This window comes from Centrocercus urophasianus, unplaced genomic scaffold, assembly GCF_019232065.1.
Source record: "Centrocercus urophasianus isolate 14NV4802_14NV808 unplaced genomic scaffold, USGS_Curo_1.0 seq_12, whole genome shotgun sequence".
NCBI classification, from domain to species: Eukaryota; Metazoa; Chordata; class Aves; order Galliformes; family Phasianidae; genus Centrocercus; species Centrocercus urophasianus.
The window spans coordinates 55,327,352-55,471,530 of NW_024884364.1; the positions used below are offsets into that span (position 1 = coordinate 55,327,352).

Sequence of the window (144,179 nt, forward strand, 5' to 3'; positions counted from 1 at the left end):
TGTTTTCTCCTTCGGAACGCAAACCTCCTTCTCCGCCGCCACCTCAGTACGCGTAATGGAAAGTCAGAGGCGACAGAGAACGTGGCACCCGCCGCCTCGCATTCACGGGTGGCCGCGGGCGAGCCGCCTTCCCGGGCAAACGACGGCAGCGGTGAAGCGCGCGGGCGAGAGGCCACTCTCGTTCTAAGTTCCCCGGTGGCGGGGCCGCCCCGTTCCTCCCCCCACCCCCGCGGCTCCGTCCCGGTGCCGCTCCCCGTCCTCATCCCGCCAACGGGCGGACGGAAGCGCGTGGCGGCGGCCGCGCCATGCTGTACGGGCCGGCGGCCGCCGCGTCCCCCCGCGCCCTGGGCCGGCTCCGCGGCGTGCCGCTAACGGGACGGGGCGACGCCTGAGGGAGGAGGGCTCGGCTCGCCTCCTGCCCACGTCCCCTCCCCGGCCGAGGAGGAGGAGGAGGAGAAAGCGAGCGGGGGCCAAGCCGATCAGTTAGGAGAGGTTTTGAAAGAGCCCTCCTCCCTCCCCCCCGGAGGGGAAGAGGAAAGCTAGAGTCGTGGCGAGCGGCCGAGGATGATAACTTAGGGCGGGAGGGCGGGCGGCCGTGCCTCGGATGGGAGCTGCCCGCGCTGCCCCGTCCCGGGCGAGAGCGGCTCCGAGGGAGGCAGAGATGTCCCGGGGCGCGGCGGGGAGCGAGGGAGAGCCCCAGGTGCGGCCCGAGGGGAAGGAGAGGCAGAGGAAGAGGAGGAGGAGGAGGAAGAAGAAGGAGAGCAAGACGCGGCTGGTGCGCTCCAGCCTGCTGCCACCTGAGACCGAGGCGGAGAAATCCAAGCGGCCCGCCCTGGCCGGCAATCGCCTGAAGACCACCAAGTACACGGCCCTCTCCTTCCTGCCCAAGAACCTCTTCGAGCAGTTCCACCGCCTGGCCAATGTCTACTTCGTCTTCATCGCGCTGCTCAACTTCGTGCCGGCCGTCAACGCCTTCCAGCCCGAGTTGGCCCTGGCTCCCGTGCTCTTCATCCTGGCGGTCACGGCCATCAAGGACCTGTGGGAAGACTACAGCCGCTACCGCTCCGACCAGGAGATCAACCACATGGAGTGCCTGGTGTACTGCAGGTGGGGCCGTGGTGGGTTGTGGAACATGGGGGCACAGGGTTTTCCAACGGGCTTTCGTGCTGAGCATGGAGAAACCTGTTTTTATCCTTGGAGTTGTCTTGGGCTTCTCGGTTCCATGACTTGGAGCTGCAGGTGTTGCTAAATCTCAGTGCCTTCAGGTGGAAGCCGACTCACCCTGACCACTGGGACTTCCATAGTACGTAGACTTATGAATAAGCAGCAATTAAGCATAAGTCTATGTATATGCGCTAGGCTTTGTGATGTTTTATATTTTATACTGGGGACAGTGTGTCACAAAGTGACAGCAAGCATGGCAGGCATGGCTTGATTCAGAAGCCCTTAGGCAAATCTTTCCTGGTGTGAAGTAGCCAGCCACGCCAATGTGTCGTTTCAGGCATTAATTTGACTTCTGTAATGCGAGACCTCCCTCAAGTAATCTGCTAATAAATCTTTGTTGAGTAAAGGCTGGAGACCAGAGGCTTCTCCATTTGGTTTAAGAGTGTGAGGTTTCATGAACTAGTGAGCCTGAACTGTGTTTGCATTTCTAGAGAATGTGAAACAGTCCTTTCACTGAATTGCACTTCTGAGCGAATGCTTTATACTGATCTTTTCAGGTGTCATCATTCCTTGTGGCTTTGCTCTCTCCCATAGCTTGTGGATGGAGCTCTAGGTCATTTATCTCCTTCAGATGTATTTGTTTTTTAAATGATCCAAGCTATAGGTTTAGACTATAATTCTGGTATCCATAAATCAGACTGAGATGTCTTCTGTATTAACGCTTATGTGTAAGAATCCAGCTTTAGAAAACTCATGTTTTATCTTCCTCACTGTGCTTGCTAGTCATCTAGTAGTAGCTCAGTGTAAGATTTGGGGAAACTGAGAGAATAAAATAGTTTCCAAGCATGCAGGTTTCATTTTTCATTCTGATGTGTAGATCAAACGGAAAAGGAACACGTGCCAAGAAGCTTATACTCCGATTCCACAAGCTGTCTGGGAGGGGTACTCTGGGCTGACGTAAGCACAGAGGCAGAGAGCAAGTCTCCTATTCTGGGAAAGGCGTGTGAAAAGAAATAAAATGCTAAAAAGAATCCAGAATAGTCTACGTTTTCAACATCCAGCATTTTGTTGCTTTTTAAACTCATATCACAGAAGAAATCTAACCCTGGGATGTTCCACTGCCACTAGATACGCATGGGAACACAAGTAAAACAGTCTCGTTTCCGTAAACTAAAATGAGTATAGCTCAGCCATATAGCATTTGTTGGCAGGGCTAACCAAGGCTCTGCCTAGTTCTTCCCTTGTCAGTAGCTGTTCTTTATTCTGTGAATGCTTCTGGTGTTGAGGAAGATGGGCAGCAGGAAGGCTAGTAGGAACTATTCTTGCCCAGAAATAAAATAGGTCTAATGTGGATGATTAATCCAGTCCCTACCAAATAAAACCAGTTTAGAAATAAGCTGTCATGTCTCCTAGGTTGAAAAACAAGAAGAATCATAGAATCATAGAATAGTTTGGGTTCGAAAGGACCTTGAGAGACCTTGCTCCAATTCCCCTGCCATGGGCAAGGACACCTCCCACTTGACCAGTGCTCAGAGCCCCATCCAGGCTGGGCTTGAACACTTCCAGTGAGTGGGCACCCACAGCTTATCTCAGCAACTTGTTCCAGTGTGTCACCACTATCACAGTAAAGAATTTGTTCCTTATACCTACTCCAAATCTACCCTCTTCCAGTTTATAGCCCTTACCCCTCATTCTATCGCCATCTGCTCTTATAATATGTCCCTCCTCAGCTTGCCTGGAGGCCCCCTTCAGGTACTGATAGGCTGCTGTAAGGTTCCCCCAGAGACTTCTCTTTTCCCAGCTGAAGAGCCTCAAATCTCTCAGCCTGACCTCACAGAGGATGTGCTCCAGCCCTCTGATCGTCTTCATGGCTCTCCTCTGAACCTGCTCCAACAGCTCAACATCTTTGTTATGTCAGGGGCCCCAGAACTGGATGGAGCACTCCAGGTGAGGTGGCACAAAAGCAGAGTTGAGGGGCAGAATCGCCTTCCTTGACCTGTTGGTCAACGCTTCTCTTGATGCAATCCAGGATTCAGTTGGTCTTCTGGGCTGTAAGTGCACACTGCTGACTCATGTTGAGTTTCTCATCAACAGATGCCCCCAAATCCATTTCCTCAGGGCTGCTTTCGAACTGTTCTCTGCCCTGAAGTACCTGTTGCAGAAACTGCTGAGAATACTAACAAATACCACTACTAGAATATTAATTTTAGGAAGTTTCTTCCCCCTGCAGTTTTTCATATCCTCGTTGTCCTTCTCAGAAGTTAGACATGAAGATGAGGAAAGATGTACCTTTGTATTGTGTGTACCATTTTGGGAGTCCCAGCTAGGTGCATGCCTTTTGTAGTGCTTATTCTGTTCCAGAGTAAAATGCAAAATAGTTCATTTTGCTGCAATTACTTTTGAGTTATGCTTACATGCATTAACTTAGGAAGAGTTTGAGTAGCCTTTGCATTTGCACCTAAAGTGCATGTGGGCCAAATCCCTGTAGGGTAATGAAGCTAGAAGCTTGAACTACATTACCTGTTGAGATACAGCTTTCTAGCTAGTGGAATACTAAGCTTCAGTATAGCTGTGTGCAGAACCCTTTTTTCTTGCAGCAGTCCGACTATTTCTACCCATGGACAGTCCTTAGGAAATGCCTCGCTCTTGCAATTAAAAGAAGAAAACAGAACAGGTAGCTAAAATGAATTGCTTAAATGGCATAGCTGCCTATTTTTTCTTCTTTTTTAGCCATTATTTCAACTTCATAAAATGATTTTTTTAAACATCTCCTAGCCCCAGTGGGTGAGATGGGACAACAAACTTACGGTTTTCACAGATAAAAACAAAGATTCTCACTAATGTGCATGACTTCTAGAGCTGAATCTTGGAAGCAGGGAACCAAGATTGAGCAGTGTGTACCAAGATCATAAAAGTCACTGGGCGTGAGATCAAAAAGCTATTTATCTCCAAAACATGTCCTGCTGGAGTTCTGCTCGAGGAGTTAGATGGGACTTTGTTTCCTCAGTCTCTTCTGTTTCTAGAGAAATGCTCAAGCATAGACATCAAAAAAGGAAGTAATAAGTGACATCTTCTCTCACCACATCCGTTTTGTGCTGATTGATTTATCAGTTCTGCTACTTTTTGACCAAGTAATGACTGTCTCTTTCTTCCACTTCCTCGCGGTGTCAGCAGGACAAACTCTTCTGCAGGTACTGTGTTGGTTATAGATTTAGGGCAGGTTAATGAGAACAGCTCAGCCCTGCGTTGCCCTAGGGCTGCCGGAGAGCAGCAACTCTTCCCTTGCTGGCCATAGTTGAGTGAGAAGGGATGTGGCTGAGTGCTTCGCTGGACCTCCACGCTGCTGTGGGCCCCTTTCCAGCCACACTCCGATACAGCTGAAAGAACCAGTTCAAGCACCAGCATCAACACTCAGACACAGTCAACAGCAAGTGGAAAGCTGCAGTCAGCAGCTTGAGACAGGAACTGTTGCATCACTGTAGCAGAGAAAAGCCCTCTGTCTTTACGTCTTAGGTAATCTTTAGTGATTGAGTGAAGATTCAGGTCAAATCCCGTATGTTGTGCCGTGTGTCTTCCATGCCAGCTCATCAGAAAGGGGCTCCAACAGCACAAGGGCAGTGCCCACAGCGAGGTTCCCTGCATCAGCCTATGCAAACCAATGGTGTCAGTAATTCGAACGCGAGGAAAAATGCCATTCTTCTGCTGTGCTGACTGCTTAACAGCTGGTGTGTAGGCAAGCCCTCCTTCCTCCGCTGTCCCTCCTCCATGGACTCAGATGACCCATTCGCATACAACTGCTGCTGAATCAATGACTCAGTGGCTCATAGTTGGCAAAACTTATCACAACGGCAAAGGATGATGCAACCTCAAGTAATAAGCTGGAGATGCAGTTTGTTCTCTCAGAAAGAGGAGACAGCTTTCATGTAGAAATTCTTGGTGTTTCAGAGAGTCCCTCAAAAGCTCTTACTTTCTAGTCAGCTGGTAGATAGTGAAAAGGCCTAATTCTTTGAAGGAATTGAAACAAGCTGTAGAGTTTGAATTAGCAGGATGTATTGAGGAAATGTTCTGGAATGCTCTGGAGAACTGAATAATTGTGCTGCTGTATGATATAATTTGCTGGTCCTCCTGTAAGAGCATGCAGGTCTTGATAGGTCTTGATAGAGCCTAGCCTGCAGATAACTTGTGCACAAAATCTTCACGACTTGGCAATCACCTTACTCACATCTTTTTGTTCCTTTTCTGTATTTCCATCACCCAGGGATGGAGGTTGATGCCCGGAAATCACAAATTTTCAACATTGTAGTGAAATCTTGTTTGATTAGTTACTTTTTTGGGTTATGATGTTGGTCTTGGACGGTGGAAGGGTGATTTTTTTTTTTCTTTGCAGTTCCACATGAATATTTGCTCCAAACAAGTCCAGCACACATTGCTTCTGCTCTTAAATATTTGATAGAACTAAATTGTCATTGGAGAAGTGTTAAAACTCTTCTAAGCACAGACTTTATTTTCAGTGTGCTGTCACAAAGTATGGTATGTATTTGCTTGGTATGTAAATAGGAGATGAATAGCGATAACTGCAGTCACAACAAATAATGGCACTCGTCCAGCAAGGAATACATATTGTTATTGTCTAAGTGCTGTGTTGGTGAAATTCTCTCATCTAAGATTTTTCTAGAAGCCTTATGCTCAGAACCGAAGGGCTTTGTTTTTTAGGTTTACTGTAATTCTTGCTGTGTCCATTGAGGAGTATTGCTAAAGACTGAAATGGTCTCTACATGCTGATAAGAGTGGTAACTGCTTCTTTGGTCAACATGTGACTTAGAAAATATGTGAAAAATTGGAATGTATGACCTGGTGCTTGTTTCGCCAAGGTGTGGAAGATGTTTGATGGGTCTTCTCTCCCTCTGTCAACCTGCCAGCAAAAGCTGTTCCATCCTGTGAGAAGAAAGATACGGAATGTTACCCAGTCTTCACTGGAGTGTAGCAGATGCCACTCGTGGCCTCTGAAGCAGCCATGGGATGACTGTGCAACCACTCCGCTTAAGTCCCATATTTTCCTGCTGATACCAGGCTCCAGGACGTTGGTTGTGACTGCCTCCTACACTAACTGAATACACCCAAACATAGAAGTGTCTTGTCCCAAGAACTGAAGGCATTTCTTCTGGTGACATTTATCACCAGAAGAAATAAACTTGTCTCATTACTTCCAGAAAGAAAATGTCACTAGACCTGATTCAGAAGGAAACTACCTGGGATTACTCAGTTTCCTCTGTGGGTGAGCGTGGTGCACAGAAAGCTGAAAACTGAACGTTGTGTTCTGAATTTGTGTCAGAGACATGAGTGTTCCTTTCTCCACTTTTAGAGAGATGCTGCTTGGTTTACATTACTATCCTTTGCTTGAGTTCAAGCCAAACTAGCAGTGAGTACATTCTCTGAGAGATATAGCAGTGTCTCTTCCCTTAGAGTAATGGAATATTTTCATTTTACAGAGGAGTTTTTTATTTTGGCAAAGGAAGCCTGTGCTGTTTTCTGAGATGCAGCCAGCTGTAATGCACAGGAGAGCCCTTGTGTCCATTCATCTCTATGCATGCATTTTATCTGTGGTTCAGCATAAGGCAAATTTGATTTTTAACGTTCCTTCCATCTCAAGCCATTCTATGATACCACCAGGTGATTTTTTGCAGGGATGTGCTGCTCTCTGTAGACTTAACAGCTTGTGCTAAATAGTCTGCTGCCCAGTGTATGGTGGCCACATTACATGCAGGGTCAGCTTGTTCTTATATTTCATATTATCTTGAGGTCATGCTTACTGCTAGAGGTGGCTGAGAGAAGATAACAGATCTGCTTTCTTCTGTCAAAATGTAACACTTCCAAATGCATGTGTTGTTTAGCTCCACTTGAAACTGTGATTCCAGATTCCATCTTCCCCATGTCATCTATTCACTAGAACCGAAAATGTTTGTTAGTACCAGACAGCTATGCTACAGATGAGTGTTTTGTTAGACTGCTTGTTAGCTGGCATGGTGTAATTTAGCCAGGCCTTCTTTCTGAGAAGTACTGTGGGAGCAGCACACTCCCCAGCTTTGCCTGGGAGGCTCCAGTTTTACTGTGCAAGAATTAGAGGATTCCAGGGCATGGGGAGGACCAGCTGACTAATGCTGGCTGATAAGGAAGATGAAAACAGGGAAAGGACGAGGCTTCTTGCTACGGAGCAGAATTCACTGGAATGCTTCATCCAGGTTTGCACAGTCCTTGCAGGTGGATGGGCAGGCTGGCTGCCTTGACACTGCTTCAGAAGTCTGAGTGCAGGTCTCTCCATGCTACATAACCCAGTGCTTTCTTGCCTGAGAGCTGTCTGTGAGGTGCCCTTTCCTCTCTCCCTGTAACACGGGGCCTTTTGGGTAGATGGAACTTTTGTGTATATACACAGCAGTGCAGCTGGCCAGCTGAACACATGGCTTCAGAGTTATGCCCAATTTTCAGGCTTAATACTGTGCAGGCATGATTTTAGCAACCACATATATTGAGAGCAATTAAGTACGTGAAAAGCAGAATGTTTTGTTTCACTTCACATAGTCGCAGAGGTGAACCAAGCAGCCTTAGTAATTTTACTTGGGAACTGGCACTGATGCAACTATGTTCATGGCTGATCGTGTCTGTAGCCAGAAGAAATCCGCAGCAGTAACAAGATGTCAGCCCTGTTGCTGCCCTGCAGTAACACACCCTGCCTGATCCTGTCTCACCAGGGAGGGGAAGGACGTTGGGCAAGAGAGAGTGCATTTCAGAGTGCTATAATTACACAGATGCTAAAAGACAGGACACTGACTTCTTACTGTCCTTTATGTAGATCCAGGCAGTAGCTTCCTTTGATGCATGTCAAGCACAGATGACCCGCACCCAGAAGGTAGGTAGCTGCCGCTCAAAAGGTGTGAAAGAGACAGTTTGTAGCTTTTCCTGTGTAGTGTTTGTGGTGTTGTGGAGGGGAGAGGAGATGGAGGAAGTGTGAGAGTATCATCCTTTACAAGGAGCTCGAGTAGGCTTAATACTGAGCTCTGCTTAGAAAATGTGTATACACAGTATAAGTCTTTAATGCTGAAAGATTTGATAAAGGAGGCCTCATACTGAGTTGGAGGAAGATGACCTACGCATTTCTGAATGAATTCATTTAATCTTTGTGGCACATCCAGGAAGTGGCAATGAGCGAGTTTCAAACTAAGTTTTCAGTGTGTACAGGATGTCAGTGGAGAAGAACATCTTGCTCTCTTTTGCTGTTTCTAGGGCACAGCTACACAGCCTGTCCACAGAAAACTGCTAGCTGCCCAGCTAATGGTGTGTCCTGTGCTGTGGTCAGTGGAGACTATCTAACGCTGATGAGCTGGCACACTGGTGTCTAGCTCTTTGCTCCAACAGGAGCAATTCTGTCTTGAGCCATTGCAGGTGAAAATCTTTGCTGTGGTCAGCCTTCATCCTTAATGCTGTGGTCACAGGAGAGTTTTGACAGGCAAAGCATGTATTTTAGGGTGGAAAACATCTGCTATCTCCTCTGCTATTTTATTATGATTTTATTCAGTTTTGACCACAGTTTCTCTGGAGTGGTGTGGCAAGTAGGCCAGTCTGCCCACTGCAGCAGCCAACATTTGCATCATATGCAGTCATTTCATAAACCCAGGCTCTGCTGAAGATTTGTTTCAGTAGGCATGGAGGTCACTTGCTTTGTTTTTGTGTTGTGGTTGTCTGGAAGTACTGACCTACTTCAGGGAAGAGTTTAAATGTTTGACTGTCAACAGCTGCACTCCACTTTTGATTTGTCTGTGCTGCTATTATGTTAACACTGAGAGTGTGAATGCTAATGAGTATATTTGGTATTTCTGTAGTTTTGAAGATGGCTTCAGTTGTGTCCTTTTGAAGAGAAAGTTCATTACAAAGGAACAGCATTTGTAACCAGAATTATTTGTCTTTATGTGCTGTCTTTTTCTTGCTGGGTGTCTTCTGAGTTGTCCATCCATATACCTATATGCTTGTCCTCTGACCATTCACTTTTATGCCTCTCCTTGGCCAATTTCCTTGACTAACAACCTGAACATGCCTGCTTTGGCTATGTTAGTTGATTTTATTCACAAATATGTTATTGGACAAGTTGTTGTGAAGTCTCCCCAGATACTGAGGCCAACATGCAACATGTTGAACAGTAGTCACCTATAGTAACCTAAATACAACAACAAGCATGTTCAGGATCTCTCAAAATGCAGACATTAAGTGAGGTGTTGCACTGAGGAGATGCCAGCCAAACCCTTAAAATGCAGGAGATTCATTAAGTGTATTAGAAAGAGTTACCTATTTGGTGCAAAAGTAAATTGTATCTAATCTGCCTATGTCTGATCTTGCAATTGCAGTGCATTGTTTTCTAGGTTCCCACACTTACATTTGGGGGTTCAGATGCTTCCTGTATTTGATTTTTCTTCCCTTTTCAAATTCCTGTGTTCCCGTTGTCAGCTTCCCCTTGCTGTACTTCCCCTTTTGTTGTACACCTGCGAAGCGTTAAGCAGAGACTTGATCTAACATAGCTTACTACATATAAATACATATATTATCCTTATATGCACACTTGAAAGTGTTTTGATTTTCCCTTTCTTGCTCTCATGATCATACTTTATCAGAGTGCTTGGAATCCCCATTCCCCTGACAGACAGGTTGATTCCTGTCTTAACTCTACTACATGTGCCCTGTAAACAGTGAGCCACTGATTCTAGCTGGCAGGAAGTCCTCTCAGTTGCTAATTAGGCTCTCTCTGACCTGACAGGAGTATTTCCTGAAGCAACCTGTCTTGCTAGGACATAAGGTAAAGTTTATTTTACATAACCTCTATCTTATATGTGTCCATTCTAACCAAGTCATTCTAAGCCTCTGCCACAATTAGTGGAGAGCATTAAGCACTTCGAGGCAGAGAAGGGAAATGTTTCCACTCTATGAGACACTTAGCTTAGGAGAGTTTGAATCAGGAGATCCATGCCTCTCCCCAGTGATAACAGGTGAAGCCTGACTAGGTAGCTTGCTAAATTTGGGTAAGGTGAATCCTGTCAGTAAACTAAGGGATAGATTCTCATTCCTGTCAGTGCTCTGTTTAATTTTTGGACTTTAGAAAAGTAGCCTGTTCTGATGGTTACATTTATTAATTCAAGATTTATGCATTGAGAATTATAGATGCAGGTTTGTTCACCTGTCAGATGAAAGGAATAACTCATCCATTCTTTCATTTCCTGACACATTTTGTCTTCAGCATTAGCCATTAATGTGTTGTTCATACTTGTGAATTGTTTATATAGTTTGTCTCAGTGCTGAGAAAGTATAAGAGATGAGTTGCAACCAATAAATTATTTTCCTATTTGAATAACTGTTGACATTTGCATTTCTGTGGAATTTTTCAAGCAGCCCATGTAATGTGAGGGATCTTGGTATTTTGGGATGTTATTTGCTCTTTAACCTCAACTGCAGCTTTTGAGGAGGAGTGCTGAAACAGAAAGTAGGAGGTTCCCAATTCTGCTTTCTTCGTTTGTTTGGATGTTCCTAGATACTAAGTCAACTAAACTGTCTTTGCAAGCTGTGTCTCTTAAAAATGCAGAGGATGTGTGTTTGTTAAAAGAGACATCACTGTCAAATATCTAACAGATATCGCATATGGTTGTTGGGTCTATGTTTGATGTCTTGTTTGATGTAGGATCAGATGTTTAAACCTGGCAAGGGATAATACTGGATGATCAGGAATTGATTCAGATGGATCAGTGGTGAAATTATTGTTCCAGTTCTGAGTATTGCTGATTTACCTTCTATTGCCAATTTCTGTGTTGGAATAGCAGTGCCTGTCCATATGAGAGCAAAGGCACATACCAACACACTGTGTAGTCATATAAGAGATACTGCACCATAAGAAGTTGTGCCACTGTTTGCTGTGTTAAAAGTCCTAAGTTCAGTTCCTCTGAATGCAGTGTTTTGACATTGTCTCTTCCTGTTCACTCAGGCTGAAGTGTACTATCTGCTATTGAGTTTTTCTTACGTATGTCTCTGTCTCTCATTCATTCTCAGTGTGCTTTTGTGACAGGATCAGGGTTGCATTTGAGAGTTCCTATTTCTGGCAGATCCTCTGAGAGCTTTTCAAAATGTAAGTTCATCAGAAAATCTGTACCAAGGCTGAGCCAGCTATCGGTCTGCTGGTGCTGCTGGAGATTGAGGAGATTTTGTGTCCATTTTTCCAGGAGTCCACTTGAAGTCCATAACAATCCTTGTCATAGACTGGACTGAACAGTTTGTGATACCCTCTCAGTTCTAGGAGCGCCACTGCGGACTCAGTTTTTGAAGTCTTAATCACAGTACACGATAAACTCATGTTAGAAATAGCTGCCAGGAAAACATGTGTGTACCTGTAAGACCATCTGCCGAAGATGTTGCAGTGTAGGATCTCGAGTCTGACAAGAGATACACATAGGGCTTACAAAACTAGAGCTGAAATGTAGTCAGAATGAAAAGTCAACAACCAGTCAATTTTGTCTATTTTTCAAGTGTTCAGTAATTGATTTTGTTTTTGTTTTTATTGTTTCTGTATTTTCTTTTCTTGAGTTAATACACCAAGTAGAAACTGTCAGTTATCAGTCCAATTTCAAAACTAGCTAAGAGTCAGTTTGATTATAGCTAGTCTCACTGAAGATAAAACTCGTAAGAAAACTTAAGTCCAAAACATTTATTCCTCTTTCAGACATAAGTATTGCAGAAGAATTTATCACAGTAAAGGCAGAAATGGTGTTTCTTAAGTACATACAATTTTTCTACCTTTTAAAGCCAGAGTTCAACATTTTAGTGTAGGATTTCTCTAGAATTCCCCAGGGTTATTTGAAATTCAATCCTCCTTGGAATGCAGGAAGCAGGAGAGATGCAGGAGAGTTTCGGAGGTTATTTACAGTGGCAGTTGGTTTGGCTTGGAGAATTTTTATGATGCTTATTTGGTCTTGGTGTATTAATCCATGTTTTTCTTCTGCTGTTCCTAAGTTGGAAACTTTCCATTTTACATTTGGAAATCTTGTCCTCAGTTGTTCAACCTTCATGCTTTATCACTGGTGGTGGCTATTCTGTGAATCTTATCCAGCTTTTTATTCCTTTTAACATTTCTGTAAGCTGTCCTATCTAGCAACTTCTGGGAAATATTTTTGTTCTTTTAATTCTGTGGGCTTTTTTTAATCACTGTCCACATTTGCAGAAAGAATGCCTGTGGTGGTGGTGCTGCATCCTACCAGCAAGTTGTAAGTAAGATAAAATGAGGTCTGTGTTGTTTACTCTTCACCAGCAGAAGACAGCTTAGTACAAGTTGTAGTCAACAGAACCCATACCAACCCATAGTCAACAACCCATACCAATATTTTTTTAAAAAAAAAAAAACCATTTTTTTCAACTCATGAACTAGTTTGATGCTGAGAAGGTTGTCTCCACTGCAATCATACACACTGTGGAAAGGTTGCTGGCACAGGCTTAAGGGAATTCAGATGAAGGAGATGTAAACAATTGCAACTGCATGTTATTACCTTTTTACCCTGCTTCTGCCATCGGAATCCATTCACTGAGAACTTAAATGAGCTGGAAAAGCTTCTTTGAATACTTATTTTACTAAAATTGCCAAGTGGTAATGGAAACCAAGGGTAAATAAAAACTGCTAATGACTGTGTTATTAACACAATTTTAAAATAGTCATTAAAAAGAATTTTCCTAGAATAATACAGTATAATAATATAAATACTTAATAATAGTAAATTGTTTTAAAATAGTTTTTAATGTTCCTAACAAGACTTGGATTAAAACCTTCCAGCGGTAGGACTGGGAGGGATCTGCTAGCAGAACAGGAAGAAAAATCAGTGAGCACAAGTAGTAAAGAGACAGGCAGTATGACTGCTATCGAAGACTGAGAGGTGAAAATTAAAGCACTTCAAAAAGGCTCTGCTCCCTAATGTGACACACATCTTTTCACAGCGAAGAGGCATGCTCACTTCTGGACAAAACACTCTGGGCCTCAGAAACTCAGCTGGCTGGAGACTTTCCTGATTCAATATGATGTCTGTTGTGCAATGTACTGCACGGCTTCTCTGACTTTTGTACTTGACGTATTTCCCTCTAGTAAGCCTTATCTGGGGCAATTTGAGTAGAGAATGCAAAAGGGCATTTTTACCGCCCAGTGAGGAGGTTTGTGTTGGCACTTGAAACAGGCCGGCATGTGTCCATGGGCAGAGTGCAGCATTTTCTAGATGTTTCAGAGCTGCTCAGCAAGGCTCTCTTGCCTGTGTGAAGCAGATAATGCTTCATTAGCACCGTAGTGCTGTGAGGTAAAAGCTGGCTGTACAGAGGAGGCTTATACACAAAGATGGTCAGAGGGCTGGAGTGCCTCTCCTATGAAAATAGGCTGAGGAGTTGGGCTAGTCTGGCTTGCAGAAGAGAAGGTTCTGATGAGAAAGACCTCATTGAGGCCTCCCAGTACTTCAGGGGAGCTTATAAGCAGGAAGGAGATTGTCCTATCACTGTTGTATCATGTAAAAAGACAAAGGGGCTTTAAATTAAAAGAGGGGAAGTTTAGGTTAGATTTTAGGAAGGAATTTTTCACTCAGAGGGTGATGAGCCTCTGGTACAGGCTGCCCAAAGAAGCTGTGGGTTCCCCATCCCTTGAGACATTCAAGGCCAGGTTGGATTGGGTCCTAAACAGCCTGAGATGGTAGGGGGTAGCCCTGCCCATGGCAGGGGTTTGGACTAGGTGATCTTTAACATCACTTTCAACCTACATCATTCTATGATGCTATGAGTCTGTGACTCAGTTCAGATATATTTGAGTTTATTTTCAGGATTATTTTGCATTTCAGCAGTATCCATGAACCTCAGTTATATGCAAATTCTAATCAAGAAGAAATGGTGATTTTTAAAATATCTACGGCTGTGAATAGCTCCAAAAAATATTCAGTTTCTTTTTTTCAGACTGAAAAAGTATTAAAAAGATGATTGGGAGTTTAATAAGTTTTAAACATACATACATGAGTGTATGTATGTTTAAAAGTAAACAACATGAGTAAACAACATACATGAGTGGACTCTTAGCTATTTCTCTGTAAGGAAGCAGAGGGCATTCTGTAAACAACAGTTGATTCGCTTTATGATGGGGTAGAGGTGCAAGGAGAAAATTGGTGCAGAACAGGATCAAGGCATCTGTCTAAAGTCTCTTAGGAAACTGCTAGAAAATACAAGGAAATAATCCAAACGTAATTATTTTCCTTTCTCAGAGCCAAGGTGACAGTTTTGCTTGTCAAGAGAAGATGTGATTTCATACTTACTAAGTTAGCAGTTTGTGTACTGAGACAGTTGTCTATTCTTCATGACTGTGCTGTGTATCAAGAAACCTTCAAAAACTGCACAGTGAACAGCCACTTGGTAGAGAGATATTACAAAAGCAGATATTTTTTCACAGGCTTCTGAAGAGTCCAGAAAGTGATGACCAAACTAATCACAGTATTTGTGTGATACTTACATCAAGCAACACAACAGCTGAGAAATCATGGTTTTCACCATGACCTGGGATTATGCTTTTGCCCGCTCCAGCTTTTGATCCTGGTTTTTACATTTTCAAAAAGCATGCTATACTTCTTAATTTGAGTTGTGTACTCTGCTGGGAGAGATGGCTGATGGTTGACAAAGTGATCAGACTGCAAGGATGGTACAGGCAGTTCTGTGCACAGCCTGCTAGGGAGGTCAGAACAGAGCCAGACTTCATGCATCAGCAGCACTGGCTTTTTCTCCTTCTACTTGAAGATATTAAAATATTCCTTCAGTGACTTTTTAAAAGGCATTTTCTTAAATGTTCTCTAATGTCCATAATAGTTATAGATGCTGGGAAGTAAATATTTTGGTTCTAGCTATGTTGTGGTTTTTTCCCCACTTGGCATGTACTGGTGTTTGGAGATTTTGTATTTTGTTTTGGTTATTTTTCTACATTGCTTATGTTGAAGTAGAACTTAGTTTTGCTACCAACACCTTGCAGATATACACACATAAAATAGTTGAACTTGCCAAAACAAGTTATTTTTTGCATCAGCATTCTTGTGGCTTTTTTTTTCCTGCTCACATGTCTGAAAAGGGTGGCAGTGGAAAAAACATTGTTTCTGCAAGATTTACAAACTGATGGCTTTTTGGTCAGTAGAGGTCAGATATGGGAAAGGCAGTTAGTGAAAAATGGGCAAACCTTGGTTATTTGAAGGACTTCTCTGATAAGACCAATGTTAAGATAAATTAAAAAGTAAGACAAAAGGCAAATCTGTTTCTGATCTCAGAAGAACGAACTGTTGGTGCTTAGAGCTCGGGCCTTGAAATTATCCCCAGGAGGAGCCTGGGGCTCTGTGATGGTTTTGATTTACATCTAGCCCTTTATTTCTTTTTGCAATGGACAGATTTGTATGTTATGACAGATGATAATTTTGTTCCCCAAGTACCTGAACTCCCCCTGCAGCAAGATGGGAACATCACTTGTGAGGGAAGGATAGCCATCCCAAAGAAAGTTGTATTCTCACAAGTGGAGCTCTAAGGGAATCAGGAGGTGAAGATGAGTTACAGTATTTATTGTGTTCATCCGAAGGACTACTAAATATCTCATCTGTTTGGGCTGTTTCCTCCCCTCTCACCCCCTCCAGCTTTTGGTTTTTTTTCCCCATTTTATCTAGTGTGTTTTTGAGTTACTGAAAGACCTTCAGGCATTTTGGAGAATAGGATGGCATTCGGTTTTAAATACAATCATAAGGAGTCCTCAGATCTTCACTTGGGACTTTGACAGGATCTTGAGCAAGTTACACGATCCTCCTCTGTTACAAGGTTGCAGTCTACAAAATGTGGGCAGTATGATTTATTTCACAGAGGTTTTGGTGTTTGAGTTAAGTCTTCTAAAAGAGGCCTTTGTTATGTCAGTCTCACTTCAGTGCCTGGCAGAATTATGGAGAAGATTATTTTGGGAGTTACTGAAAACACCTGAAAGACAATGCAGTCATTGATCATAGCCAACACAGGTTCACAAAGTCCTGTTTAATGAATTTAATCTCCTTTTATGACAAGTTTACTCACGTGGTTGACCAAGGGAAGACAGTTGATGTAATCTTTTAGAATTTCAGCAAAGCTTTCAATAGTGTTTCTCATAGTACCCTTCTGGAAAAAGTGTTCAGCATATATAGCTAGGCATAAACATAATGCAGTGGGTGAACAACTGGGAGATGGTTCAGGCTCAAAGGGTTATTGAAAGTGGGGTTGCATCAGACTGATGGCCAGTCCTGTGAGGGTTCTGTAGGGCTTCATTTTACTGCCCGTTCTCTTCAGTGTTTTCACCAATTAGATACAGGACTTGAAGTTATACTAAATAGCTTTGCAGACAAGGCAAAGGAGGAGCTGTTGACTCCCTCAGGGATAGAGGCCTTACAGAGAAAGCTGGACAAATTAGGGGGCTGGTCAATCACCAACTGCACAGTGCTTAACAAGAGAAGTGCCAGATTCTTCACCTTCAATGGGACAGCCGTGTATACATGTACAGACTGGGGCACAAGAGGCTGGAGAGTCAGTTCTGGCTGACAAGTTGAATGTAAGCCATCGGTGTGCCCTGACAGCCAAAAGAGCCAGCTGTGCCCTGGTGTGCATCAGACCCAGTACTGCCACCAGGCAAGGGGAAGGGTTGTCCCCCTCTGCTCTGTGCTGTGTGGCCTCATCTCCAGCCCCGGGTACAGACTGAGGTGCCACAATATATGAAGAACATAAAATCGTTAGAGAACATCTGAAGAAGGGCTACAAGGATGGGCTAGGATCTGGAGGGCAAGACGTATGACAAACAGCTGATATCTATTGGTTTGTTCAACCCAGAGAAGAAGACGGTGAGGGGAGGCCTTATGGTGGCTACAGCTCCTCACTGAGTGAAGGGACAGCACTGAGCTCTGTTCTCTGTGACAACAACAGGGCCTGAGGGAACGGCATGGAGCTGTCAGGGGAGGGCAGCTGGGGGTCAGGGAAAGGGGCTGCACCAGGGGGCAGTGGGCATGGAACAGGATGCCCAGGGCTGTGGGCACGGCCCTGAGTGCCAGAGTTCAAGGAGTGTCTGGACAACACTCTCAGACATAGGGTTTGGATTTGGGGTAGTAGTGTGTGGGTTGGACTAAGTGATTTTTGTGGGTCCCTTCCAACTCAGGACATTCTGTGATTCTATGATGCTATGATTCAGTTCCCCCTAAAACTGACTTGGAGTTCAGTGTCTTGATTTTCTTATGCCAGGGATTTCCAAAGGAGCTAATTTATATGCAAAAGCTTTGTGCTTTTTTTTTCATTGTAGCTTTGGTTGATTAGTTATGATTTCAAAGTCAGTTGAGATGAAGTCAAAAACAGGTTGTAAAAGAGCTGCACTCCTGGAGACAAAGAAATGTGTACCTACCATTTGTAAGAACCTGATCAGTCCCAATGCTGCTGTGGCAAGTGGATTGGAATTACTCATCTTCTCTCCTGATTCTCAAGGGAACTCTGAGATTAAAAAAAATATTTTAAATGGGCATTGTCAAGTGCCTCCAGAAGAGATGGGCATTTAGAAGCACAGAGCAGAATACTTGGAGATGTCTGTTTACTGAATAAATGTTACTGCACAATAAACATTGCCAGCTGGTAGAGGTGGAAAGATTGGGAAAGAAAGGAGCAGTGCAGAACAAAAGTGTATGTGCTGTAGCAAATCACAGGTAGAAAGACAGAATATTCCAATTTCTCCATTGTGTTCCTTAGCAACAAATAATCCTGTGAAATATTTGTTCCAAAGGTCAAATTACAAAAGGCTTCAAAGTAAAAGGAAAAAAAAAGGTTAAAAATGAAACTGTCTCTCTCAGGTTTATTCTCAAAATATTTCAGAGTATGAGAAACCTTGCTCAGGCAACAATCACCCAGGTTTTTACTGTAGGTAATGAGCTCTGCAAACATATAGATCTTAGCATCTCTTACATTATCATAGTAAAACAGAGGTATGTGTTTTTGGAAGACTTGCTTAGAGGAAGTGCTGATAAGTGAGGGAAATATTAGGCCCAGTTCTGTGTTCACTGACCTTCCATAGGACTAAACGGTGCAGCAGCATAAAGAACTTCAACATGAACATCTGATCAGAGGGTAAAATGGGATTCCCAGAAAGGGGGAGGACAAAGCAACAATTGCTCTTGGTATACACCAGCCACTTAAGCTGCTGAATTTCCTTGGTTTTCTCTGAAACAATCTAGAGCAAGACAAGGTTTGTTTTGCTTCGTTTGAGCTGTTTGATGTTGGGCATGCAGTTCTATCACCAGCAAGCTGTCTGTCCCATCCATCCTCTGCTGGGAAGAGTTACACACCAGAAGTTCTCTTTTCCCATTCCCATTTGCGGTGGAGAAGCCTCAGCAAGTAGCAGATGAGAGCCCTCGCTATTGGACAGCAGATAACAGGTGAAATAAAAATGTTGTCTCACCATGAGAGTGTGTATGGTTTGCGTAAAGGCAAGCTTTGTACAACTTCTAGCTTCAATGTTACAGAGTTTGAGAAGGCACTGGAGCTGTTGAGCATGAGTTAATTACTGCTTTTCTGTTGTTTTACACAAGCCGGGGAGGTGTGTGTAACATGCCGAGAGCATCACTAAGCTTCTTGTCAACACCAAATCCCATGTTCTGTTGTTAGGACAAAATAGGATCTATTTTGTCAAAATTCCCATAGTTTTGTCAGTGCATCTGCAGTTTTTCTAAAAATCGTCATGCTTTGTTTCTCATTAGAGGGATTTTGCTCTTCTTATAAAGAAGTTAGGACACTTTTCAGCAAGCCAGAAACCCAGCCCATATGAGCTCTAGGGCAAGAGAGCCCTATTATGTTACCACAGAACTCCTGGCTCATGGAGCCCTCCTTCCTGCTCACGCCTGCCACTTCTATAGCCAGCATGACGTGGAGCCTGGTGCATATGGAGTTCACTCAGATCCAGTGCCAGAACAAGAAAATGGCTTGGGAAACCATCTTGCATGTTTTATGAATTATACTTAGGTGTTCTTAAATGAAGTGGGATACCAAAGTGCTATTTAAGGACATTTGTGATTAAAAAATTGAAATTTATGAACAGTGCAGACATCTTGCTGGGTAAAGCTTTGATGACACCACAGAGAACATTCTCCTATGAGACACAGTGGCATTTTAAATGCTTTTCCATTTTCAATCACATTGGGATCTCTACAAAATGAAAACCTCCATGAAATGGGTGAATATCTGAAAATTTTACATGTTTTTGGATGTCTACTCGTTTTCCATGCTGTCTTCTGTAGTTCAACAGTTTTTTTGTAGATACTGTCATTTTGAGCAGTACAAATATTTTGCTTTTCCCGTTTATACTGAGAGAGATTACTTATATGTAGAGCTAGTAGAAATACGTTGTTTTGTGAAGAAATACAGAAACGAAAGTTTTTCATTTAGTGTGAAGTTTTCTCTTGATTCTTTTGGTAGTGGTAACACATCTTGCCTCAATCCAAGCTTTCACTTTTTTCCTTCAAGGAACAAAACACATTCTTCACTAGGGCTGTGGGGGAGGAAATAGAGGGCTATTGCAGTTAAAGTCTGGACGTGATTGCTAGAACATAGCAGTGCTGGAGTGTTGCCTTCCCTGACTGACCATTTGCCTTAAACATTTTCTCCTTAAATGCACCCACCAGTAGTTTTCCACCTGCATCTACGAATTCCAAGAAATGCAGGAAGGTGTACCAGTAGGTTCTGTGAAAGGTAAAAACAAGCTTATTGTTAGTAGGTTTAAAAATGCTGGATCTGTACCTCACTAGAAAATACTTGCATATAAAAAGTCAAGATACATCTCGGAAATCTCTGCTGTCAGTTAGGCAAGGTGAAATGGTAAATTTTGAGATGCCTCATGTTTGAGACTGAAGTCTGCTTCACGCTGCAAGGTCTTTGAGACTACTGCTTATTTGAACATACTTAGTTGAGCACTTCTGACCCATCTCAGCTAAGCTGTTGCTTCAACACCTTTTTGTGCAGTTTTGGAAGGGTAGAAATGTATGGAGTGGACGAAATCTAATTTAGTGCCCTGTGCTTGAAAGATGTGCTCAATCATCCTGCTATCACACTTTCTGCTCACACCCCACTGTTTATTGCCAGGACATGGGATGATGAACAAGATATTTTTTGGTATTTTTTCAGAGAGAGAAGCTGTTAGTTTATTCTATAAATACAACTGAGCAGACTTGTAGGAAGGGCTGTGTTTCATGTATTCTTAAAGAATAATGCCTCAGATAGAAGAATCCTTACTCATTTTTTTTCCAAATAGAACAGAAAGCTTATTTCCTCTAAAGAGTACTTAATTTCTTTCTCTTGGGGCAAAAAAAGGCACTAAACAACAAATAGAAAATGGAAATATGCCAGCTCTCTGTAAAAGTTTTGTTTTCACACTTTGCTTCAACCTCATTACAGCTTTTGAGGAATAACAGTGACAGTCAGACATTCCTCAGATGGAAAGTGCTTAGGGTGTGAGTTGCTGTAGAGAAGCACTATTTTCAGTTACAACATGGCAGGTGTTTTGAAAGAAAACTGCTCTAACCTTTCAGATTACGGAGGCATCCCAGTAATTCTAAGAATCACAGTCTACAAATGCCTAATTTCACTTCTACATTCTTAATTAAGAAAGCAAATAAAGATGCAATGGAGATTAATTTTAAAAGAGATTTTTGTGCAAATTAGCAGCCTACTCTTTCTGTTCTGTCACTAGAAACAGGAAGGACATTCACAAACAATTTCAGGACATCTGTGCCTAGGCATGGTGCTGCTTGCATTGCTGGGCACTACAGGTGCAAAAACATATGGTTTGATCAAAGACTGAAAAATTTAAAGGTGTTGTATCATGGCAAGTAGCTCACAGTGGAAAATAACTGTTGTCTAATGATTATCATTACTGTTGTATAATGTTATCATTATGACACTAGGAACAAACTCTTGACTTCTTCAACAAGTTAGTATTTGATGCACAAAGTTTTGTTTTCCAGATTTCATTTGAAAGCAAATGCACCAAATCCCTTTTGACGTCATCCTGCTGCTACAATTGAGAATTTGCACATCATTTCCCATTTGAACTTTGTTTAGATTCAGTTCTCAGGCAGTGAATTTTGTTCTTTCCTCATCTCATCATACCTCTTATAAAACCTCACCTTGAGTAGCTGTTGACAAATTGTAATTAAGCCACTTCCCAAAATTCTCTTTCTTAATTGAATTGACACCTGGTATAGAAACCCAGTATTATCCTTGTTCTCCAGGGTATACCACAAGCTCAAGAGCTGTTAGGATTTTCTCCTATGTAGTTTTACATTATCTATTTAGTTTACCAAGCAAAGACCTTTATTTAAATGTCAGTCCATTCTTGACAACCCAAATTATCAAGAATTTCAAAAGAATCTAGAGTTTTCTCCCACTTCAAATTGATAGCAGAAGTCCCCTTTTAATGGATGCAAAATCAGTTCCTTCTTCTTGTGTGGTATGAGTGGAAGAATCAGAAGTAACGTGGGCTGCTAGAGAAAGTGCAATTAATTATTTTTTTATATTTTTAGACTCTATGTTACATATTCCTTTATTGCTTTAACACAGTATTCTGTTTTTTCAGTACTTAATGAGGAATATATTTTGCCTTTAGTTTTCCTGCAGATCACTTGTTGATACAAGCGGAGATCAGTGGTGTCAAACGTTGTGTGAGATGTTAAGCTCATTATGAGAATCAAACCCATTCCCTGCCATTCTAGCAGAGGAGCTTAGGGGTTATTTCCAAGCCTTTTGCTTGGCAGAAATCTGATCATATCAGAGATCTTTTCTGCAGCACACGGAAATAACTGCAAAAAAGTTCAGTGGCTTGAATGATTTGGGATAAAGCACCGGGACTTTCCTGAAAGAAAAAAATGGCAAATTTTTAAAGCAGACTGCTTTGTTCTTAAAAAAAAATCACCTTTAAGGGGCTGATAGAGACTAAAAACATGTGTAATTTGATTAGTTTGATGTCTAGGGTGTTTTTTTCCTGCTTACTCTTTTTAGCTGGTGAGAAGAAAAAAAGAAATCAGTGTTTTCTTACAAGCATACTCCAGATTGATCATAGATAAATTAAAGACCTTTGATGTAGCCAGCAAAGCATACTTAGTAAGTTAATAACAAATATAGCTGTTCTTGAAAAAAACTTCTCTGGCATACACTGAAATTTCATGTTTATTTTTCTCCCCTTTCTTAAATAATAAGAAAAAATGTTTTTATTCTTTTTTTTTTTTTAGGAATATTTCCTCAAGCTGATTGTTTTGCTTCAGCTAAACATGCACTTTGTAGCAGAAAGGATAAACAAGTATAGCTTTGTACTTGGTCCAGACTAAGAGACTCTGCATTCAAAATTCTTGCCATAAACTCTGCTTAAAACTTAATCTGACTTAATGTTTCTGCTGCTTTTGCTTTTTCTTCATGTAAGTCTTATGACTACTAAGCAGATGTGCTCTTCCATCTGCCAACAGTAGGAAAAATATGGAGGCTAAGACGTTCTTTTGTTCATCCTGAAACTCAAAGGTGAAATAACAACTTCCCATTCCTTAGGTTGTCGTTAGCTTTTCTTCATTAGATGGAGGAGCTGTGAATTACAGCAACGCTCAGGGCTGAGCTCCTATGTCCACTCTTAACTGCGTATGACTGTGCTTTCATACTGCCAGTACTCCGCATATTCCAAATGAGGACACGTGCTTAGGCACCCAAATGACTGAGGTGTCAGTTCCTCACTGAGCTCACTGGGGATGGAAACTTGCCTGATAGTTGAAGCACAGGGCCATGCAGAGTGCAATAGAGTGTCAGAGACTTTGTGTTCAACAACTATTTATATTATTTCATGGCTGACATGAAGCTGGCTTCTGATGCCCTGTCCCTACTGTCTGCCAAATAGTTTCATTCCTGACAACATCAAACTCTGCCCAAAAGTACCTACATTATCAGTCTAATCTGTTACTATGAGAAGGATGCCCTGGATTAGCTTTCTCAGATCCTTATATGTTGCTTTCTTTCCAACCTTAGCTTTTCGTGGCCACTTTTATACCTGCTTGTTCTTGTCAAGGTTCTTCATTCGTGGTTAAACTGCCGTTCTTTCCCCTCATGTTTGCCCCCAAGGAAGTAATTGAGTCATTCTCTAGGTCAGAGGCCAAGAAAACCAAGCAGAGGTAGACAGAAATGAATTTTTCTTTAATTAATTTGAGATCATTTGTAAAGCAAGAGATTCTTGATGGACACAAAACGTTATTTTTTCCAAAATTTCGTCACCGAAAACACTGAAGGTGTTCTTCATTCTAAATTAAAACACTCTTAGATTCTAACATCATTAGGTAGTAACAGATTGAAACAAAAATTATTTTAAAACAGTGAATCATCAAATTTCTGAAAATGCTCTCGCTGCCCTTGACTTGACTGCATTGTTCAGAGCTTGGCTCTTGAAGGAGAAATCCTCTCTAAGTTCCTAATAAATTTCTTGAAAATTATCAGTTGTTTTTGAAAATGCAGAGTCCTTGTTTCCAGTGATAAGTTCCATTAGTATATAATTGCCTTTGTTTGTAGTCAGTTCCAGTAGTTGTTTTTGTTGGGGAAATATCTTTGAATAAATGTGTGTTGTACCTGACTCTTAACAATAGGTGGTTCTATTAAAATTTGGAAGCCTGAGGGTTGGTTTTTTTTCCTGTTCTTTCAGTCTTTCCTTATTTTTTTTTATCCCTTGAAGCTATCTAGCAGATTTCTTTCAAGGCTAAGTCCAGAATTCCTTATGGGAGACATATAAACCTAATATTAGTTTGCAAAGAGTAAATATTTATCCAGGGAGATGGAGATGACTTATTTAAAGACTGACCTAATTTATTATTTAGGAAAACCACCTTTCTGTATCCACCCTGCAGCCAAGAATTGTCCTTCTTTTTCCTAGGGAATATTATAGTTTAAGAAATGAACCACATAACCCAGAATATACTGGCAGGGGCAGTCTCCTAAAATGGAAGTATTCATTAAACTCGTTTTTCCTTCTAGCGGGACATTGTGAAGGTATTGCAGCACATTAGGAACAAAACTGGATCACTGAAAGGTCAGAGCTCTCAGAGACAGCACCCCAGTCAGGTTTGGGTTTGTACCAGCAGTTTCACAGGATAACAGACATCTTCACTCAGCAATTCCGTTCAGCGCCTTGTTTTAAAGCTGCTTGCCAGGTATGCTCCCAGAAGAACAAGTCTTAGAAAGTGGAGGGGCCAGAGGTTGTTTTTGTTTTCCCATTTCATCCCTGATTAAAGTAAGACACTGGATGAGGCAGGAGATTAGAAACATAGAGTTTATAGAGTCTAGTCTAGAGTTTCTAGAGTTTCTTATTTTGTCTTATTTGAGGATATTTTTTTTCTTTGCATCCTGTCCAGAGTAGTAGCAGTAAGGAATGTTTTGTATTTGCTGACAGCAGTTCAAATGTCAGGTTCAAATGTCATGGTCCTAATTTAGTGTGCAGTGGACAGACCACCACAATTATTGTCAACTGTGATGCTTACTTTGCTGAAAGGACTTGAAGAGGTTTGGACAAAGAGCTACTTTACTCCTGTAGAAGCATCCTCTCTGCAACAGAGCAGGGGACAGCACGCAATGTGGTTACACATCCTGTTCTCGCTGCAGCCAAGCACTGCGGGTACCTCCAGGACCATCTTCCACCCCTCCACCGCTCAGCACAACTGCTAGCTCACTTCCTAGCTCAGTTCAGTCAAAGCAGTACAGATAAGCTTCAGTACTTCTAAGAGTGAGATTTGGGGGTTTTTGATTATTTTTGGTTTTAACTGATCTGACCTAAGAAGCTACCACACCAGCCATTGTGCCAGCAATCAGTCACCTATCACAGGAAAGCGTTGGCGTGCAGTCTGTGGTGAGTTAGGGATGGTAACCATTGCCCTTGGCCCAGCAGTGCTCAGAAAAGAGGTTGCTGCAATATATTCCTGCAGGAAAATCATGAAATAAGGCCTGTGCTGGGCTACTGCTTGGGATGAATCACCAGGCTCTCAAGCCATTCCCTTCCTTGAGTGTGAATAAAACACAGGTACAAGTTTCTGTTAGCTTGAATTCTGCTGCTTGAATTTCCCGTAGTCCCATAGTCTGTGTTGGTGTAGTTGCTGCGCAAGTGTAAAACACTTGATGGGTTTTCATTCTGCTATTTCTGCCTGTGTCTCCTTGTACTATGCTAAATATGCTTTCCTTCTTTCACATAACAGCTCGCAGTATTTGTGAATTTATCACATCTTTTACAGAATGCACTGTGTAACCTCGTTATTTTTATATTTCCTCAGAAAGCTCTTTTTTTTTTTTTTTTTTTTTTTTTTTTTGGTTCTCTGAACTCTGCCCAATTCTCATCCCTTTCATTCCACTGCTGAGGTCCCTGGCAATAATTCAAACTGCAGAGAGGTAAGAGGAGTACATGTTCCTACTAGATGATGGGATCATCTGTGTTTAGCTACAAATTGTACCGACTTTCAACTGTTGTATTTTGTGGAAGTGTTGTTATCCAGACCCTACTGCTCTAAGGCACATGCTTCAGTGTGTTCGCAGGTCCTAATCTCTGTGTCATTTAGACTTATGAATTGACCAGAGGATATCTCAGCCTTTTTCCGTCTGTACTCTACAAAACCAGGCGTTGTGTTTAGTAGCTGTCTTCATTTCTTTTTGTTACACATAATTTCCAGTGAGTTTTCAGAAGGTTTCCTCAGTGCGGCTTACAGAGGTAAGAAGTGTTGTACTTAAGCAGAGTATCTTGTGTCTTTTCCACAAGCACCAAAAATGGAATTTTTCTCTGAAATAAGGAGCTGTATAAATAGCTCTCAGAACATAGGCTACTGCTAATAAAACCATCCATTTTATTTAACATAACTATGCCTGCGTGATAAAGCAAACAGGAAATAACTTACCTCAGTAGCACTATTCTATAGGTGTTTGGTATGTCTGTTTTGCCATGGTGCGTCCAGCTGCACAGCTGTGATGGTGGCTGAAACTGGAGTTAATCAAGCACTCCTCTGTGACTACCTCTATGTACTTCTTACACTGTCATTCTATTATTAACGCACGTCAACAGCCCTTCGAGTAATTTATAAGCCATATAACACTGCTTTTTGTACCTGATACCATTACAAGTAACTTTTCCAGAAAGCTTTCATGAAGTACTGGATTGATGCCTGCACTTATAGTCATACTATCTTTTCCTCATGCCTACAAGGTTTTGGAAAGGGAAGCACATTTGAAATTATGTCCTTGCAGGTGTTTTTCTGTAACTATTGTCAGACAGGCCAGCCAAAAATCTGCAGTTGTGATCAAAGGGAATTTTGACACATAACTCTTTGAGGCGTGTGATTCTTTGCAGTTGTTATTCCTTCTGGTACTTCAGATATTCTTCACCTTAAAAATACAAATGCAACTTTTGAAACTAGTATTATCAAATTCTTCTTTAAAATTGGAGGAAAAAAAAAGTTGAGGGCTCTGAGTATAACTATATAGTAGTGCCCTGTTACGCTTGGGAACAAAATCCAGGCTCACACTTTGTCATTCTGTTGTTTCAGTTAAGAAACTACCGTAACAGTCCACATCTTTCCATAAACTTCAGAGCTGCTCATAAACCACAATAGAATATTTTTTAATATGAATTTGGCTAACTGCTGTTCAATAATAACCTGGTAAGATCAGTAGTTTTATTCACAGTCACTCCTCACAGCAAAGACATACACAGTGATGTTAAAAAGTTATTTACTTTGGGCGTGAAGTTGAATAAGGCACATAGGCAGTTAAAATAGCAATGGTCTCCAGAAAGCTATGTCTTTTCTCATTTTTCCACTAAGCTGTTTTAGAAAAGTATAAAAGTATTAGGCATTATCACTGAACTGCAGACTGGCCTTTAGATTTGACTGATCTCTTACATTTGCTCAAGGCCATTGATTAATGTTGAAGAAACACCTTCCTCTAATTTCTGATCTGTGTTACTCATCCTCCCACACTTAGACCTAGAATTATTAGTGGTACTTAATAGACGATACTCTGTCTTCTGTGAAATACTGACATCCTGCCCATCCTGAGTCCTTAAGACGAATTCCCATTTGAAAGCAGGATGATGGAAACATTATTAAAATTTCCCGACTATTTTGAGATACGGAGACTTGGGGAGAATATGAAAACCAACCACCAATTTCTGCATATTTCTTAAAAGTGAGATTATGTCATTTTAAAATACTTTATTTCATTGCCTTATGATCTGAAAATTTTATTGTTCTCTTACTGCTTCATACTTGTCCCCTGTTCGTTTTCTCTGGATTTCAAAGGATGGTGTCATTGACCCTTTGCCAAACGCAACTTGCCTTGGCTTAGGCTGACTGGTCGACTTGAACCAGCAGCCTTTCATGACCTTCACACTTAGCTTCTGTATGAGTTGTAGCTGGTGAATTGATGGAATTTGGCTAAGCCTCTGGAACTGTCAGTGTCCAGGTCTGCCCGGCTACCATACCCATAGTGAAACCCACATTTCATTTTGAAGCTGTCTAGTGTGTGCTAGCTCAAATAAATAAAAGTCATCTTATTTGCTGGGGATTAAGTCTGATCTAGTCTTCCGTGGCTTGAAATATCATGCAGTGTTTTCCTGGGGAAATTATAAAGCCAGCATCTGAGTCCAGCTCAATACTGGAGAGCTTCTGCAGGAGTTGACAGCAGAGAGCTCTGCTTAGTTCAGTGTTGAAAATTGTTAGAGTGTAGAGTACTCAGTTTATGGCAAATATTGAGGGCAAAAAGCATGTTTTATTTCATACTAGCTATAAATCTTAGAAATATCTCATTGAAAGGCACTTATCAGTATATACATGTGCAAATATGAAGTACTTCCACTGAAATAGTTGGGGGCATGCTGGATTCCTTCCTGCCCATTCTGTGCCATGTTTCACCTACCTCTGTGCTGAGGATTGAAGGAGACTGCGGGGTCTGGGTGAACCAGTTAGATAAAATTCACTCTTCTAAGAAATAGGAGCCTGTTGATAACCAATGCTAATCAGAAAATCCCAGCTATGGGATGTTAAACTTTTTTTGTCAGAAATCGTTCTGTCTTTTCCCTCAGTCTCATCATTAGTGATTTATTACAAGTTTTAAGAAATTTAAATTAATTCTAAACCAGTGCAAGAAAAATATAGGTATACAGTTTCTGTGCAGAAACACAAATGTAATGTTTCCCAGATGAGCTGATTTGGAAGCAGTGTGATTGATAAGAAGTTATAATAGAATTTGTCATACCTGCAAAAATGTAATTGGTTCCTTTAGTTTTACACACCATTAAAGGTGTAGAAATCAAGAGTTGTACATCTCTTAATGCTGTACCAAGTAAACTGAGGTTGGCTTTGAAAGTTCAAGAACATATGCAGCGTGTTTCAACTGTAATGTTTAAGTGTTTTATGGAGAAGTGAGATGGTGGGAAACATTCTGTCCTAGAGCAGAAAACATCTTTCCATTTGATAACTTAATTCCAGTAATTGTTATTTCACTTACAGAACCACAGAATCACAGAATCACCAAGGTTGGAAAAGACCTTCAAGATCACCCAGTCCAACTATCCACCTATCTCCAGTAGTACTCACTAAGCCATGTCCCTCAACACAAAATCCAAACTTAGATTAATTCCTCTTGTTCACTGATGTGTTTGGCTGTCAGAAGTTTGCAAAATTATGTGAAATAGTCACTTTGTTTTCCTTAAAATGTCTTGTACCTCCCAGCCACCTCATTTCCCTCATATGTCAGTTTACATTCATACTTAATAATTTATTTATTTATTTTTCTAAAATCCCGTTAGTAAATACCACCTTGGTTTTGAGGAGACAGGAAAATTAATAGCATCCCTAAGTAGATTAAAAAAAAAAGAAGAAGCACTGCACTTTGCCTTATGAAAATTTATTCCTACTCCTTTTAAGTTTCTAATTTTTGTGGTTATGTGTGGGAGGATGTATGTGATTATTACTGATATCAATATCAGTCAGTATAGAACTGACTTTGTGCATTGCCCCTCAGGTGCTCCCATGGTTTCAGGTTACTGCAAAGGCAGGTAAAATAAGATTCAACAGTGCTTTCTCTGATATGACTCTAAATTCACCTAATATATTGCCATTTCTACTAGATATATTGCCATAAAACCACTTGAATTAATGTTGAGATTCAGATCTTATGAAATACTGGAAAATACCAATCACAGCAGGAACAAGCATCTCTCCACCTGTAGTTACTTCTTTATAGGTGTGTTTAGTCAAGGGGAGACTGGGGTTCTATTCCTAAGTCAGCTTTCCAATTTTGAGGCAAGGCAGTGTTTCCTGCAGGAGTCTTCTGTGGTGCTGCCTCAGGTTAAGGCTAATGTGTTAGAAAGAAAAGACCCGCAGGATGCCACCTGCAGTAGAGTAGTGGACAGACAGTAGCACAGGTTTTGGAAACCTGATTTCTGAGAGCAACACTCTTTTCTCCTACTGTTTGACAGTCTCCAGAGCATAAATACTCACATTATTTTTATTTCATACTGAACTGTGTGTGACAGGTTTTATCCATCACAGAGCACAGCACATTTCATTTATTTTGAGAATGAAACAGTTTGAATTGTTTAGAGGCATGCTCTGTAGTCCAAGAAGGGCTTTGGGGCTGCTCACACTGCCTGTTCAGATTACAATACTGTCACCATTTCTGCTTTGTCCTGTTTAAAAAGATGTAGGAAAATGATGCTTGTACATAGTGTTTTCAAACAAGGTTTTGGGCTAGTAGCAATTTTTATTCCTCATCTTAAACAAAAAATGATTACTGATGTCTTCCTGCACTCCATAAAACATTCTGCTAGTTTTCCTGCAGCATTAATGGATATGAATTTAAAAATGCTAAGGGAACATAATTGTTTGGATTACGTTAAAAATTATAATATTTGGTTTAACCCTGAAGAATTGCATCTGAAGAATTTAACCCTGAAGAATTGCATCTTTCTTGCATCACTCTCTTGCTGTAATGCTAATAATCAACTAGCAGAGTAGATTAGGGTTCTGGAGGTTGTGGTGTTAAAAGTTTTTGTCTCTGCAGAACAACCAAGCCAAAAGCAGCACCCAAGCTGCTGGCATGCTGAGCAATGTGTTCTATGTTGGAAGGACTAGACTAAATTTGTCACCTGACGACATGAGCAGCTCTTGACATGTTTGTAGAAAAAATTCACTGTTTTGCAGAGTCAGAAGATTGTTTTCAGAATCTGTAGCTTACCTTTACACAACAGCTTGGTCAAAATTAGTGCCTGCACATAAAAGATTGTTTTTCTTAATTGAATCAAGTCTGTTTCATTTGAAGGGAAATTGCAAACTGTAAGTTTCAGTTTCAGGAATTTTACAGGCTCGAGTGCCTTCCCCTTAGTTAACTTCACAGGCATGGAAGGAAGTGGAATCCATTCAATGTCTGGAAATGTTTTATAGCTACAAGAATCATAAAAGAAGGCATGTAACAACTCATGGGATGCCAACAAGAAATATCACCACCTACACAGATGTTGTAAAAGCTAGATAAGGAGGAGAAGGGTGCTTTGGTGAGGATTTACCTTTCAACTGGATGAAGTGAATAGGAACCATTGGGTTCAAAGCCATTAATCACTGAGGACAGAGGAGGAAAGTGACCGTGGCAATATGGATGTGAAAGGGACTAGATTGTCTTAATAAGAATTTAGCATTAGGGAGGGAAAGAAAGGCACACGTTTCAGGTCTGGTGGTTTGTTGTGTTTTTTGGTGTTTTTTTTTTTATGAGACGTAGTGAAAATTCATCCTCAGTTATGAGCTTGACTACAAGAGATGAAAATGGCGATGTGCAAGGGAGAGAGAGAAAAGTCTGCACAGAAGCTTGCAGAATGGGATTTTGAATGTGTTGAAATTAAGCCAATTTGAAGATGTGTACTCTCTATAAATCTGTGATTCACATTTTTTAACCTTTTTATGTTTCTTGTAGACTTGTTGGAAACAGGTTCAGGGCAGAAAATTCTTTTCTTAGGTCTGCAAGTTTTATCTGGAAGACTAGGTGGATTTAGTTTGGAATAGTACATTGAGAGATTGAAGTTGGTTTTAAAACTGTTTTCTTCCTTTTCTCTGAATTAGCTTCTGCTGATAGGTTGTAGCACACTTTTTTTGGTCCTAGTACCTGCTAGGCTGTTGCTTTTTCTGAGGAGAGCAGGGTGGCCTGCCACCTGCAGAGGTGTTTCAGATCTCACAAGCTCTTTTACTTGTTTTTTTTTCTCCCCCCATAATTCAAACCCTTCCAACAAATAGTCCCTTTGTAATTTCTTGCTCTGATCTCAGTTTCTGGGATTGCCAGAAGTAGAGCTGTTTGCAGACAGTCCCTTTCTTTTTTTGGCTGCAGTGAAGATCTTGAAGTTTTATTTTTTTTCTGTGGTATTGAATTTCAATGATAGAAGATATCAATGCGAACAACAGAAAAAAATTCTTTTTGGATTTTGGCCAGCAAGGATGCTTTTCCAGCTCACTTCAGACATACATTCAAGTACGCTGCTGAATCAGGGCCAGATTTTTTAGCCTATTTTGTAGAGTTCAGTGAATGGTAAGTGGAAATCATATAAGAATAATATTTGCAAACAGATTGTTAGTAATTACCAAAGAAGACTGTACTTGAAAAGATATCTCTTTCTAGTAAAGTAAAAAGAACCAAAACACACTATTTATTCCTGCTAGTTGGCCTGCTTACATTTTAAATAAGCAAAATACAAGTCTTCAATTAACTAAAAAGGAATTTCATGTCTATTTCTTTATAACAGCACAATAGTGAAGAAAAATGTATATTTGTGTGCCCACATTTTTGTTGAAATATGTACAAATACATTCAAACTTGGCAACCAACATGCTCTTGACAGTAGTGAGTCTATAACAGCTTCAGTGATTTCTCAGAATTGTGGATAATGATTATGGAAAGGCATACTTTGTTGTGTAAACACTATGTCTAGTAAACTAATAAAACCAGGCTATCAAAATCTATATTGATGGCATGTTATACTTTATAAATTGCTCTTTGTACTGATGATGGTTCAGTAGTTACAGACAAGTGGCAAAGAGGACTTGCTTTCCTGCAGCCCTGTGATTACAGGGTCTTTGAATATCTGTGTTAACAAGTTGAGATGTATGGTAGGTGACTGTACCTCACAATTCCACTGTACTGATTGTAATTCATAGTCCTTTTGATTGTACGTCATTGGGACAGAAAGAGAATGCTCTTATTTCTGGGAAAGTAAATTATTCTAGCTTAGAACTTCAAGTGTATTCACTGTCTGTCTCCAGTAAGCTTGGAATATTAATGAGATGCTGGCTGACTTCAGGGAGGTGGCAGGTTGTGTGAAAACACGGGGTCAAGTTGACACTGAAAGCACTGAATGAATTTTCATCCTGAATGCTTTACGTGTAGGTACCAACAGCAATCAAGTTTTATGTGAACTATTCAAATGTTACTAAGAGCATCTTGCATTTCCTCTGTCAGTAGAATTTTGCATTTTGTGGTTCTCACTTCTTCAGTATGGGTCTCTATTTCTTATTTTCATCAAGAATTTTGAATATAAAATTTGCATCCATAGACAGACTTGTTTTGACTCAAACCTTCAAAGATTCACATCGCTACAAATGATTTGCGTCTTCTAGTTCTTCTCTGATAGGAGTGAGGAACGCTTTTGTAGTCTTTGAATTTCTGTAGAAGTGAAACAGTCTTGTAAAAGGATTGACATGTCTGAATTCAAATTGCATCAGGGCTTAGAGCACCACAAATAGAGGCTTATCACTCCCCGCTTTCAGCTTGATGCAGGATTCAACCCAGTGCATTTGCTCAGTCATGAACTCTAAGAAACCTGCTCAGGTCCCAGTTCAGATGTAGCTGTACTAATCTTTTAGAAAGCATTCTTGGGGAACACCTTCTGACTATTTTAGACAAGAATTTCGGAGATTTTCATACATTTACTTTGTTACAAGAACAATGTGGTAATACAAACATCTGAAGTATATAGCTTGAGGTTGTTCCTTGTGTTTGTATTCTTGTGTTATTGAGGCTTGTGGTGATTCAGACAGGTAGGGAACCACATAATCTGCCAGAGCAGCTCACTATGGAGAAACTGTAACGTAGGATAAGGCACTGAGTTTAAAACTTCAGCTGTGCTTTTCAGATCAGCCTGAAGGACTAGTGAAGGCCTGTTCCACTGCCAGCTACACAAAAAAATAAGCACTCTTCTGATTTGTTATGCTTTTTAATGTTCTTTCACTCTTGAGTACATGGTAGAGCTGAAAATAGATGTTTATACTTCAAAGCAAAAGCTCCCCAGGAATGTACACTGCTGTTGCTTCTGGCAAAGCAACGCTGTAGGTGTAAGTTAAAAATTTCAGACAGTTCTTTCACTTTGGCTACCAGTACAAGCACTAGTGAGAGCAAGGCAGCAACCTCCAGCTTTTCAGCATCTGGCTTAGTTACTGGGGTAGTGACGTCTCTTCTGGGAAGTCTCATTTCTCTTGTGTTTAAGAAACTGCATGGAGAAATATCAACAAAGAAGAGTTAATAATAGTAAGTACTAAAAAAGGCTTTGAATAAAAAGATCTTTATGTTCATATTTCAGGGCCTTAGCTGACCCTTTTCCATCTCCAGATCAGGAAGAAACTATCGAGAACACATTTATTTCAGAATTACTCACCTCCTTTCTGCTGTGCAGTAGCTGGCTAGGAAAACGTAGTGTGATGGGGTGTGAGCAGTGGCTCAGAAGTGAAATGTTATCTCACCTCACTGGGAATCTGCATTATGGCATAGGGCAGGCAATTGTCATGCCAGTGAAAGGGCTCTAATGGAATGCGGCACTCATCAAGAAGAGTTTACAGGATGCTACAGTGATACACATTTTGGCAAACATTTGAGTATTTTAGGGCCTCTTTTATTCACAATTAGACGTTCAAGATAAAGTCACTATCTGTACTGCTACCTTTCTTCTATCACTGTCACAGAAACATAGAGATATATCTAGTTTGTTTTGCATGATAGCCAGTAAGCATTTGTGACTGTCGGGTAAAACTGTCCACTTTATTCTACCCACCTGGGAAAGTTTTCTTTAGGCATTAGACTGATTAGACATGGAGTTGAGCCATGGCTTTATCCAGGAAAGCACCTTAATTCTCCTTTGGACCAGTCTAGGTAAACAGAGGCATGCTTGAGTTAAAGGTTTCAAGGTTTTTGCAAACTCCCTCCAATGCATCTCTGACAAAGAGGAAAATAATTCTTGGGTAACTCTAGAGTTAAATAAAGTTCTTATGAACTTAGACATGAGTACAGTGAAACATGGTTCAAATATCCTTGCAAACCCAAATGTTTTATTTAGTTTCACATCTCAGTTTCAGAGTAGAAAGAAATGTTACAACATTCTGCAAAAATGCAGCATCCAACTTTATTAACTTTATTTATTAACTTTATTTATTAACTTTATAAGATTCTTCCAGTAATACAGCCAACGTGTTTTTTTCCACTTGCTATTATCAGTTCTTTAAGGAGTTAACTTCTGCGTGACACTGCAAGTAACAATGCCTTATGTATGGATTAAATCTAATTTCTAGAATTGCAGCCGAAGAGACACCCTGGGACCTGCTGAGATCTCAAATGGTATTCAGATAGGTAAATATGTTTCCTGTCCTCAACCTGAAATGTAGATTGTCTGAATGAGAACAGGTGAGAACATCCAGATGAATGCCATAGACAGATGTAAGACAGACCTGTAATGACAAAGTAAAACTTAATAATTTTTAGGAGGAACTGGAAATAAAGAATGAAGTCTTACACTTCAGTTTGAGATGTTGGTTTTGCTTGTTAAATATAAATGTGACAAATTATTAATATTCTTCCTAACAATTTTTTGTTAACTTAAAATAGTAGTTGAACTCTATTGACTTCTAGAGTACGCTTTTGTGCAGTGATCAGATAACGTGAGCTTTAAAGAAGTGCTTGTATGGCATAGTTATAAGGAGAAAAATTGTCTCCATAACTGAGTGTCAGTCAACAACTCCATCAGGTCTGTGTATGTAATTAGCAGGAAATGCCTTTCCTGATTAAAAATGGTTTATGCGAACAGTTTAGCTAAAACTGTTGCATTTAGGAAGCACGTTTCTTTTTGAGTTCTCAACTAATGACCTTGTGAGTGTATGTAGTGAGCATATGAATGCACTTCTGTGAGTTGGGTCATGTAGTCCTGAGATCAGGTCAGGCAGGGGTGTGGAACTAGAGTGAGAAGGAAAAAAATTCCATGGAAGTGTCTGAATCTGTTAAAGAATGGGATTTCCCCCATCACCTGCAGAGCCATGCTATATTTACCTTTAAAGATATACTGTTAAGCCAGTATATCAAACTCTCACACAGAATTGCAAACTGATTACACTGGGAAAATACCAAGGTGAAGGCTTTAGTCCACCAAATTCATGCACCTAGTTTGCTCATAAATTTTAGGCAATCAGATAGTTTTCCTAAGCATCTCTACACTATTAGCTATCAGTTAATTGTGAAAACTCAGCACCTAAGATCTCCTTCGGAAGAGCTTGTGCTTTAATTGTTTTGGAAGCAGATGCAGACAGAAGTGGGCATCGTGAGGTAGCTGTAATTTAAATGGCTCCCCCTCAGGCAAAGTATTGTTTCTCTTTCCATGTTTGCACAGCAACAGGCTGTGTTGAATCTTTTTGCAGTTACTTGGAGCCGTGGTGTAAGTATTCAACCTTAACATCTGTGATGGTCCTAAAATTGAAGATGAAAACCTTACCTGGCTATGGGCCCACTGCTGAGGTGACAGTGCCTTTTGCATCTTTTTTTTTTTTTTTTTGCTCTAGATACCAGTAAGTGATGCTGACAAGCGCAATGGTTGTGTTTGGTAGTAGCCAGAAAGAAGACATCCTAAGAAAAAAACAGACCAGCACTTGTTGCACTGCTGTGCTCCAAAAAGAAGGCCTCATGTATCGAACTATCCAAAGTTTTGTGGCTTTGGTATAGAGGATACTGGCTCATAGGTGTTAATAAATGTAGAACTGGATGCAAACTGAATAAGTCTAGGCAGATCTGCCATTTCTTCCAACTCTTTGTAGGATATCAGTGTAGAAAGTCTCAGTATTAACCACTGCCTACCCATCCTGATAAGTATAAGAAGTTGGCAGTCTTCTCTCCCACTATGTCTCCTAACTGGAAGAATAATACAAAGTTACTAGCATTCTGGCAGGAAAAGTAGGAGTGGTGGAAGTCATGCCACTTTGGGAAAAAAAGAAACAAAAAAAACAACTAGGTATTTCTCCAAAACAGTCCTGATATTTTTTCAGATCAATTCTAGAAGGCATTTTCTTATTTCTTCAGTTTGTGTGAAGTTTCATTACATTGTCTGCCTTTATACTTTGTGTTGTTATCGCAACAACAGGGTTCTTGGCCGAAAAATCATTTTTTCCGGGTAGCAAATGTTTCATTATGGTTAACAATAGTAGGGTTTCTTTCAACATGAGGTATAATGGAGATAACTCTGCCAAGAGTAATTCAGTGATTACTTACACATTCTAAACCTGAAACACTGAGGTTTCCATAATTTGACTTGGAACAGAAAACTTAGCATTTTTCAGAAAGTGTGAATTTATTTAAAGGCACCTTTATGCCTCATTACATTGCTACGCATACACATTTGCTTCTAGCATCTTGATAATGCAAAAAAATGATATTTGAATTCCATGAAAACAAGAAAACTTTTCAGTGCTCTTAAGGTAATGCGAATGTTAAGAGATCTGTTTAGAAACATCAGTCATGGAGAGATTTTGTTCTTTTCAGCATTTCTCAAGAACATTCTGTTAATCCGTTTTGTCTGATTAATATCAGATTTGGAGCCTCTTCATGATTTATTTTCAGAGAAACAGATGTTATCGTTTGTGGTGGAATGAAGGCATATTCTGGGCATTATGTAACCTGCCTTAGCATTAACTTACATGTTTTTTCTTCATTCTGCCACAACATTGTAATTGTGCTCAAATGATTCTCAACATGTTTCCATAGGCATTTGGCATGTTCAGGCCTTGTTTAATATATGCTTTGGTCTCTGGTTATAACAACAATTTTTATAAGTGTATTTCAGTGTTGTCCACCATTTCTGCTTCTGTAGCCTTTGCAGAATTACACATAATCTCAGTTTACCACTGTAGTGTTAATGGAGTACTATGGACTCTCCACATCTACAGTAGAATCAGGCAGAGAGGTAGACGGTTGAAAATTAGGGCTCCAGCGCAGGCAATGAGGGAAAATTCTGTGAGCATGTGGAAGAATTGTTTACAAACAGCTGAATAATAGTCTCCCTAAAGATAGTTTTGCCTGCTCTAGAACTCCTGTGCTTGCATTACAGTATGAGGTTTCCTAGCTTTGTTTTTAATACTGAAATTGCTGCTGTGCTTGGGTCCTGCCAGTTATCCTCAGGTTTATTAATTAGCTTGTTCCTAACTGGAAGCCTTGTCCTGGCATTGTAGCCAACTGACTTGAACATGTTCTAACTCACTGGGGTCAGAGATGTGCATGATGCTTTCTTTAGTTCATCCCCTCTCTTTCAGCCTCCAGAGATGGAAGGGGAGGACTTGGCTAACATCAACAACTCCGAAGAATGCCTTGTACACAGCTCTTTGACCTGTCTCTTGTGGAGGGCTTTTCCTCTTCTACAGAATAGATTTATTGCTGTGTTTCTCTTAAAGCCTTCTAGTTCAGTGGTCAACATAATCTGGCAGGGAAGGCAAAGGATGCTGATTTCTTTTGAAGTAGGGACAATAGTTACTTCAAAAGCAGGTCAACGGATGGGCTTGGACTGGGAAACGTTCCATTTGGATGCTTTGAGAGTCTTAGAAGCTTCTAGACTGCAGTCTCACCCTGAGTAGGGAGTAGTATGTTGGGTAAGCCAGACGGAGCACAGCACCCCCAAGCAAAACAAGAAGATATCCCCTGCCTTTTGCTAAATGTCTTTGACAAGCTTTGCTGAAATTTGTAGAGGAACCTAGATTAGGATTAAGTGTTACAAGTTCCCTGATCATTCACTTAGAGCAAATTTACATTAGCAATTCACACCCATTAACTGTAATTTTTGTCACTGGAGAAGTATAGGAAGCAAGAAGAGATTCCCTTGTAGTTCCATATTGTCAGTTTAAGGTATAAAATTTCTAGTATATAGGCCTTGCACCAGAACAACAGATTACAACTTCATGGCCTTCACATTTCATAATGACACTTGCTTGTGATAGCTTCACCAGGCTTTTTTTTGAAAGAGAGAGAGAGAGAGAGAAAGACATGTAAGATTCCTGCTAAATTTTGTGCATGCAGGGTTTGTTACCTCCCTTTAAGTGTGGCGTTGCCACACTAGAACAGTTAAAACCTATTCAAAAAAGGCAAACAATTATTTAAATATTCAGCCAGAGATATTTTACAGTCTTTAGCTTTTTATAGACATAAATTGATGTTTATATGCCCAGAAGAGTAAAATTATTGGTATGATCTTTATCAGCATGTGCTAAAAACCAGAAGAGGGAACAGCATGATTTAAGGAAAACAAGAAGTATTGTTTGAGCTTTTGGATCTTAAAGATTATTTTTTTGCCTATAAATTTAAAATTTGAGTAGTATTTTGTTGGTTTTTTGTCTGTTTTGTTTTGCTGTTAACCAAAGCCACTCTCAAATTTGGCCCAAACCTGCAGGCAGTTCTGCTTCAAAGCAGAATATTGGCCAAATACACGCAGTAAGCAGACTAACACAAATTTTTAAATAGCAATTAGAATCATTTTCTCTATGTTTACAAGATTGAAGTTGTAAATTTTCCCCTGCGTATTTGAAAGCAGATATGCTGGAATATTTGCCCTTCGTTGTTGCAAAAGGGCATTAACCTCCAAAGGAGTCTGACTGCTGCCAGGACTATGTTTGCTGCTGACTAACAGTATTGATGTTCGTACAGCTGAGCCAGCTGACTTGTTAGCCATCCATCTCTAGCTTTCAGTCAATGTCTACCAGTAAAGATGTGCTCAGAAAAGTAAAAGCACTGGCAAGGAAGGAGAAGGAGGGTTCAAGTGACTAAGGGTTTACAACCACAGCTGTACAGTTGATCCTATTTTGCATGCAAATGTGTTGCTGAAGATTAGGCTGGGGTCAGGAAGCTAGACATTTCTAGTATGTGAGCCCCATGGAATGCATTACCTACCTGTCTGGAATTGGGCAGAGCTGTCTGAAATTAATAGTTCATCACAGTGATTTAACTAGAGAGTAAAAGCAGTATCTTTTGCAGAATGGCAGTAGTCCGTGACAGCGTATTGTTGTGGAAGAGTTTCATCTACCTCTCCTGGCTTGAAAGACAAGAGTTAGTATTTCTGACCTCTTCCTGTCTTTCACCGTTGCTTGCCACTTTGGTTTCTTGCTGCATCACCCGTGGGTTTGTTATAGATACTAAAATATATCTTCTGGCTTGTTGTACGTGAGAGCAGGTAGAACTAGAGCAGTTTGCTGCTAGTTTCTGGCCTACACATCCAGCCTAGGACTGTCTTCTAGTCCTGTGTTCTGCCAGAGTTTCCTGAGCACTTTCACAACATATTCCAGGAGATTGGATGACATCCATTTACACTTGCCAAAAGCTTTTGTCAAGGTGTTCTGTGTGAGCAGCATGGAAACCCTGCAGTAGAGCTGTGGAGGACTGGTGCTGACCATACAGTAGCCAGAGAATCAGGACCAAGCCACAAGAACTGGCAGGATCCCAGATTAGTAGGTTCACACATCTGCGTTTGAAACATCGACTTATCAGCTGGGTAGTCATAACAGGAAAGACAGCAAGATTTTCAGATGTAGGATATTAAAGACTAGAGAGACAGAAAGGCCTTTCAGAAGGAACAGATAGATGGATAGACAGGACCTTGCCAGGAAAAGTTGTGCAGGCTGTTGGATAAGTAACAAATACCCATGTTACTGCATTATGCTGATGTTCTTCTGTTCTAGTGCATAGAGTGCCTGTTCTTGTCCCTCTTTTGGGCTTGGTCACAATGTCATAAATGCCTTCAGATGCAGGGAGTGGATCTTCATGATCTGATATTCCTTTTCAGCCTTGAATTTTAAACTGCTAACTTCCTCCAAGCTTGGCCATGACCACGAAAAGCTCTGCTGAAGCACCTGCTTAAATGTCATTTGCTCTGAATTTGAGAACTATAAAAAAACACTTGAAGGAAACACCAAAGACGTAACAATGCACATATGTCTATACATGAGTAGCGTGTTTAATTCAGGTTTTCTGTCACTACAGGCTGATGTAAGGTGAGTCATTACAGTCATGAAAAGGGCCCCTTCTATCTAAACCTCCACCACTGAAGATAGTATTGTAGTGTACTTTGTAGAGAATACTCATAGTTACAATTCACATTCTGTAATAAGACCAGTTACATCTAAGGACTGGGTAAGAGCAGACCTGTCTGAAGAGGGTTGAGAAGTCATTTTCCTTGCACGCAGGTAGTTCATCCACTGATGGCCCCTGTTAACAGAGCTGCATCAAGTGCAGTACTGGAGGCCACCTGATTCCCGTGCCTCTCCAGGATGTATGCAGGAGGTCTTGCATTCTTTTATCTTAGTGGAACCATGCTCCTGTATCCTACCACAGAGTATGGAGTTGTTGCAGTTGCCAAGCGTGTGAGAGATGAGGAAATGCTGAAATAGCAATGCTTTTCAAGCAAGTTAAGTCAAATAAAAGTTGCCCTTACAGCACTGCAGCCAACTCAAATGTCTGCATTGCTACTCTCTACATGCATCTGAACATCATCACCCAGTTCGTAAAAATAATCAAGGATCAATGGCCACATGTGTAGTGATTTAGAGTTACAGGGTGCACAGCCAATGAACAGTTCAGATCCACTGTGTGGTGAGTTGAACTGCCTTATGACATGCTGGGTTTCAGTGCAGCTCCTGCTCCTTAGCAGAAAAAGTGAAACACTTGTTTCAGCCTGAGTGTGGAGAGAATGGGTAATATCTCTAGCTAGTACATACATTACTGCCCTCATTGTATTCTCATGCTTTACACTTAACTCGTCTTACTACTTTCCTGACTTTATTGAAATAGAAAGCACAGCCATTGTTTTTGTTCCTTACTTTATAAAATGGATGTTAGGAAAAGGCAGTGAGGAAGTTCTGGGAAATAAAACCTGATCTGATTTCATCCTTGTTGCTCTACCTGACATGTTACCATTCTGGGTAAACAGATGGATAAAAACATACAAAGATTCTAATTCCAGGAACGCCAGTGAAGGCATGATGAGGATGAATTAGGCATGGCATCACTATCTGTAGATCCAGAGTAACAACTTTAGCAGGACTTCCACGTTTGTTCTTAGTTACAAGTCTATTCACATTACTACTGAAAGTAATGTATTTCTAAATAATGTACTTAAAAGAATATAAAATAGTAATCTCGTTATCAGAATCCTGTTCTGCCTGTGCTATCGAAGAAACCTGGCTCCAGTGTCACATTACATGTGCTTGGAATGCTAAGTTTACTGACAAATATTGGAAGTTTCTTTCAGTAACAGATTTGTGTCTCTCTTGTCTGGGCCTTAAAGAACAACTGGTTTTCTTAAAGGATGTGGAAACTCTGACCTGGGGCTGAATTGGTGAGAAGTTGCCTCCTGCAGCCTGCATGACATTATCCTAGCATAATGTGAGCATAGCTGTGGACCTTCCACTTAATTCCTGTTACAGATCAAATTGGGTCATATCTGGGGTCCTCCAGCCTACGTCTATTTTGTGTATGTTCTGTTAATCTCTCTTTTCTTTTTCCCCCCAGGACCGAGAAGAAATATATAAGCAGATACTGGAAAGAAGTGAAAATTGGAGACTTTGTTCAGCTTCGTTGTAATGAAATCATACCTGCTGACATCTTGCTGCTCTCTTCAAGTGATCCTGATGGGCTGTGCCATATAGAAACAGCTAACCTGGATGGTGAAACTAACTTAAAACAAAGACAGGTGGTGAGGAGGTTTTTAGAGCTGGTAAGTCATTGTTCTTAACTCTCATATAAGATAACAGTTTGCTTCAAATGAGGGAACTCACCAGTCCACTTCACAAAAGCTAAATCTGCTTGTTGTAGAAGTGCTAATGAGTTAGTGTTATGGTTGTCATTAAAACACCAGAACGTGCCAACAGTTGACTTCATAATACTATAAGTTTTTCCTTAAATTTGAATAGGAATTATTTGGGGCAATTGTGTGTGGTTGGAAAATGTTGAGGGGTTTTGCTGCTTTTATTCTAGCTGATTTTTGAAAACATATTTTAACTGCCCAGTGAGAAGATACTTAAATATAAACAGCTACTTTTCCTGCCTGCAGTCAGAAATTCAATTAGGAATTTTTGCCTAAAACTCTGTGTTGCAGAATATTCCTCCAGCAGTTGGAGCATTAAAACTTGAAAAATTTAAAGGGGCAGAATGCATGCATTCTAGAGGTTTGTGTGCTGAAAATCTGTTTTACTGCTCTCTCACTCTTACTTATCTCTTCCCAGCAGCATTGTTTTAAAGCAAAACAAAATCCAGGAGATCAGTTACTATCAGCAGAATGAGAGGAAATTGCCTGAAGTTTTACTTAACAATCTTACTGAAATCGTATTTATTTGTATGCCCTCCTCTCCTGACAGCTAACCCCAATTTCCTGTATTTTGGGTGTGGGAAAAAAACAAAACAAAAAAAAAAAAAACAAACCAAAACAACAACAAAAAAATCCTACTTATTTTACAGAATTCAGCTACATATTTTTCCTAATAGTTGTTCACATTTGAAGAATGCAAACTGTGACAGCTTCTGCCATTAAAAGGCCATCAAAGGTAACTACAGAAGCCTATAGCTATACTGAGGTATATCAGTGTTAAAGAAATCCATCAGTAGGATAAACATCAATATGCCTTCCAAGTAACTGTTTATGATAGATATAGCCCTTCTGTGAGTAGCATGTAAAAATGTGAGATAAACATTTGTTTAATATTAAGTGAATTCCATGTAGAACATAGACGTCCCATGTGAGCTACCACCATGACAAGAAGCTTAATCAGCTACAGGCCAAATGTCTCAAAAATTCTAGTTGTTCCAAAGAGGCTAATTAAATTGCTTCTCAAAAGTCTTATCCTGTTCCCACTGAGAGGAAATTTCTCCCAGTGGGTAGAGCTCCAGGGAGGAACTTAGATTATATGTGCCAGTTCTCTGCCAACACAGACATCCAGTATGACCTTAGGCAAAGGATGTAGGACAAAAACTATAGATTGCATATAGGAATGCTTTCATATTATTAGGTATGGCTAGAAGTGAACAACATGTCCCAGCTCTCTCACAAAGGAAGACCAATAATGGTACCAGCTGCCCCATTCCTCCACAGCAGATGGTTGAATTTTCATGATTCAATACCTGACACACAGCAGGAGATGCTGCTAAGCACAGTGAAAAGAATTGATGTATCCAAGTACAGTGAATCACCAGACTGCTGCCCAGAGGAATCCCTTTTGCTGGACTAGGATCTTCAGCTTCCCTGGCAACAGCCATTGTTTGGACTGTAATACCTGAGGATATACTTGTCAACTTTATAAACTCCCCTACTTCTGGGAGTAGTGACCTCCTTAATGTGTGCCTGAGCCTTTGAGCTATGGAGTCACCCTTCTGTCACTACCCTGCAAACAAATATATGCGTTAACCCATCTTCGTTAATAATCTGAACAATGGGGTTGAATGCACTCTCAGAAAACAGGGGTGGCTGATTCACTGGAAGGTCGTGCTGCTGTCCAGAGGGACCTGAAAAGACTGAAGGAGTGGGCTGACACGAACCTTATGAAGCCAAACAATGAGAAGGGTGAAGTCTTTAACCTGAGAAGGAACAACCCCATACACCAGTCTGTGCTGGGGGCTGCCCAGTTGGAAAGCAGCTCTGCAAAGAAGGCCCAGGGGGACCCAGTGCTCAAGCTAGACATGAGCCAGCAGGGCACTTTCACAGCAGGGGTGGTCCACAGCTTGCTGGGCTGCATGAGGAAGAGTCAGCATCAGCAGGCTGAGGGAGGGGGACAACTCTGGGCTCTGTGCAAACAGGCATGGATATATGGAACCTAGTCCGAGTTATTAAAGGAATGGAGCATCTATCATACAAGGGAAGGCTTAGAGCACTGGGATTGTTCAGCTCAGAGAAGAGGATGCTCAGGGGGAATCTCAATAATGGGATGGGAGGATGCATTGAAGACAGAGATAGGCTGTTTTCAGAGGTGACTAGTGCCAGGAGAAGAGGCAGTGGGCAAAAACTGGCACACAGGAGGTTCCCACTGAACACCATACAGCACTGTGCTGTGTGGATGATGGATCCATCACAAAGGCTGCCCAGAGGTTGTGGAGTCTCCTCCTCTGAAATCTCCAAAAGCCACCTGGACGTGGGCCTAGGGACCTTGCTCTGGATGGCCCTGCTTGAGCAGGGGTTGAACTATGTGGCCTCCAGAGGTCTCTTTCCACCTCAGCCATCCATGATTTGGTGATTCTGTAATACAGCTTTAGTAGGAAAACTGGAAAGGACTATCCCAGCAATCTCCTGTTTTTCACACCCAGTGAGGTTTAAGTTGCTGATCTCCAGACTAGGCAGCTGAAGACTTTTAATTTGGATTCTGTACAGTTCTACAAGGCCTGTGATCTTTAGACTCTGTTTAGAAGTGAATGGTTGTGTCATTTTCTCCTCAGTTTAAAATTTATTAGAGACTGAATTAGGCCCCACTGGGAAAGAAAGCTGAGGAAAGAATGCCCACCAGTCACAGCTAGGTTATGTGCCAGGCAGCTCAGTCATGGTATTTGTGGCATGGCTTATTCAGCTTACCCTGCTCTACTGAATAGCATCAGAGCAGACATTTTGAAGAAATCAGTTACTGTGTGGGTACTTGTAGTCAGCTTCATAAACAACTGACACTCTTTGCATTTCCATCCTACTCTCCTTCAGTATCTTAGTTCCCTGCAGTGTCAGCTGGTTATGGGACTTTTCCATCCCAAACCTGTGTTACCAGATGTGTGGATAAATAATTTCTTGAAATAATTTTTAGGTCATTAGATGTCTAGCTATAGTAGCGGTAGGGTCCATAATAATTTGTGAGGGGTTAAACTGGCATCAGTGACAGAAAGCTCATTCATTTCAATGAAAGCGCTCCTGGGCCCCAAGAAGTCAAGTATTGAAAGAGAGCTTGTGAGAAAACCACACGTGACTAACACTCCTGTCCTAAAATAGCTGAGAAAGCAGGAAATATCCAAGCCCTGGTTTGTGTGTCAGCTAAGTTGTAGGCAAAGTGCACACCTGCAAGTTCCAAGTCCTCAGTGGCTGCAGCATCACAGAGCTTCACTGTATCAGTGTCGCGTGAATCATCTAACAGATTCCTTGCCATCCTCATTAAAGCCATGGCTAAAACATGTCTGAGCACACTATTAATTCATGCAGAAGCATTACCTTCCTCTCCTCATAGTAGTTTGGCTCTCACTTGTTCTTGAAGGTGTTGCTCTGCTGAGAGACACTCAGTAGGATGGAGTGAGGGAGCTGCTTGGAAGGTGTTCATTGAATACGAGTTAAACAACCATGTAGCATAGAATACCAAGGTCACACTTATATTTGTGAGTGAAATTCATTTTCTGTCTGGATTTATCCAAGTCACCACAACTGGAGGGAATTTATTGTTACATTTCATAAAATACTTTGGAAGGTCAACATTCAGATGCTGACCATCTTTTTTATCAAACCTCAGCAATGTTTGTTCACAAATCTTCTATAGAACCTGCATCCCAAGCTGCTCATGTGTTGGACAAGAGTGTTTCTGTATTTTTATATTACCATTTTACTCAGTGGAGTAACTTTCAGCTATGTTCATAGCTGTTTGGTTCCATCTCATTCTACAGCCTTGTTGTTCAAGCAGGAAAACAAACAAATAAATTATGTAGTCCTGACCCTCTCTTTCCCACACTGAGTGATTGTGCCTGGTCATGTGGCTTATCATGAGACAAGAAGTAAAGATTTTCTGGAAGCTTCTTCTTAAAATATCAGCTGCCTATAGAAGTCTTTGAATAATGTCTCTGTAGCAGTGTCTCAAACATTTAAAATAAGTTGTGTTACAAAGCTTGGCACTTCTGTGTTTCCTATATGAATTATTTCTGAGAATACGACAGGGAAGTCAATCAAAGGTAGCTATTTCCATACCCACTGCCCTACTGGGCATGGGAAAGGAGCAGGGGCAGAGGTGGAACAGTTGTTTTAAGCCACTTTAATGCTTTCCTACTTCTGTCCCTGCCCTGTGCCCACTCATGCAATTTACAGTCAAGATCTTCACTATCAATTTGGGATTGCTAAGGGTGGCATGCTATGGGCGCTGCTCCTGCAGCCACAGCATGCTCTCAAAAATCCTTTCGAGAGAACAGCAAGCCCAGAGCTGTTACGCTAGGCAGAACATGCTTCAAACAGTCACTATTCTGCCAGCTTGTTATGAAGTCTTGTTTTGTGTCTCATTTTAGGCCTAACAGCATAGTTGCAGAGGATGTAACAGGTCTTGCAGTTTCCCTCTTTCAAACCTTTGTTTGGAAGAAAAGTACTGTTCTGATCTCTTTTTGGCCTGACACTAGAAGCGGCAATAAGCAGTTATAGAAGCATTTCTCATCTGTGTCTCCAGTATTTTGCAGACATTCTTATGCTCTAAACACATGCTCAGAAGATCCAAGATCAGCATTTGTGGGCTGGGATTGGACCTCTTTGCTTTTGAGTTCCAAGAAACTGTTCTCCTTTTCAGAGCAAATGACCAGAAATGTTGCTTATTTTGTGCTGCATTGATTCATCTGAATAATTTTTAGTACACCAAGAACCTACTGTTTGCTAGCTTTGAGTGTTTGTTAACAAATGGGATCTGTCTAACACAAGACTGCTTTCTGTACACAGTTCTACGTCCCACTGATAGGCAAGCTGTGAAAAGTCATCAATACGTTCCTCCTTGGTGGCTTGTATGCCTGACGATTCTAGTTAGAATGTGTACCTTGTTCTTGGACTCTCAAGACACTCAGTCTTGCAAATAAAGAAACTGCACAGTAAGCAAGTTGAAAAAGAAAAAAAGAGATTTTTTTCAAAGGCCTTGACAGTTTCTTCTCCAAGATTGTGAACGCTGTGATCATGCTATCCTGAAACTGCAGTGTCAGGGTGTGTTAGAAATGTCAGAAATGTATTTCTGCATTTTCACCCTTGCAAATTGAAAGGATAGTGAACTGTCCACACTGAAACACAGATCAGAGCTGTGTGTGTGTACAGTGTGACACAGCTAGGAGGGAAGGTGCTTCACTAAATCCCCCTTTGGCTGATCTAATGGTGTTACCAGTAAGTATCTGTTGGGGGGAAAAAAAAAGTGTTTCTTGGTATTACACAGTTTTCTTCTAGTTTCCATCCAGCTCTTGCTGCTGTCTAGTCACGGCAACAATTTCTGTTATGCTGGATCTAATAGGAGACACATAATGAAAGAAGAATCAGTGTTTTCTGTATGACTCTCTGGGTTGCTTTACCACCACACCCTGCCTAATTGTGCATGGAATGTTTTACATGCATGTGAAGTTTTGTCAGCCGCTCTTCACGGAGCGGATAAGCAGATACAGCTTTGACTGCAAAAGCTCAAAACTCCCTTTCAGGTCTCATAAACTTGATTTAGGATATTTTGATAGTATGAATCTAGACCCATGAAAAACATTTACATTTTCTTGCCGCCTTGCAGTACGAAACAAATAAAATACTCCACTGTTTGCACTCAGTATGCCTTTCAACAAAGTGTACAAAGACTCACTGTAGATCTTGGAGTTGCTTATGGTTTATTAACCACTGGCCATGTCCTTGATGTTACTGTGGAAAGCTTCAATTCAGCTGAAAACTAAGCTAAGTCTAACAGCTACTATTCCTTTTGAGAAAGTGCGTTTATCTCCCTGAGAGATGGTGGGGGGAGATGATGGATTTATTTTCTCTCTTCTTCTCTTAAGACTAGACCTTTATTCAAAACAAACTTGTACCAGCATGATTTAACAGATTTAGATAAGCCTTGCAAATGATTTTGTGGCTGCTTATTTATTTTGTCTAAAAAGCATATTTGAATATGATCTGCCTGTTTGGAGGATTCATTTGCATGCAGACTAGCACCAAAATAACTCAGACTGATTTCCTTACAAGACAGTATGTGAACCCTTCTGGAATATGTATAAACTCAGAGCCTGTGCTTACTGCAAGCACATTTGCTCTTCCATCCCAGTCTGGAAGTTAGGCTGAATTGACAGCTCTTAACTATCATCCAGCATGTTGTTGTGTAATGTTGGAAGCATCTTAGATACTGCTCAGAAAAGTAGTCCCATGTCTCCCTTTTCCAAGCATTAGGACATTTATACATCTCTTTCTTTCCCCATGAGCCCTGAACAGAAACTAATTCAGAAGGTAAGACTGCTTTTTAGAAGGGCTGCACTCTGGGCCTGGTTGTGTTGATAACTGTAGGTTGCGCTATTTGTGAGGTACTTTAAGAAAGGCAACTCATGTTTCTTGCATGAAAACAGCTCCCAGGGCAGCTCAGTGTCTCAGTGTGGACATTCTTTTAGCATTCAAGCTCCCTTTCTTTCAGCTTTTTTTCCATTAAAGAAAAGAAAAAGAAAAAAAATGTAAGAAAGCCATTTTCAAGTTCTAATTTAGCCTAAACAGAGCTAAGGTTTCTTGTATAGCCATCTGTATTGATTAAGCTAGGCCAAGAACAGCTAAAGTAAAATCAGCACAATTCCCAGGCGGACTAACATTGAACTTATTGATATGAGCTCATTATCTCAGAAAGTTTCCTTGTCACTGCTTGGCCACTAATAAGCTCATGCTGTAATCATGGAATCATAGGATGGTTTGGGTTGGAAGGGATCTTAAAGACCATCCAGTTCCAACTCCCCTGCCATGCGCAGGGGCACATTCCACTAGACCAGGTTGCGCAAAGTACTGTCCAACCTGGCCTTGAACACTTCCAGATGTGGAGCATCCACAGCTTCTCTGGGCAACCTTTTTCAGTGCCTCACCACTTGCAGTGAGGAATTTATTCTTAACATCTAATCTAAAATTACCCTCTTTTAGTTTAAAACCGTAACGGCTTGTCCTATCACTATGCTCCCTGATTAAGAATTCCTGCCATCTTTCTTGTAGGCTCCCTTTGATACTGACAGGCCACAATGAGGTCTCTCCAGAGCCTTCTCTTCTCCAGACTGAGCAGCTCCCACAGCTTCCATGGGAGAGGTGCTCCAACCCTCTGATCATCTTTGTGGCTTCCTCTGGACCCCCTCCAACAGCTCCCTGTCCTTCTTGTTCTGAGGGCCCCAGAGCTGTACATAGTATTGCAGGTGATGTCTCATGAGAATAGATTAGAGGGGTAGAATCCGCCTCAGCTGAGAATCTTCTCTCAGCCTGCTTGTTTAACTCCTTTTGACACAGCCTGGGATACAAATGGCTTTCTCAGTTGCAGGCACACATGTTGCGTGTTGAGAAGCTGAACTTATGTCAACCAACAGCCCAAGTCCTTCTACTCAGGACTGCCTGTATTTGTACTTGGGATCATCCTGACCCAGATGTGGGATCTTGCACTTGACCTTGTTGAACTTCATGAAGTTCACAAATGCCCACCTCTTGAACCTGTCTAAGTTCTGCTGGATGACATCCCTTCCCTCCAACATGTTGACTGTACCACACCAGCTAGGTGTCATTTGTGTACTTGCTGAGGGTGCACTCAATTCCAATGCATGTCACTAACAAAAATATTAAATAGGTTCCCAGTACTGTACTGGGACCAATACAGACCCTTGAGGGACACTACATGTCACTAGCCTTCACCTGCACATGGAGATATTGACGACAACTCTTTGAATACGACCATCCAGCCAATTCCTTACCCACTGAGTGGTGCTATTTCAGTAAGTGGAAGTAGTACTCTGTTGTAATCAAACAGCTGACAACTAAACAGCATACTCAGTCTTATTTAGACTGTCAGTGCTTTTATAGGGTAAAATCAGGCTACAGGAACAGTGAATGTATTTCTAACATCTTCAGGGGATTATGCTGTGTGTGCCTTTTTTTTTTTTTTTTTTTGCATTATTTTGAAAAGGTTTTCAAGGTTAGGAAAAATGACTTGAAAATTCCTGATATGCACCAAATTAGTGCTTCATCCCACACACACTGACAAAATTAGATCTCCTTGAGGGAATAAGAGTTTTAAAAAAAATAACCAAACAAGCAAAAGAAAATAACGTTTTTCCCTATGCACTATGAGTATGTCAGATTAAGAGCTTTTTTTTTTTTTACAATTTAGCTGAAGATTTTAGTAGAATGAGTCTTCTGTGTAGTGCAAAACACTTGCATGTCAAAACCCTTGAAGATCCTTGTTAAAGAATGAACCCAGAATGTTCAGTAAATTACTTTGACAAAGGTTGAATTGCTATGAAAAGCTCTACATCTCTACTGTTGCATCTTTTTTTTTTTTTTTTTTTTTGAGTAGTACTGTGTTCAGAGATGACTTCTGTGGAAACAGAATATCTCTAGTTAAAGAGGAAGCAACTACCTTCTCTCTAAGCAAGAAAACACATGGAGAGCAGCTGCGTGCAGGATGTCATATTGCTGGGCAGGATCTGAGTCTGTGCTTTGACAAACCTTTATGCTCAATCAGAATCCTAGGGGACTTAGGAGAACCATTCTTCACTTGGCTATTTGACCATGGCATGCAGTCTCAGACTGAGGGGTGAGGGGAAAGGATGCAAATAAAAAGAAACTGAAGAATGATGGCCCACTTCCTGTTCAGCCAGTTTCGAGCAAGGTCACCATCTTTTTCTGGTTACCACTGTGCAGGTGTCTAGGCCACAGGTTTGACTGTTAATTAATTAAAGGGACAAAGAATTTGAATAAGACCAGATTTTTGATGTCTTAATCTTATCAGTAGGGGCTGAGTTGGGTAAAGAGTTCTGAATGGTGCTGGGTACCTGACTTGACTTTCACCACTGATGTTGATTGATTATGTTTTTGTGTTGAAATATGAGTGAAAGGGGCTGAGGTATGAAACTAAGTTTGAAGGGATCTCCCATTCCTCAGGCAATCAATTCCTCAGGTGGAACAGTGGTAAAACCAAATAAGGAAACATATTGTGCCAGTGCTTGTGCTGCAACTGACCTCTAAAAGAGGTGGAAGATATGGCTCCATATGACTAGTCCATCATCTCTTCATTGTGCTGTTTCTGAGAAAAGTGTTAGAAAGCAGTAGAGAATTTCACATATATAAAGAAAATGAAATGCTGTACTGTTTCCTACTAGAGAGAAGTAAACGTTTGCACTTAAAGCAATCTAAGAAGAGGTTTTCCCATTAAACTCATCTTTATTTTTATTGCTTTCTCATGACTTTCCCGATCCCCCAGCCTAATTTAGTTTTACTAAACAAGTTTATTTTTGGAACTGTTTATTCCTTTGCCATACATTGGCATCTCAGCTGAGCATGGGAAATATCTGGAATACCTGTTCTCAGAAATTAGATTTTGTAATGTAATGCTGAGAACTCTTGATTTTAGGGTCAGGAGCTTTGAGCTGGAAGCATATCTTACCACATTTGTCTCTGATAGCACAATCCCAATTGGCAGTATCAATGATTAGGAAAAGACAGAAAGGCCTTATTTTACAGAACAGGAGGGTTCACAGTATGGAGGTGTGTGTAACTGCAGGAGTGATCCTATGGTCTCACTTTCCTTTGTTAGCACCAAAGTAAGGAAAGAGTCTCCTTTTCTACTAGAAAAGGCAGAGGAACATAGTGAGGAACTGAGGAACTCTTGTATTTATCTCAACATCTAGGATGTGAACCTCAATTCCACTTCTGTTTTCTCCACCTGTTACCCCCCCAAGTCTTATACACGTTTTAGTACTAATAAGGCCACAGAGAGCTGTAGATATTTACATAAAATGTTATTTACATGGGAAGTTATTTTACATGGGAACTGTTATTTCAAGAAATCTACAAACATTTCCATTCATTAGTTATACTCAGGTTCATACTTTCAAGCTCTGTTACAACTCTGTGATGGTCAGACACTGAGCATATGACTGTTCGGTAGGTACATGACTTGAGTTGATACTGTTCTCCATACAGAGTTATTGTGCTTGTACTTCTATTTGTTTTTGACTTAGAAGCATCAGTAGTGCATGTTGATTTATAGACAGCAGTGCTAAGCTGTTAATTCAGCTTTCTTAATGACATGGTAATGGAGTGTTCTATATAAGAGAACACTTATTCTTTTGCCTTCTAAAAGGAAGAGATTTTTATGTTTCACATACAGCATGGTTAAAAAGCCCGATGTAAGTTGTCATGAACATTTGCCAGCCCCCAGTTAACTTTTTCAAGCTTCTTTGCTTCTTATTTTTGGCCTGATTTGATTAAGCAGCAGATTCAAAACCATATCCCAGATGGCTAAGTATGCTTGTACACCTGTATAGCAACATGGCCTGTATGGCCACAGTCACAGAGATCCAACTTACAGGCTGTTGCAGTGTAACAGAAAGGGACAAAAATGACTTTGTCCTACTGTTAAAAACACAGAGGCGGATCATGTCAGCTCTTAAGCAACAGAAACCAAATGTCATTAAGCCCTGCTGCTCAACAAAAACCTGGTTCAGAAATCTTTGATTAAGATTTCAAAGGTGGTGTCTCATAATAGGACAAGTGGAAATGGTTTCAAATTAAAAGAGGGGAGATTTAGATTGGATATAAGAAAGAACTCTTTTACTATAAAGGTGGTGAGGCATTGACGCAGGTTGCCCAGAGAGGTGGTGGATGCCCTGTCCCTGGAGACTTTCTATATCAGCCTGGAAAAGGCTCTGAGCAACCTGACATAGTTGTAGGTGTCCCATCTCACTGCAGGGGGGTTGGACTAGATGACCTTTAAGGGTCCCTTCAAACTCAAACGATTCTATGACTCTATAATATCATGAAAGAAGAAAGATACACAAAGAAACATATTTATTTATTTATGTTCTATCTCCCTGTTGTCTTACTTCTGACATTTTTTCTCATTGGTTGCACTTCTACATCTTTATTGAATGTTTGTAATCATGAGTATTTCCGTAAGGAACCAGAGAAGATAGCCAGTGTAAGATGTTTATATGAGAGTGAGGGGCTCTTCTGTTCTGTTGTTCTCTTAGCCAGCAGCTGGTATTCATGTACACTTTAGGTCCATGCTTACGTAATGACACACATGGAGTCAGTGAAGAGAAGACCAAACAGGACCTTCCTAACCACTGTGTGTGCCGAAGCATGATGCTGGCTGGAGCCCTGAATAGAGAACTGAACCTTAATCTCTACCCATGTGGTTCATGTTCATCCCCCTCAGACCATTTCCCAGCTCTGCTGTCCCATTTTGCAGCTTTCAAGGCCATCATGAATTTCTTTTCATAAAAACTGTACGACCAGTTGGCTTCTAAATAAATCACCCATTGAATTCCTTGAGTTTATGAAGAGGTGCACTTGTGTGTTTCCCTTTGGTTCTGCAGTCTTGAACGTGTTGATCGAAAAGGAGTTTGATCAGTAGAATGGATAATAGACAATCACAGAGCAGAAAGCAAAGCTCTTGCCTGAAGTGCTCTATAGTTCTCCCAGCTTCCGTCATGCATATACATGTCAGCCACAGCCTTGCTGCTCCTGGAGCGGCTGTTGATCTTCCCATTCTGTCACCCAGCCCCTCAGCAGGGCCATGGGGGATGTAGTGAAACAGCCAGGGTGAAGTGGAGAAGGTGCATTCTCAGTGCTGTTTGCATACGGAGAGAAGATTAAGGTGAGAGATGAAAGACTTTCCTACAAGACAAAATTCGAAGTGCAGACAGCATGCCAGCAACCAGCCTGATATGTTTCTCGGGTTTATAACTGCTTGCTGAAGACACACGTGGAAAGGCTGACAAAACTGTAACAGTGCCAGCATGGATGCTGCCCTGTAATATTCAAAATGAAAGGTCTGTTTTCATTAGGACTGCTTTTTTCCCTGGCTTTGAATGCCTCCAGGGGTGGGTCATCCACAGCTTCTCTGGGTAACCTGTTACAGTGCCTCACCACCCTTTGAGTAAACAATTTCTTCCTAACATCTAATCTAAATCTCCTGTATTTAAATTTAAATCCATTTCCCTTGTCCTGTCACTGTCTATCCCTCCTCCTTACAAACTCCCTTTGAGTACTGAAAGGCCATAATGAGGTCTCCCCATAGCCTTATTTTCACCAGGCTGAATGTCTAACTCCCTCAATCTGCCTCCGTACAAGAGGTGCTCCAAGCCTTTGATCATCTTCATAGCCCTTGAAGCCCATCCAGCAGTTCCACATCCTTGTTCTCGGGGCCCCAGAACTGAATGCAGTACTCCAGAGGGGGCCTCACAAGAGCAAAGTATAGGGAGACAATTACCTCCCTCTCCCTGCTGGCCACCCCTCTTTTGATGCGGCCCAGGATACAGTTGGCCTTCTGGGCTGCATGTACATACAGGGTCTACCAATACCTTATTAGCAACGCATTTCTTTCACTGCAGACTGACTACTGTGCTGTGCTGTTCCCTCGTGCTATTTTCTGCAAAGGGGAAAACTTAATTAAGTCAGCAAGAGGAAGATCAACCCCCTAGCATATATTTGCCTTGCTCTGCTGTTTCAGTGTTCCTAAATACTGAACATCTCTGTTCCATTTAAACAAATACTACTGAAAAAAAACAGTTATAGAAGTTGTCAGTGTGGAAAACTAAACTATTAAATTCTGATGTACAGCTGGATCTGTTTAGTTCCTAAATAGCATAGATCAAACTGCTTCTTCCTTTTCTTGTGAATTAGTGGCACAGATAAATTCTGCCAATGACTAATGCAGTTTTGACGTTAAAACATTTCAGTGTTCTAGTATATAAACAGTCTGCATGGTTTGGATATGTAAAATCAATATGTAATTCCAAATGCATGTTAATGAAAGGTCAGATTAGTTTTATAGCGTAAATGCAGGATACTACTAAATAAAACAGTACTGGGATGAACTGATGCATTGAGGAGATGCATTCTCATTGCACTTAAAAGCTTTTAAACTGGAAACCTATTTTCTTCTGCCTGTGGCAGATCACTGTATGTTAAATATTTCCTCTGAGTTGTCCCCATCACTCCATTTCTCCCTTCTTGTTTCCTCCAGACGTATACCCCAGAGCCCTTATCCAGCAACTGTACTGCGGGGGAAAGTCTGGATAAGTTCCATACTGTAGCAAATAAACAGAATATGATAAAAAAAAAGTAGTTGACACTGTCATCCAAGGGCATCCTGATGTTCACGTGCTGTCCTACTGGAAGGAAGGACCGAACATCAAACTCTGGTTTCTGCAGCAGTAAAGTAGGGCAGATTAATAAAGGAAAATCTTTTAATAACTGTGCATTATTACTATTACTAACAGGCCATTAAATCTCCTGTGCAGCACACATTTAACGAAGGGGAATGTGTTGTTTCAACACCATAATTGTCGAACTAACTCATTTGGCAGAGCAGCATGTTTTGCTTCTTGAGCTCTGACAGTTTTGCAAGGTTGCCAGCAGTGCTGGAAGGGCTGACATTTCAGTGTAGAGATTCAGAATGATCTCACAGCTCCAAAGTCATGATGGAGAGAGCTAAATTCCATTGCCTTTTTCTGAGACAGAAGCCTGTAATTACTGGATCTGTCTACCTATTCGTTTCTCACTCTGTAAAATAGGCATTGTGACATTTTCTTGCCCTCAACACTTTGCCTTGTTAGGATATAAGCTTTTCACAGAGTGGTATATCAACAGTCACGAGAGAGATAAGGGACAGTGGCTTGTTTTAAGAAAAATTTTTTTAAAAAAACACCTTTCCTTTAGCTTTCCCATATGTTTTCCTCTCCTTTGTGCATTTGTGCTTCCCCCAGAGACACATCCCAATTATTGTAGACCTACCTTATTGTTTTAAATGGAACTCCTTATCAGGCTTAATAGGTTTCAGTAGAACATTGTTAAAGCCTAGTCACAAAACCCCTTACATCTGCTGTTTAAATGAACTTTAATTTGAAATTCAGCTTTGAAGGAATCAGTATTTAACAGATTTTTGCAATCTGACTAAGTCTACTTACATAAGGAAAACAAGCTTTTCCATTACCAAATTCAGAGTAGAAATGAATTCTTTTAAGTGTTAAGAAGTTTCAAGGAGTGAGATTTATGGGCAGGGCACTAGGTGTCTACCTAGCAAGAAGATTCCTGAAGAAATTAAATACATTATGTGGAATCCCCAAGTACATAAATATATCCCTGAGTAACTGATATAAATACCATTTTGTGTCCTTTTGACAAGTTTCAACCTTTCAGAAATGCTTACAAGTTACTAAAATGTCAGCACTTTTTGAAAGAAAGGCTGAGGCTACTTTGGCAAAGTCAAAATGTGAAGTCAAGCATTGGATAAAAATCAGTTTCTTAACTGTGTGAAATATGTTCTTTTTATTTCTTTTTCTTTTTTTTTTTTCTTTTTTTTTTTTGGTATGCCGTGATATGGCAGAAGAATTAAGAAAGAAGTGGTCTTCATTCTTCTGAAGTAACTTCTCCATCACTTTGTTCTCCCGTTTTCAAAACGAAAGAATTCTTTTTGGTTGGGTGAAGTGGATAATCTGTAGTCACTGAAAGCTTTGTAGTACAGGATATAAACAGCCATGATGTGGGGATATGTGTGAACGTGCATTTGTAAGTGACAAAATAATGTACTTATTAATTTCTATATTTCTGGAACTCTCAAGCCATATGGAAAGAGATGATTGAAACCTGTTTCACATATTTCAAAACCTAATTACGATTTACCTGTGTAAGCAGAAGTGCGTTGTTCTGTGATAGTCACAGTAACAGTTTCCTGGGTTCCACACGTTATTGTATGAGGCCTGACACCAATTTCATCTCATAATCCCCCATGCAAAAGCCTGTGATCATCCAGTTTTTAAGACATTTTTTACCAGCCATCCAGCCATTCCTTGCATTCACCAGAGCAAAGGCAAGCAGACACATTTCTTGTGTTCAGTGTTTCAAAAAACTTTGCATACTCTTGTCAGTGTGCAGTTGGTACATCTTGGAGCCCTGTTGCAGGGTGATATTGCTGTCACACCGTGATGGTGATGTGAAATTAGAACCCAACGTAAGGAACAGCATCAGCCTGGAAGACAACAGAGAACAAAATTGGAGCCCAGATGAATGATACTTGGAACTGTGTGTGTGTTGTGTCAAAAAAGCAGGAGCAATACCTAACATTTGGAAAAGAGTGAAATTAATCTTTTTTTTTTTTCATGAATCTGCAAGTGCTAAGATAGCATGAACAGCGTGGGCAGAGAAGTTTACACTGGTCCTGTTTCCTCAAATGAAAAGAAAACAAGGATTCCCTTTTTGGCTTCATGCAAGACAAAACTGCATTTCTTGGCTCCTAAATGTCATCTGTCTCTCATACTGAAGATCTTCCACAGTTTCAAGAGTATTTGATTGGACTGGAGGGAATATGATTGCATGCAACCTTTGAGCGTTAACACAGGTTTAAAAACTTTTTTGAGTACTGGTTGCTGTTTCTTTTTTCCTTTAGAGTAATTTAATGTATTTGGCTTTACTTAGACTTTGGAATGTGTGGTGCTCATGTTGTCTTCTTTTCTCTAAGTTGACACTCACATAAATTAGTATAAACATTTCTAGTCCTTTCAGACTTTGTTTTTCTAATGATCTTCATGTATCCTTTCAAACATACTTTTCTGTAATGTCCTAACGACCATCAGTTTGTGCCCTGAAATAAGCCTATAGTAGGAACTCTGCTTAAAGGATCAGCAGGATATTTTGCCTTACTTGTGGTTTACAGGGACTTCCCATAGAAATAATGGTATTAATGTAGATTGATATTCTAGCAGAATACGAGAATATGAAGAAGTACAAATTGTTTAAGAGAAAAATTTTACTGACATGAACATAATGGCCTTAAGTTTTGCTAGGGAAGGTTCTGGAACAATTTCATCTCAGAAAGAGCAGTGATGCAGTGGCACAGGCTGCCCAGGGAGGTGGTGCAGTCACCGTCCCTGGAGGTGTTCAAAAACCATGTGGATGTGGCACTGAGGGATGTGGCCAGTGGGCATGGTGGGGGTGGGCTGATGGTTGGACTAGGTGCTCCTAGTGTTTTTTTCCAACCTTAATCATTCTGTGATAATTTAGGCCTAGCCCTTGCTATCCAAAAATTTTGTGTGAAACTCTGGGACAAAGTTATGTGCAGTCAGCAAATCTCTCAGATTTATTTCAACCAGAAAGTCAGTTGTTCAAATCAAGAGCCTGCAAGGCACAAGCCTGGCAGACATGCAAAGGTACATAGGTGTACACACTGTATAATATGTATGCTAAAAAAGAAAAAAATCACCTCTGGCTGCTTTTTGTGAGTGGCCTGATGTTATATGTCTACTTGGAGACAAATAAGTCAAATTTTTAGGGAAACTAGGTGCTGGAAAGCCTGAGTTCAGATACCAATCTGGCTAATCTTGGAACTCTGCATTCTCTTCACGATGTGGCAGGTTTAATAGCTACCAGTTCTGTATGTGGGAAGTAAAACATCTGACAATCTAGCACAGGAGATAATCACTGCACAAAGATTTCGGGAAGTGCTGTTTTAGACCATGTTTTGATCATGTAGCCTATGTCTTAACAGAGAAAAATTAAAGGTACTAGTGGAGAGTTTCTTTTTTTTTTCATGTACTTTTACCTAGAAAACAACAGAAATCATGTTTCATGCACTAGAAAAACAGCGTTTTTGTTTTAACTTCCTTCTAGCTGCAGCTTCCCACAGCTTTTGAGTATTATTAGAATATTATCACAGTTTATGTTTTGTTTGTTACTGAAGTGTGGATATCAGTATAAAGAAGAACAGAACTTTGATCACTGTGAAATCTTATGTTAGCTTTGTGCTTCTTTATAACCACTAAAAGCAATCACACACAGGCAGTGTAACATATTTGTTCTTTCATTTTCCAAAAGCATTTTCACATCAAAACACTGCTGTTGCTATAATATACAGTGTAAATCTACACTTCCATTTCACATGGAAGAGTTGCAGCTATTTGATTTATTAATAAGCTAAGGAGCCTTTGCAACAAATCAGAATTTAGCAGCTTTGTTCCCTTACGTAAACTACTATTCTAATTGGATTTTTTCCCCTCCCGGATATTATCTGATTAAAGATCATAATCACGTATTTCAAGTTAATTGCAACAGAACACAAATACACAGACAGTTAGATTTAATGATTTGGGAACTTTTTGTTCCAAAACTGAGTCATAAACACAAAGAACCTAACAAACAGGAGAAAGAGCATGTTGCATCGTAGTGGTATAGGGGTCAGGTAGTTTTAGTCCTCTATAATCTTGGGAGAGATCTTCAAGATCCTTCCTTTTTTTTTTTTTTTTAGTTTGTGAAGACCTTATCTCTAGTTTCTAAGCAGATTTTTTTCTTATTTGTAAAGTTGTTGGCTTTGCTGACATGAATTCATAGCATAACGGAAGTTCAGCTCTAAAAGTGAATGTTAATACATCTGTATGGCATAGAAAGGCATGCAATGTCTGTGATGAGTTTAGCAGCCAGAGAAAGGTTGCATTTGATTACACTGTTTTTTGTTATAAAGTGTCTCCAGGATTCTCTCAGAGGCATCCAGCAAAAGTGTTAAGATTTCTTTCTTTTCTTGTTTTAGGACTGCTGAATGAAAATTTGTGCTAAAGGAACAAACACTTCTATCAGTGTGTGCATTTTAACAAAAAGGCAGTCAAGCTTCCCTTTCCAGTCTATTCTTCCCCTCCCATTTGCAAATGCTATTTAATCTGCCGTGTTGGTTCTTCTTTACCACAATACTTAAACAAAGAGAGAGTTCATTACTGAAAGACTTTTAGCAGTACTTGTAGATTATTTTTCCCATACTTTGGTGATGGTGCATCATCTGTAGATGTGCACCTTACGGAGCAGAAGGCAAAGACACAAGTAGTGCACAGGTTAAGAGATGTGGTAACAGATGCTGAGACCTGGAAGCTTCACATTATGTGTTCCAACCAGCAGTTCTTTCCTTGAGACTACTAATAGCTTTAGTAGCTGAGGAATAAGGCTCAAAGGAGGTGAACATGCAGCTTTATGGGTTCTGCTCTATTCTAAAGTCTAATAGTTCAGGTGCCTCCATAGGAGTAGATACTACTGAACGTTTCCAGAATCAAGATCAGTCACCTAGAGAAGTTTAAGGCTGACCAAGAGAAATATCCAGTGAACTTAAATACCAACAGTTGGTGTGGAGATCATCTAGATTTCTTGCTAAGTCTCAGGTACTGACTGCCAACCTTGATATAATTTAGGAAGTCTGATTCACAGCATGGCAATTTTATTCTTTGCTCAAAGCTGCCCTCTGTTTTTATTGCTTTTTTTCCCTTGTTTACAAGTTCAATTTTGCAAATAAAAGAAATTCTTCACTCTTGTGTGCTGTAGCTATCTCAAAATGACAGCCCAGCTTCCCAGTTCACTTAACATCTCTTGTTTCTCAAAATTACAGTAAAGGTTTCTAACAGTGTCAGATTTGGGTGGTCTGAATTGTCTCCTATGTACTGTAAGTTGGTCTTTCTTCCGAAGGTATTTGGTGAAATTCTTCACCTCCTTTTAAAGAGCACCACTGATTGTGATCCTAGCATATCCTCTGGTCTCTTATTTATTACTTACAAATAGCTTCTTTTACTTCTTCTAAATAAAACCAATATTAAAAATGTATACATATTTCAGACACCTGTGCATTTTAGAGAAGCTGAAAAGAGAGCTGAAACTTTTGTCTTTTGATTACTATTTCTCAGGAAGCCCTTCCTATAAAATAGTCTAAAAGGTAGTAGTTGGAGTCTACCGCTGCTCAGCAAAACCATTATAAAACATAATATTTGCAGTGTTATCAACTGAAAGTTGAATAAAATGATGATTCATAATTGATTCTTTCATTCAGAGGGTGGGCAAAGCAGTTTCCTAATGGCAGTCTGCATTTCTGGAGACAAACAGATGTCCCAGCAGCTGAACCAGGCATCTCTCATTTAACTGCGTGGTCTATTTAATCTGTCAAAGAATTTTGATTTTTATTTAACAAAATCAAATCATTATGCTGTGATAGGATGTTTTAACTCCAATACAACAAGGTGTTGCCTACAGGAAAATAAATCTACAGTTAGCAAAAATACCAGCTTCAGACTAATGAGCTAGAGAACCAAGGTTTTAAGTGTTAATTAGTAAATAGTTATTTTGTTATATGTGTCTAATTTACTGTAGTAGATTAATTTATTTATTATTGCCATAAAACAATAATAATAGTACCCTTAGAAGCCCATACTCTTTCATAAAAAAGTAAGAGAGACTTTGCAAAGTGCCTGCAGAAGTTTGGTGTTCCTCAGATCCCTTTGATTTTCAGTGCCTGTGATCACTGTCATTAATCTGACTGCCTTTGGAAAAAAACTGGATAGATATTGAGATAGCTATTGATAGATATTGAGAAAGCTATTTAAGAAAGTGATTCTGGATATAATTTACAAGTCTTTGCAATAAGTAATTAATACTTCTTTTATTTCAGGACTCAGAATTTGACCCCTTGAAGTTCACCAGTGTCATTGAATGTGAGAATCCTAACAACGACTTAAGTAGGTTTCGAGGTTCCATGTGAGTATTTCATGTAATATCCTTTGGTATACACTCCCTTCCTCTGATACAGAACAAAATATATGCTGTTTTGGTTTGGTCTGTGTTATATAAGCTGTGTCATTGTCACTACTGAATAACATCTCCTCTGAGGGAGGTGGTGTAGTTATTAGCTTTGATTAGGTTACACTCTAGAATCAGTTTACACTCCAGAATGAGTATATGAAGCAGTGTACTTGCAGCCACTCTTCTCCCTTTCCCTCTCCCCATAGATAAAAATAAGTCAATTTGGAAGTTGTAGGAAATAGAAAAGCAGTCCGAGAGTCCAAGAGAGCCTATAAACAAGCACGATGTTTTACTCTCTTTTTATGAAGATTTGTCTGTTTGATGTTTCTTTTAATATGAGCATCATTGTGGAAAATCAGGACATGAAACTGATATTTGTCCAGCTATGGCAATATTCCTTTCCTCATTCAGACCAAATAAAACAATTGGCTCATACAGTGGGCATACTCGTGCATTACCATGCAGAGTCACGTACAACCACTTAACAATTCTAAACAAACAGAGCTGCATTAACTGGGTGCTCATCCCTGGCCAATTTGTTCTGCTCAGAAAAAAGTGAAAAATGTTTTAGTATGTACACAGTGCTTTCCTTCTAATGTAGCCTGGACTGTAGTGTGTGGACACACCAGCACTAGCGGTGACTTAAGAGATGCACTCTTGTGTTTTTCTAGAGTCATTAACTTCATGCAACATGAAATCCTAGGAATGTTTTGGGTTTTTTTGGTCTACACTTTAATTAAAAGAGCTAAACAGACACTGATTCTTTTATAGAATACCATAATTTATCATCTGGATTAGGAGTGATGAGCAGTATTGAATTGCGTAAATGGTATAAGGATTGAAAATTACTGGGGCTTAGGGAGTTTTTAATAATGATGCAATTTACCAGCTCAGTTACTACTCTCAGATGTCACAAATTGTGTAGGATGTACTGTCAACTGGTGTGAATCAGGCTAGCTTTTTCAAAACTGCGTCAAGTTGTAGTGTGGGAAAATGTGTTCCTTTATTTAACAGCACAATGCGCTACAGTACATGTAAAGATAAAAGTTTAGTATTAGACATTGCTGTGTGAGAGTGTGGAACTGTCTACATTAATAGAGAGCCTGCTGTACTCCAGAAATGACATTTCCAGATATGGAAATGGAAAGTTTGGCAGCTTATCTTTCACACTTCTTGTGTTTGAATCTCAGTTCCCATATACTGAGCATAAGATCATAGAATGGTTGGGATTGAAAGACACCTTTAAAGATCACCTACTCCATGGATTAGGGTATCTTTCACTAGGTCTGAACAGAGAATGCTATAGAAAGTACGCATAAATTTGTCTTCAATTATGTATTTATTTATGTACTCCTTGTGAAAAAGTTCAGTATCATGTAAGTTACAGAGCTGAGTTATGTAGCAAGTAACACCACAGAATGTTCTAGAAGGCTGTTTAACAAATACACAACAAAAAGTCAAGATACCATTTGTGAATCTGACAGAAAGCATAAGATGATTTCCAGGTCTCATCAACTATGCTCCAAAACATTTACAACTAAAGGTCCACGGGACATTTGAAGGGAAGAGAGACTAACTGTCAACAAATAAACTCTCAGACTCCAAGTTTGTGAATGGAGAGGGGTTTTTTTTTTCCCTTCTGTTTTTGATTTTCTTCATTAACATCATGAAATCATGGCTATATTTCATGTTAGCAAGATGAATAGTAATTAGCACATCTAAATTGAGGCATGTAATTGCCGTGTCAAAATCAGATCTTAATTCAAAATCTTACCAGTGGTGACTGCTTGAAAGACAGATTCAGATAGCTCCTAGTTGAAAGTATCTCAGCTGAAAAGAAATGCTACTAGGCTATTTAAATAAGGATGCTGTGAGCACAGTAGGTTTCTATTTTTAAAGAAGTCTATCATCTTTTCCTGTTTGAAATATAAAATATAGTTGTAATGTCTACGTTGACAATTTTTTAGAGGAATAGAAATGTTTGAGCGTGCATATTGTAAAAATTCTGAACTGTGATCATTATAGATAAGCAGTGTAGCACTGGCAGCTCATAGTGAGAGAAGATACGATAATACAAACCAAGAAAAATACTGCAAAATGTGTTGAGACAGGCCTGGCCCTATCCTATGCCTACAAAATAGTATCATACACATTAGTACATATAACTTCTTTAGTGACATTGACATGACCTGCACTGATCACACTCCGGGTGTGCAGATGAGCAGGGAGACTGCCTGTTCTTAAGTGCTTGCTTCAGTTCTTCCCTGCTGTTTCTGCACCCTTGCATATCCCAAGCGTATTTACTCCGTAAGAAATCTTCTGGGTAAAAAGAATAGTGTAAAACCTAACATGACCTCTGCCTGCTTGGGTCTAGCCAGAGTATGTACAGTATGCACGGCAAAAATTCAAAAATTCTGTACCGGCTTCCAAAAATAACAAAATTGGCCTTAAAATCTTGTTCCTACCTTTCTTATATGTATATGTGCAAGGGAAAAGGGGAAGTCATAGTTTGCATTCCAGCTTCTCAGCTTTTCTCTGAAAGGTAAAAGGCTTTTTTGTAAGAAAAGTACAGAAACCTGTATCTAATCATTCAGTATCAAAAGATGTGCTTGGAAAGTTCCAAAGTGAATGTGGGAAGTAAAAATACTAGCAATAATAAGAATAATAGAATCATAGAAACTCAAGGTTGGAAACGACCTGTAAGATCATCTAGATCAATCTTCTGATTACTATTGCTATCACAAATTAAACCATATCTCGTAGCTCCTCATCCAGACGCCTCTTGAACACAGCCAGGGCCGGTGACTCCACCACCTCCCTGGGCAGCCATTCCAGTGCCTGACCACTCTCTGAGAGAAAAAGTTTTTCTTCATGTCCAACCTAAACCTCCTCTGGTTCAACTTGCAGCCATTTCCCCAGGTCCTGCTTGTTGCCTGGGGGAAGAGGCCAAACCCCTCCTCATCACAACCTCCCTTCAGGTAGTTGTAGAGTGCAATGCCTGCATTTCTGTTTCAAAGCTTGACCTAGTTTGCAAAGCCAAAATAATTGAAAATCACATTACAATCTTTTAAATAAAAAAATACGTTACTGTACATGTCAGTGTCTCTCTGACAAACTCTAGTGGTACAAAGTCCATGAGAACACATTTCAGTCAACACTGAGAGTCAGGAAGGTTCTTTTCAATGGTGACACTGAGGCCACCTTGAAGACTGCAGAGTGTTTTCTTTGTGATTCTCAAGTACTGGAAAGCAAACAGCTCCACTACTTGCTTTGTAAGAAATCTGAGACACGAGGGAAGGAAAGAAAATACTGTCTTCTGAATACAGGATTGATAGGTCACCTTGCTATTTAGCGCTGGCTAAGTTCCAAGGGAAAACGTAACAGAAGGCTGATGTGAGCTTTCCTCAGGTTGTATTTGAGTTCCCATGTTAAACTAGGAGAGTTGTTTATACAACAGCACATTGATTTCATCCATGTTTCTTAAAGAACAGGTGATTTGGTCGACTTCATGTGGATATGAGAACATAAAAAGCAGTGCAAGGTGCATGTGAGGATGGGCTGTGGTGAGAAGGTTCAGTGAGTGAAGGTTGGCCGGTCTTGACATCTCAGGGTTAACTTCAGCAGGATCAGATGTGGTACAAGATAAGCAAGAACAACTATCTAATTGTGTAGAACAAGCACACAAGTAATCATGCTGTCTGCAGTATGCCTATCACAGTCCACTGTTACAGTCAAGAAGTGTAAAGAACCGATGAAGGCTATAAAATCATAAGCCAAAGCTATTAGTTCCTAAGTAGGTTTGTCTTTATCAAGTCCATTTATTAAAAGAAGTCATAAGTGTGATTTGGAAACTGAATTGGGAACTCAAACTAACATCCATTTATGAGGAAGGAAGGCTAAAGCACAGTTCCATCTTAAAGAGCAAATGGCAGAATCCCAGTAATAGTGTATTTTGTGCACTATGGATTCATTACAAAATTATTCCCCATGGTACAAGTCCAGCAAAATGTGGATAGTTCTCCAGCTGGTAATCAGTATTTGTACCTATTGACATACAGCAGCCCCCAATTTTTAAAGCTCTCTTGGCAAAAGGTGAAACAGTGAGTTACAGATATTTGCTGAACAAAACCTCTTCTCATACATGAAGCCCATGGGGAGGTTGGGCTAAGCAGAAGTTTTTTCCTTATGAAATCCACTTTTTTGTAGAAGTCACAGTTTTAAGATAGATTGCAGATTTCAGGGGACGCTATTTTAAACATTCAAAACCAGGTAGCCATAAAGTTTGGTGTTATAATACTGTTAATTTTAGCATAACACATTAGGGTTTTCCAGGATTTCTCTTAAACTCTGAGCTTTTATTAGTTTCCTATTGCTGTTGGAGTTTTTAGAATTTGGAAGTGTGATGATTATGCTACTCTGCAGGGGCAGAACACATTTCAGATTGCTTTCATCTGCTCTGAGGCATTAGTATACTACTGTTAAATTACATTTTATTCATGCAGAAGAGGTCTGAAATGATTATTAGGTTTGTCTTTCTTAACCTAATAAAACTTTCTAACCCTATGCTTTAATAGCTGTTATTATTGTTCAGCAGTTAATTCTCATAAGGCTGTTTTCTGCAGTTCTCAGTCAACTGAAATTTCAGTTTATACAGAGCAGACAGTAAGAAGTTGTAGTGAAAATGTAGTATTGTTCCACTTTTCTCATGCGCTTTAGTGCATGCAGTCATCAGAGTGCATGCCATTTCATCTTTCTTACACAGCGAGACACTTCTGAAAGCAATCTCCCTTATTGATGAACTCTCAGAAATTTTTTCCTTTCTTTTTCACTAAACTGACTGATATACACTATCAGTCTTTCTTAGTATCTTAGTGCCACTGTATCTGAAGCCCTGCCCTTTCCCAATTTCTCCATGTTTCTTTGATAAAAACGTGTGAACGCTGTGTAAGCATTATGCACTACACATCTGCTCCGTAGATGGATTGAGTTTACTGTGATTGCACAAGCAGAATTTGTACATGCACAAAAAGTTTAATGCATTTTCAAAGCATAGAACTGGCTGTATAGTTGCTGTAGATTTGCCCTTCGTATCTACTGAACGTTTGTCCAGTACATTTGCATATCCCACAGCCTAGAGCCATTGGTAGTGCTCAGCTGCACTGCTGCATGTCTGGGATTCCTGGGTAGGGATTCTCAGTTTTCAAAGTCTGCCAGACGATTGTCCCAGGAGGAAGATCTAAGGGAATATTTCACCGTCAGGTTGAGAAAACTTTTTTTTTTTTTTTTTTTTAAACTCTGAAGATGTTTCCTTGGCTTGTTGTATCACAGAGTATGATTTAACAAGCTTAATGTTTTGACATGCTGTGCTTTGTTCTGCTTTTAAATTTTCTGCAGTGTACATAAAAGTGGAAAAAAGGATGGACTGTTCAAAGAAAATCTTTTGTTACGTGGATGTACTATTAGAAATACAGAAGAAGTTGTAGGAATTGTAATCTATGCAGGTAAAAATTGCTTTTCTGTCTGACTAAGCACACTTGCCTTTTTATAGTTTCCTTAAAATACAGACAGGAATCCCTATTACATCATTTGACGCAATTGCTTTTGCAGGGCATGAGACCAAAGCTTTGTTAAATAATAATGGACCTCGCTATAAACGCAGTAAGCTTGAAAGACAGATGAATGCTGATGTCCTTTGGTGTATCCTTATACTTCTCATCATGTGTCTGTTTTCTGCCATTGGTAAGTGCTCTTTAAAAATAGAAACTTAACTGTCAGACTCTCTTGAGATTCACATGCTTAGCTTCAGCAAAAACATGTGTATCTGCAGAAACGTAAAATCCATATAGCTGCTTTTTGATTACATTTTCTTCCTTGAAATGATTATGTTTTAATACACAGGATTGTCTAAATGGATTCTTAGTTTCAATCAAGTGTAAGTCATTAATATCCGAGATCCAGATGCATACATTCTATCACTTCCAAAAATGACAAGTCCAAAAGAAGCCACTTTATAGGCTTATAGTGACCTCAAAATTACAGGTGGTAGAGTATAACATGCCTTAGTCAGCCAACAGATCAATTTATGACCAGAGAGTAAACATAATTAGCACAGTGCTGTTCCCCAGTACTATTTATTAACTCAAGGCTGCAGCTTTGAAACTGAAGAAATACGTAAATGTCTCAGTCTTCATAAATCCAATTAGAAGATCCTCTGGACTTCCTGGAGAGTTTAAGGAAATACTGAGCTTAATACTCTTCAGGCTTTTTTTTAACTTGTTTGTAAGAAGGAAATGAGTTTCTTATTATCTGGCATCCAAAATGATTGTTAATATATTGCATATGAATTCCATATCCCTAACGTTTGTGTGTTCTCTTGTGTTTGTGTGTGAGTCATGCGTCGGAAACATTAGAATGTTTCCTAACAACCACAGTGTAGTTTAATAACAGTCTTATGCCATTTTAATAAATCTCAGCATGCCTTTTTCCAGGTATTGTCAAATAGTGCTTAAAGATGAGTTTTTTCCAGCTGTGAATCAGTCCTCGTATTTGTTTCCGCTGAGTTGATGACACTTTGGTGTAGCATCTCAGTGTGAGAGAGCCCTGTCCTGAAGGTTGTGTTGAAGTGCTGCAGTACCTTAATTGAAGGCAGGCTTAATTGCAGGGAGTCCCTGCTTGCAGCTGTCCCATTCACCACCACAGGACAGGCGATGTCCCAACCAGTAGCAGCATGCTGTGTTGCTTCATGACTACAATGGGCTGTGGGAGCGTAAATATGAATAGGTGGGCACACAGCAGGTGACACATCTGATGTCTACTCTGTCACTTCTGCTCCAAGTACAGAAACCACCAGCAGAGGGCCAAAGCAAAGTGCAGGAGGTGATAACCACGATGCACAGCTGGAAGTAAATTCGATTGAGCGATTCAAAACCAGAGCTGACTGATGCTGCACACATGCAAAACTGTGTTCTCTAAGAGTCAAATCTGATATCTTCCATCGAGACATTATAAATGGAGGAAATCTGAGTCAAGATATTTATAAAACAAGTCATGATGTAGGTCATTCTTGGTTTGGGAGTACAATCAAGAATAGAAGTACAGCCATCAGTAGGAGGATATTGGGAGTACTGAGACAAAATAATTTCCTTATTGGCTTAAATGTTGCTTGTATTTTTCAGAAGTTCAATGCTGTTTTATTGTATCAGGATGTAAAGGCAAATTTAAAATCTAGACAGATTAATTTTAAAATAGGCTTTTGTTTCTCTTTTGTTGTTCTCTGACGTGTAATTAAAATAATATGAATACTTCTTATGGTGGTGAAATTCATCCTTGATTTTAACCTTACAAACATCAGACATCTGTTTTCAGTCTCTCCTCCATCTCTCAGAAGAAACTAGCTGCAATTCCTAGCACTCTTCTTAAAAAGGCAACCTTCTGTTTTTAACAAGAGTGTATTTTTCCCAAAATAATAATATCCTTATATTTATTTAACTAATCACGATCAAGAACACAAGGTTTCTAGCAAAGCTTAATTTTTTTTCTGTTCTTCGTTCCTCAGCTTCCCTGCTGTTGGCTCGGCTGCTACTCTTAGCCTGAACTACTGTTTTACACTAGCCAGATTGCTTTATTTGGATAAAGTTTATTCAAAAAGTGAGTCGTAGATACTGTCCTTAGGACCAGACAAATGCCTATCCTAAACCCTAAATTCTACTGGGAAAAAAAAGTAGGTTTTTGTGAATCTCTTTCAAGTCATACTGAATAGTTGAAAACAAGTATCAATTTCCTATGTAACTCTTCTCTGAGGACCAGTTTATATTATATGCCTTTATATCTTGGAATTACTGTAGACTTTTCTCTCTTTCAACTCTTCTGCAGGTCACGGCCTATGGGTATGGCAATACGGTGAGAAGAAGAAACCAGTTTTTGATGTTCCAGGACCTGATGGCAAATACTTGTCTCCTGTTCTAGCTTCAGTGTATTTATTTCTGACAGCAATCATAGTTTTTCAGGTATCCAAGTTGTGCAAAATGCCACCTGTATTTATGATTTCCTATGTGTGTGGGGGGTGTGTAGTACCCCTTCTACCACTGAGAAGATAATCAAACAGTAGAGATGTATTTAGACACTTTAAATTTTAAATATAGAGAATGCGATAATATATAAACAGAAATCTAAATGAAAGAAAGTAAATGGTCTATTCACTGATGAAAATTGAAAATTTTTTTTGAAAACAAGCACACTGATCACACAGTAAGGTCTCAGGGCTACAATGGCCTTGGAGAAGAAAAACACTTGAAAACTAACCTTCCCTAAAAGACTCAGGTGTTCTATTTTATTTTAAACAAGTAGGAAGAGATAGGATTCACCTGAAAGAAAACAGGCTTCATGCTTCATATGCACCCACTGTGAAACACATCAAAGATGTGGGGTACCACTTTGAGTATGGTATGAACAGAAGTTATATACATTTTTAACCACTTTCCAGAAAATGTGGTTCTTAACTCTGTGTCAGTGTGAACAAACATCTGCAGGCTAAAACTGAGATGCAAATTAGATATTTCATGGAGTTTTGACAAACCTTAAGAAACAGCTGGAAATCTTTTCTGGAGAAACTTCTCATATCTCTTTCTTCAGAAATTATTTTTTTTCTTCATTCATTTAATCTGCAGTGCAGATGCCAGGGCTAAAGAAATCATTCCTATGGAAAGCTTTACACATCTCATTCTGTTTTCTTGTTGCTGCTAAGGGAATTTGTAAGCAGTGTATTATTTATGCAGAATAAATTAATTCTATTCTTCAAGTGCAAAACACATTTACAGGATTCTGACTGCACTGTCTTTTTGTTTTGCTTTGTTATGTTTTCCTGGCCAGTTTCAAGCACATCTTATTAGCCCAGAAAAGTTCAATTTCTGTCCAAGTTTTGATAATCACTCTTCCAGACATAATAATGGATTTCAGCTTTGCAATTCGTGACGTTTTCTTAATCTGATACAGCAGATAGACTGTTTTCAAATGTGCTGATAGCTTCACAGTAGACATTTAAAGTACATAGCCTCTTTGCATTCTAGACTACTGCCAAATTAGATTTTTACAAATTCAGTCTGTTTTCTCCTAATTCATTTTATTTTTCTGTGTTCTAGGTTATGATTCCAATCTCTTTGTATGTTTCCATTGAAATAGTTAAAATCTGCCAAGTGTACTTTATTCATCAAGATAAAGATTTATATGATGAAGAAACAGACTCTCAGCTGCAGTGCCGAGCTTTAAATATCACAGAAGACTTAGGTCAGGTGCAGTTTATCTTTTCAGACAAGACTGGGACACTTACTGAAAATAAGATGGTTTTCCGAAGATGCACAGTTTCTGGAATAGAGTATTCCCACGATGATAATGGTGAGCTCATGATCTTGTTTTATATCTAACTGCTGTGCTTTGGTGAAATCTGAAGTAGATTAAGAAATTGCTGTAATCTTGAAAAAGAAAGAAAAACAAAAGAAATTGCATGTATCCACTCAGTATACTCCATAATAACTGTTTTCATGTAATTATATTTTGATGACTTTTTCAGCTAGTAAAGGCAGTCTTTTCAGAATGTTCTCTAACATGGACAGTATGTTGTCAAGACAGTTAGGGCTTCAAGCTTTAGCTTCTGGTCTTGTAAAGCACTTCAGCCCATGGCTAATTTAAGCAAATTGGATAGTATCACCAACACACAACTGATTGTGTGTTTGAAGTGTACAATGCAAAGTACCAGCTTTAAGTACAGCTTTAAGTATGCAGCCAGATCGGTCTCAGATTGAATAGCTGGAATAAGAAAACATAATAATATAACAAAACATAAACAAGCTTACTGGCTTTTATATTCACAGGAAATGTAATCTGACCTAAGATCATATTTTATGTTACTTTTGTCGGTTCTTTTCCGTGTTCCTGTGTGTGTGACAGGTGTCTGCATTAAGGTGACTCCATTGCAATTGATAGACTATGCCCTAGTGTCAGCATTATACACTGAAAACTCATTTTTGGTCACAAGGGAAAATGGGGATTGTCATCTCTGTGTCATCTCATCACCCTACCAAAATAATGAAGTGATTTCCTGTTTTTTGAGTTGTTTGCAGTTAGTGTCAAGCTTTTTTTCTCTGACGTTTTATTGTTACTGCTTTTTACATAACAGATTTTAATTCTTCAAATCATATTCTGTCTCTGTATCAGAAAATATCAATAGCTATAGAAATGCATTCTTAATTGCAAAAATTAGATTTCTTAGCAGAATATTTACAAATCATTGCTTTAAAATTTTTTCTTGAAAGCCATTACAGAAGTTCAGCTTGCAAAAAAAGATACGGAATAAGAGAAGTAATCAAAATAGACTGGAAAAATCTAAAAATTTTATAAGATTCCAAGATGATAAATAATATTTTGAAGCTTTGGATTATGTGACAATTGTTCTTTTTTTCTCTTGAAGTAGTGCTGACATTTTGCATTCTTCTTCAGAAAAACCAAGGTGTTTGGGTAGTCTTATTATGCCAGTGTTAGAGAAATAAGAATTAAAATAGAGAAGATTTCCTGCCTCTGTACTGTAGGTAAGAAAGAAAGGAGAGTTAGTATTAAGAGCAGTTTCTGGACTCCTAGTTCTGCTCTCAGTACTCCATGTTCATCCTTTTTTTTTCCTTTGCCATTGATTGTTTGCTTGTTTGTACTAATTTCAGAATGCAGGAATGATGATGGTACTGCCAACTAAAACAGTGCTGAAAGTGTATTTTTATGTGTTGAATAGCATCAGTGGAAGCTGAGCTCAGGCTCTTGAATTTGAGGCTCAATGTTCAGATCTTCTTTTTCTCAAACATAACGTATTTAACAGAAATCTAAGTATGTATGCTTTCATTTCATTATTTGAGGTTACAGTAAAAGCAGTTCACTACAAACAAAAGTATAAATTAAGTAGCTAAATAGGCTAAACTAATTATTTTTTTCTGTCATTCATTTCACTTACTCCTATGTTTAGGCTATTTCTAAATTCAGTTGGTATAAAATCACAGACATAAAGGTATTTTAAAAATGATATTTTGTTTACACAAGGCATTCTAAACTTTATTTCTTCTCCTCTACAGAAAATAGAACTTTCTCTGTCATTTTATGCATATTTAGTGATCATTTTTACTGCTTTTGTTCCCTATAATCAAGAAATAAAAATGATTCTTCATTCAGGCTTCATTTAAGCTGTTTGCCTGTCTGATTTTCTAACCATATCTTAAATTCTTCGTTGTTTAAATCTTTTTGTTTAGATAGAATAAGATGCTTACCACAGCTCATTCTTTATAAGAGGTGCATCAATAACATTTCATTGCTCTGTGCTTAATTGCAAATTATTTGTCAGCTGCTCTTCAGTGTTTATACTTGAGTATCTGAATTCCCCTCTGAGGTTTTGGGACATATATCTGTTGGATGCCTTCCAGCTTCCCTCCTGAGACTTTACTGAAGACTTCATGAGTTAGGAAATTCTAAACATTTTGATTTGGTAGGTGATATGGCACTGCCATATATGCAAGAAAACCTAATAAAATGCATCTACCTTTTCTCATCCACTTCAGTGATAATCTGGATCTTTCCTTATCTGAATGTTATTCAGGCATAGTGATTTGTTGCTTGGAATCAAACCCTTCTTTCAGTCTTTCAAATGAAGGATTGTATTTAAAATTTTCCTACATAGATCAAGATACAAAAACTGAAGATAGCAAGTCATTTTCTACTGTAAAACAGATTATGGAAATCCGCTTGTCCAGAGCTCTCTGGCTTAAGTTTGTTATTCTGCTGTGGCTGGGTAGCAGTGCCTGTTATTACAGTTGCTTGACCCTTCCCATGATAAGATCCTTTTTTCAGCTATGGATAGTTTTACAAACCTTTTAACTATTTGGTTAAAGTTTCCCATGCCAGATGTCTGCCTCAGGCATGAAGTCTGGGAGAGTAATTTCAGTCAGAACAGTTCCGTTCAGCCATATCCAAGAGCAAAGCTAAGATGCAATGCATTTTTTCCCATGCTAAGAAGTTCTGGCAAATTTTACTCCAAAGTTATGTAGAGTCCCTATATTCTGAAGTTCAGCTACGCGTACACAGTAAGGGGGAAACTCGTACCTAGAGTGACAGATTGAGGTCTAAAATTTCCATGCTTTGGAACTTTAATTTTCTGCTGAAGTATGGGGTTTTTTTGCATAATCTAGGTCTGTTAATTACTCAATCAGCAGATTGTGCATAGTCTTCACAAATTTTATGCATGCTGCGCTGTAAGCTTTTCTCCCTAAAATTTGTTCAGTTATGATCAGTTATGCCATTCTTTTCTGTCCTGCAGGCATTGTTATCCTGCAATTGTCATCATTGTATCTGAGTTTTTGCCACTAACGTGTCAAGCGATATGTGACACTCATGATGTATAGCTTCTTCATTCCTTTTTCCTACCCCTATATGCACAGCATGCAATTTGTGTGGGTGTGGGGATTCCTTAAAAGGTGTACACTGTGCTGTGTTAAAATTGACATTTGGGGAAGCATGTCTTTTCTTCTTTTTTTGAGTGGTGGCAGTGTCCTCATTTTCTCTGGAATTTTTTTTCCACAGTATCATATTAATTTACCATGTAAAAGGTGAGCCTGATGATTATGGAGAAGTGTTCTGTTTTGTAACAAAAGCAGGCATATTAACTGTGGTTTTCATTACAGAAACTCATGTGGACCACACGCAGGGCTGAAGTAATTAAATGTTTCTAAAAGAAAACACAAAATCCTGAAAAAGACAATACATTTTCTAGGCAGTGTAGAGAGCAAGCAGCAGTTTTGTAATTTGCTGGAGAAGACATTTTCTTGCAGAATTCTGTATTGGCTCTAAGTTTCTTACAGGGCTAGTGGCACTATGCCTGGGAATATTGCATTGTTTTAGTCTAGACAAGAGGTGACAAAAATATGAATAATAGAGACCAATAAATTCCACCAGCATGGGACAGAATCTCCTAGCCAACTGGAGGTAGTACAGACTATTACTCATGGTATTTCTATGTGAGAGCTTAGCACCAAAGAGGATCCAAAAACAGTTGTGAAAGCTGTGAGGGAAGGTGTGAGTGTGTTTAGCAACTGTTCCATGATGCAAGCTCTATCAAATATACATCACTGTTAAGTGCACCTGTAGCAGTCTGGTATAGATTATGCAAAGATTAGGATTGAACTGATCAGTGAGCCTTCTGGACACAGTGTTGACAGAGGTGGGATTTTTGTTACCTACTTGAGATATTTATGTGGAAAGTAGTCACCTAGTAATTTCGCAGTTAATAGTTCATCAAATTTGTTTTACACACCTATGTTTATTGTCTGTTAGATGACTGTTTCTCTGTGGTTTAGAATTCCAAATACAGATGAAAAGAATTCCCATCACATATCTAGATTACATGTTCTCTTAAATCAATTTAGTTCTTGAATTAGAGTGAGTTAATTAAGAGCAGGATATATCATGGACTTTCCAAGTGGAAGAATGAGTGCCTCATTCATAAATGTCCTCAGCATTTATAGAATACCCGTTGGCACTACGCTCTGGTTAATTCCCAGGAATTGATGGAGTTACATTTATCTTAAAGACAGCACCTTGCTGTGTGTTGCCTTCACAGTCAGTGATGCTATAAAGGAGTGCCACATCACACCAAAAAAATAAAAGTTCTTCTAATCAGTATTTCCTCGTAGCCCAAAAGAATATAGGCACAAAAAAACAAAGACTTATTGTCCTATATGTAAAACTGCGTTGCCGTACCACAGCTTTTCCTTTCAAGCTAGTAGCCAGCTCCTAGCAGTTCTAGAAATTGGACATGCCCCAAATCTATCTGCTGGTTCCAGGGAGAGTAGGTGCCCAAAAGCTGACTGTGCTTGTGAAAGTCGTTATATGATTTAGCTACAACCAGATGCTCTTGGCCTGACATTTGTCCTAGATATTTTCCAAATGCTAAATGAATTGCCTGTTGTCTGTGGGGTGTGATCTCTGTTTTTCTAGTTTTAGCCACCCATTGTACGGAACTTCTGACAACACACAAGTTGAACCTCCATGAATGCAACCACACAAATCTGAAAAAACTAAATATTTTCATTCTTTGCAATTTTTCTCTTTCCTTCCAATGACTGAAAAAAACTCTAGAGAACCGAATAGAAGGATAATTTTATGGTAGTGAAGGCAAACGGTGAAAACCCAGTGATTTTTCCTTGGCTAGCCAAGTTTCTTAGTCACTGAATTCAAGAAAGAAAGAGTTCTCTTCCACACTCTATGTTTTCATGCTAAAGATTGGCCAGCAACTACTTTTCACTGGAAAGTGCATTATATGGAAAAAATCTTTTTCTTAGTTTGAGGGACTGTATTGTGGTGAAACTTTGTTGTTCATTTTGTACATAACCAAAAGACATTGCCACATCAGAAAATTGAATTGAATTGAAAACTGAATTTACTAAACAAAAAAAAAAAAAAAAAAAGCATAAAAATGGGTAAAACCTTTTCCCTAAATATGGCTGGTTCTTCCAGAGGGACGGTTCATCTGCCTTTCTTTTCCATCTGAAAATCTTCAGAAATCAGGAGGGTCCTTTTAGCTTTTCTCCAGAAAGATCGAAGCAATCAACAGAACAGGCACTCTGTATAGCTTGTTTGTAGTTTCTCTTTACATTTGTTATTACTTTCTGGAGAAAAATTATTGGAGGATGTGGACAGAAGCAGGAGATGTAGAACTGAATACTCCGGGAGTGTTGTATTTTGAACTCCTAAGCAGTAACTAATGACGGAGAGATTAGAGACAGGTAATAATTTCCTCTGAGCGTGTATGCGTGAGTATAGGTATGCCTGCACTCAAAATTGCTCTGGAAAATCTCTAGGTGGATAGAAAGAATCTCCATTTCTAAGTGGAGTAAGGAGTTCATGATGAAAGACTTCAATGTATTCTTTTCATACCCACGCAGTTGCCAAGAGTAGAGAGGATGGAAACTCTTCATGTTTTATAGTCTCAGGACTTGTTTTTATGGGGAAGCTTTTGCAAAGTAAGTTATGTTAGCACAGTTCATACAAATTTTTTGCATGCTAGCTGCTTGTCTGAGGGTTTTTTTAGATACTAGAGAGAACTTCAAAGTGAAATAAGCTTGCACTCATAAAATCATTAGGAAATAACATAGAGTGAAGGCATCTAGTCTTACTTCATGATAACTCAGTAGCATTCTTATCCAAATGATTGGGGATACATGGTGTTACTCCATAGGAAAATCAGGACCCATACACTGACAGCTGAATTAGTCTGGTTTAAGGGGTCTGCAGTTTTATTCTGCCCAGAACAAATTATTTTATGGTTTCCTGATCACATTTCTCTACTTAGTTAAGCATTTGTCTGCGTGGCAGTGATGCTTCCATCAGCCTCTAAGATGGATGCCTCATGGAAGCATGGAAGATAACTTACGAAACAACTGAAGAAGATAATTGAAAAATAAAAAATAAAAGAGTTTTTAACACAGAAATAATAAAAGAGTATCTTAAAATACTTACCAGAAGCTATAGGAATTTTAGTGACAGCTTACTGCTGTCTTCTGAAAGATGGAGAGTCCATGGAATAAGTATTAATTATCCTTTCTTCGTGCTGTAAATATCAAGTGAACAAGAGGACAGTTAAGTTAGACTTCCATGCATTGCATTGCTGTGTTTTGCAAAGTGTTTATGTCTCTGCCTTTAATAAATAACTCTCTATCAGACAAAAGATCAAGGCTGCAAATTTTCAGTGCTGAAGCTGAAAAGCATCTCACAACAATGTCTTTCAGGTTATAATATTCGTAGGGAAAGGTTCTGAATTTGAGAGGGCTGAGTGGGTGGAGAGAACAGAATGTTCCCAAAGAAGCACGCTTCACACAGTTAAAGCATTATGAACCTTAGCCATAACATAACAATCACACTGTGTTTCATTATTTCTTCAAACTTCTTAGTTTTTGTTGCATAATATGTTAAGACTGCACTCGAGAAAATGTTAAAAGGTGCTGTGGCCTTTTTTTTTTATACATTTGATATAAAATGGAAATAATACCCTTCATATCAAGCGAGCTACATTTGACTTGCTTAAATGAGATTCTGGTCTTGTATCTTTTTCTCTTTTTTTTCCTCGCTGCAGCAACAATTAAATGAATGTGCTACAATGAAAATCTGCATAGAGAACAAAACATAGCTTAAAGATACACAGACAGATTACAGTGTGTACCAATTCACTATTGGTATAATGCTAATAAAAAAGGCACATGCTGTATTAGGAACCAGTTTCTCCTGTGTTGACTAAACAAAATATTTTTGGATGTAATGTAAGAGTAGTGAAGAATACAGATATATGGTATGCAAGCATAAGTGTATATTATGCATGAAATGCCTTCTCTTCTTAACCCCATTGGTTTTGTTTGTAAAATGCAGCCATCTTTGGAGTCATGTATTTCAGCTTGTTTCTGGAGCAGAAGCTTAAATTAGATATGATTATTAAAGAAAACATGTGGCCTTTTTTCTCACAACTCTGCATGGAAAAAAATATGACTAACTGGGTACCACCTTTTGCAAAGCTGGAAAGAATAATTGTACCCCGTTCTTTCCCTGCCAAGGAGTATTCCCTCTTTTGGCAGGGAGTGCAGCATCCTGTCAGTCTGCCATTCAAATGCCCACATCTGGAGTAAGAAAAGTTATCCCTGTAGCAAATACAAGCTTTAACTGTGCTTTACCTGTCCACACAACACCAATTCTCCTCGAAACTGGGTTTGCTGAGGAGGCACTGGAATGTGCTTAGGATTGATTTAAATCTCAAGTATTGCTAATTGCAAAAGTCCATTCTGTTATGTCATCTTGAGCAATGTTTTTTGAACCTAGCACTTGCAGGATGCAGCCTATTACCATGCAACAGAAAGGCCAAGGAGACCAGTGACAGCCCTAATTTTTGATCTATCTTCTAGATTCTGTTATCTGCGTCACAGTAACAGGAGAAAGGAGAAGCCAGTGGTGCTGTGCTCTTCTGTTTGCAGCTGTATGGCTCTCTGAACAGCTGTTTGCTGGGAACCTCTTCCACCTCCTGCATTTCATACTAAATATATGTTCCAAATAAATGTGAAAAGGCCTCCAATCTATGATTCTGCACAGGTAGACCTATCACCATAAAGCGTGTGCAATCTGATTTCAGCTCCTCCTGCTGCTTTCTGACAGTTAAAACATGTTTGAAAGTTACAGCAGATGGCGGGGATGGTTTCTTCTTTGATCATAAAGCAAGCCCCATTAAAACGATCATGCACTGAACTCACTGTATCTGATGCAAGATTTTTCCTGGGAATATGTTTTGAAAGAAAAATCTCCATGGGCAATTTTTCCTGCAGAATGCCTGAATAGTTGACGTACATGCTAATGATCTATCATTTGACATAGGAAGATCTAATTTGTTATAACATGGAACTGAAAGAGAGCAGAGCGAAAAGTATATAACTTGCATTGTACCTCTGCACAGTGTGGATTATTTTGAGAATATAATGAAAAGCTTTTTCATGAATGCCTAATGAAAGAATAAATAGATACCTGTTAAAGTGACGTGTGCCTGTTTAATGGATGACAGAGGCTATTAAGTGCCCATGATCTTTAGGAATGGAAAAATACATTATGTATCAGTTTAGAACTGAATGGAATCTATTGTTAGATGGGTTGGATTCAGGTCTGTTTTGCACTTTTCTTTTTTTAAATTTTTTTATTTCTACACATCAGACTGCCCAGATTCGTTTCTAACTGTAATTGTTCTACTTGAAGTCTTCATTACCCAAGTTCTCCACTGTAATATATAATTTTTAAAAACAGGTTCATTCTGTTCACACAGTCTGATACTGATAGGACAAAGGAAAACAGTTTGAGAGGAGATTTATATTGGATACAAGAGCAAAGTGGCGAGATACTGACATAGGTTGCCCGGAGAAGCTATGGATACTTGGAGGTGTTCAAGGATGAACAGCTTGGATGTGGCCCTGGGCAGTCTGATCCAGCGCCTGATTTAGTGGTTGGCAACCTTAACTGCAGCAGGGGCATGGGAACTGTGTTATCTTCGAGGTTCTTTCCAACCTAAGCCATTCTCTGATTCTATGTAGAAGTGGAATGAGTGGTGCACTGCACAATAAGCATTGCACCACAAGCAGCATTGCCTGTCATACATGTCCCAGGAGAGGAGACAGACCCCAGGCTGGGGTTTGGTTGATTTCATCAAGCTGAACTATGGAATAGCCTTCAGGAGTGCAGTGTGTTACCGCAGAGTCTAGCTGCCTCTCAGTCTCATGATGAGGGAGGCAATGCGCTGCATTATGTTCCTAATTATGTTGTCTGCACCCTCCATTAGAAGGTACCATGTAGTTAAGACTAGATGTCTTCTGTTATCCCCTGTAATGGAGTCGTTCAGTATTGCTCCAAAGGTATAAGAATAAAACCAGAACACTTCACTGAAGTCAGCATGTCCTTTTTCCCTCTTTCTCAGCAACATTTAACAAATGCAACTTTTCTCCCTTTGTATTTTTATTGATAGCCAAGCGCTTAGCTATGTACCAAGAGCCTGATTCTGAGGAAGAGGAAGCAGCTCCAAAAGGAGGAACTTTATCCCAGCGTGACAGTATCTGCAGCCATCAGAGCATCAAAGTAATTCACAGAAGCCAGAGCACCAAAACCCACCGCCGCACGGGAAGCAGAGCTGAAGCAAAAAGAGCAAGCATACTGTCGAAGCATACTGCATTCAGTAGCCCAATGGTAAGTCATGAGAATTAAGTGCACACTGTCCTATATCTTTTAACAGAGTGATGTCTTGAAAAGTAAGAGATAAAGAAATCTGTACTACATTGCATACCACTCAGATTTCATCTTGGCGTTTTTTCTTCTGCACGTGTGTTTTAGAAAAAAAACAGAACTTTATATTTCAAAATGTGGGTGAGTGTACACCCTTTCAACTTTGCTTTGATTAATTTATTTTATGGTGTTATTGGAAGTTTTATGTGAGCTAAGTGGTATTAAGAGAGCAGTGAAACCAAGTCTTGTCTACGAAGGGATTTTTTGTTATCCTTTTGACATAAGTGAACCCTCAAAATAAACTACAAATACAGGCAAAGAAAGAAGCTGCTTGCACTGGTTGAGCTTCTTGAGTTTAGTCAGGAGTAAGTTCTTTCAATACAATTTGAAGCTACACTTCATAAACATACAGTTCAGTGGTTGCTCAGACTCATCAGCTGCTGAGCATCAGCAGATAAAATAAAATTCTACTGAAGAAAAAACCTGAGTTCAGTTTATCTTTAGATCTTTTATATCCTAGCATCTTGGTATCTTAAGAAATACCAGAATTTGCTCTGACAAGAAAAAATCAAAGAAAAGTGCTGATGAAATAAAGAGTACTCTGCTTTAGCATAAAAGACCTAACAAACCATGCAGAATGTTCTCACTGGACTGGGGGGTGGGAGGAACAGTAGTATGAAACTCTTCCCCTATTCACTACTTCCAAAGTAGATGAACGTTGCCAGTATAACAGTAGTGAAAAAGCTGACAGCATAATTACTCACATTTCCATTTCTATTAGTATCCTCACTGGAAAGTGTATATTTTCTATGTGATGCGTGAGTTACAGTCCTCTCCATCTCAGCCCTGTGGTATGAGGCCTTCATAAAACTCTTGGTATTGACACTGCTTTGGGCACTTTGATTGCTCAGTGCTACTTTGGAAATTTGCAGAATCACTGATATTAGTCATTGCTTTTCATTGTTAGGAGAAGGACATCACACCAGATCCTAGCTTGTTAGAAAAGGTGAATGAATGTGCAAAGCATCTGGAGATCATGAGGGGCCACGAACAGCCATTATCCCATCTGAGTCCAGAACTGTGTGATATTTTTGACTTCTTCATTGCTTTGACTATCTGTAATACCGTTGTGGTTACTGCTCCAAATCAGCCCCGACAGAAGGTAGGTTAAAGGAACAGCAAAATAGAGTTTAAGGTTTGTTTGAATTTATACTAATTTATCACTTAAGTTGGGGAACTGAAAATGGCTTGTTCTAATGAGAAATAACTGGAAACTAAATGTGGGACAACTCTTAGAAGTGCATTGTGAATGAACAGATTCAGTCAAGCATTACTTAAATGCAATATTTACCTTCAGGGTAAGACATGCTTTTGTCTGCAATTTTAAGATAGTACTGAAAATTTCCTGAGTTCTTGAAATATAACTTAATTGATAAATGTGTGTATATATATGTGTATGTACATACATCTGCATGTAAGTATGTATGTAAATATGCAAGTCTGTGTGGAAACTGATTTATATTATGCAAGACTTATCAAAAAAGAATATAAGCTGTGTGTAGATTTTGTAAATGTGAATTAAACTAAGAATAGGGTCAGATGTTTTTTTAAAAAGAAAGTATACTTGAGAAACATTGCACATATCTTTCACATTGTCTAAAAAATGTCAAGCTCATTGTGAGAAATAATGATTGTTACTGCTTAAATCAACCTAAACTAAATGAATGAAACTTCAACAATAGAATCCCAAGACAAAACTATAGTAGAACATATTATTAAAGCTAGCCCACAGATTGAATTTCCATTCTGGAGAAAAATCTGAGATTTATTTCTTTTCGAAATAGGAATAAGAAGTGAAGTAGTCTGCAAAATCACATTTTAAATAAAATGAGGTAAATGATAAAACTGAAGCAAACTGAATCCAAAAGAGAAGACAGTGGAAATTATTTATATCAGCATGTTGCTGTTGAAGGCGTCATTGACACTGGCCTATTCTCCTAAAACTTTTCTGATATCACACTTCTCAGTACAAAACTCTTGAATTAACATGTTTTTTACTGCCTGTACTGAAAATGCACAAAGAATGGCAACAGCCTTTGAGAATGTACTTTGGTGGTGGTCCAACACCAATAGTCTATCCATTAGACCTATCTGAAAAAGTGAAAGAAGTAAAAATAATTTTAATGCAAGTATACGTACTTTCATGCAGAGGCACAATTCTGAAGTTCTAGGTCTTGCTGGGTTTTTTTGCTATTAAGTTCATTTACTTTCCCTTCTCAAATTGCAAGTGCCATTACTTTTTGCTCACAAAGAAATTCTGTTCTTAAGTTGGAGCTACTTAGGCTGAATGTCTGAATTCAGTGTCTAAATTCCAATACAGCTTTCCTTCAGGTTTTGTTTTGTTCATTGTCTTGTTTCATTCTTCTCAAGGTTAGAGACCGATTTGAACTAAAATCTCCTGTAAAAACCATAGAAGACTTCATCCGACGACTCACTCCAAGTCGCTTGACCTCTGGATCTAACAGCAGCAGTTCATCCAGCCTAGCTACAAACAAATCAATGCATAGATTTGGTTTAAGTGTCCTTTCATCCACATCTACTGAGAGCACTTTATTAAAACTGGAAGAGAAGCTGGCATACTCTGCACAGATGAATAACAATGGCTACAGCTCCCAGCAAGGCAGGATGGCTGTAGGGAGCGGGCCTGAGGAAGGAGAGCTCCGTTATGAAGCAGAGAGTCCAGACGAAGCTGCTCTCGTCTATGCAGCAAGGGCATATAACTGTTCTCTGGTTGGAAGGCTGTCTGACCAGGTATCAGTGGAGCTACCTCACCTGGGAACATTAAACTTTGAAGTATTACATACATTGGGCTTTGATTCCATCAGGAAGAGGATGTCAGTAGTGGTCAGACATCCTCTCACGGATGAAATAAATGTTTACACTAAAGGAGCAGATTCAGTTATTATGGATCTCCTTCTGCCTTGTTCTTCAGGTACACCTCTTAGCTTTGTAAGAGTGGGGGTGTGGGGAGGCGGTTCTCCTTAATTGCTGAAAGATCATGTCTTGCTGCCTTTCCTAGCAACCAGACCTGCCTGGTTTTGTTGTGAGTACGTGAAATGGTAGAAAGGCAGCCATCTCTCTTCTTTTATAGCACTTCGTTGTTATAGCAAATTTTCTTTAATTAATGACTGGTTCTTTGCCTTACAAGAATTAATTACATCAGTTTCTGTACAGGAACTTTTACTAGCAAACTTTATTTTGAATCTATTTCCTGAAACTCTCCCAAAACAATTTACATTTCTTGAGGAGAACGTGCCCAGCAGTGCATAGCTATTTCAGTATTTTATATAAAACTCAAGCAGTTCCTACTCCAGCTCCCTTATCTGTTTCACCTATGAATCTTTACTTTCTTTTGTAGTAATGTATTTGCATGCATCTGCACATTTACATTGCGTTTGACTGTGGTGCTAAAGGGCAGTGTGAATCAATCAGCCATTGGAACAGAAAGGTAGTGGCAAAATAAGGAAAGAATCTGTTCAGTTGAGACATCTTAAATTGTGTTAGGGAATAGCTATGATCATAGACTGCTTCTCCAGAGTCTGCAACACTCAGGTATCTCATGAATCAGGAGGAACATTAATTGCTGCTAATTATGAGTTGGATTCAAGAAGAACCCTGTAAGCTTTCAGAAGTTAGCGTAAACATGGGAGTGCCAGTTTGCATGAGTCAGTTTGAATCTAATTTACTGTATGTTCAACACTGAATTTAATTAAGTATTTAAGGGTTACCCCAGTATGAATGGACAGAACCCGAAAGTGCTGGAGGTGCTTCCTGTGTGTCACTAGTGCATTGACTGTGCGGTTACTCTGACATTAGCCTGGAGTAAACAATTGTGAAAGGCTTATACTGTGCAGTTTTAGTTTAATGAAATACAGAAAAATGTTGGTGGTAGTTTTAAGTTTATAGAGACATAAATCAAAGCAGAGTCAAAAAATTAGGAACGACTTGTCTTCAACTAACAACAAAATATTCATAAATAATATTCTGGTTAAGATCTGATATCAAAGACAGTACTGAGAACATCTGGAAAATTGTTTCCCTTCAGAGTATTAGAGAATTTGGATACTCAGAATTACTAGTAATATACCTGGAAATAAATGTTTGGAAACAAGTTCTCAGAATGAGAACGGAGCATCAATAACAAATTATTATCTCATGCCAAATCTCAAATATTTTGTCACAACCATGAAATAAAAATGGAGGAATTTGGGGGCGAATTCTAAGTGGTCCTAGGGCCTACTGGGGTAGATCCAACAGGGGCCAACCAACCAACAGCAACACAACAGAAGGAGCTGTGTCAGACTCAGAAGCAGAATCCCTGAAGACTGTTGTTATCACTGAGCAAATTATGTAGCTGGGCAAATACAGAGATTGCTGCATCTTTACAGGCAATTGAAAGATGCTTTGAATTTGTTCAATTTTTTAAAAACTTTTTTTAGCCCCAAATGAACTATGAGTTTTAGTATATTTTGCTTTCACAAGCAGTGTAAAGTGCAGTCACTAGAACTTCATAAGCAGTTTCCTTTATTTTTTAGCCCTCTCATCTGCTGCTGGCTTCAGTAATTCTGTGAGTTTCAGCAGATCTGTCTAAAAAATGTTTGACATGTCTCTCGAACAGTTTCACTCATTCACGGTCCCTGTCTGTAGTTTCCTAACATCAGGGCACATGTTGTCATTTCCTGAGGGAGCTGCCTCCTTGTCACCTCACAGGGTGGTATTCCCCACGTAGAAGGATTTCCCAAAGATTTATATTGTGAAAATTATATGTGTATATGTATATATATATACACATATGAGTCTATCTGTTTTTTCATTCTGTTCTCTATTGATCATGGAATATGTGAGAGGAAATGCAAGTACTTGAAGAATTCAAGCAATTATCACTTCAGGTAATGAACCAATAAATTAATGTGACAGCTCTTTTTTTTTTTTTTTTTTTTTTTTTCCTGTATTAGTTCCTCATGAACAGGTAAATTGTACACAAGTTGATTGTATGCTTTGAGACTTTGTGATGCTTATGCTCTCAGACTGAAAGACTAAAGCAATGCTGTGTCTATAATCTCCATGCAGGACTGGGTCCCATGAAACAGGAAGGTTCTGTTTCTCTATGAGGAAAAGTCTTTCAAAAACGCCATGGTGAAAAGCCCCAGAATAGATGCAAAAGTACTATGTTGTAGCTTCAGTTATATCTAAAAAAGCACACAAACAAATAGAAATTATCCTGAGCTTGAAAACCTGAAAGTTTCTGAATTCCCTCTATTCCTTCCGCCTCTACATCTAGGCTGAAAACCGTCGTTTTCTGTCAGCACCCAGATATTTTCAAAAGCCTTGAAATGACTCCCAAGGATGTATTGTTTTTACTTTATCTCAGCAGTAACCATGTTCATAAATAAGAAAGTTACTGTTTGAGTCAATAACTAGCTCACACAGGAACTGTGAACATAAGTCACTGAGAAAACAATGACTGAGCTGGCTTTCAGCTAGTGATTATGGTAGGAAATGAAGCAAGCAAAATGCCACTAGCTCTCTATCATTCTTCTTTAGAAGACTTATTTTCTGGTTTTCTCTTCCATAGTTCATGTGGTCATGCTGCTAAGCATAGAAACTGCATCATCCCGACTAAAAAGAATTTCCACCACTGGATTTTGTGTGCAAGAGAGTCCTTCCCCTCTTAACTTTTGATCTCAAGGTGAATCTCTGGCTGAGACTGATAAGGCATATGAAAGCCAGAGGGAGTTTCAGCTCTCATTGGTGTGCTGGCAGAGGAAGGAGATTCAGTTCTTTATACTAGAAGTGAAAATTCACATGGAAACCAGTGTGCACATTTCTACTTACAGGGAATTACTGTCTTTGTTCATTGAAGGCGGTATAAGTGTTTGGCATTATGGTCACTGCATTGGTGCTGTGATATTCAGAAGATATGAAGTGGTTAATATCACTGAACCTTAAAGAAATAGAAATGTACTTTGTTATTCAAGTTTGCGCCAGTTGAAATCAGCAAGGGACTGAAATAGCCACTCCCATAAGAGAATTGCATGTGAGCTATGCAAGAAACACATTTTTTTCTCTGTAGAACAGTGATGCATCACTATGATTTAGGAATGGTGTTTGCTTATTTTGTTCTTTTAAAGGAAAAAAAAAAAAAGGCTGACTTAGTAATACAAGAAGCCTCCTAGAAGGTGTGCTGCAACACTTTTTCCTTAAAAAATTATGTATTACACAGACAACTGACATATTATGCACAGATAGAAAAGAAACTAAATAAAAATCCTTAGATCACAGTTGAGTACATGTATATTTCAGCTGTATGTTGCAGCTGAGTTTGGTTGTGAACTGCTTAAATAGCTTCTGCAGGAATATGTGGTGTGTGTTGGAGCTACACAGCTTAAGGAAGACCTTTCCAATTGCAAGTTGTATTCATAGAGATGCTCTTCCACAGCAGTTTACCTGTGTTATCCACCTGAGGAAATCTGTAGTGATAGTACAGGTAGTATTAATAGATAGATGGACAGGCCTACTAGCATACTCCCAGCCATATTTGCCACTTAGGGGTGGGGAATACATGAAATATCACAGTCATTCAGGGAAATCTGGTTATGTGCACTCCCAACTTTACAAATCTAGAGAGGATCAGATAGTCTTTAAAGGTGAGAAAATTGCTATACAGAGTACAGTGTGCAAAACCAGAATATTGGGGTTCCAAACACTCAACTCTTTACTTCCTGCAGTATCACTACTTCTAAGCATTTGTACCAAAGCCTCCAAATACCTAATTAGACTCTGTACTGCTTTATAAATGTGTATAGATAGACAGGTATGTGTGTACATAGTCACACAAAGCAAAATCAAGTTGAGTATGAATTATGCTGGGAACATGTGTGCTGAAAAGTATAAAGAATTGGATATTCCTGACATCTCATTTAGATACCTGCATTAATTGTTTATGGTAATGGCATAAAAAAAGGATTATATAAGGGAATAGAAAACGTGCCTTAGGGTACCAGTCATTCTCATCAGTGCTTTCACTAAAAAATCTATACCGGTTTCCCTGAGTAGTAACACTACTGTTTGTGTTATAGAAAGTCACTACAACAGCGCAGTGTGCATGAATCCGTTTTGATCCTGGATGTTAAAATTATATATACATATATCACATTTTATAAACTTTTGAAGACCTCATCTCGGGTAATGACATGGAACAAAGTGTGTTAGTTTCATATTCATTAATCTTTTTTAAATCACAGTATTGAGTACACTGAGCCAATTCCAGCTAATGAAAGAGTGAAATCTCATCTCAATTCTGAGTTCTTACACACGATTTTAAGGCTTGGATGTCCAGTTTTTTTTTTACTTGCCTCATCTGCATTGGGTGAGCAGGAATTGTCTTGGGATGAATACACAGAGGTCACTTCAAAAGTAATGCCTCCTATTTATTTTCATGGAAACTGCAACTGATAGAAAGAGCATAATAACATCATTTGATAGGACAAATTCTTTTCTACAGATTGTTACTTTTTAACACAGTCATCGCCATTAGTTATACATTTTCACTGGCAATGAACAAGAGCATGCATTCTGCACTCATAAAAGTATGCACCAGCAGAGCTGACTCACTGTCACTTTTAGCACTGCTGACACACACCAGCACTGTCTCATCGTGCTCACATCCACTGTTTGGTCTCCATAAACATTCAGTAAGTGTTGATGAACATCAGTGGGCGCTGTTCTTTTCACATGGAGGAATTTGATGACACACCTTTGCTTCATCCTCACTTCCATGTCAGACTGTTAAGCACCTGGGCCTCTCCACAGAGCAGAGCAGAGCCACCGCCGTGATGGTGCAGGGCAGGGTGCAGCCGCATTGCCGGCTGTGCTGGGCCGCAGGTTGGACATACCTGGGTTAAGGGAAGAGTAAACCAGGTGGAAGTTGTGCGTTCAAGGCAGAAGCTAATTGTGAAGCTTGTGCAAATGTAAATGTGTTCTGAGAACTTCTTGCCACTAAGGCCACAAAGTTGTGTGTGTACAGTAGTAACAGTTGCGCCTTAATATACTCAGACATAAAAGACAGAGTGCTGTTTCTGGTTGTCCTGAAATACTAACCCATGAGAAAAACTAAGGGTAGTTTCTCTACACATGATGAGATGTACAGAAGGATTTGCCAATAGGCTATTTGAATCATACTTCCCTTTCTGGCATTATTGTTTGTTGTTGAGATTATCGTGATTTCTCAAAGCCTTTGGGCCAAAAAAATATTTGAGTAAAAAGAAGGTCTGTCTAGTATGCATTCAGAATGACTTTTGAAGAGGGAAGAAAGAAAAGGTGGAACTATGAGAGAGGGCTTTTTTTTTTCTAAATGGAATGTTGTACTTGAAAGTTTCCCAGGAGGTATCAACAGCTCTTTAAAAGAATCAGTTTTAAAGAGATGGTACATAAGTACTATAGACATACTTTTATTTTCTGAGGCTGTTCAGCTGCTGTTATTTTTCAGTCACTAATTTCTTTTTTATTGGTATCTAGGTGACCCTCGGGGCAAACATCAAAAGAAAATCCAAACCAAAACCCAGAATTACCTTAATCTGTATGCTGTAGATGGGCTGCGAACCCTGTGTATTGCAAAACGAGTAAGTCAGTGCAAGCTCTTAATTTTCTTCTAGGAAGAGTCCTGACAAAGATAACTGAAGGCTGTCTTAATTTGTTGTTCTTGATTTCTGATTTTTTGTTTTGTTTTGTTTTGTTTTTCATTTTATTCAGTAAAGTATGAATGCCTCTGCATCACTGACTGTATCCTCACATCCTCTCTTGAACAGGTTCTGAGCAAAGAGGAATATGCTTGTTGGTTAAAAAGTCGTCTGGAAGCAGAATCTTCTATTGAGAATCGTGAAGAACTTCTGTTTCAGTCAGCACTGCAGATAGAGAAGAATTTGCATCTGCTAGGTAACGAAATGAGAGCTGAGCATAAAATTAAAAAGTGCTGAAAATTCTGAAAGCTTGGCTATGAAATCCATTCTTTTCAGACAGTACAGAAATTCGCTGCTTTTAGACTTTGTCGTAATTGTCATGTGCAGCACCACAAAGGAATGGGATTATAATTAACATAAAAAACATACCCTTTTTATCCTTGCTCCTGCCATCATTTTATCATCATTGAAATGGCTGGAGTAAAACAAGAGATGCATTTGACACAATGTCATAAATGAGAATTGCTGCTCTAAATAGGAGAAGGACTTGGCCAATCCTGGCTGCAGTACTTCAGTAGCTCGGAGCCTCTTTCCTATGCTAGGTGGTTCCACAATTCCAGGGGTACCAGAGGTGTTCATAAAGCAAAGCTCATAAACTGCTTCTGTGAGGGGCATTGACAGATACACGTCAGGTTCAACGCTTAGGGCCTGTGTGCACTGTGGAAGGGGACTGCAATATTTCATAGTGGTGTAGTTAAAATCAGTGTATGTAAAATATATTCCAAGTGCAAAGTCATGCTGTTTCTCTGCTCAGTTGAGAGTGCTGAGATTTTAAAATACATATGTATCCACTATTACTCCAAGCATCCAACTTCTTACTCTGGCAGGGGAACTGGGACAGCCATAGCACTGATGGATGTAACAGCCTTCACTGTTTGCCAACTTGCCTGTCTCTGGGAGATAAGATCCAACTCACCCAACTTCTATTGTGTCTACTGTAGATCTCTAAGGCTCCTTATATAACCAGTGGAGAGAGGAAAAAAAACAGTGCAGTTCATTTGATCTGTCTTAGATACCTCCTTTAGGATTAGATGAATCAGGCCTTCAAAGTGGCTGTTTTTCTCCTCTGACTTGAAGGGGAGCTTGAGGTGACTGATTCTGACCACATTAATCAGGAAGATCCCACCATGGTTGTCCCTGTTGGCTCTGGCTGTGCTCTGAAAAACAAAAATGGAAATTGAATTGTGCGATAAATAGGAGAGTTCTTAGGTTCTGGGAATAAAAAAAGTGAGTGAGTCTGGAAAAGAAATGTCTTTTCCCTTGTGAACTATTTGAATTATAAAAGCTTTTATAATTCAAAAGTCTTCGTGACATTGCATTTCACCTACAACTAGTGCTCAGTCTGCAAGTGGGTTTCTATTAGCTGAATTGCTTTTCTTCTAACAATTATGGTGGTAATAAAGAGATGGCAGAAGCTTTCTTTGCTTTTCCTGTTGTTTCAGGTAATTTGTGTATTTGTTATCTTCAGGTTGTCTGATTGTCATGGCTTACATCCTCACATTGAAGCCTCTCTAAAACTCAGTGGTGGCACTGAACTTGATCCTGAGCTGTATTTACTGCAATTTGAAAATCTTCTCCTCTATTGATTTATGAAAGCTTAGGAAAAATATTGTTTGTTATAAACAAGTAGGAAGATTCCTGGGAGTATGAAAAAAACACATTTTCCTTCTACATTATGGATTATAGATTTATGATTTATTCTTTGCTAAATTGCATCAGGCAACCGGTGTTTTTCTACAAGAGCAAAGAGCATCCACAAGACACTAAGTAGTTCATGTCTAAAGCATAATGTGTGGTTACCAAGCTGCAGTTCTGCTGTCATTCCCCTCTGAAAGGGAGAGATCTGTAATGACCAATCCTCTTCTAGTTGAGGAAAGGCAGTCAAGATCCTTTAGAACTAAATCAATAATATCTTATCTAGCAACATGCAGAAGAAAGGGTGAAGATACAGAGCAGAGAAACAATAAGCAAAGGTACATCATCTTTGTGAACTACTGAGAGAGTGGCATCAGGTTGCTTTTGAAGTTTGGAACTCTGAATTTGTTGTTGACTGTTGATGCATATGTTTACACCAGCTGTTTTCTACTCCTCTCTCTGGATACCTCCTAAAAGCTGCCTGAATACTGCATGCATTGTTAGTTTTGTTTAGCTGTTTCCCACTGAAAGTGGCTGTAATTTTTGGAAAAATCCAAGCTTACAGTTTGAGGTGAATCATAAGTGTTTGCTGAATGTGGAATAATTTGCTTTTACCGTGTGCTTAGGTGCCACTGGTATTGAAGACCGTTTACAGGATGGCGTTCCAGAAACCATTGCAAGCTTGCGCAAAGCTGGGTTGCAGATTTGGGTTCTTACTGGAGACAAGCAAGAAACTGCTGTTAATATTGCATATGCCTGCAAGCTACTAGATCATGATGAGGAAATCATCACTTTGAATGCTGAATCACCAGTAAGCAGATCAAATACTATACTGAAGTCTACTTGTGAAGTAGCTTTACTTTGTTTTCAACTTGCACAATTAAGAGTTTGATGGCTTCTTTTTCCTTTCCCTCTTTTTTTTTTTTTTTTTTTTCCTTTTCCTGCTTCAACCGTAATTTTCAGGTAGGACAAATCTTTGAATACTTTTTGGTGAATTATATTCTAAGTTATAATGTCATGTGTCATAAACTTACTGAAGATTTAACTGCGTGTGTTGGGATCCACCAACATGCCATAACAACATAAATGCCTGCGTTTGGTATGCTTTCTGAAAACATCCCTCGTTTTGCATATTGGCACTAAAGCAACCTGTTATCGAACATTTGGTTAGGAAGAAAACAATTGAATTGAAAATGTGTGTGCTTTACACTGAAATGTAGTGTCTAGATAATTCATTCATGTTTTCTCAGATGGCTTTTTCTCAGGAAATAGAAACAATGCTTAAATTTCAGTGCTAGCACTCAAAAGCCAGAAAACCGCATCTACAGTAATCACTTGCTTCCTAACAGACCTTTTCTAATTCTTCTGAATTACTGATCTTTCCTGTGCTCAACTTGTCGCAAGCAGTCACAAAGAGTTTACTGATATGGTTTAACATGCAAGGAACCAGACCGATAGTGCTGTAGTCCTTTAATGGGGTGATAAAATTGGACTTCAGATCAGCAGAGGAGAGGTAGGTCAGCAGTATCCAGCTCCAATTCTTTTCGAAAAGGAAGAAAAGATAACAGCATTTTCCCTTTCTTGAGTATATCAACTGAACTAGTAAACTGACTTTCAATGATCTTTTGTTTTTTGTCATTCTTTGCTGTACAACCAGTAGCATTTCATTTTAAAAGTTCATATATTCTCAGTAACATCTTCTAGTTGAGTATGCCTAGGACAGAAAATTCGGCTTAAATAACCCTTAATTGGCCTTTAATAATGCATAACTACTTGATAAGTGTTGTAGGCGTATACATGGTGCTCATCACCATGCTCAACTTGGTACTGATACTGATCATTATATCATTCTCCAAAGCTATTATTCTAAGAAGGAGCTAAAAGAAATTAGTTTAGCATACAGTACTGCATGTTAAAGAGGAATTCGGTTTTAAGTCTTTCGTGTCTTCATTGTTGTCATGTCTTCCACAGAAAAAAAAAAAAGAGTGAGTAGAGAATATTAGAAATTAAAACTTTTATGGTGCAGCAAATATAACACCTCCATATTCCTTATGCCTAAATATACAAAGAACACCAATTTTTGAACATACATTCTTTTCTCTCAAACATGTTTGCTTTGAATTTTTTTTCAGGAGACATGTGCTGTCTTGCTGGAGCAGTGTCTGCAATGCATAGAGTCTAAATTTTCAAACGACACAATAGACGAAGCTACTGGAAACATGACTGTTGGGTTCACCCCTCTCTATCCACCCTCTTCCCCTGTGCTTTCCAGCTTGGGCCTAGTGATTGATGGAAGGACTCTAGCTTATGCCCTGGAACCTACTTTAGAAGATAAATTTCTTGCACTAGCCAAACGGTGCCGTTCAGTTCTTTGTTGTCGCTCTACTCCACTCCAAAAGAGCATGGTAGTGAAACTAGTCAGAGACAAGCTCAAAGCAATGACCTTGGCAATAGGTAAATATCTCATTTTAAACAAGCCTGCTTTGATGTTTACTGAGAATCTTGGGTTTTTGACTTGCAGTTTGATCCTTCCAGCTGCCATACAACTCACACACCTTCTAGTTGTGTCAGACAATGTTTCAAACAACTTTAACACGTTTATTCAAAGCTATTGCAGAATTCTTGGAATAGCATTTAGGATTTCATCCTACTGAAGGTAGGTGCTGGTGATACTACAGTATGCCTTGAGGTTTTGGCATGCTCAAACACTGCTGTGAAGATCTGAGTTAGCTGATACTGTGCAGAACACCATTTTGCGATCATTGTATTACACAGTACAAAAATGTGCTCATTGTTTCACTCAGCCATGATTAAGCTCAAGGGTCTGCATTTTTCATCACAAGTAAGCAATACAGCATAGGACATAAATTGGCCATCTGTATAGAAAGTGAATTTACGATGGCATCGTGCCAGCTGTTACACTACTTCACTGCTACTCATTCAGTTGGTGAAGGGCAGATTTTGTCATGCATCCTGGTTTAAATCTGGCAGCTTCTTTCATGTTTCCATGATTTTTACATAAGAAAAATCAATCAGCTTTTCTTAACTAAGATAGGTGGATGAAAGATAAGGTGTTTTGTGATAAAAGATGTTACAATTGTGTCTTAGCCTATCACGAGTTTAGGCTCAGGTTGCACTAGAAGACGCATCTTAGTTAATCATAGCATAAACACGTGGGTTGGACCTACCTGTGAGAAATCCAAAGTATGTAATAACTGCCAGACACCTGTGACATCTACAGCAACAAATGTATGCTGATTTTAAGAATCCCCATGCCCACTACATTACATTTATCACAAGTATTCCTTTCTCCTGCTTATTTTATGTCTCTGGCTGACTGACAGTAGGCATCATCATTTTCATATGTTCTCAAAAATATCTAACAGGTTAACTTGAATTATCCAGAAAGATTAAAAACAATAGTGAAGAATGATTAGCTTGTGTTTTCAGTCTTTCTAAGCAATCTGAACCTGTGCATTGAATTCAAGCTCTTGCTCTGGTTTAAAAAACTAGTTGTTCCATCTTCCCTTTTAACCAACACAAGCTAAGCTGAGTTTGTTTCGAACAGTAACAAAGACATCAGTTGTGTCACCTTGCAGTGTGATGATTAGAAAAAGAGCAAGAGATGGTGACTCTGTCACCCATGCAGATAAATCTGCCTGCAGCGCTATAGTAGTGATGCCAGACTAGGCAATCCAAGTCAAGGATTCATCCACTTCTTCGTATTGCCATGTTTTTTGCTAGATGGGCGTCTTCACTGCATGTTTCATTCTTAATCGTACCTTACTGCAAACAGACAGTTATAAGGAAGCAGGAGCAGTAAGAAGCTCATTCTTGGTGTGTTTTCATATTTGTTCAGTTCAGGGCTGATATTTTCGGTTTTGCTGAAAAGAATATCTCATCAGCTTTGCTAAGCTTTGAAACTTAGGTTCCAAAGCTGGCTTTTTTAATCCCACAACTCCCTTTCTATACTCAGCCAACACATAGTAATAACTAGTTTTCATTTGCTTTGCTATTTCCTGGCCTACTTGTGATAAATAAAACTGTATCTTGTCATCTTCAGGTGATGGTGCTAATGATGTCAGTATGATCCAAGTTGCAGATGTTGGTGTGGGGATCTCCGGTCAAGAAGGCATGCAGGTACTGTTGCTCGTTCACTGACAAGCATGTGCAAAGACTGAAATAGGCACTTCTCATATGCTAGCTTGACAAACCTGCTTTTGGATAGCCAGCACAAATAAAGAAGAAGCTGCAAGTTGCTCTAAGTGCCAGTTGTGCTTCATAGGGATGCTTTCAGCTTGAGTTTGAGCTTGTATTTGTTCTCAGATCTGTGCTGCGCTTATATGTTAACTTCTCGGAAAGTTCAGCTTATCAGATCACAGAATCACAGAATCACCCGGGTTGGAAGGGACCTCAAGGATCATGTAGTTCCAACCCCCCTGCCTAGCAGGGCCACCAAACACACACATTCAGATCAGGTTGCCCAGGACCCCGTCCAACCTGGCCTTGAACACATCCAAGGACGGGGCATCCACAACCTCCCTGGGCAGCCCGTTCCAGGGCCTAACCACTCTCCTTGTATAGAACTTCCCCCTAACATCCAACCTAAATCTTCCCTCCTTCAACTTGGATCCATTTCCCCTAGTCCTGCTGTTGTCAGCCCCAGTCAGATCCCTGTAAGCAATGTATTTTAAGAAATCATTTAATAAATATTGGTTTCAAGGAGGGAATAAAGCTCAGCAATGTATTAGTTAGACTTGAAATTAGAGTCACCTTATTCTGCTGTTATTCTCTCTTGCACTGCTTGGTTATACTCCTCCTGTGGAATAGCTGCACAAGCCCATCCAGCTGAAGTAGTTTGTTTGCATAGTGTAGTGGTATCTTTTAGCCAGTACGCCCACACAACTTTTTACTTAGCTTTATCCAGACAGCAGAACAGTGAAGAAATAGAAAATCTTGGCCCTTTGCAGAACCACTGCTCCGTACAGCACCAAGTGCTGGTTTTTTTTCCCCATTTCCTGCCACAAGGAATGGCAGAGTAGAGGGACTTGCAGTCTTTTGGATATCTTCAGCCTGTTATTACTGCATTTGCTACTGTATAAGAGGCACTTCTCCCATCCCCAAAAGAGAGGAAGCTTATTTACCTACTGTATTATCTATTGCTTCTGTTTCCTAATGTTAATGTAGCTCACTTGCTATGCTAGCACCAAAAATAGCAGTAAGGCACACAGAGTGAGGAAGATACCTCATTTTCACAACCTAAGAGCTCTTCAAGCAGGATGGGAATTGTTTTTGTCCTGAGGACCTAAGCAGATAAACATACTCCTTTAGTTACCAGCAGGTGGTTCTGTGCCCCACGGTGGAGCAAAGAAGTGGTGATAGTTTTTTTATTCCAGGGAATTTCATGAGTACTGTGGTTTAACTGTGTTCAAAATACAAATTTAAGAAATAAAAATCTAACTGAGCTTTGAACTTAGATGGCACATTTGTGTGTTTTCCGGGATAGAAGTATCTAGAAGCTAGGACAGTAGTCTAGAGAAAAGCCAGATGTTTCTCCAATCATACACTCTTCCAAAGGCACTGTCTCTTGGCCACTGTTAAAGGCTGAATACCAGGGAACATGATGGGCTTCAGCCTGACCTAGTAGAGCTCTTATTTTCTCCTTTTAATCATCCATGAAGTTTAGTCAAAGTCATGTCCAGTGCAAGTGGATGTCCATGAGTGCTATTCAAAGAGAAAGATTTCAGGCTTCAAATTTCTTAAAAAATGCTTCTCCAGAGTTGGCAGCAGTTGTAACTTAGACAGGCAGAAGCTACCACAACAATATTCTGATACTTATAGCATCTCAGCTATAGGCCCTCTGAATCTGAGTGTGGTGGATGGAGAGGGCATGAGAAAAGGAAGGCCTGAACTAAGCTAATACCAAGTAAATTCATTGCTACATAACAGAGCTCCAAGAGCTTTGCATAGCTTTTGCACCATCACTTGGCGGGCAGTCCAGGAAACCCAGAGGAGAATGTGGAGTCTTCTTCAAGCCCACCAATTCAAAAAGGGTCTGCCCAGGCTCCTTGAGTCTTATCAGCTCTTATCAGCTTATCAACTCTTAAAATCTTTGTATTAATTCAGATCTATTTCTTTCCCAATGTAGACATATGTAGCATGCATTTTTTAATTCCTCTTGCCATCATGCTACTTTCAGCTGAGCACTGACAATGAGAAATCCTCAGATGCCCTCGTTTCTTTTCTTTTTTTGTGGTGTATTTAAGTCTGAAAGTTATTTGTTCATTAACCCATTAAACTGTCTGTGTTTTTCTAAATGAAAGTTCAGTGGAGTGGAAAATATTAGTAGATCTCTTCCTTTGCTCCAAGGTCCAAAGAACCATGCAGGCCTTTTTACTATAAACAGCTGTCAGAATCTTATGCATGCAGATACTCAAAAGGCTCTGAGGATTTGGATGTCTGAAACAGCAATACACTCTGATCCATTTTCTTTCCAAATTCTATGGAAGTGTGTGGAGCATGAATCATTTTTTCCTTTGAAAAAGCTGGAAGAAAAAATTAAAAAGTGAAAATTGAGACGATATTTTGAAGTGAAATAAACATACAGATGCAGTTGGATAACACTGTCTTCCCGTGTTCCTCATTCTAATCAAAATGGAATTTTAAAAAATTACACATTTCTCATAGTGTGTTGTGAAGTAACATAGAAACAGAGCTGCAAAGAAGCTAACCGTTTTGCTTGAGCATTGGGACAGGCTGAGGTTGGGCAGAGGATGAGGAAGCAGATGTGGCACAGCTCTGTTCTCAAATCGTGAATAGCAACGTATCTGCAAGACAAATCAGACTGATGTGTGAGGTTGTGACAACTGTATCTCAGTACCTGAGAAATCCCAGGATGGATAGGTCAACATTTGAAAAATGTCCCAGTGCTTATATTAAATCTGTTGCTTAAATTACATTGCATTCCAGAGTGCTTCTGAGTTTATTTGAATAGCTTCTAAAAGCACACTTATTTGGGAAAAATGATTCCTTTTGGTGGTTTACCAAGAGAAGGAAGAGGGAAGAATTAAAAGGAAAGATGTCTCGTTTGAAAACATGGTCAAAATACTCCAGAGAGTATGAAGAAGACTTGATCCTCTGGAGATTTTCACCTTTCCTCACGCTTTTGCTGAAAAGGTAGCTGATATCAAAATTAAAAACTAAAAATGAAATGTAAGGTAGTATTATATGAAATCTTAATGTGATCCTAGGATATGGAAGATCATGAAATGCCTGTGATAACCATCACTTACCGGATGGTGTCATTTAGATGTACAGTGCTTTGAATTTTAGTCATTCAGAAGTAGAGAGAAAGTGCATCCACTTGACTCATGTTGTCAGTTTGATTTGGCAGTCTGCACAACCCCAGGGGAGTCTCATCTAACATGATTATTCATAGAGAGTTTTAGCACATGATTTTAAAAATCCCTCAAAATACGGATGTCTCAGAACTGCTGAGTACGCTTTATAAACCAGGATTGCAAATGTTCTTTGAAACCAGTATTTTTATTGTTTTGTCTTTTAAAGTTCAGTAATGTGATGCAAGCTCTTAATTGTGCTTTTCTGTTTCATTCACTGGCAGTTCATTTTGCCCCATATGTAACCCTTTGGTTTTACAGAGAAAGACATTACAGCAACTGAGATGTTCACACATGTGTTACTCTGAGCCCTCAGGCTCATGCAACTACTTGCCAGCCATTGTCCCAACTCTTGCTTGTCACAACCTGGAGTGTAGACCATCATCTCCACTGGGCAAGGACCAGGTCTTCTGGCATGTTCTGCAAAGCCACCGGATTTTCTTACGTGAATCCCAAGGCTGCATTTCCTGTGCGCTATAATGAGTTTGATTCCTCATCGCCACAACTTCCAGTGACTTTATAAGCTGAGAAGATGACTATATTCACTGTTGGGGCTGAATGTGACACCTTACAATAGTGGTTTCAACTTTCCTCTCATTACAGGCGGTGATGGCAAGCGACTTTGCAATCCCGAGGTTCCGACATTTAGAGAAGCTCTTGCTTGTTCATGGTCACTGGTGTTATTCTCGACTTGCCAACATGGTGCTGTATTTCTTCTACAAAAATGCAGTAAGTGTTTAACTTGGCGGCTTTGTAGCAACATATGTTTCCAGGGTTTATTCTGTGCTAAGTGAGCATTAGGTCAGCCTTCAAACAGCTTATAAATAAGCTGCAAAAAAACTTGCAGAGTTGAAAGACAGCTGGCTGCCATTTGCAAAAATACAGGACTCACTCCATAACAGCTACAGTGTGCTGCTGAATGTGCAAATTAGGTAACAGAAATAACAAGCACTGCTTAAGAAAAGTTTCATTTATAGAGCAGTTTCACAGAATTTAGCTGGCTAGACAGGGGAGTCTTTAATGCCAAGGTCATCCAGCATTGGTCCAAGTAGCCCTTGGGTGTGTTTTCTCTTCCTGACTCCATCTTGTAATTGCTTATGAATCATTGTACAATGTCCCTGGTGACTTGAGATAATTCAAGACCTCTGTATGTCTCAGATGCCAAGATCTGGAAGATTTTTCATTGATCTATCTTATTCCCAGCTAACTGAAAGAATTCATTAGAAAGGAAGCACACCGTGGTGAAGAACAGACTAAGGGTCTGTGTTTCCTCCCTGGTGCATGAAACAAGACTTAGTCCAGTCCTGGGCACTGAGCCATAGCAGCTCCACTGCCTGGCTCATACCAAGTGTCTTTGCATTGATCTCAGAGTACAAAGGTGATTGATTGAAAACTGCCTAACGAGACAAGCAAGAATTCCATCAGCTGTGTGGGAGTGGCTGGCTGGCACATTGATCTCCTCACTTTCAACACCTACAAATCATCCTGGGAGCCAGGGATATGAAGAAGTGGGAAAAAGAAGAGAGCCAGAGCTCTCAGACCTCTGCTTACTCCAGAGGACAATATGTGAACCATGAGTGGGAGAATGGATTTCATCCTCACTATCCAAATGTTACTAAGAAAAAATGTAGCTCTCTGTTTCGTAAAAGTTGCATTCCAAATTCCATCCAGTCTCAATTTTTCAATCAGTGGTAAGTTTTTATGTAAATTCCTCTTCGTCTGGCTAATCTCTGTCTGATCCCAACCTGAAGATAGTCATCTTCTCAGGAAAAGACCATTATGTGCTGAAAATTTTAAATATTCTGGGAATATATAGGAGAACTAAAGCATTAATAAACCAGCTTAGTGCTAACATGAGCATGATAAAATGCTGTCTGTGGTCTGATCAGAAACTACACGCAAAAAAAAACCAGAAGGGGTTTGGAAAGTCTGAATTGCTGCCTGAGCCTGGAATAGCAAGTAGACTTAAATCATGTTGCAGTCAGTGGAGGTTCACCTGCTGAAACACAACAATGAAATATGTGCTGGTTTTCAAATGTGTGAGTACTACAGCTTGGTCCTGGATGATGCTGAATATCTGCACTGTAGCCCCAGCACTGAACATTTCCAAGATACCCTTTGGCTTGACAGTATCAAACCTCCCACTTCCAGGAAATATATTTCAGAGCAAACTCATATTAAAATTAGAATAATAATAATAATAATAATAATAATAATAATACACATAAGACATTCCAGCAGTCAGCAGTCAGAGATGTTTATGTATCTGTATTTTTGTTCAGCCCTTGTAAAATCTTCCATTTCCTTTGGTACAACTCCCCTTGATTACAAGTATTATTTCTCATGCCATTTTTAGTAAGACATTTTCAAAAGCTGCTGCCTCAGGGTTAGCATATAACTGAAGAATATCCCTTTGTAGTGGCTCTGCCTTGGCAGCCTTCAGAGTTTTCTGAGCAATTCTTGTTTCTGCTGTCTCTAAACTGTAGTGGGATATCCAGCACACAGACATGAATATGTCTGACACTGTGCCTGCCCTTAAGGGAAGATTATTCAAAAATGAAAGATAGGAGCACCTGATCTTTCTGCTAGGAGAAAATTTTGGATGGTTCTCAGTGGAGAGAAAGATATCTACACTGCAAATGTTCCTAAAGGTTTCTACTCACTCAAGCATTATTTTTCCCAGTTGCATGTATTGTGAAACTTTCCATTTTCCCGTAGAACCTAACTCAAAGTTTAAATTCCAAATTGCTGCAAAAGCCATTTGGAAACTCAGGTGACTTATCCAAGAAGATTTTTGGCTTGGAAGAGAGAATAAAAATACAAATAAAATATAAACTAAAACATAGCATGACTGGAAATAACCAAGCATGACACAAAGGGACTTTATATAAACAAACTTCTGCACAAGCATGCACTGTTTGTTCTCCTTAATGCATTACCTCTGCAAGAGAGCACTGGACATGTCAAAAAATTACAGTGCATTTTTTGACATGCACTGTATTCACTGAAGTCTTCCACTTGGGGCCAAATTCCTCAGAGACTCATCTGGGAGAAAAAAATAAATAAATAAATAAACCTTTCTTGTCAAAAATCTAACTCAATTTTTACATTGAAAACTCACTAAATTTAATTTGTTTTCACTGTTTTTCAGGTGGGTAATGTACACAAATGAGGAAATGCTGTGTTTTAAATCAAACACTTGTTTAATCCAAAATAAAATTTGAGGGGGAAGAAATTGATTCACTGGTTACTGAAGTGCCACTTATTTGTACAGCTTTCTTTAACAGCACTGCTGAGACCCAAACTAGAGATAGCATGAAAAAACTCCTCTGAGTGTATTTTCATCAGACTCCCCATTATTGTCAAAGCCAAACTGTTTCCAGGATGGGAATTTAGCAAGGCTCTGGAGAGGAAAATTTCTTAGGTCCAGGATTAGCTGGATTATGTTTATTTCAAGCAAGCAAGAGAAAAGTCTCTAAATCCGTGTATTTATTGCAATTCCATTTTGTGAAAAGACTCAGGAAGTTTTGTTGTCTTTTGGATGTGGAACGGAAGTCAATTTCAAAGTCTGTTCAATTGTGAATGAAATTGCCATCTTCCAGCCAACTGATCAAAAGCTCTGTTAATCCAGGCCCATTTTAGGCAAAGGCAGACATTTTTCCTGAAATATATGAAGCACTTCTAGAGCTGATCCTTAAGATTATGCTTAACTTCTAGAAGATTAGCTTATGGTATGGGCTCACAGATTGTGAGACATGTTGCTACTGATATACAAACTACTACAGTGTAGTATGCACATATTGCCTGAACATGTACATACTGTGCATCTCTCTGTATACACATCTATATACATTTATGTGTAGCAGGATTAAGCCTCATATTTTCTGGCAGTTTCCCTGTACAAGACATCCTTATTCTCCTTGCAGTGGTTTTCACTGCCAAAGCAGACTGTGGGTATTTCTCTTACACATTTGAATTTCAGATAGAATAAATTATTATTTTCCTCTAAATACATGAAGATGAAAAGGGTTAACATACTCCAGTTAGTTGAAAGCATTGGAGAACAAAATATAAAAGAGAAAATAAGAGGTCACGTCATTTCCCTTCTTCATGGTTAAAATGAGGAAAACCCCTGAGGGACAGTTGCCAAGGTTGCCTTCTCTGTAGTGTTAATCACTTTACAGAGAGTAATTAAAATTGGGATTTTAGGAGGAGTAAGCCTTGGAATTTATGTCCTTCCCTAGGAAGCTGTGCTAGACCTCAAACCTCCCTTCACAGGTGAAATCAGCACCTCTCCTAAGCCCTAAAATCCTTAGGATTGTTCATGTTGCAGGGATTGTAGAAGAAGGTAGAACCAAGCTACCAGTCTCACTGATGTAATATGCAATCAATTCCTTCATTCAAATGAACAGTAAGTAAGGCAGAGGAGTCTTCACTGCGCTGTTCATCTGCTGAATTTCAAAGCACAAAGATCAGAACAGTTAAGAACTACTTTGTTAGACCCTGTTGTTTCATCTGTCTTGCTTCTGGAAGTCTCATGTTAGTCTTGGAAAAACTCTGCATTTACCCTTTCAAGACTAGCTGAGCCTTCTAAAGCCTTCTAGAAGAAGGTGTTATTATGGAACTGTTTATTCTTAGGACAGCAGTGTAAGTGCTGTGTGATCAGTACTCAAATACCTATAGGTCAGCTGCAGCTGGGAGAGTTTTTTATGGTTAACTGAGTTGCATTTCAGAATTGCACTTGAACTGAAAATTCAAGTCCTGACTCATAAGATCTGAGGGCTCAGCAGCACAAAGACTTCCAGATTTGCCAAACTGTAACTTAGTTAAGTGGTACAGCCATGAGGAACAGTGAGTCCAAGTCTAGGTTTCACTAGAAAACTCACATGCTTAGGGTACATGGATGAGTTCTTGCAGAACTGGAATGAGAATGATTTCAGAATGGGATGATGATGCTGTCTCTCCTCTCATATTTATGGCATTGCTGGTTCTCTTTCAGATGTTTGTGGCCCTTCTTTTCTGGTACCAGTTCTACTGTGGGTTCTCCGGCTCATCCATGGTTGACCAGTGGTATCTCATCTTCTTTAATTTGCTTTTCTCTTCTCTTCCACAACTGATTACTGGTGTGCTGGATAAGGATGTGCCAGCTGAAGTGTTACTATCTGTACCTCAGCTTTACAAAAGCGGACAGAACATGGAGGTAAAAGCTTCTGGGTTTTGTAATTTTATTTTTTTTTCTTAGATGCCTTCAGTTTCAACTGGAAACCAACCTGGCTCCAAGTGGGCACATTGCTGATAAAAAGATGTAGATAATCATTGTTACTATTGCTTGCTATTGCTCAACTGAGTCAAAGTATCTAGATGGCAAAAGTACATCTAAAACATGATCAACAACAAAAAAGATCAGCTATGTTTTGAAATGTTTATCAGGTGGGAAGATGGGCACTTCAAATCAGCCTGAGCTGAACATTTCCCTCATGAGCTAGACTCACAAATAGCTACTGAAGTTAGATTTTTTGTAGTACCTCACCATACTTAGTCACAGCTTCAAGCCTGAGCCCTTTACAGACAAAAGACAAAGATGGTTTTAAGAGTAAGCACAGAGGTTGATAGACTCTGAGTGAAGCCATCATCAGTAGACAGTAGATTCAGAAAGCTTTGTTGAAAGCCCCTTGTTCCTGTCTGCTTAAGTTGCACAAAGAAGACAGGAGGAATTGCAGTAGGGACTGAAACCAGATTTCCAATAATTACAGCTACAATGTGGGAAAATCTTTCTGCTTGGCAAAACTATTCACATCCAGTTGTTGCTTGCAAGGAAAAAGCCTTTCTTAAAAGTATTGACACTCTGCTCTCTGAGGGAGGCAGTGACCATTTTGCCTCTCAGTGTCCTTGTTGACACACTGCTGGACACTGTGCTGGAAAGTGGAAAGAATTTTAGCACTTTAGTGCAAATTCTCTTTTTCACCCAGCTCTTGGTTTCCATTTTATTTTCACGTTTCTTTGAAACTAATCACAGCTTAAGCTTGTTGGGTATTTATGTCTGCCTGTCTTCAGCTGGCAAACTGGGGAGAGAAGTCTCCAGTGCACAGTACATTTCCCATCAGCAAGCACAGGGACTATTCTAAGTTTGTTTGAAATTTGGTGAATGTTTTCTCTGAATACCTAAAAAGGAATTTAAAAACCTGGCGAAAGTTCTCCTTCAAGAAGGATCACTTTCAGAAAAGAACCTGCTGTATGCTTGTAGAATTTCAAAGTAATTGAGGTTGGAAAGACCACTGGAAATTATCTTGTCCAGCCTCCTGCTCCACACTAGCCTAACTTCAATTCTACATGAGGTTGCTCAGAGCTTTATCTAGTCCAGTTTTAAATATTTCCAAGAACGGAAATTCCACAGATGCACTGAGCCACCTGTTCCAGTCCTTATTCACATGTTTCTTCAGTAGACAAAAGGACACCAGAATTCTTTCTAAGCATCTTTCAGTTTTTGCTTTTAGGCTGCTGTGATATTCTTCAAAGGGGAAAGATCTGAGATGGGCCTGGTGGCTAAAGACAGAATCTGTATCCTCAAATAAATAAATACATATTTTTCCATTTATAAATTATTTTTTCTTATACTTCAGTCTTTTTTATGATCATTCATACCACCCCAATCAAAATATTAGATTAAATATTGTTTTAGCAAGCAATTTTGTATCCACACACAGATGAATTATATATATATATACATATGTTTTGTATGTGCATTTGTAACATAGCATACATTCCTACATGAATTTTCATTAAAGTTCATTGTTGTGGATCTTCCTTTCTAAGCATCTATGCATTCTTTCTTTTTTCTCTCTTGGAAATATACATTCCGTGTTTGGGTGCACATGCTGCACATGATTTAAAACCCATTTACTCACATGCCTTCACCTCAGAGAGCACCTGAAATCACTGGTGTAACTGTAGTGCATAAATTTGGGCACCTTCATAAACGTCTGCTGGTCTGAGTATGTATTGGAAGTGTCAGATTCAGATTACATCCTCTGGTAGCAAACAAAAATGGAGAAGATTCTCCTCCCAGAAGGGAGTGACTTGCAGATAGACTTCATATTTCATCCCCAAGTGTGATCACCAAAGTGTTGGAGACAGTGGCACAAGCCACTCGAAAATACTTAGCCCAGCAAATAGCATCTCTGATTTCCTTCTTTTCTATTTTTTTGTGCTGCAGGAGTATCAACCACACATGTTTTGGATGAACATGATTGATGCTATGTATCAAAGCCTTGTTTGCTTCTTCATCCCTTATTTTGTAAGTGTTTGGTTTAAGACATTCTATTTCAGGCGTGTTGAGAACTGGTAACAGTTTGGGCTAAATTCTGCCTCCTCCTTTACAGACTTACTATGATTCCGAGGTGGATATTTTCTCCTGGGGAACTCCCATCACCACAACAGCGCTTTTCACCATCATACTACATTTGGCTATTGAAACCAAAACTTGGGTAAGGTACCCACAGTCTCCACGGAAACTTGCTGGCATGCTGTCATTTCTTTCTTGGTGCAATGTTACAGAAACACAAGATGTTCATTCCATTCACCCAGCACATTCTATTTTTATCAAGTGTTTTAAGCAAACATGAAAAAGGTTTTGAACTGTGACTTGTGCACAGCATTTAGTGTTTTGTATCTAATAAGAATCTTTCAAAATGCAAGGCTCTAAATTCTTTGCCGTACATGGATTTAGCTTCAGAAATTAAGAGCAGTTAATTCAGAATAGTTTTCTCAGAAAGGAAAGAATCATTGCTCTTTTGTTGTTTCTTTTGTTGTTCTAGACATTCCTCCACTGGTCATCTTGCATCTTCAGTATCCTTTTATTTTTCTTTGTGGCTCTGGTTTACAATGCTTCCTGCCCAGTATGCCATCCTCCATCCAATCCATACTGGACTATGGAAAGGCTGATGGGAGACCCGATATTCTACTTCACTTGCATTATATCACCAGTAGTTGCATTGCTGCCCAGGTATTGTATCATTTCTCATATGTGAAAGCACTTCATACATACGATTACGGGGGCAAGAAATATATTCTCTCATTGGCTTATCAACCAAGACAACATTTTTCAGTGGGTCATTATATCAAGTCAGGTCGTTTAACCTTTTCTGTGCTCCTGATCACAGGAAGTGACCACAGTTCCTGGCTGTACACCACAGGAGGGGAATAATTGTAAACAGTTTGGTCCTGTAGACTGGTGTATATTGAAGCTCCTGGTCATGCAGAGATTTTCTATCTATCTTGTGAGGTTTTTCATGATTCTTCCAGATTCAACCTGTCCTGATGTACAATACAGAAATTCTGATAGTTCAGAATTCTGAACTATCGTAGCATAGAATCATAGAATGGCTTGAGTTGCAAGGGACCCCAAGGATCATCAAGCTCCCATCCAAATCCAAATGCAGATCCAGCTCCAGATCTGGCACTTAACCAGATTGTGCCCATGTTGTGGACTCACCTGCCTGCTTATGGATGTAAGAAGCCTTCCCTACCGACTGATCTACCCTTTGCCTTGAATCCACATCAGGAAAGATGAAAGACCCTGTGCCATCACAAAGTGGATCACTGGCTAAAAGCCATTTTTATTACATTGCTTGTTATTATTCACATATTAGCACAGCAGTCAGAAGTTTTCTTCAGTAATCTTTCTTGTGTCAAACATAAGAAGGGCACATAAATGTCTTATTTTCCTGTGTTTTACATTTTTTTATATATTCTCATGATAATAACTTGAGTACCTTCTCTCTTTCAGTTCCTTTCATATGCATGTTCTCTTCTTGCAGATTTCTGTACAGAACCCTTCAGGGAACACTATTCCCAACGCAGCTTCAGCTTGGACGCCAGCTGAGTAAACTATCTCCAGAGATTCGCACCCAGCTTCTGACCAAGCTGGATGTCAAAAAAGGACCAATACATCAGACACAATCCTTTGCAAACAGCTTCTCACCAAACCTTGTCTCGAATGCCAGTGACAGTTTTAAGCCTTACAACCAAAACGCGCCTTCACCAGCATCTCCAACAAATGAGTCACTTTTCCAAGAGCACAAAAAGGCAGAGCGTGCAACAGATCTGATTGTGTCTGCCTCTCCTCAGCGTGCTCTGATTTATGAGGAAAGCAGTCTCCCCTCATCAGCACATAGCCAGGAAAGGTCTGTGGGATTTCGTGAAGTTACTCACAGCACTTCAGAGATGGAGTTGTCTCCCATGGGAGGAACTTTCCCGTGGAGCTCGGCAGTCGACCAAACAGACTTCAGTTTGTTGAAGTGGATCACATCAACTCCACTGTTCAGCCGCTTTGGAACTGTTTTACAGGTGTCATCGAGTAGTTTACACAATGAAACACAAGATGGTATGTGTGTGCTTGGCTCTTCCTTGCAGGAGGACTTCAAAGACTTAAAAGAACAGAGCTCAAATAACTTCCAGGACAAAATGAAAGGGACCCCAGCTGACCATTGGAAAAGTGACAATTCTGAGTCCACCTTTTTATGACATGGGCCTTAAATATATTTATATATTTTCTATTTGCACACATTTATAGTGAGATTACTCTATTTGTTTCCAAAAAATGAAACAGAAAATCAAAGGTACAGAGTGATTATTTAAGAATGTTTAAATACAGTATATTGAAATAAGAGCTTTAAATATAAAAAGAAACACTTGAATGTTCCATTTGTATGGTTTTTTATTTTTTTCATCTCATTTTGTAAGGAAATGCCGTCTCTTTATTTTTCAGATGCTTCTCTTTTATTCTGACACATACTGTAAAAGTAAAGGACCCGTCTAACATATCCAAAGGGATTAGATTTAGCACCAATCATTGATACTGTTATAAGCCATTCGGTAATCAAAGATGCAAAACCTTGATAACAGGACACCGCATCCCATCCGTTGTCTGCTTGCCGCAGGGTTTTGTCATAGGGGCAAAACATTTGGCAAGACTGTGGAATTATGACACACATCTCTGTAAATGTTAACAGTATCTTACCACCGCATGAATAATACTGGCATTTTATAAGTGACACCATATTTTGATACTGCAGCCATAGCTTTTTTATGTGTCATGATAAAACAATAAATAAACAACCATCCATATTGTAAAGTGATGTCTCAGTCTGGTGTTAATACTGACTCAGCCCCTCACTTGCAGTACCTGGCATGTGGTTGGTTGTGACCTTGTATCTGGCTGTTCAACTTCTGGTAGTTGCATTTGCATTAGAACTAACGGGTGGCAAAGAGGCGGTGCCCTCCACAGAGCTTAACATGGAAGTATCTGTTGTGTTGGGACCCTGCACCAGAGGGGCTGCTTTGACTGCAGGAGTCAGTCCTGCTTGCTAATGGACAGCCTGGGAGGAAGGTTTTGTTCACATCTTTGCTGCTGGTCCAACCAGGTAAAGTCAAGTTGATCACCCTTGGTGATCAGACACAGCAAGGTGCCTGAGCCTGGTCTAAGACACATAGCTCCAGCATCAAAAGCAGGGAGCTGCACTACTTTTGAGATTGTGCCTGAGCATACTTCAGGTGTCAGAAGCACTATTGGTGTATTGGCCTCTTCCCCAAAGTCAGAATTGATAATAAGAGAGTGGGAAGTGCCTCTTGAAAGGAAGACACAAAAGCAATCTAAGAGCCATCAGCCTGTAAATATGTTACCCTGATCAAATGTGACACATCAACATGTAGCTAAACTATGTTTTGGAACTGGAATTAATTAGGGATAGAGCAGATACGCAGAGGGACTCACAGGGTTGCTAGTGCCTTATGTGAAGAGTTATAAGCACGTGGCTGACTCAGAAAAGTTCAGGCTGTGAGCTCAGTGAAGGCATAGGCACTGATGCCAGCATACAACCTCGCTGCTCCATGCCCTGCCAGCAGGGCAGGGATGTGCTGCCCTCAAAGCTCTTTTTGATCTTTGTTGTCTAGGAAGGGGAACTGCACAGCTCAGCTCAGGTGGGAAAACCTTTTGCACTGTCTCAGCTGGGTGAGAGGATTCCTCATGCAGACACCTGTGCTTGCTCTGCCAGCCTTCTGCATCTTGACGGTGCATCTGCTGGGACTACAGTACAGGTAATGTTTTGCAAGGTTTGTTAGCTGTATTTAACACACAACTATGCAGTAATTGCCATTCTATATTATTCACCTACATAGAGATGCATTATCTTTTAATGTCAAAGGGGAAATGTGTCAGTTTTGCTATCTGGTTAGAAACATCCCCTTGCCTGTAAAATGGGGCCTTACAGAACAGCAGGGTGTGGGCTGCCAGGTAGGTAGCCAGGCATTAAATGCACCCTTCAGTCACAAGAGTCCTGGGCTGATAGCAGCAGCATGCCATGTGTGTCACACATGTGCCTGTCACTCTGCCTTGTACAGCTTACAGGCTAAATAAAACAGAGCACGGTCCATCACAGTGTGCAGGTGACAGGGATGGAGGCTGAGCCTTGGGATTATTATTTGAGCAGGCAGTGCTCTCTGCAGCCTCCCATGGCCAGTTGGAAGTTCCAGCTGTATTTTGAGGCTCAGCTACTATTCCTGGCCCAAACGTGGCAGTACCTTGTGAACCTGAGGCAAACCTTATAGATAGCAAATTGCAGCCACTCCAGCACAGAGCATGCAGGCACAAACCACTTCATTGATTTACCTCTACCTCAGGGCCTGTTGCAGGCAACAGAAAGAGCTGGAGTATCACTGGGCACCTTATTGGAAGATACTCTCATAGAAAGGAATGTAATTCTTTGCTAGCAATGCCTTGTGGCAGATTAAAACATAGAATTATAGACCCTAATTGGAAAAGACCTCTCAAATCATCTAATCCAACCACCCCCCACCCATGAGGAGCTACGAGATATAGTTTAGTGGCTTGTCGTAGCAAGGGTAATGGGAGGACAGTTGGACTAGATGATCTTGTAGGTCCTTTCCAACCTTGTGAGTCTATGATTCTATGATTCTGTGCCCACTGGCCACGTCCCTCAGTGCCACATCCACACAGCTCTTGAACACCTCCAGCAATGGTGACTCCACCATCTCCCTGGACAGCCTGTGCCACTGCCTCACTGCACTTTCTGAGAAGAAATTGTTCCTAATATCCAACCTGACTGTCCCCTGAAAGGGTTGCTCTGGGGCTGAGAGGTGCTTGTGCAGTGCCACATGGTTGTGTTAGTGCTGCACTGAGTGTGTGCATGGTATACCCATGTCACGTGTGTAGGGAAGCTCAACATTCCTCTAGATCAAGGTCCGCCACTGCAGCTTTTGGTTTCTGCAATCTGATTTACCCCAGCTGGGAGTCAGACCTCAATAAGTACTGTGTTCTGTTGCAAGAAAAACCCGTGCTTAGAGATATATTAGGGACATATTTTGAAGTGCATGAAATGTAAAAGCTTTGTGCTAAAGGATAAAAAAAAATCTTGTTATGGCAGCACTGGTGCAAACATCTCTGAGTTTAATCTGAAATAAACCAAATGATCCCTCTGACCTCAGTGGCGCAGTGAGCTCAGATAGGGACACCCATAACATCAAGGCCTCCACGTGCCAGAAGTATGCAGCGAGATCCCTGGGGGCACAGAACTCGGTCAGTGTCAAAGTCAGTAAGAGACCTCCATTTTCTTTGGGGAGATAAATTCTAAAATAATACAAATAGAATTTCAACCACGGAGAGGAAGATAAAAAATTAAAAGGGAAAAAAAAAAAAAAAAACAGACTTCACATTTGGAAAGAAAATATTAAGTAAACTCATTCTTCTCCTTTCAGATCAAATTCTCTCTTCAGCTGCCAGAAGACAAACACATCAAAGCACATTACTTGCTGGGCTTTAAGGCTTGTCAACAACTTGGAGCTCTATTAATATTTGAAACATTTTAGCTAAGCAAACACCAGTAGCTTCTCGAAGCTGTGTACATTGATTTTAATCAAGTAGAAATAAACTTCTCAAGTTAGCCCTATTGGTGCAGATGAGCTGTGGTCATGTCTTACAAAAGAAAACTTGAAACTTATGAGGCTGATGCTCTCAAAGCATGCAACTGTTTTCATGCACAGTTCCACAAGCCCTTAAAATACCCATTTCCAGTCTGTGAGCAGCATGGCTTCAAATAATGACTTCACTGAGCCCTGCAAGCAGTGCTACATCTGCCAGCCTTTGCTTGATGAAGAAGTCCACGTTGAAACTAATGACCCAGAAGAACAGAGCTATGAATTAAGCATTGCAATGTCCCGTATTCCTTGCTCTTATTTATGGGAACTAACTTCTTTGTGATTTATCCACTTTATAAATTTCTCTTGGATGCGTAGAGGCCTTCTATCAAGTTAGCACTCTAAGCTCAGAAATAACATCTCCCACACACGCTGGTGCAGTGGAACTGGGCGTATAAATGTCAAAACAGAAAGCAAACACTCGGTGCTTTCACACAGTGCTCCAGCCACATACTACTGCCCCACACCCAGGGCAGCCGCACACCTCTTTGCTCTTATCAGCATCACATGTAGAGCTGTGGCCATACCCCTAATCCCAGTGTCACACTGGGCTCCACCCCAGGCTTTCATGCCCAACTGTAGTGGGCCAATCACCCAATCCACACACAAGCAGATATGGGAGATCTGGGGAGCTTTATCCACTAAAGGTGCTGCATGAAAGGGCTTTGCTCTAATATCAGCTGCAGCAGTGCGGATATATTAAGCTTAAAATAAATTACATCAGAATTGTAAGGGGTTGAAGCACTGGCAGTTGCAATTCCTGCCCTAATCCTGACATTTACATCAAAACCTGAACTAGAAATAGGGATAACCTCACATTTTCGAGTTCTTGATCCAAGCTGCTCAGTGCCTCAGGCATTGTTCACTCTCACAGTAAACTCAGACATGTACTTCTGTAACTGAATGCGTGTGGGAGCTCAGGATACCCATGCCAGTACAACAGCCCATGCTCAGCAGTGTGTGCCAAAGGCACTGCAGAAGCTAGTAGAGATGGCATTGTGCAGATGTAGCGCAGCAGTAAGGAGAATTATGGATGGATTCAGCAGCCTCAAGGCAGACAGGACAATGAAGGGAACCTCAGCAATCAGCTTGGTCATCCCGATGTTACTGTGATGTGTATGGGGCAGGCACATCACAGAACAGAAATAGTTCCCAAGTGAACTGGGAGCACTGGGAGAGAATGGAAAAAGCATCAATGAAAAGCTGGCACTAGGCAACGTAAGCTACCAAGTGCCTAACTCTGCTTGTGCTTGCTCAACTCATTTTCCAAAAGCAGTAAGTTTTATGGGCTCCTGCTAATTCACGGGCCATTTTATGTGTACAACCGTATCTAACCATCCCTGTCTTCCTGCTGCAAAGAAACAGCTCTTCCCCACTTTCCTCCCCAAAACACATACACACAGAATCACACAGAATGGCCCAGGCTGGAAGGGACCTCATGGATCATCAAACTCCAACTCTGCCACCACAGGCAGGGCTGCCAACCTCCCCATTTAATACTAGACCAGGCTGCCCAGCGCCCTATCCAACCTGGCCTTGAACACCTCTGGGAACAGGGCATCCACAACCTCTCTGGGCAGCCTGTTCCAGCACCCCGCTGCTCTCATTGTAAAGAATTTCCCCCTGACATCCAACCTAAATCTTCCTTCCTTCCCTTCCTTACATAGGTAGCATCGAGTCACCCTCCCCTTCAGAAATCCAAAGTACAGCACAGCGGCACTCATCATTTGCAGGATTCGAGATGATGAAGGGCCTGGAGCACCTCTGCTGTGAGGAGGGGCTGAGAGAGCTGGGACTGTTCAGCCTGGAAATGAGGAGGCTCCAGGGAGACCTGATAGTGGCCCTTCAGTGTCTAAAGAAGGCTATAAGGAAGAAGGCGGCAGACTGGAAAAGAGGAGGCTTGGGGGGATCTCATCAATGCCTAAAAATACCCAAAAGATGGGTGCACAGAGACTGGTTTCAGTAGTTCCCAGTGCCAGGCACAAACTGGCACACAGAAGCTCCCTCTGAACACCATGAGCACTCCTGTGCTGTGCAGGGGATGCAGCAGTGGCACAGACTGCCCATAGGCTGTGGGGTCTCCTCTGTGGAGATCTCCAGCAGCCACCTGGACACGGCCCTGGACACCCTGCTCTGGGTGGCCTTGCTGGAGCAGGGGCTGGAGCAGGTGGGACCTGAGGTCCATGTCAATGTCAGTCATTTGGGGATCAGTGATTCCGTGACTAAAAACAAGAGAGAACCATGTCTCTTTAGGGGCCTTTTGCCACTGAAGGCAGTGGAGAGGCCTCTTAACCAATCCTAAAAGGTGTATCGGTGGATATTTCCTCCATACCCCTCACACCTGCCCACTGGAGGAGATTCAGCAGCAGCTGAGGCTGCTCTTATCCCAGACCTTACCTGCAAACTCAGAAACTGGAGAGAGGAAATGGGGATATTCAGCATTTCACTGTACAAACCTGAAAATGCACGGCACTTTCTTTTCATCAAATTGATGAAAATACAAACGTTTGATTTCAAGTGAAAAACAAACCTTTTAAAGCTACACATCTGCAATAGTTATATTTACTTAAAGCCCAAATTTCTGACAAAGCCTTGTCAGTGGGCTGGGTGTTTGCAGTCTGTACCAGCCCTGACATTTTGCAAACACAATTACATTTGTAGATCATCTTAGATTTGCACTGAATGTTGAGGCTTAGAAGTGAACTAATTCACTTAAATCAGTATGTACTGGTGATGCATGCAAATTTTGGATGAACCAAGCAGCAGAGAACCTCATCTTCCAGTCTCACTTGTCTGTGTAGGCCTTGCACAGCATCGTACTATGTGATGTGTCCAGGGTTAGCCCCCCTCTCCTATAAGAACAGGTTGAGAGAGATGGGGCTGTTCAACCTGGAGAAGGCTCTGGGGAGACCTAAGAGTGGCCTTTCAGTATCAAAAGACAGTCAGTAAGAAAGAATGGGACTCCTCAGCAGAGCAAGGGGAAATGGCTTCAAATTAAAAGTGGGGAGATTTAGATTGAATGTAATTAGTTTTTTATAATGAGGGTGGTGAGGCACTGGCACAGGTTGCCCAGAGAGGTGGTGAACGCCCTGTCACTGGAGACATCCAAGGTCACGCTGGACAGGGCTCTGAGCACCTGATCTAGTTGTAGTGTCCCTGTTCACTGCAGTAGAGTGGGACTAGGTGACCTTTAACAGTCCCTTCCAAGTCTAACAATTGTACAATTATGCATCCCAGAGGGCCATTCTATAACAAAGGCCACAACATCATCTTTTTGCAAGCAGGAGGGCAGTGGACAAGGACCAGCTCTGGGACATGAGTCTGAGAGCATCTGGGGATGCTTGACCAATACAGGCACAGGTGCACCACCAGAACTTGCTGTCCCCAGCAAGTCCCAAGGACTGGAGGAGAATGCTCTCATTTTTCAAGAAAGGAAGAAAGCGTGCAGATATCTTAAAGTTTAAGTAATAGTCTCTTGAATGCTTCTCAAAGGTAATTTAGGAGAGGCACTGTCTGAAGAGAAAAGCAATTTGCATTTGCTGTTGCTCCTAGTTAGGAGCAGGAAAAATAAAGGGGGAAATGCAATTGGCCGTTTTGCTGCAGTGCAGGCATTTCTTTTTTCAGTTGGCATCTCGAAGTTAAAAGCCCCTTTTTGTGTCCCTTCACTGCCCTGGAGTAATGAAACCCCTCTTTGCATTTTAACTCTGCGAGCCTCTGCCCGGCTGCTGCTCCACGGCTCACCCACAGACACAGCTGCAGTGTGGGGAAATTGGAGAGAACTAACGAGCCAGCTGCCTTGTTAGTTATTCACATTCTCTGCAGAAGATCACCAAGTTTTTAAAGTGTTTGTTTTCTCAAAACATATCGAACAGGAAATTAAGGTGAAATCAAGTATGTTCTTGCTCATATAGTCCTCTTTCAGTCAGCTGCATTGATTTAGGAAGGCGCTGCCTGATTTCTGCACACTTTTTTTTTGTTATTTTCTAGTAGAGGTATTTCTGGAGTTAGCAGCCATAGCACACGTAGGATGTAGAGCAAGAATCCATGACCGCAACACAGCCGACTCTCAATCTTGCTATTAAGCTTAGCTGCTCACTTCTTTCTCCTTTTATTTTTGTTTCATTTTGCTGGAGCAGAAGCTGCAGCCCTGAGCCTTGTGGAAGGAAATGCCCGTCCCTTGGCAGCATTCCACATTTCAGGGGAAATATTTCACAAAACATGGGTTCCTGCCACTGCCCTGATAGGCACCTCACAGCCCCTTACCCCTATTTAAATGCCCCATGGCAGGGCAGAGGCCAGTGCTTCCCGATGCTGAGTGTGTTGCAGTGGCAGATCTGGAAGTGGACTTTGCAGCTTGTCGTTGTTTGTTGCTGCTGACCTATGGCTGATGCAGTTCCCAATGCCTGGGTTTGCCCTATTTCTTCCGGCCACAGCTGAAGGAGGATCCTTTGTGCCAAGAAAAATCCTTTAATTAGCTCCTGCGTATACAGGAAACCCTGGAAACCCAGCCTTGGGTATTTTGATCATAGCTATGTCATGAAGCCACGGAAATCTGAGGGAAATACTACTTTCTCCTTTTTTTGTTGTTGTTTTTTATTTTTTCTTTCTTTCTTTTTTGCTGGTTGATGCATTGCAGCCCAGGCAGTGCCAGAGGCGGGATGCTGCAGGATGCTGCAGAAGCAGGGTGCAGGAGCAGCGTCTGTCTGTCCTGCCTGCTGGACAGTAAGTGCTGCTGCAGAGCAGCACTCAATCACAGCGCTGTGCAGCACTCACCCTACCTACAGCATGCACGTCCTCATTTAATTCATCTCTGTCTGAGGATGTTTTCCAAAGCAGGCAGCAATCAGCTTCTCACTCTGCATCCCCTCCCACTCACCCCAAGGGCATCCTCCTTTGCCACTGGTGCCACCTGGCCGTGCCATGCCACCTGGGCTCAGAAAGCTGAGGACAGAACTCTCTTAACTGAGACAGGGGAGGTTTAGGTTAGACATTAGGAGGAAGTTTTTCACACGCAGGGTGGTGACACACTGGAACAGGTTGCCCAAGGAGGCTGTGGATGCCCCATCCCTGGAGGCATTCAAGGCCAGGCTGGATGTGGCTCTGGGCAGCCTGGTCTGGTGGTTGCGACCCTGTACATAGCAGGGGGTTGGAACCAGATGATCATTGTGGTCCTTTTCAACCCAGGACATTCTGTGATTCTATGATTCTATGATAAATCTCTGCATTGCCTTCCCTCCTATTTTTTGTTCCTTTTGCATTACACAAACATGAGAACAGATGACATAGCATGCATTCCAAGGCATATGTTTCATAATACCACAGAGAGCATAAGCCTTTAGAGACATTCTCTCCACTAAAATTCAAACGAATGGCTCTGCATAGCATTTCCCCACTCAGCAGAGGCAGGGGTGCTGATTTCCATGCTGGACCACCATTTCCCTCTGGGAGCACACAAAGCTCTGTGTGAAACCCCCGACAGAGCAATTGTCATTAGAGCTCACCTCTTGTAGCCATGATGTCCGTGTGGTTTCAAAGAGCCATATTGATCTAGTTGCATTTTGATAACAAAAGTATGCATTATATTTACCCCGCTGAAGCCTTTTTGGAGCCAGGCTCCTTTAAACTGTGTTTTGACTGTCTGGATAGACCCACATTTTCCACCTTTAACTACTGTGTTTTCACCCAGGAGGCATTCTGTACTACAGCAACCTCTTAAAATCATTAGCAACATTTAACTTGTCATGAAGCATCATTGTTACAGCCCCTCTTCGTCTGATGGAGCTGGTAAAATGGGAGCAACAGGTGCATGAAGGGAGGGTAAAGAAGGGGTTGAGACCAAAAATGTGTGCAGGCTGCAGAGTGAAACCATGGGGCTCCTGCAGGTGGAAGGTAAAAAGCGAGATGCTGGCTTTCAGCAACAAGATCTTGCAGGGAGAAAAAGGTGACTAAGAGATGTTTTGGGGCTTTGAGGTTACAAGTCCCGCAGAGCAGGAGAGATGACTGCCTCCAGCAATGAGCAGACGAAAGCTCTCATTTATAGCAGGAATTTCTTCTGCTACCTATCCTTTTCATGCAAGTAATTCAGAAGCTTTTTGCACTGTTAAGCTTCAGAGACTCACTCTGGCTAATTAAAAAATAATTAAAACAGGGCCTGAATTTTACTTTTTTTTTTTTTTTTTTTTTTTTTAACTGAAAGAGGGGAGGCTTAGATTAGATATCAGGAGTAAATTCTTCACTCAAAGGCCAGTGAGGTCCTGGCACAGCTGCCCAGAGAAGCTGTGGTGCCCCATCCCTGGAGGTGCTTGAGGCCAGGTTGGATGGGGCCCTGGGCAGCCTGAGCTGGTGGGGGGCAGCTGGATGGGCTGCAAGCTTGCATCCAACCCAAATCATTCTGTGATTCTATCATTCTGTGATTCCATGATGACTGTGGAATGTCTGGTTATTAGTGGGACAGACAGTGACAAAGACTCAATCAGACTTCTGACCCTGGGTTTGGGGTCACTGCTCATAGCTGCTTCCACCTGGTGTACCTTTGGTGTCTGTCAGGCAGTGTACAGATTGGAAAGAGGTAGATGCTTCTCCCTTGGTTACAGAAGAAATCACCACCAGGCTTTTAAAAGCACAAAAGGAGATAAGTGAAAAATTCAGTATTTGAGACAGATTCAAATCCTTCTAAATTTTTTTCCCTCATTTGAAACACTAATAATGTGAAATCCAACAGCTACAAGCAAATCGGGTGCACTTGAGAGCTGCCCAAATGAGCATGCCTGTCCCCAAAGCATCTGAGCACACAAGCATCACACACCTGAGACAGGCTTGGGAAAAAAAGGAGTCTGTAATGCTTGTTTTCTTCTGAGGCAGCAGCAAAGGTAGCAGTGATACAGCTGCCACATTGTCCTGTTTTGTTGCATTCACCACCAAGAGATGACACTCTGCTGCTGCTGCCAACACAGCTGCTGTCAGCAGATTTGGTTGTCCTTCAGCACGTACCAGCATGCCAACCCCACTGGCTGGCTCTCACACAGACTTCCAAAGTAGTGGCATGGGTTATTGGTGTGTAATGCACTCAACCTGATCACGGGAATATGGTAGAGATGAAGAAGGGCTGATGGAGCTTCCCCCAGGGGGATATCATCTCCTTGGTCTGGCCTTACAAGCAGGGACTGGTGTTTATTCACCCTACTACAAGTCAAGAATAGGCTGGCTGTCCCAGCTCCAGGATGACCTACTGCACTGCTATAGAAAATGTGTGTGCATTTTTTGTGCAGGGAGCCAGAAAGAAGGCATGTGTATGGCAGAAGAGAAAGACCACGGCAGATTCCCTCTATACAGATCTGCGCTGCCCAAGGCTTGAGCCCATGTACATGTGCCTCAGGTAAGGGCCATGAATTGCATGAGTGAAGCAGAGACCTTCATACTTGATATGCATCCAGATCCAGGATTAAATACTGCCCTTTTGTCCCTTTTATGCAAGTTGATTTCTATTTCTGAGTGTGTGGAGGCATAATGATGTGTATAATGTATGTGTCTATCTGCATAAACACAAGGTTTCCTTTTTTATAATGGCACACTCTTCTACTTAGGGCATATATAAATGTATTCAGGCATGCCTGACTACATAGCCTCCAGAGAAATATATATATATATATATATATTCTTTCACAAACACACACACTCACACATGTAGGCTATGTATAATATTTTCAGAAGCTTAGTATCAAGCTTCCTCTGGTTGTTTCCTAAGTTCCTGGCGGAACTGCAGAAACAAGCACAATACAAGGATATTGAAGGGTGGGAGAGTCATTTTTTATAACAGTACAGTAGCACGAGTAGCTGATAACAGCAAAAATAAATGATTGCCTCAGAAACTGGAAATCTCTATAGCTGAATGGTGTATTTTCTCCCTTTTGACCTCAAGAGCATTCAGGAGTAAAAGGTTATTGTCCTACTTTGCTGTCTCATTCAAATTTGGTGCTGCAGCTGAGTTTGAGCACTGAACAAGCTCAAGGACATGTTTTTCTCCTATTCCTGCTCTCGTTGCAGACATTCACAGAGTACAAAACAAATTGAAAATTTTTAAAAGGATGCCAGAATTAAACTTCTGGAGGAAGGCATTTTTCAAAGATTTCTGATCATTTTGTCTAATATTATTCAGGAAAAACAAAAATCTGAAGCCTTTCAGCGGGTACCTGATTGCTATGAATGCCCAAATTAAGGAAGCTCAGAGCAGAAGGGTGCATTACTGATAGTAATCATGTTAATAGATAAGATTGCTGATGGATGTGACTGATGGTCCCACAAATACTGAATACAACCCCTTCTATTATTTTTTCATGCATTGCTTGGCACAGCTATCTTTCTCATTTCTCTGAACAGATCCAGTGCAAAGAGAAGGTCCCAGTCACTTGACGTGGTTTGATAGACCAATGTAGCTTCAGTCATTGCAAGATACTTTTTCAGGCTGGACCAGACTCTGAGCAACACGATGTAGCTGCAGATGTTCCTGTTCATTGCAGGGGGTTTGGACCAGATGACCTTTAAAGGTTCCTTCCAACTCAGATGATTTTATGAGTCAACTAGACATATACTGTTTCTTTCCCAATCAGCATACACTTAAGAAAATAGACATTCCTTCCCAGCTCTGCAGCGTGATGGTGCAGATTTGAACGATGCAAACTGAACTCATTTAATTAGGAAGATGAACAATACCCACCTGTTTGGTTTTTTCTCAGCACTCTGAATGACTTCAGCACAGCACGGAGATGCTTTTCTCACTCCTCCTCCACTCCAGCCACCAAGAATGCAACAGACTTGCAGCCAGATTAGAGGCAGCCAGACAATTCAAAGATTTATGGTATTGCTTAGTAAGGGCAAGTGCGAAAGTCAAATGGTAACTTCCCAAGAGAGACTGATTACTCTGAACTACAGCAAATACAATTCGCTGACAGAGAGTTATGAAGATGTCAGTTCAGGCCAGGGCAGAGGACAGCTGCCACGTGGGTCCAGGTGTTCCTAGCAAACAGAAACATTGCTGTTTCAGGCACCCATAAATGCTGGTAAAGTCCCCTCAAGTTTTTAGGAAGCTTTGTTTTTCCACTGCATTTCGTTCAGCAGCATTGTATTTTCAAAGCTCTTTGCAATACCTCTGTTTGGCATCACCTGCATTTCTGCTATTCAGGCCTCCATCTGGTCTTTTTGTAGGTAACTCCCCCAAAGAGGAGACACATACTCTCCACCAGCTGTCCCTGGGGCACAGCATCCCAACACCTGCTTTCAAGACTGCTTCTCTCTTCTCAGCCAAGTCTCACCAATTGCACCTGGGCTCACTTCAGCCTTCCACCTTATTTAGCAAAACAGGACACTCCTACCTTTTTCTGTTTCAGTTTTATGAATTTTTTTTTTTCTTAAGAGGGCAACTGGGGAGGGAAATAACAGAGCAGGTTTGAACATTTGTTTTCATTTAATGAGTTTTGCACTTGCCCTAAGAGCCTGTTCAGGAGAAAAATCCTTGCAAGATTTAATTTGCAGAGCGGTAGTAGAGAAAGTTCTGAGGGACGGAGGAAGGATGAATAATTCTTTTGGAGCCTTTCTCTACTTACAGAAATGAAATGTATTGAGGCCATGGGAATGGCCATGGTCTTCTGGGAGCCTTAATTCCCTGCATTACCACTCCATCCTAGGAAGACGAATAGCTGAAGGAGTCCTCCACAGATCACTTCATTACCCTACAAAGACCATCAAGGGAATAAGAAGCTCTGGAGGAGTATGAGCCTCTGTTTCTGGGGAATCTTGAAGACTTTCATTTCCACACCATGAAGCTTTTCTACTTTCTTATGAAAAAAATAAAAAGCTGGGTTTGCAGGGACATTCCTGTAGTTTTCTTCCAAAAGAACTATAGGTGCTCCTCTTAGCACAAACCCACTTCAGTTCATATACACATCTCATTTATTCTGGACAAATCCCACCAGCAGACTTCATGCTGATGGTAAATATACTGCCAGAGCCTGAGTTTCTGAGAGTTCATCATTGCAGCTACCTGGTCACGTTGCAGCTGGGTCCTGTGAGGAGTCCCAGAAACACAGAGTGAAGATGAGGAGGAATCGAGAAGCTGTTGAAAGATCTCTGCATCGCAAACCCTTTGGCAGAAGGGGCAGCATCCAGCCATCCATCCCCATAGGTGGCTGCATTCCACCCCAGCACCTTTTCACATGCACAGAGCAATGAGATGAAGACCAGAGATTTATCACCTAATGTGTTTGCTATATCCTGTCTGCCCAGGCAACACCTCCAAGCATATGCCCATTGATTGTCTGCTGCTGCTACACAATCTCTGTGCTACTTAACATTCCACCCAAGATACTGAGTCACAAAGGTAGCACCTTCCATCCCATCCTAAATTCCTCTGCAAATCATACTATGCTTTATGAAGCAGAAGCAGATTTCTACCTATGCAAAGCAGATAGAATTGTATCCTGGGATGATGGTTTGTATCCATGAGGAAGAACTAAGGGACGATTTAGGCCTACAGAAAGGACTTGAGCTGTTGGATGAAATTTTCCCCTAGACACAGGCCTCTTGATAGGTGACATTTATACATCATTTAGGCAGGCTGTGGCAATTTCAAATAGTGTAATGAACAGATGGATTCTATCAGCAGATGGATTACCCAGGTGTACCCAAGATTTTACGAACAGTGGCTTCTGCAACTGGAGATGAGCACTGGGACTCTTCCTCCACATCAGAGACATGGAGCATGAATCTCTTCTCACAAGTCCTACAAGTCCTTTTGCCAGAGAACAGGAATTAGTGCTCAAGTTAAGGAAAATATTATATAATCCTGACCCTCTACAGGGCAGGGTTAGGCCATAAGTGAAATTTTTTCAATTAGCCTGTCATTAATGGATTGGATGACGCTAACAATGGAAGGACCAAAAGCCTTTTTGTCTATTCTTCTATGGTTAAATGGGCTATTTTACAGTCAAAGATAGAGACGCAGAGAGATAAAGCTCCTTATCCATGACACTAGTATTGAAAGACAGCAACATGTTACAGAGACACTAATACAGCAGGGATAACCTTGCAGAGGGAAAGACAACAAATAAAAGAAATAAATGAATTTTCAAAGCACAAGCAAAAGCTAAGGGTTATTATATAGGCACAAGGCTGTACACGATTTTTCTGTTAAACACTCAGCAGTGACTTCTCAGTGTGACCTCAGCTTTATATCAAGGCCAAACAAAGATAAACACTGCAAAACACAGGCAGGATTACTAATTTTTCAGAGACTATTCTGCGTGATAGGTTAAGCCACAAGTTTGCTGTAACTCATTCCTTCCGTGAAGTTGCTGACATCTGTGACAGTACTTTGAAATGTCGATATCCCAAGGATTTCACAGCATTAGCTTTGGTACGCCAAATTAGCTTATTGGCTGCTTCCAAAGCAAATCTTCGAAGTGCTGGGGCTGTGTGGTCCCAGCACCAGCACAGCCTTCCAGAAGTATCACTCAAAGCCTCACATTTTGTTAGAGGGTGCACTGAACCCCCAGTTAGCGCTGTCCCATGCATTAAAGGAGCAAAAATATTGCCTATAGTTGATAATCTAATTTCAAAGATACAAAGGTACGGCAAGTGTCAGACATCAGCATCAGTCCTACTGTGGATGCAAGTCACAAGAGGAGTCCTCAAGGGATTCGCATGTGCATAGATGGTGCTCTCTATGGCTGGTGACTTCTATGGATGATCCCAGAGAGAGATAAGTACCCAAAAAAAGATAAATAAAGGCTCAAGGGCTGGGTGGACCTACCCCTTACAGGGTCTCTTGGGGAAAGAAGCCAAGATCCTCACACGTTTGCCAGCTTGCAGTCAGGGAAACCCAGTCCCAGCAGCCTCTCTGGGTGCACAAGCTAAAAAATACAACAGAATTATGTAACATCCTGAGTTAGACAAGACTTAACAAGTATCATCGAGTCCAACCCCTCACTCCCCATGGCACCATCCAAAATTCAGACCCTGTGTCTGAGGGAGTTATCTCAGTGCTCCTTGAACTCCGGTCTGCCCACAGCCCTGTGCATCCCGTTCCCCGCCCACCGCGCTGTGGTGCAGCCCCTTTCCCTGACCCCCAGCTGCCCTCCCCTGACAGCTCCATGCCGTTCCCTCGGGCCCTGTCGCTGTCACACAGAGCAGAGCTCAGCGCTGCCCCTTTGCTCCCTGTGAGAAGCTGCAGCCGCCATCAGGCCTCCCCTCAACTCCTCTGCTCTGCACTGAGCACAAGGGACCTCAGCTACTCTGCATACACCTTGCCCTACAGACCTTTCCCCATTTTTGTTGCCCTCTGCCCTCGTTCGGATGGAACATAATAGTTTATGTACTTGTATTATGAGCCCAAAACTGCAGACAGTACTTGGGGCGATGGCCACCTCGAGCAACCTAGCACAAGACAAAGAGCAGCTTGTTTTTAGTTCACATGTAACACCAGTACACTCCCTAGCTTATTATGCATGTTAATGGTACTCAAGTGTTGATTCCAGGTGACAGGGATTTATCCTAATATGCTCCTGCTGAATGAAAAGGCTTTAGAAAAATAACTTACAGGTGAAGCAAACTCACTGTGTACTTTCACTGTGCCTTTACTTGGATATTTTAAAACATCATGCTTGATGGTTTATTTTCCCCAAATCCAGTTCTGCATTTCTTCATCAGCAGCTGGAATCCCACTTCTCTCTGCTGAGCCCAGAATACAGGTAAATGGTAAAACTACTGAGCGAGGTCTTTTACTGGAATTGAAACTGGCCTCAGGTGAAGAAGCAGCGATTATCCCAGTACTCCCCCAGAACAAACTACAAAGCTGCATTTAATTTGGGACAGAAGAAAATACAGAGGATTATCTGGGTAAACTCTGCTGGCTTTAATAGCAGTAAATTTCCTGTTCAAACCACTTAGGTATGGCTACTGCAAATTCCTGTTTAATTATAATCCAGATTCTCTCAGGTCTGCTCACCCTCTGGCATACCTTGATGGGTAGTGCACAGAGGAAGGGCAACGAAGCTGTGAAAGTCTTATGAGGAATAGCTGAGGAAACTGGGATTGTTCAGTCTGGAGGAAAGGAGGATCAGAGAAGACATTGCTCTCTATAACTGGAATGAAACGAAGTTGAAGTGAGTTGGGTCTCTTCTCCTAGATAACGGTGATAGCACGACAGATAATGGACTCAAGTTGCACTGGGGAGGTTCAGGTTGGATATTAGGAACAACTTCTCAGGAAGAGTAGCAAAGTGACAGTCACTTGACCGTGGAGGAGTTCAAGAGATGATTAGATGTGGCCCTTTGGGACAGGGTTCAGTGGACGTGGTAGTGATCAATTGATGAGTAGACTAGACGATCTTACAGGTCTTTTCCAACCTTAATGATCCTAAGATTCCATGCAATGGAGCTGTGCAGTTTTCAGAGCAAAGATGCTCTCCAGAGAACATGCCAGGAAATCTGTGGGTGGTGTTGCCTCATCTTAGGTGACCAGGGGGGTCTTTTCAGTCAAGATGAGCATAATCTTGACCTAGGTAATATTTGCCAGAGCAGAGAGAGCGGGCAATTGCCAATCCTTGCTAAAGTTTGCCCATATCAGCTGCCCTTGCGCAGTGGAACCTTACTCCAGAACAGTGCCTGCCAAGATAGGAGAAGATAGATATTAGGAAGAAATTATTTACTGTGAGGGTGGTGAGACATTGGAACAGGTTGCCCAGAGAGGCTGTGGATGGCCCCTCCCTGGAAGCATTCAAGGTCAGACTGGATGGGCTTTGAGCAATCTGGTTAGTGAGAGGTGTCTGGAGTTGGAACTAGATGATCTTACAGAACTCTTTCAAACCAAAACATTCTATGAATCTGTGCTCACGATGCTCAGCTCATTGCAACAAAACCGCATCCCCCAGGCATCTGGAAATGTCTGCATGTTATTTGTTGGTTTTGTTTGTGGATTTCTTTTTCATTTATACTGCCCTGTTCACTTCTGCTGCAGTCTGTATGGTTGTTGTTGAGATCCGAAGCATATTTGAGTTCTTATTGTTGTAAATGCTATCTTGGCTCTTTTCAGATAAAAATTTAATAAATAGGTGTAGGCTATTCAGAAATGACCTGAAAAAAGAGGTGAGCAGTAACAATAAGGACTTCTAAAGGCATACTCTATACAAAGTCTATAGTGAAGTATTTGAACTTGTTTCTGCAGTATGTTTCACACACTAGAACAGCTTGTTATGTCCTACCATAGTCTTAGACCTTTCTGATATATCTGTAAAATTCTTGTTTCCTATATAAAAGCCAATCATTTTGAGGAAGTTTTCTTTTGAATATTTAAAATTATGATTGCCAAGCATTACGAGATGTGTTTCATTTATAATTCCACTCAAAACTTCACGAAAACTTTCAGCAAATGCTTACACAACCCATGGAAGTAGGTCTCAGAAAATAAACAGTTTGGGCTCCTTAACAATAGCTAGAAGCAATTAACAGTCTCCCCTAATAGAAACTAATATTATTTGCTTGACAAAAACTAATATCAAGCCTTCTAAGGTTAAGAACAAAATTTCTCTTCCTTCTTGATAAAGATGAAGGCTTAGCTCATTTTCTTTCTTCTCCTTTTGCTCAGTATACAGCACATATAAAAGGAGAAATGTCAGATCTGAATTATTTTTCTCTAATTAAAGTAATTTCGGAAAAGTTCCAACAACTGTTTCTAAACACCACATCCTCTTAATAAAAATGTTGTCATTTTGGTCCAAGCACGACTTTACTTGAGCTTTCATATTAATAGTTAGTATTTTGTTCGTATTTTCAAGAGATTGTAGTACTGCCAACTACAGCATCTTTCCCAAATGTGTCGTGATTTCTGCAGTTCAAACATTTAGTTGTGACACAAAATGAGATTTGAGAGAAAAAGTACTCAGTGTAGGCATGAGTATCACATTGACAAAGCAGGCAAATTTGGGGGACACTGACAAATCTGGGGAAAAACAAAGGCCCTATAATTCATGTGTTCAAAACAGGTATTAAAAGCTCAGATGTGACAGTCAGAAAGGAGTTTCTAAAAATACAGGTGTTTTTTTTTCTCTGCAAATACATTTCCAGTAGATCCTTCCACTCTGATCAGATGCTAGACTGATTATGACAGTTTCAGTTTTGCTTTAATTCCAGCAAAGAGTTCTGTTAATATATTTCTAGACTGGAGGAAGATCCTGCCATCCAGTGGTGAAATATTGTACTTCTATTTTATACCAAAACTATGTTGCATTTTTAATCAAATTGGTATGTTTCAACTACTAAGAGAACTTCCTTCTATTTTGTTTTTTGTTCTTGAATCGACAAGGAAGACAATTTTATATGGGAGTGTTCTAATAAAACTCTGAGGTATGGAGTGCATACACATGCTGTACCTGCCATTGGCAGTCTGGTTCGTTCTCTCAGTGTACCTAAAGTCATTACCCAGTACATTTTGGGATAATCTCATGACACATTTATTATGCACCAGTAGTGCATGTTCAGAGGAGCTCTGGGCTGGCAAACTCCTGCCACCAGCCTGTGCCCCAGGTCCCAGGAAGGAGAGAGGTCATGCATGGAAATGTCCTCCCCATACATAGGCAAAATAGTACAGAACTGGATCTGACTGTGTTTGGCCTGGAACTGATAGTTACCCCTCCACTTTCATGTTCTTCCTATGGCAACAAACACAGAGTTAGGAGTTGATGCTGGAACATTTACTGGAGAGATGTTTAATAACATGCAAACGTGTCTCCTCATTTCCCATCAGATGATAACTAATGGCTGCATTTTCTTTTAGAAAAAATGTGCATGCTAACCACAGGCAGAGCTGGACCTTAAAACCTTTGAGTGCTGGATTGAGTGGACATGTGGTAATTCACCTTCTCTCTATCCTTCAGCACTGTTGTGACAAATTCTCTAAGTTGCATGTTCTCTCCAAGAACACCAACCACCTGTGACACTCATGGTATGCAAACCATCTAATAGTCATGCAGGGTGGATGTCCAGCATCCTGGTAAAACAGGTCAGCTGAGCTCTGGGACACTGCAAGTGGTGAAGAGATATGCACAAATCCACCCTACTGAAGATCTGGAACAAAATGTGTCCACTCTATAAAGCAGACCATCCCTGGATAGGTTATATTGGTCATGTGAAAGAGACAGCAGCATTCTTGCTGAGCAGCCATCTCCTGAATTAGGCCAAACAGGAGAAAGACGTGAAAAGAACTGAAAGGATCAATGCAGACGGTGACAAGAACATTCATCAAAGCTGCCACAGTGTCCAGCATCAGAAGGCTCAGATCCCAAATTGATCCTGTTAGCAGAAGGAAACTGGGAGAAAGGCACCATCCCACTGAGTCTGGTGCACAGCCTCCAGAGAGAACAAATGGTCCCCTTCAAATGACCACCATGTACATAAATTTCCTTTGTAGCAAATGCAGCTACTTACTCTTCAAACTATTTCCAACAAACAAGCCACCCCAAGGAGAGCTGCCTGAACCAACGTTTCCTTCAAGCCTCTGAGTACACGAGGATTACCTGTGTAATCCCCACCACAGCCAGCATACACCTCACTTAAATGTAGGTGTTTTCATATAGGTGTGAAGAGCCAATACAGTATATACATATATATATATGCTATATATATGTAGCCATGTAGACATCTCTTTCAGAATACAATGGACAGTCCCTGGACTGCCTTGATGAGGAACCTATCACCAATAAGGGAAGCTGCCACTATTGCAGACTATTGTTCGGTTGTGAGTCCTGACAGTCCTGTAGGGTCAGAAAGAACTAAAAGCCCACAGAGCTGGGGTTCATAAATGCATCATGCAGACCTCTGCCCATAGGGGATTTATAAGGGGAACTGGACAAGTGGATGAGATGTGGCGTTTCCAATGTGGGGCTAAGAGACAATCTCTACCAAGACTGTGCTGACAAACTCTCCACATTGACATTAACCTTCCACATCGACACCCCCTGCTCTGCTTTGCAAGTGCTTTCTGATGCTTTCTTTCCCATGCAGGCTCTTGAAATACTGATCAGAGGAGCAGTGAATTTGCTCACCTATCAGTTAAGAGAGCTGTAGATGGGAGGACTGAACACTGCACAGATCTTTCAGGCAGTACTCACCAAAGAGAATATTTTTCAGTCCAAAATCACACATCTATGTAGACTTTCATACGTACGTGTGAAAAAGAAAATTGTTCTTTGAGTTGAATTTGGCTTTAGAGATGGTTAACTGCACTGGAAGGAAACTGTTAGTATTTACCTTAAAAAAATGAGACTGTGAAACTTTGTCATGGAATGAGTTTTTACACTTCTAGTGTGTTGCATCCAAATGTTTGGCTCAGTTCTATTTCATATTCAGAGTTTAACTGATACCTTAACAGGGAGAAAACTGTTTTGTGAGCAAAATTCTTACTACTCAAAGAGAAGGCACAGATGACATATCTTTCACATCCAGTGCTCAGGATAAAACCATAATTATATGGAAAATCTCAGTTTTAGAAAGTGAAATTCCTGCCTTTACCATCCTTACTTGGGAACCAGTTTTATTTTCACAAAGTTGCTGGAAATCACAAGCACAAGCTCTTCTCTGCACAGAAGCAAATCTTTCTGCAGCAGATGTGCTTTGAAAGAGAACTGCATCTCCCAGAGACATTTTTGGCTCTAGGATTTATGTTTTCCACAAGGTGCTCTCTCACTAAGCCTTGTTCCTGCAACTTTATGTTCACAAGGCAGGTTCTCTTGACTAAAGTTATACACATGCTTAGTCAAGTACAGAATAAGACATCGTTTATTCACTATTTTTATAAAGCAATTATGAATGACTCACTTGCATGTGATTTGTTCCATTAGAATTATGAGCCTTTTACCTCTCTCCTGTTAACATGAGAGAAACTTTCGTTCTGATATGTAGTCGTTTTGCTGGGAAGATTGGCTGCACCGGTAAACGATCAAATACTTCTCTTTGTCCTTATTGAATGCTTGTGAGCACTGCCCTCTGTCTGCTTGTGTGAGCGATGACTCTGGTAACCGCAGCGGCTCAGCCCTGTCAGGTCAGCATCAGACTTGCCCGAATGCCGGGCATAGCCTGAGAAAAGCATTACAGAAGACTCTCATGGCGGGATTTGGACCCACTTCATGAGCTTTTCTTATCAAGCAAAGGGCAATGCAGCTCACAGAAGAAGCTGCAGAAGCAGAACTGCTGGAAGATGCCATCAATGTCAGCAGAATTACACCCCCAGGAAACTTAAACCTTTCAAAAGTGGCAGATATTTAAAAGACTATTTTAAGAAAGCTTCGAAGGGGAACATTACTCAGAACACTTGATACTCCCTGTTTCCAAGAAGTCAGGAAAATCTGAATTCCAGAAATGGATTATTTCCTCTTCGAGGAAAAATGACCTGGCAAAGCTGTTGAATACTAGGGAGGGAAAGCAGACAAATACTGGTATTATTTGTCTGAATAGCATTCATGCCCTTAGGAATTGCTTTATTTTTGGACTACCAGCAATGGAGTTAGATCAAATGCATTTTTTAAAGGAAACCAAGTAGGAAATCTGAAACAATGGCCTGCCTAACATTCCAACAAAAACTCAAACCCCATCCTGCTAGCTTTGGTGACACTGCTGTTTCACCAGGGCTGAGATGCTTGAGATCAAAGGGTCCCTATTCGTGCCAGTGACTGCCTTAGCAGGAGCAAGGAGAAGGCTGAGCTGTCAGTTGGGCCACTTCACAGGGAGTCCAAATGAAATCACTGAGATTTCTAGCAGAGCAATAGCCTGCTCATCTACAATAAAAATATGACAATCTAGTATAAAAACATGACATTCTGTAAGCTGCTGTACAGTTAAATGACATTTGGCTGTCACTTATTAGCAGAGTATCAGATGATACATACAGTCACAAAAAGAAAAATGTATCACCGACATCTAAAAAGAAAAGCTGGAGGAAGCCTGTCCCTTCAGAAGGATGAAGTACACCTAGAGACAATGCAGAATATTCATCCTACCAGTGACTGTTTCAAAAACAAAGGCTGTCATTTCCTTGCATACCAGCAGGTAGTTTCAAAGGCTAGCAAGGAGATGCAGGAAGTGAGAATAGAAGAGCTAAGCCAACAATGTAAAGAATGCCTCTTGATTGGACACTAAGGGAAAGCCTCTTGATTGCAGGCTGAAGGAAAAGCTCTAGGCTGCCCAGAGTTTCTGCTGGTTTCCACAGCTGACACGACTTCCTGAACCAAAAGAGAAAAGAATTGTTTCTCTGGAAGTGAAGAAGATGCTGATACACCAGATAAGCATAGCGTAAATAAACAAACAAATAAATAATACGAGATAAAACACCCACAGCAGCAAGAATGATTCCAGTTCTGTAAAATCATGCTTATCATGATGCACGAAGAAGCTCATCCTGCAGGATAGAGCTAGATAGAGCTAGAATGTCTGTGGGTTTGAGGTGATCACTGGTGAGAATAGCTTGGATGTAATGGCAGAAGTAGTTAGACATTGGGAAAACAATAGAAGATGTATCTTCAAGTCCTGAGTTGCTGAAGGGTGTCCAGCAATCTTGGGTTTAGTTAATGCAGGCTTTGTGAGAACTGCTAAGTGAAAATCCATGGATTGTGCTACACAAAAGGTCATATTACACATTCACAATGTCCTTTCTGGATTTAAAATCTATAAATTTCTTTTGGGATAATCAGCTTTACAGGCTGGTAACTTTATGATACACTCTCTGCTGGTTCACCAATTATTCATATTTGGTCTCAAGGGCCAACACTGTCCATACATTAATTTTGAAAGAAAATCTTCAGCTGAGTAGAAAGTATTTGAAGGAATAAAATATTCTTCCTTCCACTCCAGAAACAAACAAACAAATACGCTGACACAAAACAATTATTCCAGTTTGTGACCTGACTGTGCCCACGTCAGGCAGATGCCCTGTGATGAACAACAAACAACCACCACACTTTCCTTCTGAGGCTTTGCAATATTTGAAACATAAAAAAAAAGAATAGTTCATAAAACTATATACACTGCTAAAATAGCAATGCCAAACAGTGCAGCAGAGCCTGCCTTCACCTTCTCTTTCCAAATGTTTTTCATTTGTTAGGCCTTCGCTTTTTCATCTTCATGAGAAATATCCCCATCTGTTTGGCGGCAATAATTCTAGGTTTCAGTGTTTTGCTCCAAGGTGAAGCAAAAAGCAAACTGTTATTCTGCTCACTGAAGACTAGAAAAATGGCAAATGTTGTAACACACTCTGATTGAGATGGGACAGAGTCTGTTTCTCTGTACATAAAAGATCAATTGGAAAAATAATCTCCTTAGAAGAGCATGTCTGACACTTGATTTTTTCATTTTCTGGAGTCCTGTTCAGAGACTTAGTGGGACTGTGGTTGCTTAAGGTACAAGGACAGAGTTGGTTCCCGCAGACTACCAAGTCTTTTCAGCCTATGGATGAAATCCTTTCCTTATAAATGGAAATATCTCCTTTTTTCTTCTATTTTTTTTTTTTTCCTTCTGCCAACATGGCTGCTTACTGCAGGATTGCGCTCGGTGTTTTGTCACGAACTAAGAGGCTGCTTGCTTGCCTAGCAATTTACATACCCATTAAAAAATCAGTTTCATTTTATGCAGGTGAGCTGGGAACATTTAGATGGGAATTTCGCTCCTCCTCAGCCATCACCTCCTTGCAACAACTTCTCTTAGTTCCCTCCCAACCTGCTTGTCCACTACTTTCAAGATCAAAGCAGACCATTCATTTCACCAAGCACTGTACAAATACACAGATAGTCATTCTGTATACAATTCCTACGGGGTTTATAGGGCTGCGAAGAGATTTCTCTAGCACAACATGGCTGGAAGATGCTCTCCAGGCTGTGCAGCTTCCTCATACTGTACAGGACAAGGTGAACCTCAGAGGGCTACAGAACCACAAAGAGGTGCTTTAAGACCCGCAGTAAGAGATCGACATTTTCTTGCGATTTATTTAGGATTGCTGGGAAGTTGTCTCCCAGATGTTCAGAATTAGAGTTCTTTTTGCTACCCTGCTTGCCTGGAACTATTTGTGAATTTATTGGAAGCATTTAATGGAAATTTGGACCTGGCGTTCCAGAAATAGGCTGCTCCTGCTGGACACAGACCCAAGAAACTGCACTGTAACAAGTGCATTTGTTGTCCATTATGTTGGGCTTCCTCTGTCTGTAGAGATAAATATAAGAAAGACACAGACATTTTGCAAATAATGACAACTGTTCTCCTGAAGCGAGGCAGGTAAAGACAGTTCTGCATGGCTCAGGAAAAGGAAAGGTGATCAGCACAAATACTGAAGTACAAGGGCAGATGCACAGGTGTTGTAAGTCATAGCTGTATATATTGAAACATTACATAACATTTGGAAACCCATGAGTTTGGGTTAAAAAAAAAAATTGGAGGACTCTCTTTTCCAAAATCTAAGAAAGAGCAAACACTTGAAAATAATGTGACTGAAATGGTTTGTCAAAACTATACTGAAAAAAAAAAAAAAAAAAAGATGTACTGCTGTAAGGTATTATTATTTCTGTCTCTCTTACAAGGAAAGCAATGTTAGCTGTTACATACTTTTAGCTAATAAAATGTCCAAAAAAATTGTTTGTATATACTGTTCTTTCTCTTCTGGTTCAGTCAGCAATCATAATTTTCCTTTAATCTCCTAACATAGATTTTCTCAAAGTAGCATCTGTTTTGCCTTTTAAAAATTAACTGTGTAAGCACAACAAAATCAGAGACATGTCAAAGCTGTGGAATTTTCCCTTACAACCACACAAAGCCAAGTCTTGGATGATTCTGCTGCAAAACAATAAATCATCTCAGGTTATGGAATTTGGGTTCAGGTTCACTAAGGTAGCTATTCTGAAGCTCAGCAAATTTTTATCCACCTCTGGTCTTGCTGCTGTGTTTCAGTGTCTTCTGGGGGAGACTGGGATGAGGAGTGATTGTGGGAAGCTGTAATACCATTATCCAAATTTAAACTTTGCTGGTTATATATTTCAGAGCCTTCCTTAAATGAACCAAAAGTCCTGTCCTGAACCTGTGACAGCTCTCATCAGCAATTCCAAACAGAGCAGTGGAAAAAAACATTAGGGACAAATGTTCTCAGAAACAAGTGTTTACAGTCAGCAAAAAAAGCTTTTAGATACAGTTCTCTGGCTAAATCCTGTCAGATGAACATAATTAAGAGAAGAAAACAATTAAATTGCAATGTGCGACAGAAATTGGCTAAACTGAAACTTGCTCTAAAATCTCCTTATTAGGAAACAAGAGAATTATCATTCTTCTCTTTTCCACAGAAGAGAGGATGGCCTTTTGTATGTGTGTTCATGGGGCAATATAAGCTCTGTCCACATTGGTCCAGCTGGTATCCAGCAGCTCATGGGATATTTCTGGGTGGACCCTGCCTTCACCTAGAGAGCCTGACAGTCATTTCAGCATTAAAGCAATTTGGCAGCCAGCGTGCCCTCCTGTGATTGTGGCTCCGTGCACAGGGCTGGCAGAGAACAGAGAAAAGGAAGGATTCCTATGGAAAGTCCCCCAGGTATGAGTGGCTGTAGAAGTGGTGAAGTGTTCCATATCTCCTCATCCTCCTTCCAAAGCATCCAGGGTTAGCCAGTCTTGGAGAACATATTTTCTGTCCAGGAGAGTGTGACACAAAGCTATCATTTTTTATGCTTGTAAGCAATATGAATTGAATAGTATTTACCTTATATCAGTGGCCAATTAAATTGACAGAAAAACTCATATGGAATCCTGTGTGTACGGAGTAATTCTATAATTCTTTGTGGATTTCATTGTGGTTTTACTCAGTTAGGAATTAATTCCATTAAAAAAAAAAAAATTAAAAAAAAAAAAAAAATTACAAAAATAGAGATTTTTAAAGTTCCAGAAAAAGACAGTGAGAAGTATCCCTGCAGAAGTAAACTACTGGCTTTCAATTATCGTTGTTGTTGTCATTATTTTCAAATCTGGCAGAGAGATCAGGACATAGTGTCTAATACACTGAAGTCAGAAAGAAAAATTCCAGAATCTGCTAGAATATGAAAACTTCAGGGTGTTAGTGTTTAAAGACAGGTAAGAAATATCCAGACTCTCCTCAGAAACAAACAAACAAACAAACAAACAAAATCAGGGAAGAGAATTTACATCAAGTGGCAGGCAATCTTGTCGGCTCCCACATCTTCCATGTAGCATATATAGTAGGGCTAACTTTAATTGCTTCCATCCTCTATCTAAAGATGAAGAACAGGATACCAGCTGGTTGGAATAGAGCTACCTTACCAGTCATTATCCATTTCAAAAACTGTCTGGCTCATGCACCAATAGCCCATAAATTGGGTACCTCTTGAGGACACTTTTCAACCTCACCAGCTGTCTTACCATTTCATAAACTACTGTAATTCCCACAAGCCATTCTCAGGCTATTTCACTTTCTTATTTAGGCCTGAGTCTTGCAATATCTGGGGCCTGCAGTTAGGTCCACAGTTTTCAGACTAATGGCTATGCTGGATCAGCACCAGACTGCTAAGCATCTTACAGGATTGAGCCTCTTGTCAAGGATCTGCCGTATTCTCACTGAGTTGTCTCTTCTCTGCAAAGAATGATTGTTTCATCTGGGCTGCTTTTGTGGTTAAACACAGCTCACATTTAGCAGATAACAGAACTGCACTTTTGCCTATACATAGTGAGCAAACCAAAGAGAAAAGTAATTCTAGTGAATTATTTCTCTTAGCCCAAAACCATTTTCTGCGCTAGAAAATATTTAAAATAAAACTGTGGAATGTAAATGGGCAACATTTTCTAATGCTGAAAATGTTTCTTCTGACCTTACAAAAGGTCCTTTTTTTTTCTCCTGGATGAACATCAATGCACATATGCAATAGAGTATTCATCCCTCTTAAAGTAATTTCCTTCTCAAAGAAATTTATCTTTTAATATTGCACTACAGATTCCTTTTTGGTGATAGAACTGCTGTTTCTTCAGAAACTAGCAATAGGCTGCAATCTGTCCCCATGCTTTTATTCTTCCCTTTTCCCCAGAAGTGTTTGACACCATAGCTGCTTCCATCTCTTTTTAAAATGCAGAACAAGTAGTAAGAAGTATGCGAAGTGACTGCGGGATTAGATATAGCTGTCAGACCCTACGTGATATCAGAATGAAAAATCTCCATCAGGTTAATGGACATTGTGACTCTATGTCCCTCATACACTTTCTAGAGTGTACATCCCACCCCATGCTTTCTTGCATCTTGTAATTTTTCCCATTTTCCAAATGAGGGTGTCTGATAGCACAGCCTTTCTCTGGCTCAGCCTGTGTGATCGTCCCTTTTGCATTCAGACTAAGTCAATATGTGGCTCGGGCCAGACCTTTCCACTTCCCAGTGTGTGGTATCAGAGTGCAGCTTGGGAAGCTAGCACAGGCACCCATGCACAGTGGGTATAAAAGCAGAGCATCTCTAAGCATGAGGGGTGATCTCTCTGCACAGCAGTTGGCACAGAAGCAGTGGATACTGCCTTCTGCTCTCTGCATCTCTGAAAGATGGAAATTGTTTCCTTGCTTAAGAGTGATAGCTCTACATCTCTGCATTGCTTGGTATCTCCTAGCAGCTGAAGCCCTCATGAGGAAAAAAACACTTCAGACTCACAGGACTCTTCAGAGGATCTCCAAGAGCAGGGGGTACCACACATTTGCACAGCATGGTAGATGCTCTGATTGCCTCTTTACTCCACCTGCAAAGCAGCTCTTTAGAAGCAAGCACATTCACACACTGTGATAAGGGCATAGTCTGGTTCTAGAACTTCTGCAGGAGGAAACAAACTCCTATGGATCTGTATCACCAGCTTACGCCAGGCAGCTACAACTTCAACACTATCAAATGCAAAAAACAGTGATTACTGCTAACTGGAACCCAGTTTACTTCTGGTCGCTGGCTGAATGATGCAAGCCTGGGGAATTTGGCAATGGTAATGGCAGTAATATATCTACGGGTTATCAGCATTACCAGTACACCTGACATTCCAGCGAGGTTCAAGAAAATGGGATTCTCAACCTGTGCTTGGAATGGCACATGCAGATCCCTCTTATGCAGTCATGTATGTGCCAATAAATGAACTCTCCCCCAGACTGCTACTTGTCCTGCAGAAGCAGGACTCATTTGGGATAGGTCTCAGAATGTGCTTTTGAACCATGGCTTCTGCTCCTGGAACTGCCGTGTGCTCTACTCTTCCTATTCAGCTTAGGAGTGTGCTCAGCTGCCACCTGACTAGGTGTCAACTGAATACCATGAAATCGTGGAGGCAGAAGCAAATCAAGGATAGAAGACAGTCAGACAGTCACAAGGTGTAGATGGAGGAACAGAATGCTGTTTGATCACTCTTAAAGACCTTCACCAATGAATATGTTGTAAGTCATGGCAAAGCACTGACAAGACTGCAAATTAAGTGTATGAAAGACCTGAAGCAAAGGATAGGATTTAGAGGCTAAGGGGAGCTGTTATTATCTGTGTGTATTCTAGGGCAAAAGGAGAAGGAGCTCCAGTGTAGAAGGAAAGAATAAGATTCACCTGTTCAAATACAGGTGCCTATCTTGTAGATATCTCTGCCCTATTTAATATTCCTAGCTGCCTTGGGAGGAAAAAAAAATATATAGAAAAAGGGAGAAAAAAAACCCAGCTCCAAAGCATGATTCACTTCATCCTTAAGTAGATGTCTAAGATATGTCAGATGAGTCACTGCCTAAAATTGCCTATTTCGCTCCATTGATTATAAAGGGAGCCCAGAGTGATTAACTCAGATGAAGACACCTACAATTATAAGTATGTTAGATGAGCTGAATTTTCCTCAAAAAAGTTCTCAGTAAGGATACAGCTATGGACTCAGGTACACACCAGTCCAGTAATGCAGAGATTCTCTGGCAGCTTTATGCTGAGGGTCATGCAACTAGCTCAGACATGAAGAGCAGAATTCATACTTGTCCGTATCATGGTCTCTTTTAAGCACTGAGTCTTAAATCTACCCTATCGAAGAGCTCTTATGTCAGAAAGAAAGCATGTTATTTCTAAGTAAAAAGTATGCCTGACATTAATCATGTAGGTTTATGCTTCACAGTTTTCTCATAAAGGCTTTGTGGGACCTGGTACTCAAACATCTAGGTTTGTACTTGGATACACAAACTGGTGAATTGAGCTAATGCACAAGTAGGAGTTATATGTCTTTCTATTGCACAGATATTTGAAATTTGGCCTATTTCTAATAGTACAATACAGTCTGTGAGAACAAGAATGATCCAATTGTTATTCTGTAGTAGAACAAGCTTGGTGGACCATAGCTGGAAGCACTACAGGCTGGCAGAGGATCAGAGGGAAAACAGGACATGGGAGCAATCAGTAGGTCCATCAGTAGAGAGCAAAAGCCAGCTCTGATCTACACCAGGATCTTCTCTGATGTGAGCTGCCCTCCCAGACCTCTGCAGATAGGGTGTGTTGGGAAGAACTCTCTCCCTAGCTTCTTCTCCAGGCCAGTTCAGGAAGAGAGAAGAAACAACAAGAGAATAGGGACCCCACCAGTGGGCCCAAAGGATTATAAACAATATTTTAAATTTAATTTAATTGTTTAGTTACAAAACATTATTTGCACAGATGGCTTTGCCTCAGCCACAAGTAGCTTAACTGGTTTATGGAGAAACTTCACCAAGGAACAGAAATACCCATACTGCCTTCACCAACAGCTCATCCCACGTCCACCAGTACCTACTCATTTTTGTGCTGCACCTGTGCAAAGATACCTTCATGAACTTACATAGGGTACAACAACTAAGAAGTTTCTTGACTCCGGAAGCTTGGAGCAGAAATCTCTAACCAGCACCAAAACAATCAGCTCAGGGCTAGTGATGTCATCCTGTGGGCAAACTGCTACTCCTGACCCATCACCACATCTGATGGAGAGCTGACTGAATGAATAGAAAGCTGTCTGCACTCTGAAAAATCTGCTTTGTGCAGAAGCAGTCCAGCCTTGAGGTCCTGGCAAGTGAAGGTGGCAGGTCTGCTCTCAGGACTTCTTACCTCATTTTGTCCAGTCATTCACACAGGAAGAATTGGAGCCAGCAGAGAGCGGTGACTAAAAGTCTGAAAGGCTTCATAAAGAAATATTTCTCACATCTCCTGCAACTGGGAGAAAAATCATGTAATTTTCAACCCACCCCCAGACTAACAGACTGATGACATTTGTGGGTCTGTTTTGTGGTAGGCTTATGGGACTCGACATCTGAGTATGGCAAAAGAACTCAGCTTCAGAGCTGTGTGCCCGGAGAGTGCTATTGACGTGGAGCAAATTCTGTGCAGATAACAAATGTGTTGTACAGTGTTAGGGGCTATTTACTCATTTCTGACTCTTCTTAATAGGGAGAACAGGGGTATAGTTACAAGCATCAAATAGCAGTCAAAATACTTAACACGCTCTGACCATGAGCTCCACACCAATTAACATGAAGTGACTGTGCAGATGCTTTTCAGTGAAGGTGAATTAAAAACCTGGGGAAGACCGTGGCATAATAAGCCATGGGACACAAGATAGCCAAGACACAACATGAAGAGTCTGTAGTTGTGGCTCTCCGAAGGAAGGCAGCAGCTCAACAACAGATGGGGAATATATGTCCCAAGTGTGTTGGCTGGTTTGATTCAGGACATGACCGAAGCATGACATTGCCTTTATTTGGGGGTGGCCATAACAGGGGATTTTGTTTTCCTCGGTGAAGATATAGCTCAGGAGTAGCATCCAGTAGCAAAACAATATCTTCCTTTGGTCTTTCATGTTTCCTCTGTGGCTTATGTGTAAGAAGTAGGTGCAACAGGGAGTGAAATCAGGAAGTGTTTAATAACCTCCTGGTTATTTAATCTGTAAATACCAAACTTTGTGAGGGCTTTGATGTGAAAGTACATCAAAAGACAGGATGGAATTCAAAATTACTCAACAAACAGGAGATGTGAGCTGAAAAAAAAAAAAAAAAAAAAAAAAAAAAACCAGCAGAAAACTCAGTGAGATAAATGCAGGTTAGTTCAAGCATATAAAAATAATCAACTAGAGAACTACTGAGAGTGGGAAAACTTGGTAAGAGTTCTGCAGGAAAGGATGCATTGGTTATGATGCACCCATGTTAAGCTGAATGTGATGCAGAACTGTTATGTGAAGACAATACTAAGATGTATGAAGCACCTAAAACAGCTTTTGTTCAAAGCTGTAGTTCGATGTCTGAGTACGGACCCTGCATTTCAGGAAAGACAGAAACCATCTGGGGAAAATTCCTGAGGAAAAAAATGAATTAATTGCAAAATTTAGGCTGAAGAGGACTTCTAGAAGTGACCTACTCCAAAATGCTGCTGCAAGCAAAGTTATCTTCAAAATACTGTTCCAGGACTTACCTGGAGCATCTTTGAAATTTTTCAGTTCTACAGTCTACCTGGGATTTTTGAAAGATTCAACAAATTGGAGTTTGTACCTGAAAACCTCAAGTTCAACAGGTTTTGCTTACAATTTCTAGAACCTACATCAACTCCTAGGAGAAGCCTAGGTCTTCAGTGAAGGTGACCTACCATACTCCTAATCTTCAAACATTCCCATGTTCTGAATGTCGTGGAAAATGCCCAGGCTGGAATCCCTCCCCTCTGTCTCTACTGGTTGGTTATACATCTTGTCTGTGCCACTGAAGAGGTCTGATACAGCCTGGTCCTGACTCACCCAAGAATTTCATTCTAATTATCTATTTGCTAGAATTTAAAAACTGAAACTACTGTGGATTTCTGTATTTTAACTTATCATATTATGTAAGTGTATTTGAATGACAGGATAATCAGAAATCACAGGAGTTGGGTCATTTTAGAATCCTTTTTTGCCTTTACCCTGTTCCTATGTATTCAGTGAAGATTCAGCCTAGAGACTGCAACCAGTGTTGCTGAAGTGTGGGCTTTTCCATTGCAAATACTGTGTCTTCACTACAGTCATGCACTGTGCAATTTATCTTTCATGGTCAATTCTAACAGAGTTCACTTTCCCAAGGTGGGTGGTGGCAATGCCTGAAAAGAACATTTGACTGGGTTTTACGTACTGCTAACACCTTGTAGAACAGAGGGTCTCTAGTGAAATTTGGATAAGATTTGAAGTTATTAGTAGGCTGAAGATATACTCTTTCTAATGGGTGATACACATTAATGCCCTGCACACACATAAACACACCCACATCTCTTTTTGTTTTGAAGTGATGAATTCACCACCATATAGCAATTATCCAATTCAGAAATGAGTCATAACAACCACCAGAAGAGTGAAATCTGTCCACGCAATAACTTTTGGCATTGTAAGTCTCTTTGAAGAATATCTTTGAGTTGTTTATTCCTGCTTTTTAGGAGAAAAAAAAAAAGGAGGGGTGAGGGTTTTTTTTGTTTCATAGAAGTGAGCCATGCAAGGACAGGCAAGAGGCAGGTGACCCAGGCAGGACGTAAATAACCAAGGTCTGAAAACTTGTTAACACAAATTTCAGCGTAGTGCTGGAATCCAGTGAAACCTTCAAACTCATTGTTATTCATTAAGCAGATTGAAGGAGCAAAATGAAATTCAGCAAACTGTCCGCCTCTGCAGAGTACAATATGTTCATTAGGAAGGGAAAGCAGCGTACGATTGGAAGGAAAAGTGCAAACCATACTTATATCAAGGGGCAGGAGGGCAAATGCTTTTAAAAAATCCTCACCCCTCTTTCAGTGCACTTGCACATACACCGATGGCCTGCCTGCTCCTTTCAGTCTGCACTGGTGACAAAATCCAGCCGCCTGTTCCTACCTGCTGCCCGCAGTGCTGTCAGCAGATCAGTGGTTCCTGTCTGGGTTCACAAATGACACTCTAACCACAGCCCCTTTAGAAGCCAGGATCTTGACTGATCCTGAGAATTAGAGGCTATCAGAGTCAGGGGAGAGTAGTTTAAAGGAGAAAGTGTTTTCCAACATCTAGTCTTAGTGGTCCTAGAGACTGAATACTGCAGCGTGCTGCTTCAGAGCTTGCTTGTATTTAATTTCACACGGTCAGCCACTCCTAAGGAAATGTCTCAGCAATAGCATTTCTCTGAGATTTGGTGGTTTCATGCCACATTGTAATAACTTTTAACAGGAACAGCACTTCGCCTGACTGAAGTTCCTCACATAGGCCCATGGGCACCTCAGGGTGACTTTAGACCACCTACAGATGGGCCTCAGGAAGATTTTGACACCAGCAAAGGAATTCAGGAAGACAAAAAACCATTTAAAAAGCCTACAGCTGGCTGACCACAGCCCCTGGGCCTGATTGAGTGAGGACAGGTCATTGCAGCCCTGTGGCAGCTTGGGGCAGGCTGGGCTGGTGAGCATCTCACCCTCTCACAGCCTCTGGGCTTCCTCCAGCCCACTTTTCCAGAAGGGCAAGCAGCCCATGCACAACCTGCTGCCCAGTCAGAACCTCCTACTCAATTCAATTTAATGCCAGAATCATTAGAAACATTCAGTTGCCCATCTTTTGGATGGGGAAGTAGCAAGGAGAAGACCTATGGCAGCAGAAAGCCCCAGCAGAAGCAGCGTGTGCTTGGCCAGTGCCACTGGAGCCTTGCTGTCCCCATCTGAGTGCCAAGTTCAGTGCCATAGCAACTGCATCAGGCAGGTGCAAAAGCGCTGTGTTTTCTTTGCTAGATGCAAAGGAAAAGCCTTTCTGCTTCAGGGAAGAGGACTGTCAATTGTAATGAACACTCTCCTCTCCTTCCTTGCCTCAAAGCAAAGCAAGGAAAACTCTATTGATTTTTTGGTGAGGGAACTGGGGCTCCAGGATTAATTGTGTTCCACTGTTCATTTCACTACACAATAGTTATCCTTACAGACACAGGCAATAAGCATTTGGGCTATATATAGCACAGTCTACCAAGCAGCTGAGGGAATTTCTCTCTGTAGCAGGCAGGGGGCCGTGAGAAGGAGAGAAATCTCACAGAAGATAATGACACTTTTCCCTGTAGTTGTGGTATGGGTCATTCCTCAGAAAGCAGAGGTGCCCTGGGACAACAGACTGAGGTATCCTCCCTCGCCTGGCTTTGAAGCAAGTATACCCCAGGAAAGCCAGAGGAGAGGGAAGCCGTGCTGAACATGTGTTTTCATTACATTACATCTCCAAAACTTTGGTAAGGAGGTCTCCCAGCTCAGGAGGACTGTGCCTTGAAGTAGGCATGGGGGAGGTATTTGGCCACATGAGTCTGCATTACCCCTGGCTAGAGGACTTTGTTACTCAATCTGATTTCCAATGGGCCCCTGCAAATGCATGCCATATTTTACAGTTGAAAATATAAGAAATAAATAACCCTGAAAGAGAGGTTGGAGAAAAGTTGATACAATGAAGGGCTGAAACCCTCAGCATCTGGAGTTTCTAAATCATGGGTACCAATTTTCATGTCCTTGAGTTTTGCCACAGTTTTTGTCCTGCCATTGTTCTTGGCAACTTAAAACAAATCGCTCTCTTTTCCCATTAACTTTGCAGCCACAATTACAATACTAGAGAGGAGCCCAGCATACAGACATCGTTCCTTCCAGCATGAAAGCCTAAGCCTCTCTCAGTTCCCTTCCTGGACTCCAGTGAAGGCACAGCTGACACATGCAGCCTTGTGGCACCGCTGAGTGGTAAAGGAAGGGATATTCCTAATGACTCACTTTTATATAGCAGGCATAGGGAAGATGTGTGTAGGGGGAGCTGTTTGTAGCCTGTTCCATGGTGTTACAAAAAGGCATTGAACTAACAGACCATCTATAATAATGTACCAACTTTTTCACCTTTTTTTACTTTATATTTGTATCTCAGAATTAATTTTTATTTGAATACTGATCTCCAGAAAAGATTTCCAGGGGCATCCCATCTCTTTATGAACTGTAAAATTTTTACTTGAATAAGAAATTGTGCACATAAACCAGGAGACAGTTAATTAGCATCAGTTTCTTCTGAGAGGGAGTGACTCTGATGCCATATAATAAATGTTAACTATTAGATGTGTATTCCCATGTTCCATAGTCTTTTCTTCTGTTTCTTAGCCAGTGTAACTATTTAGCAGTATTATGGGAAATACCTGATTCATCACAGACCAAAAGCTGCCAAAACCATGACTGCTTCATTGACAGAGATAACTTTGACCTGACAAGGGAGTTCATAAAAGAGCAACGGAAATGCAGCAAGGCCACACCGTTCAAAGACATTGAGGGCTGCAGTTAACTGTATTCTGGACCATAAAAATATCAGAATCAAAGTAACACATGACAACATCCCTCTCCCAACACAACCTTCTAGCTAGAAACAATACATCTAAAAATACATCTGCTGATGAGGTCATAAGATTATCCCTGGAGAGA

The 144,179-nt window shown here is 40.5% G+C and overlaps 1 protein-coding gene across 1 annotated transcript; it reads left to right on the forward strand.

Moving 5' to 3' along the window:
* The first annotated feature begins 661 nt into the window (after positions 1-661).
* On the forward strand, positions 662-108,867 carry ATP10A (ATPase phospholipid transporting 10A (putative)). The gene is made up of 21 exons (XM_042810381.1): positions 662-1,107; positions 42,103-42,307; positions 61,956-62,041; positions 67,481-67,587; positions 67,694-67,825; positions 69,959-70,092; positions 71,224-71,476; positions 80,652-80,869; positions 81,873-82,067; positions 83,336-83,897; positions 89,483-89,586; positions 89,773-89,899; positions 91,965-92,149; positions 93,471-93,792; positions 95,402-95,478; positions 99,339-99,464; positions 103,735-103,935; positions 105,949-106,029; positions 106,115-106,219; positions 106,550-106,737; positions 107,552-108,867. Exons 1-21 carry the CDS (start codon positions 662-664, stop codon positions 108,255-108,257), a joined length of 4,560 nt encoding a protein of 1,519 aa, XP_042666315.1. The 3' UTR covers positions 108,258-108,867.
* Positions 108,868-144,179: the final 35,312 nt, after the last annotated feature.

Coding starts and splice junctions, on each gene's coding strand:
- ATP10A (XM_042810381.1), top strand. CDS start 662: ATGTCCCGGGGCGCGGCGGGGAGCGAGGGAGAGCCCCAGGTGCGGCCC. Junction 95,479..99,338: donor CCGGTCAAGAAGGCATGCAG/GTACTGTTGCTC, acceptor CTCTCATTACAG/GCGGTGATGGCAAGCGACTT. Junction 106,220..106,549: donor CTATTGAAACCAAAACTTGG/GTAAGGTACCCA, acceptor TTGTTGTTCTAG/ACATTCCTCCACTGGTCATC.